The sequence below is a fragment of the Haemorhous mexicanus genome, chromosome 3, assembly GCF_027477595.1.
Source record: "Haemorhous mexicanus isolate bHaeMex1 chromosome 3, bHaeMex1.pri, whole genome shotgun sequence".
Classification (NCBI taxonomy): domain Eukaryota; kingdom Metazoa; phylum Chordata; class Aves; order Passeriformes; family Fringillidae; genus Haemorhous; species Haemorhous mexicanus.
The window spans coordinates 104,076,498-104,220,676 of record NC_082343.1 but is presented as its reverse complement, the minus strand read 5'-3'; the positions used below and the strand labels follow the sequence as shown (position 1 = coordinate 104,220,676).

The 144,179-nt window shown below is 39.0% G+C and overlaps 2 protein-coding genes across 8 annotated transcripts in view; both read right to left on the bottom strand.

Moving 5' to 3' along the window:
• Positions 1-43,935, bottom strand: part of LPIN1 (lipin 1) — a 79,642-nt gene extending 35,707 nt beyond the window's left edge. The window contains exons 1-5 of one of the 5 annotated variants that reach the window (XM_059842891.1): positions 43,793-43,935; positions 22,922-22,978; positions 3,069-3,269; positions 1,696-1,791; positions 153-490 (exon numbers count right to left, since the gene is read on the bottom strand). In XM_059842891.1, coding sequence (XP_059698874.1) covers positions 153-490; positions 1,696-1,791; positions 3,069-3,269; positions 22,922-22,978; positions 43,793-43,849 — 749 coding nt within the window. In that variant the 5' untranslated portion in view covers positions 43,850-43,935. Of the gene's footprint in view, positions 1-152; positions 491-1,695; positions 1,792-3,068; positions 3,270-12,777; positions 12,873-20,883; positions 21,006-22,230; positions 22,373-22,921; positions 22,979-43,792 lie in introns of those variants that run through there. The other 4 variants (XM_059842895.1, XM_059842893.1, XM_059842892.1 and 1 more) reach the window with 4 other exon arrangements.
• A 7,091-nt stretch (positions 43,936-51,026) lies between these two features.
• GREB1 (growth regulating estrogen receptor binding 1) lies at positions 51,027-138,870 on the bottom strand. Of its 3 annotated transcripts, none has more exons than XM_059842888.1 (33): positions 138,735-138,870; positions 106,874-107,030; positions 102,816-102,941; positions 101,538-101,714; positions 94,742-94,924; positions 94,315-94,458; positions 92,862-92,987; positions 90,849-90,971; positions 89,846-89,983; positions 89,494-89,679; positions 88,618-88,968; positions 87,765-87,893; positions 86,105-86,230; positions 85,451-85,648; positions 85,180-85,360; positions 83,483-83,675; positions 82,763-82,899; positions 81,313-81,652; positions 79,606-79,721; positions 78,724-78,923; positions 76,912-77,001; positions 74,938-75,512; positions 67,805-67,907; positions 66,905-67,063; positions 64,671-64,813; positions 63,800-63,961; positions 61,797-62,001; positions 60,801-60,975; positions 59,660-59,878; positions 57,227-57,362; positions 56,487-56,687; positions 54,389-54,527; positions 51,027-52,752 (listed from the first exon to the last, which is right to left on the bottom strand). In XM_059842888.1, exons 2-33 carry the CDS (start codon positions 107,028-107,030, stop codon positions 52,589-52,591), a joined length of 5,802 nt encoding a protein of 1,933 aa, XP_059698871.1. In that variant the 5' UTR covers positions 138,735-138,870; the 3' UTR covers positions 51,027-52,588. The 3 variants fall into 3 exon arrangements, 2 of the variants coding, with proteins under 2 accessions (XP_059698871.1, XP_059698872.1); XM_059842889.1 differs by having other exon boundaries at positions 102,816-102,938; XR_009485969.1 differs by lacking the exons at positions 51,027-52,752; positions 54,389-54,527; positions 56,487-56,687 and adding an exon at positions 59,366-59,553 and having other exon boundaries at positions 57,233-57,362.
• Positions 138,871-144,179: the final 5,309 nt, after the last annotated feature.

Sequence of the window (144,179 nt, the reverse complement as noted above, 5' to 3'; positions counted from 1 at the left end):
CTAACATTCCCAATAGCTTTCTAGCCTAAAGCTTAATTTTTCAAGTAACACCTTCATCAGCCATATGTTCTGACTTAGAAATTACTGCTAGAAGGCATGGACTGGAACATTAACCCAGGTTTTCATTACATATCTCAATTCCACTATGATACCTTGAATTGTCCAATGGCTCTTTTTCTTCCTCTGAGCTAATCTCTATGGGGAACATGTCTTCATCTTCTGATGTGTCTCCATGTGTGTCTTCTCTTTTTAAGCTGTCTATTTTATGAGTTGACTTCCTCCTCTTCTTCCTCCTTTTTTTCACAGAGCTAGAGACTGGAGATGTTTCAGTAGAAGGCTGGGATCCATGGGCTGGGGGTGGGACTTGTGAGGATGCATTGGTGTCCAGGTTTCGTATCCTGTCTATGGAATTCCTCTTCAGCTGGGATTCCATTAAGGCAGTCCCCTCAGACAGAATGGGAGATGTGGAGAGATGATAAGGAATCACCTCCTGAAAAAGAAAAAAAAATCAAACCATAAAACATGTTAGCTCTTTCATCAGTCATACAACCACCAACCTATGCACAAACTACCAAAATTTTAGTTATTTACTCCTCAGAAAAATAACAAGGATTTGACATTGGATGCTCCTATGGCATATACAAATTTTTCCACAGCTGCTTCTCCTTAGACAAACCAGGGACAATACTCTTAATACAGCATCCTCTGAGCACCTAATATTGGCCAGGTTATGGCATATATTTCTGTCCACCTCATGTAAGATACAGAGCAGAAACAAAATCTTAGTTTAGAACCTGAACATTTTGTAAAATACAATTCCCCTTCACAACACAGATGACAGATAGCAGTCAGAAAGGTCAATGGTTTGTAATTGGGTCACACAAACACCCTAATATTCAATCATATATATACATCTCTAGACATTCATGGAAGTATTTCCAGTAGTTTCAGTCACCAAATAACTGTTACCACACAAAAATTTTAAAAATAAAGGTACAGAGATGCACATTCACAAAATCTCATCTGAAACTGGTAATGTCATACTCAGCACAGAAATGTGAACACTCATCCTATTCCAGACAGTGAAAAAAATTATTGGGGATATATGAAGAGAACTGCCTGCAAAGGTTTTTTCATATTACATTACATGTGGACTACTCAAAGTTACTGTGACCATAATTTATTTGGACCAGTATTTAACCACAGCTCAACAGCAGACATTCTCATTTAAATACAGCCCCACATGAATAATAGTTGTGAGATCATGTTTATGAGGAGCACCAGAATTAATGTGTGCACAGATGTTTACAGAGCATGTGCACTTTTACTGGCAGTCTGGTGCATATGTTCAAATTAAAGATTTCTGCCATAAACAGGTCCCTGGACATTAATCACTTGCACACAACTTTGAAGCATGTGAACTCTGTAGTTGCCATTTCTGTTCACACACTGGCATGCAAATTATTTACTTTTCACTCGTGTGATTATCTTTAGCTTTTTCAAATCTCAGAAATTAAAAAAAAAACCCTAAAGTAACAGCAAAACATTAAATTTCCATGGCAGAATATTGTTCAGAAACTTTCAAAACTAGAAAATGGATAAAAGCATATTTTTCAACAAGATTCCTAACTCAAAGCAGACTCTGAAGAGCCAGAATCAGATTTTTAATGAATTAAAAGTCATTTTGACTCTTACCTGATCATTATCTGTCTCCTGCACAAAAAAGGCCTCCCCATTGTCTCCCAGTTTCATGTGCAAATCTACAGCTTCTCCATTAATTTCTATGTCAACCTGGAAGGAAATAAATACATTTTAATATGAAAAGTTACTCCTGCTGCTGGCACTGGGCAAATGCTCCTCAGGGAAGTGTAGGAAACATTACAATAAACGAAAAAGTGACCTACTCTTTTTCTTTCAGTACCCCTTCAGAAAGCAATCAATTACAAAAATGCTTTTCCAACTTGTTCAGCTCATTGATACATCGCTCCTGTACTCAGAAAGGTTTATAGTCATTACATAAAGTTCTGAATCTTTTTACAGGCAATTCTGAATGCTTCACCTGTCAGACAAATCTATTTGCTCTTTTAATTCATAGCTTATTTTTTAACCGTGCTAGAAGTACTTCCAAATGCAAATTCTTAATATATTGTCTTTCAAAGTCATTAAAGAGACTTCTCTTTACACTATGAAAAGCACAAATAAGAAAAATAAATCTACATTCAATTCCTGTGACTATTCCTTCTACACATTTATAATATCACTGTATAGCCCTAACTATCTCAATTTCTTCTCAGGAAGATCTTTCTCTCTTTGACTATAACCATGTTTGCCACTAACTCCATTTTCAATGTAAAATTTTTGGAGACTTGCACAAGTCCACAAGTCTATTTCAGGACACAGTACATCATTGGCACAGTAATCTTTCAACACTTACCGATCCTAAATATTGGAATTTCTTTCTGATCTAAGTAAGAATTAAACAATGTCCACGCTGACTTTAAGATCTTTCTGCTGAACATTCTAGCTACATTAGAACCTAGACTTTCTTGAGTGAAAAATTACTTTCTAAAATAATCTGTCACACTGGTAACTTCACATCTGATACACTACCAGGTCACTCAGCCTAGTTACATTTATTTCAAGATCCTCACTGTTTTTTTCTAGCTTCAATTAACCTCAAGGTTCTATTACTGAAAATACTACTTCACTAATATCTCCCTTTTTGGAACTATCATTGAACACTGAACAAACAAAGGGGTTTTAGTGAGTCACTAATGAAATCTAGTATAGTTTCAAATTAGCACATTTGAAATTTTGCTTTATTAAACATAAATATTACAAATTTCATGGCTAGTTCTGGTTTTTATTATAGTCAATGTCTTACAAATTATGCTCTGAACTGCAAGAATCAGTAACAACCATTTTAACTGAAGCTTGTCTTAATTCAGGCTCTTTATAAAGGGTGTCCAAAGAAAACCTCAACTAGCAGACCAAAGAACTTCAGTAACTTCCATGCTATTACAGTTAACTCACAGACAGGACATATAAAAATTGTCACATTTTCTTACCACTTTCTCCCTGGAACGTAGAACTCCCATTTTCCCGAAGCGGACGTGGAAAGGGGAACACTGAAGATTTCCATCTGGCTGACGTACAACAATTATATCTATACATCCTGACAGTGTGGCTGGGTTTAGACCCTTATAGAGCTCCTTCACAGTCACAAACACTTGCCCTGCTAACTGTCCAACGTAATTCATGGTTTGGACCTGAAAGGCAAAAAGGGGAACAAACTGGATTTTGACCCCTGCTTTGTATTTTGGAGACAGTTGAGAGATAGAGAATCCTGCAATAGAGTATTCTCCTGTTTCACAAATTAACAATTGGGCACAAAATCAGGATTTCACACTTAATTTATTTACAGCATGTTTGTAGAGAGCTATTGACACACAAAAAGGACCTTTTAAGTTAGAAAATTGTAACAACTTTCAAAAGTTCATTAAAATCAGTTGAATTCAAAACCACTATCAAACTCTGAAGCTCAAATGTCTCCAATTATCTCTGAGGAGAAAAACATTACTTCCAGAATAACATCTCCTCCTAACATTTATTGTGCCCTCAACACCAGAAATGGTTTTTTTGTGTAATTTCCACAGGCTTTTGAAGGCAGGGCAAGTGAATAGCTTTGAGCATCTCTAATTTTGCACCACACTAAAGGCAAAGTCTATTTCCCCATCTTACAGCGATTTCTCCCATTAAAAGGTCATTATAATGCATTCAGACATTAGTTATACATTAAGGTTGAACATTGTTTCCCAATTCAACTTTACTGTTCTTGTTTCAAACAGCCTTTTCAAACAGTATCTGCAGTTTCATTAAAAATTACACTTATGTTGAAGAGCTTTGCTTTATTTCCCCTGCTCCTACATTTATTTAGCATTTAGTTTGCAGCTTTCACATTATTAATACACGTCCTGTTCAATATATTCAGTCCCCCAGAAATTACTAACATGCATATTTAGACATGCTTAAAAGATAAGAAAGTCTTTCAATGGCTCTCAAAATATGAGTGAATTTAGGCAGATACCTTCCCGAACAGCATCGGTTTTAAAGACTTCTAGTGTCTATTGTTTTCACTATTTTTCCAGGCCCTCTTGTAGATTCCAAGATACTGGTTTCATCCATCTAAGTCCTTGTGCGTGCAGGATAGAGCATAAGACTCACATGCAAGTTCTTTGCTAGGCTGTACTACAGCACCTGGACATCAATAAAAGAAACAGTTGCAGGGGCAGGCAATGCTGAAACTCCCTCCTGTTGATGGCGATGAGAACAGAACTGAGCTCAGAGCCTGAGACAGTCACTGCACAGCAGCAGCATCTGCTACGATAAAGACTCTTTCAGCTGTGTTCTTTCATAAACAACAAAAAAGACGTATGAGATGCTGTAAGATGGCTCCAAATTTTAACTGTGATTTACAGTTATAAACAAAAGACCATTTGAAGAATACCATGAAAGCACTAGAGTAAAAAAAATCAGAAATTTAGGAAATGCTACAATTAAGGCAGTTTTTTTCCATGCATTGCTGTTCTAATTAACTAATGTTCACCTGAGGTTTGTTTCAAAAGTCCCTCTACTTTGTGTGGACTGAGGCTTTGCTTTCTTCCTTACTTCTGTTGCAATACATGGGTCAGGACACAAACTGTGCTCTGAAGGAAGAATTATTTAGGGTAGTCATCACTATGCTGTCCCTGAAAAGCAATCATGGTTTCCCCATCTGACAACTGGGGAATGAAACCCCAAAAAAAGATTATGTCTAAACTAGGCACTAACTTAAAAAAATTCTGTTTGATTTTTTAAGTATTCACTGTACAAGACGCTGTCATGGCTTAAGCCCAGGCAGCAACAAAGCACGGCACAGTCACTCGCTCATAACCAATTCCCCATCCTAAGCAGAATGGGTGAGGGAACCAGAAAAGTGAAAGTAATAAACTTCATGGGCTAAATAAAGACAGTTTAATGGGACAGAAAGGGGAGAAAGTAATAAAAATTGTAATAATAAATTATAATAAAAAAAACAAAAGAATTTCAACATACAGAACAAGTGATGTCCAATGCAATTGCTCACCACCCACTGATCAGCTCCCAGCCATTCCACAATCAGCAGCCCATGGCCAGTTTCCTCCCCCAGTTTATATTCTGGGCATGATGGCGTACAGTATGGAATATCACTTTGGCCAGTTGGGATAAACTGTCCTGGCTGTGTCCCCTCACAATTTCTCAGGCTGGCTTCTCCAGCCCTGTCAGGGCAGGGCACAAGCCACCAAAACTCCTTGACATAACATAAGCACTGCTCAGCAACACCTAAACTAGCAGTGTGTTACCAACATTATTCTCATCCTAAATCCCAAACATAGCACTATACCAGCTACTAGAAAGAAACCTCTATCTCAGCCAAAACCAGGACAGATGTTTACTAATGGAAGAATAATCCCTACATAGTGTGTGGAGAAGTGAGGATTGTTTCTGCACAACCCTCAATTCAGGCATCCAGAAAGTGCCACCTATTGAAAAACCAATACACAAAAACTTCATGGCAATTATATTCCTTTCTCCAGCACTGAACTGGTATCAGCACTTCTGGGCTGCTATTATACACTAGAAACATCACCTTCCTGAATGCAAATGTAGTGGCAAGCTGTTTCACAGGGAACAGCACTTGAAACTCAGGCCGCACCCTACGCTGTGTCACAGAACAACAGGCTGGAACAGACCTCTAAAGGTCACCTGGTCCAAACATCTGCCCAAGGCTGCCCACAACCTTGGTCCTGCAGAGTTCTCAGGGTCTTCAGGATGGAGATTGCTCAGCCTTTCTGTTCTGCTGATCGTACGTATCCCTGTCCTCACAGAGGAAATTTTCTTCATGATACCCGAGTTTCCCTTCTTGCAGCTTGTGCCACTGCCTCTTGTCCTACCACTGCGCACTTCTAATATTCTAGCTGCTTCCTCTATACCTTACAAAAGAAGAATTATTCTGAAGAATAAATAAAGCTAGTTTTCTTGGCCTCTGCTTCTAAGTCATAAGGTCTTAGCCCCCTAACTATCTTGGGGACCACCATCTAAACTCTTGAAAAAGTTGGCATGACACAGGCACAAATCTAAGGTCAGAAGTCAGCCTCCAGAGTGACAGATATAAGCAGATTTTTAAAATTACCCCTTTGCTGCAGAAAAATACTTCCGGTTTTACTGGCAATTTTTCCAACGTAAAGCACAAAAACAAACACATTTCTTATTGAGCTAAATTAAATGCAAATACAGCTACAGTTGGGGTCAAAATTACACAGTATAGTTCACTGCAGTTAATGCTTGGTCTGCTGAAGTAGCAAAATTTCTAGGTGCAAAACAGCCATGACTTCCTTGGTGGAGAAGGAACTGCTGGGACAGTCTATAAACCCCCACTGGGAGAGTTCTGGGCAAACAATCCAAACAAGAGGACACACACATCCTCTTTACAAGTCACACCAGCTGGGCTCCTAAAATCCTAAACAGAGAATTTTGCACCTATTCTTGCTCACAACAAGTGGTAGCTACTCTGCCTGCCCTGTCGCTGGACAGAAAGATTATTTTTATAGCCACAAATTAGAAAAGTTGGACACCATCCACAAGCTCTGAGGCCAAACAGCTCAGCACAGCTTGCCTCCATACAGTGGAAAACTCTTATCCCTTAAAAAGTGCCACATTCCAACTGTGAGCTGGTAGTGGACACTCTCTCAAGCTGGGCTGAACCTGGCATGTGCCACAAAGTCATTGTGGAATTCAAAGACAGACTGGGAGACTGATCACACAAACCCCACTCTCCCAAGAAATTTACAAAAATGGGTTTATTTTTCAAATGTAGGGAACAAAAGATGCTGTAGTTAAAATGGGGAAGAGTTCAGAAATTAGACTGATGGTTGTAGGACCTCTATCCTACCTTTTATACATGCCAACAAAAGCTGAGATTGTTTGGAGTCTGAGGTTTGTAAGTTTGTACTCTGAATCTAAAGTTGATCCATGCCATGTCAGCACTCCAGGAAACCAACACTCCTCAAACCCCAGAGGGACTGGATGTGGTTTTGGAGGAACACTTCACTCTGGCTGCTCCAAAAAGTCTTTCACTTACTGACCAGGCAGCACAACTTCAGCAGTAAACACGAGTTTACGTCATGGGTTACACCCCCAGTACCTGCCTGTTCATTATACTCAGTTTAGTAAAACTCTTGCTCTCATACCATGCTAGTGGACACAGTACTGAATATTTTTTTGTGCTGGGAAAATTCAGAATCCTTTGATCTAAGCTTGCAAGTGAGAACAGTCTGTACTGCTTTTGTCAGGATTCTCAAATAGTTTGGGTTTTGTTCTTTGCCAGAAGACATTTCACAGCTCTACATTTTGCATCTATTATAAAATTAAAGGTATTTTCTAGTATAATTTTAAATGTAAATATAACTAGCATCACCTTCCAGAAAGCCTAGAAAATTTCCAACTCTTTTGATCATTAAAAACAGCAGCCATTTTTCAAAATTTATCATCATGTGGAAAAATAAGTTAAAAATAAATAGCTGGTGATCTCCCTTATTATTAACTGATTTATCCACTTAGCAAAGATTGACCTAACAAAATAAATAATTTTTTAAGTTCCCACTCTGCTGGATGCCACAAGTAAGATCAAACACACTGTCATCTAGATAATCCACTTATTTCATACAGGTATACCAGACTATGTCCTAATTCCACTGGACAAGCCAGTAATTGTACCCCTTGTGGCATAGTTTTGGTTGTTTGTTTTTCTGGGGATTTTTTCATAGCTCAGCTCCTCCCCTTACAATTTCATCTTTCTTTACAGCAATTTTCAAAATAAAGCACCGAAAATCATAGGAACTAAATGCCTTTTTTCCTTTTGCAATACCTGGTGTCTCATCAGGTGTCACAACATTAATGAATAATAGATTAGATATCCACACATATCCAAATTACTAAGGGATGCAAGTGCTATTCAACATGTTCTAAAAAACAGACAGTTGATTTAGGTGACATGCTGTAAGGGTAATTAAAAAGTAAAACACACTTCCTCTGGAAGATATGAAATTTCCAATGCAGAACATTTTGAAAAAAGGACAAACATTTGCTGGGACTGGCTTAGTAACAGGCAACTGGAACCTTTGGGAAAGACATTGCTGCTCTGCCTATGCCCAAGGCAGCAAATCAACCCATATCCCATCACAGGCCTGACCATTACAATCTGGACATCTCTACTGAATCTATTTAAATTTCAAAATCTGCTTTTTTTAGGCACAGGCCAATAAGCACTCTCCCAGCAATTCCAAGGCACAGCTAAAGAGCTAAGATGGATTGGGCACTACTTCCATGCCCAGTTGAGAAGCAGTCACCTTCTTTTAAAGCTTTACAGAGCTTTGTAGAATAGATGGTGCTAGCTGGTCTGGTCACCAAGAATGAGCTTTGGTAACATTTAGGTCTCTTTCAGCCCCTTTTCTAAGGCTCTATGGTTATGATTGTGGACTGGCTTTGTAGGCCAGGAGAGGAAGATTTACAGCAATGGTAAACATAGCACAAACAAAAAAACCCACAAAAAATACAGACACATATTTCAGTTACACTTTTAGTACTTGATATGATGATGAGACCCTGGTCCATGGTTGAAGTGATGGGCATAAGCACAAAACAAATCAACTTTCCTCCAAAGAACTTCCGTAAGTGTTTTGAAATGGTGCAGGGAAGTTAAAAACTGATGGGCCAGTGTTCAGTTAAAATACATCACTGCACCTCTGCTGCTGACACTGAAACTATGAAAATTTTACAAACCTGGTCTGGTCCCCTGACCTGCCCTTGGTTTCTGTTTTGAAGATGTAAAGCTTGAGGGACTGTACTATAATTAAGAATCAGACTGTGGTCCCTTCAAGAAAATTATTCATTTACAAAAAATAGTAAGTAAATTATAATACTTCAAAGTCAGTGCTTATGAACACTCTTTTACTGCATATCATGGATTTCTAGTCCTGACTCTGAAACAATTCAGTTTTGTCAGCAGTACTGAACACTTAATCCCCCTACTGCAACTAATGGAATTTTACTATTGACATATTCTTTACCATGAAAAACAGTTTCAGAGGTTATGTTCTAAAAAAGATTAATGATAAAAAGGTAAGGGAGATAAAATATTTCAGATGAAGATTCTCTAGATTAATATTTTCAAAATTAATCTTAGCTCTTCATGTCTGCAACAACCATAGTAACGTTGACTTCTTAACTATAAAAGCTCTTAATAACTATCATTCTATCATTTTTAAAATATGTACTTTTGCCTAGTAGTAAGCTGTCAACACACTGTAAAGTCACTAATGCTGTTTGATTGTCACATTCAAATCCTTTAGTAATTTAAGCCATTTCAGGTAGGAAACTGAAAATCATTAAGAACTCTCAAAAGCCTTTTTCAAGTATTTATGAGTTTCTACATTAATCCAACCTAATGTCACTGCCATAAATTCCCACCCTTTCTGAGTAAGTGCCCAGGCAGAACCCCAAAAAAGTGCATTTTCCAGAGTAAAATCAGAGCCTGGATTTACTTTCTCTGGAGGAGCCATGAAGACACTGCACAGGACTTTAGGAGATTTCCGTTTAGAGCTCCACTTTCCTACAAGATCCCCTCATAACTTTGGGCAAGTTACTGAGACTTTTATCTCAGAGGGTGCAGCTCCCATTGGCTGCAAGCAGGGTCTACCACTGTTGCTATATCCCAATTGCAGCAGGCCAGGCTCACCCAAGTGAGACACAAACACTCTCCTTGCATATTCTTTTTTCTTGGGAAAGGAAACCTGGACACATGACCTGAAAGGGAGCCATAAGCAACCATGACCCCAATGTGGACAAGTTGCTGAGGGAGAACTCCAGAGCACTCTGCTGAGCGGCGTGACTTTGGTTGTTCTGTAAATAGGAGGGCAAACTCTGTCCAAATCCAATTACACTCACATTTGTTCCAGACTTCCCCACAGTCACAGCTGCATGGGGCAGACCACATTCCTGCAGGTGATCTGACAGTACATCTGGTCAGTTGGGAGACAGGTGCAGCTCACTTTTATGTCCCACATCAGAAAGCAAAATTGAGCCTGTGGCTGACTCTACGCCAGAGTAAGAGCATTGTGCTTCCTGCCAGTCAAACCTCCAGAAATATTTCAGGGTTGGGATTATTCTGGGCTTAATTCTATTAGGAACTATTTGACTTCTATTCCAAGTTACCCAAGGCCAGTGCCAAAAATTGTGACTTCTTACAACAGCCAGAGAGTCAAATAGATCAAATGTCAAACTTATCTTCCAAGCTGCCTGTCCCTCCAAGAACCCACCCACTCACACTCACTCACAGTCATGGACTTTGAATATATGACTATTCCTCTGGTTTTGGAATTGCACTGTATTTCAAATTGTTAAAACTTTACTTGGTGCAATACTTCATTAAGTCCCTGTAAAGGACAGAGTATTTTCTTGAGAGCAGCTAAAATCAGAAACTCAAACTGAAGACTCAAAACTTGCCTGTATTGAATCCCCAAGTTCAAACAAAGGGAGAACTGGCCAAAAGCCCCACAGTCAGGGTATCAAACTGGTACCCAAGAGTCCAGAAAAATTATTTCAAGGCTGGCTGAAGGGTACAACCACAGCCCCCACATTAACCTCCCAGATGCACATTCCCCACTCTCCTAAATCTTGCCCTTCTGTCAGCACTGAAACGTAACACCACTAAAGCCAGAAAAAATAATTTCTAGCTAGATCAATGGGATGATCTGACTCATCACTGACCCATACAATTGCTACTACCAAACAAAGAGAGAAACTAAGACTCAGCAGTGCACAGTACAAGGGACACCTCTGGAAATTCCAGGCAGTCCTGAAATCATATCTCAAGACTTGTCTACTCCTTTCACAGAGACTTGGAAGACTTTCCACATTTTCCTTGGTCTCACTGTACCTAAACTTCCCAACTGTACAGTGCTTCCCTCCTCACGGAGATGCTTTGAGGGAATGTACAGAAGGACTGGACCCCTTTGGATTGACCCTACATAAAGGAGTTCAAATTTTACAACAAATTTAAAAGTACAAACTGATGCCTGAAACCAAGAACTTTTGAAGAAGCTGAGAATACATGGTAAGTCATGCATTGTGCTGTCCCGTGCTACTGTTCTGTCAGTGAGGGAACATAAATCAGAGTGGAAAAACCGCAGTAGTTCTACTCTTTACAGACACTTCACATGACTTGGCACGCTTTCTCTCAACAGGACTGGAAAACAAATTTGTTCACTAGACTTTATATTTTCTGCATTTTTAGTGTTTAAAGTAAGCTTTTACTGTATTTCAACTGGTTTTGATGACTGCTGTGTGTATACATATGTTCACAAATAAACAAATCTGTACATCTGCACACGCCCAGGTATGGAAAAGGGTCAAAGACTAAACTTGCCCAATTCCCTTACAAACAGGCCCCATTGCATCAGGTAAGCAGATTATCAGGTAGTCTATCTGCCTTAGTGACCTGGAGCTATAAGAAAAGCAGAAATCATCTAAAACCATTAGAAACTATTTCCATGACTTTATGCCTAAAATCATAACGTATTTATATTGAACATTTTCCATCTGATTGCCTTCACTATCTCCCCAGTTTTTCTCCAGTTCTCTTCATGGAAGCAGGTTCATTTTACTCTAATAGGAGTTCACCTATCTAACTTCTAACAGTGCACTGATGACAACAAAACATTATGTGTGTACACTAAGCATTTACCAGTGTTTGCTTCCTGAGACAGCAGAAGCAGGGACACAGATAGAGCTATCCAGAAAATAAACCACTTCTAAACACCCTCTGAAATAGGAGCCAAACTAGAGGGCAAAAGATGTATCAAGGTTTATGACTTTATACGTGAGAAGAAAAATGATCTGCTAGATGGTCTGCAACATCAAGGCTGGGATACCACCTCTACGCAATTCCTCTATTTGACAGGGATGACAATATTGCAGTGCTTTGTCTCCTCCCCACAAGACACATTTGCTTTTAGTTTTGCTTCTAGAAGGTATATTTGCTTCTTGAAGTGGAGATACTCTAACCAATAGAAAAATAAGAACTGTTGGGGGGGTAACATTAAAAAAACATAAAATATCTCTGAAAGTTTAGTTTCCCGCGTAGCCATTGCATTGCTGCTAGCCAGGCTCTGCTATGTCATTAAATCCCTCCGTCCTCTTACTGCTGTCGTTATTCAGGCTCAGGGAAAGTATTAGTGAAACAGGGGCATAATGCAGCGATTTGCATCAGCAGCTGCCAGGCAAAGAGAAGCAAAATTCCTAAAGCCAAAGGGGAAGCAGCAGCAGCACATAGAAAGGCATTGGCCACCACCAGATCACAGAGCGGACGGACCCAAAGCCGAGATCCCCACGCAGGGTGCCTCCCTCTGAGGGGACACCTGGAAAACATCACATCTTCCCTCTAATCCCGTGCACAAAGCAGTGTCCAGCCACGATGCACCCAGCAACCCGGGCACAGCTGTCACTGCCCAGAGCCAGGCGGCTCCGCAAGGAAAGGCGGGCAGGGGATGCGGGCAGCCGCCCGGAGCCCCACCAGGATGCCCAGGCCGGACGGACCCGCTGCCTTCAGCAGCTCCCGGCCCTGCCTGCCCTGCCCGCGGGCAGCCGGAGGAGGAAGGGCCTCCCTCCGCCCGCAGAGGCCGCCAGAGCCCCGGCACCCACCTCTGCCTCGGGCCGGCTCCCGCAGCTCCGCTCGCCGCCGCCTCTGTGCGCGCCGCGGCCGCGGGACGCCGCGGGGCCGCTGGGGCCGCCCGGCGGTGCCGCCCCGGAGGAGGGGCCGGGAGGAGGCAGCGCGGGGCCCGGGGAAGGCGCGGCGGAGCCAGGGCACAGCGCGGGCCCGGGCAGCCCCGCCCGCCGGGGCCGGAGCTGCCGCAGCCGCCGCGGGTCGGGGCGGGGCCGTGGCGCGCTCGTGTGGGGTGATCCCGCGGCCGAGGCGCGGTGGTGTGGGGTGATCCCGCGGTCGCCGGCGGGTCCGGTTCCTGGCTGGGAAAAACGGAGAGTGGGAGAGGGAATCGCTCGGCCCAGGCTGAGCAAAGGCAGGGCCGCGATAGGCGCCGCTTGGGCTGCCAGAGGCTGGTATTCATCCCCATCAGGAACACGTCTGTCAGCGTCAGACGCTTTATCGCTTTAAATAAATGCGATGAAATAAAGCTTTTCCACCTGATAGTGATTTCCTTGTATGTAAACCATATTGTAACCTCTCTTTGCACTGACCGCCTTACAAGCTAAAAAGGGAAGTGGATGCCCATGTTAAAAACATACTGATGAAGGAATCTTCCAGGCCTTTTGAAGTCCTGTTTACAGAACTCAGGATAGGGTGGTGCTATGTCCATTACAAATAAACAGGAAACGGAGTAACACGGAGGAATAAAAGATGACAAAGATTGCACAGGAAAAAAAAGTCAAAAACAAACAAACAAACAAAAAACCGGATCAAAAGGTCATTATTGAAGCACTCTGTTAGCTTTAAGCCTGAAAATAAGTTTTTGAGAGCTGGATTTCCAGCATCTCTGTGTTGTAGTCCTCAAACTGTACATGCAGCTGAAGCTTGGGAGGAGTAATTAGTAATTAGAGTAATTAAGCCTTCCATTTCTGTTAAATTTTTGGTTACACTCCAAAGCAATCTTAGTGGAATCTTCTCTAGATTATCACCAGATTGTAATCTTTCAAATTGTTTTTCTGGGACACATCTTCCTTCTATAGCTCTCTTAGTTGTCTCTCCATGTTGGCCAGTCTTTGTACCGCTCGCAGCTAAGACAGAGCCACTGAGTGATAGGACCCAGTGCAAACTCAGACTCCAATCCCAACCTCTTGTTTTTTCCTCCATTTCTGGTTACACAGCTTCACTAATGAGTACACTTCAATTTAGAACAGAAAAGTCAGTGAAGACAGTTTCTGCCCAGGCATGACAAGGAAAGGTGTATACTTACTCCCAAAGTACTACACAAGTGCAGTTTCATTTCCCAAGCATTTCATATCTAATCTCCTGCCAGTGAGCAATAAATAGGCAATGAGAAATGTTGGTAAATAATCTCATGCCTGTTAATACAAGAAGCTTTATCCATGTTGACTGTGGATCCTACCAGTGCTCTGCCCACCACATTTCTGTGGAATACAGTCCCATATTGTGTTCCCTCTAAGGGAGTGGAAATCTCAGGTCATCACCATCCATGCTAGTTGGGAGGTTTCCTCTAACATATTGGTCCACTATGGTCTTCTACTACTATGCTAAAGTCAAAATATGATCATAACATACTGAATCAAAACCACTGTCTTTCCACAGTCTCAACAACACCCACCCTTCCATGCTTCTTTCAGAAATCCAGAAGCTAGGTTCTCAATTTTGGAAGTACTATATTGTGTTTAGCTACTTACTATGTCCAACCATCTGCTGCTTGATGTAAAATAGCCCACAGAACAATGCTCTACATTTCAAATTATTCCATGTTCTAGGTCATGTTTTCTCTTCCTACAGAGCAGAATAAATACAGCCACAATACACACAAGATGCTGTGGGAAGTGCCAAATGCTTGCACAGCAAGAGTGAGCTTCCCTTATGAACAGGACACCATCCTTTTGTGCTTTTTCACTCTAATTCATGGTGTGACCAGTGTGCAGAGTAGTGTTCCTCACATTACTTCCCTGGAACAACCTCTGTCAACTCATTCTGAAACCCTGACTTGCGCTGCACTTCAGCTCATAACTGCTCTCAATTAGTTCTATCTAGAGGACCAAGCACTAGTACATAACCAGTACTTTGATATTGTCCAGGCCTTAGCATGGTCATGGCTGTGGATTTGACTCAGCCCAGTGCAGAGTTTGGATGATAGTATAGTCAGGGATGGTTCCTAAAAAATAATCTGGAGTTACCCACAGACTAGCTGGCAGAGGGAGTATAGCCCTAGCAAGAGCAAAGTACCCGACAGTGTCATTTCCAAAACACACTCAGGAATAATGAAGTTCTGAAGTATTTTTGTTTTCATCCTGAAAGGTTTTGCCTTTGACAGCTTTCTTTCTGGAGGCATTATATTGGTCAACAAATGTTTGTTTACAAGGTTTGATCTAAAACTGTCCACAAAATTTGAAGGACCTGCTCATGGACTTTTTTATTTCCATTCCTATAATGGTCAATGTACATTAATTCATTACCTAACTCTGATTCTTGTTTCAAAGACCTTATAAATTACGTATTCACTCCTGTTTGTATAGATCTGGCACAGTGGAGTTCTAGCAGTTACTATGAAAAGACACTTATGAAGAGAGTTGAGTTGTGTAGTCTTCTAAATTAATAAAACTGGGTTTAAAAAGAGTTGACAAGCACGGAAGAGTTTAATAAAATACAAGAACAGATTCCTAGAAGAAATTACATAAGTCTAAGCAAGGGGGGAAAAAGCCTTCAATTCTATCTTAGGACACTAGGTTTTACTAGCAGAGATGTTGCCAGTGAGCAAAATAACCATTCAAACCATTGTGCATTAGCAGTAATGTCTGGCTTTTCCCCCACTAAAACTAGGGTAGATGTTCAGACACACAGGGCCTGGGTTATGAATGTCTGCAATTGTTAATGAATGCCCAATGTGCAGGTAAAAATAATTCAGTAAATCGAAAAGATGAGCTTTTAGCTTTTAATTTATAATTAATGCATAAGCAAAGATAGCTCTGGAGTTGTGCTGACATTCTTTATATAAGTAATAAACTCAGAGTAGCTCACGCAGTGTAAATTAAGAGTTGATCTAGGTTTATTCCAGTGTAAACATCAAAAAGCAGCTTGACTGACTCTGTAAGTACCTGATTAAACATCTCACCATCCTAACAAAGGAATTTCTCTCCTGAGTAGATATTTTTATACAGTACCTACAGCTGCCTCTGATAAGCTACTGAATTTTTTTCCCCCCTTTCTTTTTTTTTTCCTTTTTCCTTCAATTACAATTATGTAGTACTTCATCCTTCATTTGAAGGCACAGTAGTGCAGGCTGTCGCAGCTTCTAAATAATGGCATTTAATCTGCCTCTAAGTGCTTGATTGGAGACCAATTCTTAAAAGTGTACGTAGATGTTACTTAGTTGCAGAGATTTCTAAAACATTCCCTCCCTCCCCCCTTTTACTTTAGCGTCTTCCGAATTTTGACTGTGCTGCTGCTTTCGCTTTGTATCTGTCCCCCTGAGGTCCTTGCAGTTTGACAGCTTTAGCTTTGGGATTTTGCTTTCTGTATCATCACAGTTCCTGAGTAGTGTATTCATTTGCTGACAGTTGCACAACAAATACACTTCTGACATCATTTCCTTATTCTTCTTCTTTGACCTCTGTGTTAAGAGGTGAGATGATGACATGGAGGACTGTGATGTCATCGGAAGTAGAATAAAGTTTCAGTCAATAATGAGGCGTGGCGGTGACCAGTGAAAAGCAAAACTGAGAGGATTATTTTGTCAAATGATCAACTGTGGGATTGCAATTTCCCAGGAACTGTTGTAGTTGGAATTAGAGGCAGGGCAGGAGGCATTGATCATGTACCAAAATGCTCATCTGTAGTGATAGCATCTCTCGTGCCATCAGTGCGTGCATTGCATACGCAAACTTGATTTTGAACCAAGTACTTTTGGACTTGGTTTTGTGACAGATACACCCTTTCCTCCCTGTCACTGAAAAAAAAAGGGGGAAGGGGGGTCTCTAGCAAATGAACCACTACACAAGTCTTTTTTTGCTTCTCAGAATATAACAAGTCGTCATGATGACGATTCTCAGAAAAGCCTTTCTTTTTCCTCTCAATCCACATCCAACCATGCAAACCCATGAGAACCTCAATGCTTCCTTTATATCCCAGCAGCTCTTTCCCCAGTCAAAAGTCATTTTTCTGCTACAAAATACTTGGCTACTGAGAAACAGAGACTTCTGTTGACTCCTATGATCCAAATATCATCAAAGCAGAAGAGTGTAGGAGTATTTAAATTAGGAACAAGAGAGGCTAAATATATCAACCCTGCTGGAGCTACACTTGTACCAGTCCAATCTCAAAGCAATTTAGCTCGAAATCTGTAAACAGCCACAGTTGAGCTCTCTAAATATAATCTTAAAAAGCTTAGAAAATCTTTAGCCCTGATAAAGCAAAGCAATTGCAATGTGAGGTTAAGGATATAACAGTGAAATTATCAACATGTTCTTTCTTCAGCCAAGACCACAATTCCTGCATATGCTTGTTCAAACACAGACCTGTATCCTGCTGAGGTAAAATACATACTGGTGTCTAAGTGCACACACATACAAGAAATGAGGTATCATAACAAAGCTCATCCATCCTGTTTGGACAAAATGCTTTCCAGCCCAAAATCTAGCTTTTCATCAGTCCAGTATATCTGTGCATGATCAGCAAAGCTTGTGCCCAGAATACTGTTTTCAAAGCGCAGCAAACCAAAATCATTGGTATTATTTGTTCAGAACAAAATAGTACAAAACATGCTTTGAGAACTTCAAACAAAGCTGGTCTGTTTCCCAGGAAATAATCTTTTCTTCACAGTACCTGCAATGCTTGGAAACTGAAATGGCAATCTTAATCCCAAAGAGGAGAAAGGTATTTGGAAACCAACTCCTTCGGTTGAGAAGTTTGTTGCTTTTCTCTCAGCCTCATGTCTGAAATTTCCAGATCAGAGTGCCTACCAATATCAAATTATCCTCGCAAATAGGTTCTGAAAGCTATTGCTTGGGGATTGTAAAACTGAATATCTTGATTAGTACACTGTGTTGTTTCCACTTTACTGGCAAACTGTAGGTAGCAAAGAAGTAAGAGCTGCACTTATGATAATAAGAGGATTAATAGATATTGTGTGTAAAGCTTTTTCTTCTGGTGGGCTAAGAATTAAGTGCTAATAAAGGTCAGCTTGAAGTTCATTCTATAACTCCACCGAGAGAGTGAAGTATCTAAAATGTGTTTTATAATACAAGTAGCCATATTAGCCATTTCTCTCTGAGAAAGGAATTCTTCACTTCTGTGCAGACCAGGGTAGAGGGGGGGCTGTGCTGTCTGTGGCTCCTGGTGAATGCAGGGGCTCTCTGTCCCTGGCTTGGCATTACAAGAAGCAGGTTTGGCTTTGAAGTGAGATAATTCTGTACTCTCCCAGGTACTGTAATTAGTTCTGGCTGTCATATAAACTGGATAAAAATGGTTTTGCTCTCCCCTCAAGAAAGAGGCAGATGAAGGATTGTGAGCAGCCTGTCGGGAGGAGAGGCAGACTGTGGCTATTGTCTCTCTCACCAGTGAACAGATGGGGAAGGTTTCTGCAGGTACTGCCCAAAAGTTCACATCTTCATCCCTTCATCCAAAGTAAAGAAAGGTTTATTACTTTTGCTGTAAAAAAAAAAGTGAGATAATGCAACCGGGTACTACTTAGTGTTTTCCCCTCTCACTAATGCTCAATTTTCTTGAACATTTGAAGTGACAGAATATAACCAGTTTAGAGCAGTTTTTTGGGTTTTTTTTAAAAACAACTGTGTGTAACATTTAAAATGGTACTTTTCCCAATTCAGTCTCTGCAGCAGGTGTGAGTCCTGTGCCTCCACCTGAGAAGGACCCCTGCTTTCCCTTCTCAGGGCTTTCTGTAACACTGAGGTACGAGGGAGCTCTGGCCCTAAGATCTTTTCACACTGTCTTTTCATTCCTTCTTCTGTGCCAAACTTAAAGATACCTTAATCTGGCACCACAGATTTCAGATCTCTCTGATCTTTAACTTCAAGGCTCTGTATTGGGTGAATCGGGGGGAGAGGTGAGATACTGGATTTGGATAATCTGTCTCAGAAGTGTTTTCCTTTTAATTCCATTATTGAGGACTTTAGTGATTACAGTTTGAGCCACTGTACTTGTTTTGAATTAAAAGTACAATCATCCATTGAATTCTTGTGATAAATTTTTATCAGGCAAAATTTGAGCTAAATGGAACAATGACAATGTTTAAAAACATATTTTGCTCAAGCAAATAATCTTTTCAGTCCTGGTTGCTGTAAAAGCTGGCAATCTTATTGTTGTTGGCTCTTTTGTTCTTAAAAATATATTGTTATATATAAAGTTAATAATCAAAATTTTGTGAAAATCCTAGGAACAAGCTGAGGCACAGAATTAAATCCTGCACATCACAAGACAATAAATTCTCTTTAATTATTTGCATCAAGCCTAGGTAATTAATCAGTAAATACTGCATTCTTTCTTTTATCTGAGCACTTCATTCTCCTGATTTAGGCTGAGAACTTGTATAAAACTCTAGCTGGAACCTGTAAGTCAGTTATGTTAAAGCAAGAACTTTGTCATTTATTTGTGGTTTTTTGCTTGCAAAATCATGAAAATGGTACTTTATGTCAGTTTCATGTTCAAATTTCTATGAGTGGTAGAAATGTCCCAGGTAACTCAGTAAATCCTTCACTCAAAATACTCATAGTGTCAAAATGAGTGTAGTCTCTCCAGAGGTGTTATAGCACTAAAACCCTGAACATAGTAGTAAATGTTATTTTAGCACTATAATTAAACAACATTTCATCTCCATCAGTCTAAAAATAATTACTTGGAAAATTAAATTTAGATTTGCTGTGACAAAGGGTATATTAACCAATGGAGGAACTGTAGTATGTGGTTTGAAAGAAAGGATTTTTTTCTCTGATTTCTGCCAGTATGTTGAAAGCTGAGCAAAAATTAAAATTTTACTCTAATGAAAACTTCAGTATAAAAGAGTCTTGAAGTCTAAAATGCAGAACAGTTTTTGCAAGTGAAACACACCTGTCTTAAAGGGGTGTTTATTATGTCTATATAATCTGGTCACAAAGTATGATGTGTTTGAATGGCTCTCAGGAGGCAATGACCCATCAGAAGGAAATGTAATTCAATGTTGAACTGAGAAAGTTGAAACCATTTTAGTTAGTCCAGTATTAAGATACTATAAATAAATGTATTATCAAGCCTGCCTGCTCTACATGTAGCTCTTTAGGTCCTGCTCTTACATAAATGGGTCAATTCTATCTCCATTTATTCCTCTTCACTGTTTGAATAAAGCTTTCCAGCTCTTGTGCATACATGCAAGAATTGTTTAAAAGCATTATGTTTCAGAAATGTTTTGAGAAAACACGTGCATTCAGGAATTAACACACTGTGAAAATAATTTATCCTTGTTCCATAAAGTGTGTGTTAAAACAAGCACTTTGTTTTAATCTATGGAAATATTATACTTTGTTGAAATTAGGGAAATCTATTTCATTAGGTCCAGCCTGTCCTGGAACAGAAAACCTTAGTCCTGGTGGCCTGTATGCATTCCATATTCCATTATGCAAATGTGAGAATTCATCAGGTACTTTGCCTCATTCCTGCTACCCTCATTTCATATCTACTTCAGACAAATCTACATACTGTGCACAGTCTCTCAAAGCTAGCAGCTGCTGCCCACAAAAACAACATCAGCTTGTTTTATTACTCACACATCAGCCACATTGTGTTGGTCGTATCATGCACAAAGAGAATTCCCATCCCAGTGAGTTTAGAGTCTGAAAGTATCAGGCCTGGTGCTCAGTTCAGACAGAGCAATATAATCCCCTTCAAGCCAGTGAACTCTGTATTACACAAGCAAAGGGTTTGCTCATTGTTGCAAACAGGTGAAGATTTTTTTTTTTTAAAGCAAGACTAGGAACAGGAAAGCAATGTTTTGTATCAAGCTCTGCCATAGTACAAGAAGAGACAAAGGACTGGTCAGAAAACAAAGAAAATAATCCTATTTAATAGAATAAAAAACAAAGTCATACCCACAGATAGGTCAGAGTCATGTCAAGGTACATGTCTGCTTCTCATGTGAGCTCTTCAGACACCGTTTTCCCCATTCCAAGCCCCACACTGCAATTTGGGCCCTAACAAAAAGCCTCGCCGTGCAGTCATCCCAGTGATATCAGATGTCACTCCCTTGCAGCCCTAGATGACAGCCGAGTTCATTCACCCTACGTGTTTTTCATGTTGCTTGCGTGGGATCATGCTTATTGCTTATCTACCTTGTCCAGGTCAGTTGTTATTTGTTCTGTGTAATTCTGCTTCCTGTGGCAGATTCAGCCTGATATGTTTTTCTCACTTTTTGTTTCATACTGCTGACTTCTCTCTGCAGATATTGGCACAGCTTAGTGCAAACACCTCTTTTATTTGCACAATCTCTAAGATTTTTTTATCATTAGTGGTTAGAATTACAAAATTTCTCCTCTCTTCTTCATGTATTTATGTACTAGCTTATGAAAAGTTTAGGACAAAAACCATAGTACTGATACATTTTTAAAAATTCAAAATTTTGCCCAAATAACCCATAACCTGACCCTTCTTAAAGTATAATCTTACTGCAAGTATGTATCATCCTCTATTCTTTCCAAGTTTCATCACAAGTTCACATGGCATGTTTTGGTACACAGCAGATGTTCTTGTAAATTTCAGATTCTCGCCTGAATGCAGATCTGAATGTTCCCAAAATTTGGAATGAGAAGATCACATCTGTAGAATGACTTCACATGTGTTTAATTTTCACATTTTATGCTGTCCTTTGCTAATTGGAGTTCCTTCTCTGTTTATTTTACTGGCATTTTGAATTCCCAGATACCTTTCTGTCTGCAAAGCAGAGCTACTGAATTGCATGTCCAAACCCAACGCCTGCCAACAGCAACCAACCCCATCCTAATTTCAGACTGCCTGCTTGGCTTATCTAGCTGTCCAGTTTAAGTGCCATTGCTAATATCAAGCTCAGCATGAAGGTTAGATCCTCAATTTGTTGAAGCAGACATACCTTCCTACATCTGCCAGACCCGACTGAGAGGCTGCCAGGCTCTGCCAACCAGCTCTCACACCAACAAGCTACAAGCAAGTCTCCACGGGCTCCTAGATCAGGAAAATTCCTCTGGAAAGCCTACAAATCTCCTACACTGCACTGTGTAGGTTGTCTGGAACCCTCAGGTGGGATTTACATGAGCTAGCAGTGTAGCTATGTTAACATCACACTCCACCCAGGCTAATACCTCTGTGAAGCCTACACAGAGCTGGACAGTGGCTCCAACAGCTCAGCTAGGCGGATGTGATTGCACAGCTCTGCTTGGTGCTGGGTAGAAATGCTGTGGACTTACCTGTGATTTCATCATGTCAGCCTCTAGATACTCTGCCCCACCATCACTGTAAGAGTAGGTCACTCTGAGGAATAGAGTCCTGAGTCACTTAGACAAGCATCAGGTTGTTCCCTTGATCTGCCTCTTTGCCTCCTCCACCAATCATTCAGCAGTGGCAGTTCTATAACTGGTATGGGAAGTGCTGTTCTCCCCCTCTCATTCCTTCTCCTGAGTGGTTCTTCTGTCAATCCATGGCTGTGTCCCAAGATCACCACCTCACAGATGTGCTCTCTGCCTTCCAGGAGAGCAGCAGCAGGGATGTCTGGGCATGTTTTCCCTGGCTTGGGACATGTCTTGCATCTCACATTTACTGCTGGCTTACTCACTCTGTGCTTATTGTGCAGGTCAAGTGCCAAATTTCCAAACTGTTATGTTTTTTCCATCCTTATCCTTCTAGTACTGGCCACATATGAGGGCCACCAGTTTCACAGAGCTACCCAGCCTTTCACAGGAGTAATAACATCACATTATAGTGGTGACATGTAGTTACACAGTGTCCAAAGAGTGACACTTGGACACTCTGCACTGGGTACCAGGAAGTGGGCAAGAATTAACCACTCCTCATTCTGCTTCACCAAAGACCACTGGGCTTCAAGCTGGGCCTGCTCTAAAGCCCAAGAGTTAAAAAGCAAATGAGCAATTAAATTCCTACATTTAGATTGCGTGTCCAGACATTTCGAATCCAACCAGGATCTTTCATCAATGGAATCTGAAAGAAACAAAACGTAATGAAAAATAATGTAGTTAATTAACCATACACAGAAGTTAATATATACAGGCCTCAGTCATTGTCCTTGAAATCCAGCTTCAATGAGTATCTCTCCTAAGATTCCTTTGTAAGCCACATGGCCTTTGTGTCATCCTCACTTTTTATTTGGACTGAGAAATTTTCTCAAGTTTTGTTCCACCACCTCAGTTTTCAGGGGTTTTGCAGAAGGGTTTAGTCCTCTGCTAGTAGGATCTGTATCATCAGCTGGAGAGAACTTGGAATCCAGCAAATTCTGTGAGCTCTGAAGAGGCATAGACCACAACAGTGTCTGTTTATTCTTTTGCAGGATGGGGATGCCAAAGATCTTTTCATATGGCATGATCCCTAGATGTGTTCATGGTACAGGAAGACCTCTAGTACCCAGTAGGACAGGAAAAGCAGTTCTGTAGAGCAAGAGGAGCACACTTCAGCCCCTTTGAAGCAGCTTGGTGCTCAGGGTCTGCATAGCAGAGGCATGAGTATATTCCATGAGTAATTCCTCTGCAGACAGGCAGCACAGGGGCCTCAGCAGTGTGACTGTACTTCCAGAGACAGAGGCCACAGCTGAGGTGACAATTACTGTGACAAACTCTTTATGAACACACAGGAGTAGGAGTGAATGGTGATTTCATTTTTAAAGAAGCCACAGTTGCAAGACATATTGACATTAATTAATACCCACTAAGTAGGCTAAGCTTTCAGTGTTGCTGGAGATGAAGGGACATGTATAAATAAAAGGAAAAGTTATTCAAGAGAAATTCTGAAGTGCATTTTATAATACTTCTTCTTCCATAGTGAAATTTCGTACTGTAAAGACTAACTCTACAGAATCAGTAAATACGATGATGATGATGATGATGATGATATGAAAAAATAATTTGAAAGATTTCTCTTTCTTGCCTAGAAAAGTTATGGCCAGATTTGCTGGTGGTGTCTTCTCAAAACACCCATATTCCCTCATATTCAAATCTCAACATTTTTCAAGCAAAAATGCTCACCGGGAAAAAAGGAAAAACATTCATTCTCAAGTTGTATGACACCCAGAATACTCTGTAGAAATTTACTGAGCAAATAGAAAAGGTATAAAATGATACTTTTTCAGAATTTTCTTTCATTTGAATAAGGACTATGAAACTATTACAAATAGTGAGCAATCAGAAATAGCAAAACAAGCACAACAGAAATAAATTCACCTAGTTCTGGTACGTCCAGTTCTTAAGGGTTCCATTACTGTTAATTACACTGGTAATTACACTCACACACTCTGGTATATGTGTAATTAGAATATAATTTCATGTGAAGGATGTGACAAGTTTGAGGTGGCACAATCAGAGGAAGACAAAGAGGTCTGGCACATAGGCCTTCTCTGTTCATGACAGTATCTTGCACTTGGAACGTGCCACTAAGGATTGCACCAGAGTGCGGAAACAGAGTTTACCAAGTCTCTCAAGAACCTTATGGACCAGAAGATATTATAAATTTCATTTATCAAATTAAGAAATTGAAATACACACTGACTAAGTGACTTATTTGGCATTACAAAGGATTTCTAGCATCTGAATTAGGAACAGACCTCTTTCCACATGGCCCATTGTTTTTACAAGTGGTCTATCTTTTCTCTTCTCAGAAGCGGAAAAAAAAATACTGGCACTGTTGTCCCCATAATTAAATGATCAGAAATACTCTTCCAGGCTAAATTAATAATTGAAATACAGATGCATGTTGTATGCAAATGCTGAAATCAATAAAATTGCATTTTCCTGCTGCATGTGCCTGTTTATTTTTAAGAGGTGGTTTGAGTTGGGAAGAACCTGAAAGACCATCTGGTTCCAACCCCGCTGCCACGGGCAGGGACACCTTTAGTGAGACTAAAGTGCTTAAAGCCCCTTCCAGCCTGGCCTTGAACACTTCCAGGGATGAAGCACCCACAATTTCTCTGGCCAGCCTGTTCCAGTGCCTCACCATCCCCACAGTAAAGCATTTCTTCCTAATATCTAATCTGAGCCTACCATCTTTCAGTTAAAAGATGTTCACCTTTGTTCACAAGCCCTCATAAAAGTCCCTCTCCAGCTCTCTTGTTGCCCCTTCTGGTACTGGAAGGAGACCATAAGGTCTCCCCAGAGCCTTTTCTTCTCCAAGCTGAACAGCCCCAACTCTATCAGCCTGTCTGCAGAGTATGGGTGCTTCAGCCCTCTGATCATCCTTGTGGCTTCCTCTGCACTTGCTCCACCAGTTCCACATCTTTCCTGTGCTGAAGGCCCCAGAGTTGGGTGCACCAGCCCCGCATGAGGTCTCCTGAGAGCAGAGCAGAGGGGCAGAATCACCTCCCTCACTTGCTGCCCACACTGCTTTGGATGCAGCCCAGGATACAGTTGGCTTTCAGGGCTGCAAACATTCTTTCTTTTTCTTTCTTTCTTAAAAACAATCGAAATTCCATTATCCAAAAAATAAATCTCAGAAACATCGTAATAGGAACTGCCACAGGCAAACAGTACATTTCATTAGCAGAAAAGTCAACAGTGTGTTGCAACAGAGCTGGTAATTTTACAAGAGTGCTGCTGCCTGTGCATTCAGTTCCTCTGAAAAACAGTGATCAGAGACAGTCCTGTAAAACATTCTTTGTGTACTGGTGCAACAACCACGCGACTCTCCAGGAGCCCTGCCAACATTTTGAAAGTACAGTTAATGTTGCAGTTAAGTATTTGATGTTTTTAGTAGTCTAATCTCTTGTTCCTGCTCACATTTGAAAAACAACCCTAAGGAGCTTTCATTCAGACCTGCAATTAATGGAAAAAATTTAGAATTTAATGAATTATATTTTGTCCATTTTTTTGAGTGACTGTTGTAAATCAACTGCCTTTCCTATGTAGTAGTCTTGGAAGTGCAAACTGACATGAACAAAAACAATTTCAAAGCAGACACAATGCATTAAATCTTTCCTTTAGTTGTACCAGCCTCAGAAGGCACCCTGCTGACTTTAGAGAACAAGCTAATGTGGGGAAAAGATGACCTTGCATTTAAGCTCGTGAAATAGGACACAAGTGCTATTCCTGTACAATCAGAGTCAAGGCACAGGCAGAGGCACTGGGACACTCTGGCCTGTGCCCTGATGCTGGAAAAACAGCACTTGGCACAGGTACTACCACAGCCAGCTGGCAGCTCCCAGCTGGGGAACAAGCACAGAGCATTTCCAACAGGTCTCTCAAGGAGGCCAACTGGTTTTTAGCATTGATGGAGCTTAATAATAATAATAGCAGGAGGTGACTGGATCACACCAGGTAGCATCAAAGCCAGAGAATGGGCACTGTCACTGTTTGGTTTACTATCACCAGTGTAGCCAAGAGAGCCAGATCTCCTGTGAAGGTACCTCAGCTTTTTTGCTACCAGGAGTGTGGGCATTATTGCACAGCTCTCCTGATGTCTAAAATAAATAATATGCTCCTAACTGTCAGGGGAAATTCAATAATATTTATAAGAAAACTTTAATTTGTGGTGCAAAGCAAAATTTGCCCTTTTACCCCTAAAGAGAGTCTTTATGACTCCTTATTGCCCAGTCTGCTAGCATTAAGCCAAACTGTACTTTTCCCAACTAAATATGGAGTGGTTAAGAATGAAGATGTTTCTTTTAGCTGATAGAAGGTGAAGTAAAACAGAAGACTCAGAGATAACAGATATGGCCTGATATCTGCAGAAGAACAGATCAGTCTATATTTCATACTCTCAGAGGAAAAATATATATCTTATATAAAAATATTGTAAACAAAAAATAGTACTAGTAACTGTAATCCATGCCCCCTGTAACTGTAATCCATGCCCCCTTGGGAGAGATATGGAAATGCAGTAAGCACGAAAAGAAACAGGAAATATTTAGGCATTAGGAAAACTTTATAATAGTAGGAGCACCCAAGCTCTGGTATGGCTTGCCGGAAGAGGCTGGGATCTTTCAGAGCAGGCTGAACACACATTTGACAGAAATGTTTTAATTATAGTTGGATATGCCTGTAGGCATAGAGATGGACCAGATGATCTCTTTAGTCTCTTGCAGCCTTGTGTTCTATTAGTCTGTGATAAAGTGACATGGCAGAATGAGTATCCATTTCCAGGAGTTCTTTCCTAACAATGAAATCTCACAGTGGGAAAAAATACAGAAACAGGTGATGAAAACCCTGTTAGATGAAATGCTTTGAATTTAAAAACACTAGTGCAGAAACAAGTTATAGGGAAGCACAGCCGAGTAGCCAAGGGTTGGGCAAGGTGACCTAAGCAGCTCTTCTGTCTCAAACTTCTGACTCAGTCTCACGACATCACCTGACTGGTGTTTAGCTCATCACACTGATGCAACTGGTGTTGTAAACAAAGTTACTCATTTGTGAATTACTCAAGTAATTTAAATCAGGTTCCTACAGTAATCATGCCTCTAAATGTAGTTAAGTACATACTGAGTGTTTTATTTCTGCTAGTACCAGATAGAAACATTCTATTACTTCCTTTGAGGAGCATCTGATGCCCAGAGTTATATTTTCCCTGCACTGTGGGTGCCTAGTGCAAAGCAGCTGGTCTGTTCTTTCATAGAGAACCAGAGTAGGTACCTTCTGTGAGGAGATGCTATCTCCACTACAGAGTAATTTTAAGGAACAAAGATGAAGGAGGGCCATCTTCTTTCAAGGTAAGATGACAGTCCAATTGCCACATGATCATACTGCCTTTCCAAGTGACCTAAACTAAGAAAACCATTTCCTAGCTTCTCAAATAAGTCAGATTTGACTGACAACTTTTAATTTTCCTGGAGAGGTTGCAACTAGTCAGACAAAGCTTGGGACATCAGTAAATAATGTGGGGGAAAAAAATGTAACTACCAAGAGTTCTGTCAGAAACTTCAGTAGTGAGTTCCTAGTTAAATGGCTTGATGTTCTAACACTCCAAACAAAAACACCCTTATCTCTATTTATCTTCTATAAGAAGGCTACCAAAATAAAGCCACTGGTCTGTAGGCGGCAACATGGGATCTGCTGCCCATGGAGATGACCACAGAACAGTTTAAGTACTTTGCAATATGGAAGCCAGAGTCAAGTTTTATCATATGAAGCAGAGGAAGCACAACAAGAAACCAGTTCTGTTTAATCACCTCACTCAAACCTGGCCCAAAGTCAGAGGAGCCATTATGCTCGAGCACTCTGGTAGCTCCAGGGTCCCAAGACATGCATGGAGACAGAGGAACATGTGTAGGGTGGGAAGATCACAGCAGTTTGGAGTGACCTTGCTTGCTCAGCCCTCACAGCCTCTATTTCTCTGGAGACAGCGTGGCTGCCAGGGCAGCTCTTGCAGCATGAGCAGTGTTCTCCCTGTCCTTGCTGAAAACATGGATACCTGCATTGTAATCATAGAATGGGTTGAAAAAGACCTTAAAGACCATCTAGTTCTAATCTCCCACCACCACGGGGGATGCCACACACTACACCAGATTGCTCAAATTCCCATCCAACCTGTCCTTGTATGCTTCCAAGGACAGAGCATCAACAGCTTCTCTGGGAACCTGTGCCAGTGCCTCACTCCTCACAGTACAGATTTTTTTTCCTAAAATATAATATAAATCTCTTCACTTTTAGTTTAAAACTGTTCCCCTTATCTGATCACTGCCTGCTCATGCAAAAAGTTTTCTCCCTCCTTTTTTATAGTTCCTTTCAAGTACTGGGAGGCAAATCTAAGATCTCCTCAGAAACTCCTCTTCTCCAGGCTGAACAATCTCAACCCTCTCAGCCAGTCTTCATAGGAGAGGTGTTCCAGCATTTTTGTGTCCCTCCTCTGGACTTGCTCCAACAACAGGTCCATGTCTTTCCTTCTCTGAGGACCCCAGATCTGGATGCAGCACTGCAGGCAGGGTCTCACCAGATATCCTTTTGACAGAGCCCAGGATACATTTGGCTTTCTGGGCTGAAGGTGCACATTGCCAGTTCCTGTGCAACTCTTCATCCACCAGAACCCCCAAGCCCTTCTCTGCAGGGCTGCTCTCAATAAGTTTATCTCCCATTGTACTACATTAACATCCTAAATGATTTTGAAATCCAGATGTAAGAGTGGTGTTCACATGCCCTCTGAACAGAGAGAAGCTGTGAGACAAGCAGAGAAGAAGGAAAACACAATTCTTATCTTGCTTGCTGTGCCTGTGTTGTGCTAAAGTAGAATGCAATATGGAGATTGTTTACCCAAAGTGAAGATGTTTTGTTTCCTTGGCCTATCAGGGCCAAGAAGTGTGTGTGTGTGGGACTGTCACGGGACAGTCACGGGAGAATCAGAGATGAGTGCAGTTCTGTGCAGTTGTGAACAAGAGTGAGTACCTGGCAGATTCAGTTTAGATGAAGTGTACACCGTATAGTATAATAAAGTAATTCATTAGGTCATTAGTCTTTTGATGTTGGAGTCAGATGCATCATTCTCTCTCCCCTTCGTCAGAGTAGTCATTGATTTACAATATGTAAACTGAGTGCTTTGTAATAATCCAGCCTATAAATTAAAGGGGAAAAAAAAAAAAGTGAGAATATCCATGGCATTTCTGTCCTGGAGCTGCTGCAAACTGCAGCAGAGCTCAGGCATGGTGGTTTGCTCACCACACTTTGAAGGGACTTTGAAATAAAGATAAAATTAAGGGCTGCAAGTAAGACACTATGAAGTTGCTCGTTTATCCAGAAACCTCACTGAGTACATCCCAGGGGTGGGTTAACACAGGGAACCCTGGTCTTTGAAATACACCCTCAAAGAGCCTCATGCCAGGTCTGGATTTTTCCTGCTGAGCTCCTCCCTTTTCTTAACCTCACCCTAGTCACTCACAGAGAGAGTTATCAGCTGTTTCTCTCACATCTTGCCAGGCCTGCTGATGAAGGCTGTTGTGTCACCTCCCGCAGACCGCTCAGCAGGGCGGGGCCTGTTCGGCTGCCACCGCCGCTGGCAGAGGAGGTGGCCCCTGCACCGCCCGGCACTTGCTTTTGTCGGATATTTTAATGGCTGCAGTTAACGCTGCACCTGGGAATGTTTCTCTTAGGAACCACCCTAGGCTACCAAAAGGTGTTTCATGAGGTGATGTGTTCACATCAGCTGATGTTCACACACCCTCCCACGGCATCCTTTCCAGACCCAGAGGCCTCCCTCAGCAATTTCTCCATCAGCCCTGGACATGGCAGCTGCTACCCACAGCTTTCCCCAAAGCACTGAAGAGGGCAATACATGCCCTTCACCAGAGAAGGGTGAAAAAGGCTGTTCCTCCTCACAGCCAGGGGCAGAAAGCTGGTGGGTGGTCAAGTTCCACGACTGCAGTATTGACACTGCCCATGGCTTAGGCTTGGTGAGGCTTTGGGTTGTCCAGACCCTCATTGTTAAAGTGCAAGGCAAAGGAGGTCAGAGCTAGATCTGGCTGAATGTAGGATCTGCAACCACGAGGAATCTGTAAATGTTGGGTTTTCAAGATACAGAGCAAACAAAACTGATCTGACCCACTGATGTTCAATCTGAGACACAGGATATGTGCTCAGTCATGTAAACAGAGGACTCTCTGAAGAGAAAAAAGCAAGGAGCTATCAAGAAGTTCCTGATTTAGTTCAGAGCGATTCTGGTCAAACAGGTACAGCAGCAGAGCTGAACTGGCAGCAGGCTTGTTTAAAGCCTTGAGAAACTGGGTTGTGCCACACACTGGAGCCCCAGGCTCCCAGCAGGACACAGAGCAAAGCTGCTACTGCTGCTGTGCTGAGCCTGCTCTTCAGATAATACCAGGCACAGACTGTGTTTTTGCTTGCTAGCAAGCTTTGTCATGGGTCACATAGAAATACTTTGTACAAATACCTTATAGAAGCTCATGGGGAGGCTCCAGAAAGGGGCATTTCCCTGATCCCATTTGTTTTCTGTGTAATTTTAGGCATGAATTTCAAGAGTGGTGATGGGGTTAGGAAGATGACAGCAAAAAAACGTGCTGTACACTGAAAAGCTGCTCGAGCCTTTCATGTTACAATTGAACCCTTTGTCCATTTGCCTACAGCAGCTGCCTCCATAGGCATAAAGGTCACAGCAAGTGCGAGGTAATGGCCACATCTGGGGCTGACCTGTAAAACCCAGCTGGGCTTTTTATTCTCCCTGTTTATTTGCTTTGTTTGCTTGTAGACTTACTCAGAGGTCTTCCCTATGGGTATCATAGATATTTTAGACTGCCAGTGGTGTTTCCCATCCCCCTGTCCGTTGATTTGTGGAAAGCCTCCCATCAGAATGCAATTTATTAAAAGAATATTAAATTTTGCCACAGAGTGAAGTTCCATCAAGTCAGTACTGATGTGTAACTTGCACAATAGTCACTGTCCAGAGTCATCAAGGGCACCAACAGTGATAGGCAAAACAGGTTTTAATGTATGGCTTCATGACAGGCATGATAGAGTCATGACAAGCCTCCATTAAAGTGTGAGTGAATTAAAATATACATGAAGGTTTTTCCACTTTGTCCATCTAGGGAAAAAAAAAAAAACAGGTAGGCTTGCTGTTCTTTGAAATCCTTCAAGCATTCAAATATTAAAGCCTCACATGCAAATTCCTAACAGCAGAAAAAATTGTATTGTGTGTAGTTTTTATAGGGGTTTTTTGAGGGATTTGCTAGTACAGCTTTTTAGGGAGAAAGTTTATGTCATTTTGTGGAACATAGGTATGTTTGTAGTATGAAGAGACCTTGTGTCCCAAGATCAGGTTTCTGGAGTGGAACAGAAGAGGAAAAACAATCCTACGTCTGAGGGGTAGGTCAGGAAGTTTGGAAACTTCCATTGCACCTGGCACTATTGCAGGCTTTCTGTGCTCTGCTGCACAACCCAGCTAACCTCACTCTGCTTCTGGTTTTTTAATATAAAATAGAGAAACATTATCAACTCAGACTACTGTTATGAAAGTGAATTTCTCAATTTTCAGAGTTTCTGACTTCACTGGTTCAGTACACAGGGCTCACATGTAGTAAAGACTGCGTGTATGCAAAAGTAAACACATGTTCATAAATAGACTTTGAAAGCAGCTCCCTACTGGCTCTTGTCCAGAAGGGCAGAAAATAAAGAGGTGGGGTGCGTGCCTCTTCATTGCAAGTGATTTGTTTTTCTCACTAATGCTACACATTGTTCAGGACTGTTTCTAGGAAGAAGGCAGTCATAAAATCCAATCAATATATGCTGCAACATTGCTGACCTTCTAGAAGAAAAACAGCATGTGCAGAACAAGAGGAAGTGTTTGAATAAAATTCTTGGAAAGAAGCATCTCAGAACGCAGTGGGCCAGGAACATTTTTTCTGTGGTGCACATTTAGTACTTGTTCACAAAGAAAGCTTTAAAAGTACTTAGAAATGTTTTTTTAAATGTTAATAATCCCTTGGGCTTGACTAGGTTTTAATTAATACTAAAATAACTGCATTGGCTTTGAAATTCTTTCGCCATGTCACAATGGCACACTTTTAGAAGTTCTCTGCCTCTCCTCCTACTTTCTTCTGTATTTTGCCTAAACAAGGCTCAGTGGCCTGGCATCCATCAGTCTCTATCTTAAATATCATACAGTTTTTCTCCAGACAGGGCAGTGCTATGGGTGAAGCTTTGCAGATCCATGGCTGCGGAGAATGAAGTTTGTAATCAGTGGGTGCTCCACAAAGGGATGGCTGACTCAAGAGTAGAGCAACCCCAAGTGTTTATTTTACACTCCTGAAGCTGCCACTGCAGCTAGGCTGGTGGTGAAGCAGTGCTGGATTGATAGAGCACAACCAGCTGCCCTTAGGAATGCTCTGGGACTGTCTTTTTTGCCTTTATTGTTTAAGGACAATATGGAGAGACAGGTTACAAGACCTCCACTTCCAAACCTCCCTCAGCATCTAGAAATACAGTCAAGGCCATCAGAGATCCACCAGTGTCAGTGGAGGATCCCAAGTGCTGTTTCTGTTACCTACACTGCAATGATTTTCTCAGAAGTTAGATCATGGGAACATCCAAAGCTCCATTTTGTGAATAATCTTTTATTGACTGCTTTGGACTTTAAAGGTACTCCTGACTTCAATGGGTGAAAGATTGTTAATTGTTCTGTGAGAAATTAACACCTCCTGATACTCCAGACTGGTGGGATTCATTTTTAAACCAACTTCACAGATTAAGTAGTCAGCAAAAAGAAAGATGGTGGCAAGAAATAATCTGTTCACTGTAGCAGGCTCCTGCATATTTCCTTGTTTTCACTTCATTATGTAATGTAATTATTCCTTTGCGAAGGGATTCCTGCAGAGGGCAAGCACATAGGTCCAGCTGTTCTTATTTTATTTGAGGTTCCAACACAAGACTTTACCTTTTCAGAGCCTTTACACCCAGGCCACAGACTTCATTATGTGGCATTAGTTGAAGAGAAAAACATCCTTTCAGGGCTGTATTTTTAGTGCTTGTGTTAGTGAGATAGCACTGGATTTGGAGTCTCCATGGTGTCTAATCCAAAGATATTTAATGTAAGAATCCTACTATATTCAGCCCAGATGTATCTGTCTGACTTTAAGGTGAGAGAATAGTTCCCCTTAACATCAAGGCCACCTTTTTAAGTGGGATTAGATCCTGGGGCTGCCCTTTTTACCTTAAACAGTCCTAAGAAAGATGGTTGTGCCTGGATTCCCTTTCTAATTAATCCACAGAGAGTGTTGCACTGTTAGAGCATGATCCATTTAAGCTTCCTTAGCATGGCATGACATGGAGCATTTAAATACAAACTTTTCTTCTCTAAATGTAACTCTGACCTGCCTTGGAAAGATGATTTTCATAACTGCCTTCTATTCTTTCCCAATAAATTATCCATCCTTTTTCCCCACAGGATAGATCTGCTTTTGTATCTCACCTAGAGCATACCACTTCCATCAAAGTCAGCTTCTCTTCAGCAAAGCTCTCATAGTCAATGAAAAAGTGAAAACCAGTGCAAATACACCCTGAAAATCAGTTTAGCAGTCAAAAGAGCTTCCTTTGTTACAGCAATAAATTATCACAGAGTTTATAAAGAAAGTATCAAATTATCCAAGGGTTTATAAAGAAAAAGGAGGTGCACTAAGACTCACATTCTATACTGCTGTTTGTTGGCCTTCAACAGTGCTTTGAAGCTTTAATTGAGGCTCACTTTGTCATACACTGTACAGGGACAAAATGAAAAGGTTGTGACAGGATGCCTCTTTTGTGAAATCCTCATTCATTTAAGGGAAGTTTTCCCAAATATTAGCATTCAAAAGTCTGGGCAGTCATTCACTCTCTGCTACTTGCCACCAACTTTATTAATATACTAAGGAACAAGTCATCATTAATGTAGGCAGCCTAGGATGAGCTGAAGGGTTTGTTTAACGTGTATGGCAGGGTCAGGAACATGCTGCACAGCTCCCACAAGGCCAGCAAGTAGTCAGGAGGTATGTCTGCTCCAGCCTGGTTTCAGGAATGCTTGTCTGAGGATTTACAAAGCAGAAAATAAACTATTGGTGTTGCCAAGCAATTAAGACCACTGTTAAAAGGCTCTGAACTGAGACAAGCCAGTTAAAGTGAGGAACTGCCTCTCCCATGTGTACGTGTTGCACAGATTCCTAGTGAGTAGCATCTTCCCAAACCTTAGAGGAAACCTAAGTGAGCTCACACTTCCCTCTGTAGGGAGTGCAGAGATAGAGACATTTCCAAGGACTGAGTTACTCCAACAGGATTGTTGCCTTTGGATTGTAGAAATAAATCCTTCAGTGGATTCAAACAAAACCTATCTTTCCACTGAAATGAGGTAACAAACCTGCAGCATCCTATTTTGTTTCTTTCTTTTTTTTTTTTTTTTTTTTTCTTCTCCAGTGTGGGTGGAGATCAAATGAATCCACGGTTCACGGGAAAAATGGGAGTCCCTGGAGTGGCTGAGATTGAGGTTTCTTCCCCAGATGCCATGTGAGGAAGGGCTAGATGCTGATGTCTCTGGTGTTTGGCAGCCCTCCTCAGTGTAGGGGGGCAAAGGCTTCTTCCAGCTCCTGCCAAAAGCTAAGGAAAAGCATTGCTGGGTTGGAAGCAGCCCAGCTCTTGCCTACGGCTTACATGGGTGCTGTGTGGAAAGGAAACCTTTTCCCCATCAGCCAGTGTCCCCATGGCCCTGGGTCTGTCCACCCTCACCCTCCAACTCTGCTTCACCCTCGCCATTAACCCCCTCTGTTCCCAGCCTGTCTGCCAAAGCTGGCTGCCATCCCCACAGGCTGTCCTGCTTATTTGTCCTTTCCTGCTTACAGGCTACAAGTGCCCAGCCCAGGCAAAAGCCAAGTGTCTGGATCCTGCAGTAAGGACTGGGTTAATTCTCAGTCCACAACATCCTCATAGTTCTGCATCCAGTGCCGAAACTGCCTTCTCCTACCCAGCTGCCCACAGCTGCCAAGGAAACTGAGGAAACCTGAAAAAAACTGCTGAAAAAAACCTGCCACCCCTCAGGCACAGGCTGCCTGCAGGAAATTAGACACCTGCTTTGGTCTTCTTCTTGCAGTCATGAAGTGTTGGTATAGTATGTCTGCCAAACCACTATTAATAAACCACCTTTTTGACTATCACAGTGTTATGCCAAGATAAAATGCCGTTCCTTCTACCATCCATCTTCTTTTTGTTTCACAGGTCCTGGCAGAGCTCTCTTTTCTGTACTATTTCCTGATCTATTGAGATTTGTGCAGCACTGACCAAGGGAGGAAGAAGATAAAAGTAGTGAATTAGTCAAATAAGTAGGAGTTAAAGAAAACTACTTGGTTCTCAGTTTTACCATTAGGGCCTTATGATCTACAACCTGCTATCCTATGGGGAAAAAAGAGAGAAAATGTATTAATTTAGCACAAAACATGAACTTTATAGGATGAGTTATATACATAGGTGTTGCTGTGGTCTGTGCCCATCTTCACGGGCTTGTCCTTTACATATCTAATACAGCTGCTGGAGGGAAGCACAAGAGGAAATTGATGAAAAATAGGGCTAACACCTTCTTTCATTTAAATTTTTTCACTTAGTGTTACTTTTCACATAGAAGGGAAAAAAAGTACGATAGTGTTTGTACTCTGTTTATTAACTGCATTACCCTGCTCACACACAGCACAGCCTGGTGAATGTTGCAATATATTGCTAAAGGTGTTATTAACATAATCCCCTTGCAACAGATGGAGCAGCTGAGAAAGTTGCAGAGGGTTATTGAAACTCATCCAGCAGCATGAGGGAAAATAGCTTTATCATCCTGCCTGGGGCCAGCACTGCACTGACCAGGGCAAGAGCCACAGCTCATTTGTCAGTCTTAGCTGAGAATCAAGTCTGCCTTGACTAATATTCAAGTTTTGGTCTCTGTTGCACAGACAACATTAGATTTCCAGGAGAAGGGATTTAGGAGCACCAAACTTTTTTTATCAAAGGTCATGTCTGTAACTGCTTTAAGTAGCTCACTTGCTATGGCTGTTGCGTTTCCACTGACCTTACAAAAGCACCAGGATCTATACAGTGAATCCAATAAGGAATTAATGATTAAGGACATTTAAATACCCATTGGGAAAACTCTCCTTCACGTTTAATCTGGTTTTTTATTGGTATTTGTTGTTGTTGTTGTTTGTTTTTTAAGGAAACTGTTGTTTTGCATAAGAGTTTTCAAATAAAATATTTATTGCAAATGATTTAATTAAAGAGTATTTTTCCATTGAATTTCCAAAGTGTCCCTCTGAAGGAATGCTGCCCCTCAGATGCTTTTGACTTCTAAAAACCTCTAAGCAAAACTAGCAGAGTGGAGGTACTCACAAATTTATAATGAAAGAAAATCCTTGAACTCCAGAGATTTCTCAGAGATATTTACTGAGATGGAAATCCCACAAAGCCTTGGTTTTTACTTCTCCCTGATCCTTCTCTGCCTTAAAATATTGAAGAAATAATGAGTCCATGGTATCCTAAAATACTCAGAAAAAGATAGGGTAATCCATAATAATTTCCAGATTTTAAAGGAAAATCAATGATTTTATTAGCAAAGCTATGGTGAATTCCTAATAGCTTGTCTAAGTAAAAATTACCTTTGAGTTGCCTGATAATATATTGTTTGCTTTTCAAAGGTCACCTCTGTCCTGTAGCAGATTGTAATATGGATGGTGTTAGAGTCAAAGCTGTACCACGTGCAGAGGGTGAGCAGAGAGAAAACCCCTGCACAATGCAGGAAAAAACACCCCTGAGATGAAAAAAAATTAAAAGTGAATAAGTTAAAAGCTTTCAAACTGGTTAGAAGGTATACAAAATATCTCAATATAAGGATACATCCAAATTATCTGACCTTTTTTGAAAGGGTACATCCAATTTAATTTGTTTTGCTTGCTACAAGCTGTTAAATATCATATGGCCTCATTTCTAAGAAGGGGAAGATTAATATCAGGTGTCAGCCAAAAATAATATGTGGGACCACTGGAGGGCACTTTTGATTTAAAAATCCCTCACTTTAAAAGTCTTTTGGCAGCAATATAACTTCTGCAAAAGCAGGAGGGAGCAGAACTGGGGCTTATCACTTGTTCATGAAAATTTATAGGAGAATATTTATTTTGTTTTAAGAACATTTGTAGCCGATAGGAGCTTGAGGAAATTCTGACAACCTTTATGAAACATCTATTCTCATTAATTTTTTTTCCTTATTACGTATTTTTGCAATGTGATTGTTTTGGCCTAGATCACATAACATTAATGAATCAGTTAAATTGAAACAACAGCTATAGATTGGGTTAGAATAAAAAAGACTGTATTTTTTGTCTGTGTTGCTATGCAGACACATTGCTAGCTCTGCATTTAAAAGAAGAATGTGCTAAAACTATTCCTGATCCATGGATCAGATATCTGCCACTTCCTTCAAAGGCTCCAAGTTTACTGAAGGAGTAAAGAAAGAGCAAAGAAAAGTAGCAATTCTCTGTGTACTGGATTCATTTCTAGGCTAATCCTGCAAACTTTCTCCTCTCAGCCGTCTTCCTTAGATGATTGATACAGTTCACTTCAGAGGGAGAGTGGGCCTGAAAAAAAAAAGATTTATCAGACCAGCTGCCAGTGTTCACTCTGTCCTTTTGCAGTTTTTTTCCTTGTTCACTTAGACCTTTATGAAAGGAGTCTGCTTCCTGACTGGCCTCCCTTGCTTGGAAGCAGCCATGCAATTCCTTGCTTCCCATTTTGGTTGGGCAAAGTACAATTTGCTCATCCATTATAGCAGAGCATTTCTCTGCAAAGCCACAAAACCAGCCTTACTACAAGATCCGACTAAGGCTTTTGTGAAATTCAGAAGACAGAAGGGTAAAAAGGAAAAGAGGGCAAGAAAAAGTGGAAAACACATAAATGCCTCCATCAAGTATTTTCTTCTTGGCTTTTCTGAATGGAGGATGAAGAATTTATTGTGAGCAGGAATGTCTCCATTGCCTGGTAACAGTGCCTGTAATATAGAGTAAATGATTGCCTGTTTGTGCTGTGGTCTGTGGTTCTGATGATGAACTTCCTAAGGGACTGTAAAAATGAAAATCACAGCTTGGTACTTGGTGAAGATTTAATGAGCTGTAACTTCTAAATGGTACTAGTGAGGAATAAACAGGCTTTTGCCTCCTGCCCCTGAGCACCATGGCAGGGTCATAAGAAGCTGAAACTGAACAAAACTCACACTGAAGCCCACAAAATTCATCCCTACAGGACAGAACACAATGAGGCTCTGCAAAGCTGAGTGAAGGCTCTCCTTTGCTGTCAGCTTTGCAGGGAAACCATCCCAGTAAAGCACTGGCAGGCACCAGCACAGATGTAAAGAACTCAGGGATGATGGTGAAGTCACAGCAGAAACTGCCAGCTTCATTTGGAACAATACAGATCATAGATCAAAGGGGAAACTTTGGGAACTTTTTTTTCTCTCTGCATTGAAAATATGATATTATACTGGTAAATTCTCATAAAATTAGTGGCTAATTTTCCTATGAGTGCGGCTACTGGTACCAAAAGAGAGAAAATTGATTCTGAGGATGGTCTTGGGGTGTCTTCCATTTCTCATTTCAGGAAGTGCAATCCCAGATGGCATTTACCTCAGTTCTAATATACAGGCCATCTGAACTGGGAGCATGGGGCAATGTGAGGCAGTGTACCCTGACAGGATGGCCATGCATGAGGCTTTGAGTAAAGCATGTCCTTCTCTTGTCATTGCTCCTTTGCTCCACAGGCAAGCACAGCTTTGCTTTCTGCTCCCGTGCTCACTCTCATGCCTGTCTCTAGCCTTCACCATATGCAGCTCCATTTGCAATTTCTGAATTATTTCTAACTCTGTAAAAGTGATGAGATCCCCAAGCTCACTTGATCCCATTTTCTTAACATCTTCCCCACCTCAAATACGTAATTTCAAGTGAAGTAGAAGACAGTCCTGTATTTTCTGAACCATTTTGCCATGCAGTCTTTTCAATAATCTCCCCAGCTTGTGTACATTTAAAACAGAGGGGACACATTCTGAGGTGGCAACACGATGGTCCCTTGTTGTGTAAACCCTGTTATGTCACCCTTGGCCTCATGGCTCCCTGGGTGATGACTGTGGGAAATGCTCAGCTGATGACGGCCCAACCCTTATCTGCTCATTTATTTGGAGCAGAAGCTCTTTGGGAAGATGCAGTGTCAGACTGATGCTGACTTTCATGAAGCTTTTTCTTACCTCCCAGAGACAGGGGACTTTAAATTCAAAAGAGTTTTAACCTTTGCCATGACTGGTATCAGTTTGATAACTTTTTAAATGCAGACATCTAAAAGCCTGTAGCAAGAAACTAATATGTATCTCTGCTTTCAAACATCTCAGGTTTTAAGACCGCTCTGGTTCTTGGATATATGTTTGTGCTTTCTGAAGCTCAGCCTTGGGCTGACCAGTCCTTGGACTGTGGTCTTGACAAGGTGCAAACTCCTACTCCAGGTGAGACTGAGCTGTCACAGACCACTTTACAGAGTAGGAGAGTCAGAAACAGAGGTTGACACTCTGTTTGCATTTATGGCAGCATGAAATAAGTAAGTGTTATTAAAGCATTACTCATCATGCACATTGTTATGGTGCAAAGGCAGTGGAGGTGACAGGAGCTGGGGGTGAAGCAGCTGACAGCCACTCGTGGCCCTCACTGCCTCTCATCCCCGTGGACCAAGATGAACTTTCAGATCTATATTAAGACAGGGCAGGCTCTCTGAGACATGATCTCCAGATACAGAATGACCTCCCACAACCTGCCCTAAATAAAATGCAAGAGGACTTGGCCTGCAGTCAGCTCCCCAAGAGTGAACCACATGGAAGGGTCCAGGTTCAATTTACTGTTTGTTTTTCAGTAGGTGGGAAGGCAGCACACGTGCTTGATGGTGGAGGAAAGCAGATCTGCAGTGAAGTTGAGACTTATTTACCCTTGCAAAAATACATCCTCTACTCTCTGAAGGGTCAGCCCTCCAAAATGGGAGCGGCACCTGCTCCCCCCGGCTGCTGCTGCCGACCTGCTGGGCATGGCAGGGAAGGGCCACTGTGGGGGAAAGATGCTCCTGCCCCTGAAAAGTCTGGAGTCTGCTCAGGAGGTGACTGCAAAAAGGCCACCAAAATAAAACAGAAGGAGAGCCAACACCTATGTACCCTGTGCATAGGGTATATAGGTTCAGTTGATGCCTGTGCCCAAAGTGGTACAGATCAGCTGCAGGGGAGGAATCAGGCCCCATGGGAAGAGATCTTTCCCAGCAAAGGTCCATGGGATGGAGCAGTCCCAGAGCCCAGGGCATTGCCATCTGCAGGGACAGCTGGGAACAGCCCTGCTGTTGGAGTAGCTGTGGGTGTCCTGGCTGTAAAGTGCAGGACTGCAGCCCCTGGGCAAGTGGGCTCTGCCTCTGGCTGCTCTGGGCCAGCACAGCTTTGGTGGGGTGAGAGCAGCCTCTGGCCCACCCTGCTCCTTCTGCCTTACCCAGGACAGCTGTTTAAGCTGTTTAGTGCAGTAAAAGCCTCACAGTGAGAAACATACACTTCTTCCTTTTTCAAAGAAATTGATGCTACTTAAATTGCTACCCCCGCTGGAATCAAGGATTGTCTGCAGCCCCAGAGAAATGCCAGTGCTTTGTCATGACCAGTGTTTTGTCACTGGGACTGGGCCTGGGAAGAGAATGATGGAAACTTGCCCTAAGGAGCCAACCAGTCCTCCCACAGCAGCATCAACTGCAGAAGCAGCACTGGTGGAAGCACTGGTGGCAGCAAGGTGTTGCATTTCTGGAAGGTTTCTCCCAAAGGATCTCAAAACACAATAAAAGATTCAGGTTAAATGAACCTAAAAATTTTATGTGTTGGAAGAAAATGAAAGTTACCATTTTCAAGTGTGCCTGTTTAATTTGGGTACCCAGTGCAAGTGGCTCAGGGAGTATTTTTACACATGCTCCTTGTGGTACAGGTGAAAGTTGTAGAAATTCTTCTGAACATGAAGGTCTCAAGTAGAGATCTAAGAGCACAGCTACCTAATAATTTGAAACACTAGCAAGTAAAATGTGAATTTTGCCTTGAGCAGTATAGGAGGCTTGTATTTGATGCAGGAATTTGCAGAGTTCTCCTTGATGTCTGCTATGTTTTGATAGGCCCAGTTTTGACCACCATCCCCACGTTATATCAGCTTGTCTCAGTGATGCTTAATTTATTTGTTTATTTTTTATTTATTTCTCCTCTGGAAAGGACGTAGGTGTACAATCTTATTCTTAACCCTAGGGAAAGCAAATGTCTGTAAGACTTCATATTTGTTTGGTCCTCTTGCAACATCATGATAAATCAGAGAAAGTTTAAAGTCTAAATGCTTACAAAAACAAATTTTTGCTTCTAGAAGCATGTAAGTTTGTAATCACATGCTGCATTTCAAAGCCTGGGGCTTGTATGTTTTTATTTGCATACCTAGGGAATCTTTTTATCAAGGGGCTCTCTGTGATGAGCTTTTAATATTCTCAAATATATGTATTCTGCCATTGTCTCCAAGGACCAAAATTTTCTCTGTACTTTGCAATATAGTGATAGGCAGAAGCACTTCAGTAAATCTATAGAGGTAAGTGGTTCTTCTTTTCTGATGTCCTCAGCAGAAGCCCAGAGTCAGCAGCTCCTAAAGGCCAATAGCCACAGTTTCAAATCATATTTAGCACATCTATTTCTATTAGAAATCTGATATCCTTTATATGCTGAATAACACCATTTATTTAACTTACAATGAAACTTCCAAATTCACTGAAAAACAGATTGTTCAAAGGAGCAGTGGGATCCATGACTTTCCTTGGCAATTTAAGAGACTTATATGTGAAGGAGATTTCTAGAAGGAAACTAAAGCTAAAGTGTACATCATACAAGTGCAATAGTTGAAGTGTTGTGTAGGATGTCTTAATTTTTAATACAGGTGAAAGCCAAGAGTTTAATGATATTTAAAGTTGAAATTAAAAAATTACATCCCTGACTTCTTTGTTCCTTCTCAGTTTGGTTTATACTGAACATAGTCTTGATGTGCCTTAGTGCTCCAACCATCACTGAACTAATCAGTCCCATCTCTCCCACCCAGCCTCCATTCTGCTCAGTCTGTAGGGAATTTTCTGTGGAAATAGAAAGTTGCCACCTATGTTTAATTTAGAAACCCATAAACTATCTTCCTGTGTGTCAAAAACAGACATCTACCAACACAAATACCAGGAAACCTGTGTCCTGATAGTGAGAACAACTGGTGCTAATTTTCAGCCTCCCTATGTGTTCCTCCAAATATGAGACTACTTTAAATGAATGTTTCTATTAGCTAAACCAATTTATTCTATGCATTAGCTAAACCAATTTATTCTATGCATTCTACCTTCAAAAAGCAAAAGTCTCTTTTAATTCCTTGGGTACCTGCAGGACATATCAGTTCTAGACATATCATACACATTCATGCCTGACCACATTTAAAAACCATTTCAAATATTGTCATTACCTGAAAAATCATAGATGTATGTGTCAATAAAAAGATATGAAAACATATATGAAAACATAAATACTAATTTCAAAGTATACTATTGTTTTCTAACCACTTTAATGCTTTTAGAAAAGTAATTGAAAGCCTTGGTTATAACCCATACTGCCTTTTCCTGAAACTTAGTGAATTGCCAGGAGATTCAGTAGAGCTGTTCCTATTTCTACCCAAAGTCTCTTCAGAGGGAATTCATCCTCTGTCTTTCTGCCAGAAACCTGTACGGATCCACATCCTCTCCAGCAGCATTAGGCATCAGCCCAGACCTTAAAACACAGGACCATGAAGCCACTATTAGGGGACATCAGTGCAGATTGTATTTCATTAAGGCAGTTTCAGTCTTACTGAGAAAAAATTTTGTATTTTACTGGCTCTTTTTTTTAATGCAGACCTCCAGAGCAGATGTTAACATTGTTCTTTTCCCTCCTTTATATCCTTTTCCCTCCATTATACCTAAAAGCTATCTTTCAACAGTGTAGCTTTGCACAGCCAGTGAGACAGCAAAGCAGACAGTACAGAATCAGTCAGGTTTCCTTGTAGAACCTGACATACACAGGAGAAGAAAAATAAGGTTTTCCCCATTCAGTTTTTTTTTTTTTTTAAAGTCCACAGACTGAACTAGAAGAGATAACCAAACCATCGATTAAACACAGACTTCACAGGAGACTAAAAATGCTGCTGATCCTCAGTACTATTGAGGGTCACACAGCACAGCTTGTTAGTTTTTTCTAAAGCTTTAAGTGTTATTTATGCCACCTTAGGGCAGAGTCTCTTACCCAAGACCAAGGGGAGCCAGTGGGGGTCTCTGGATGATCTTCCTCCTCAGACGACATCCTGAGCTGGTAGTTTTTCCCTGTTCTTCACATGCGCTGCTAAAGCCACTGTTGGTTTCTGCCATGTACAAAAAAGCTGCCTTCAGATTTTAGCTGTAGACAACAAAGCTCCAGAGAATATAATTTCGCAGTGATCATGTTCTTGCTAATTTTACCTGCCGAAGTTCTTGGAAGCACAGTCAGAGCAAGAAATCTGAGCTCAGTAAGCCAGAGCACACTTTCCTTGCAACTGACTCCTCAAGTGCTCTAGCTCAGTCAAAAGGTTCAGTGAAAAATTAGAGCCTGAAAAACACAAATTCACTTCCAGTCAGTATCCTAACTTTCATATAAGATTTTGTGATTTAGCAGTTTACTGAGTTCTAAGTTCCAGAAACAGAATACCAGGAATTTTTACTGCCAACATTTTATTGCTATCATTGATCATATTTTTTATGGATTTTAATAGTTTAGTTTTTTTCAGGACAGGTTCTTAATGCCACAATCTAATTCTGCTTTTCTGCACAGCTGCACAACTCCACAACCGTAACTGTATGAGTGAGAAGGCAGCACAGCTTTCCTGCTCCTCTGTGCAATAATATTTAAAAGAGAATAATTTTTGTTTCCATTTGTTCCTTTTGGTTTTCTGTTTGTGTCTGGTTTGATACCAGTATGTAGAATCCACACAGATCCATACAGATCACACTCTATTTATTTATTTATCAGATAAACTTGTCCTGAATTTTGAGACTTCTGGCTCTGAGAGGACAGCTGGGTCCAACATCTTGAAATCACTTCTGGCAGCTGGCAGAAATAGCAGCCTTGCCACCAAGATACAGCCTGAGGTTTTGTGTTCAAACTGACCACTAAATCACAGCTATGATACACTTTCACACTCACAGCCCGTGGCTTGAATTTTGTTATTTATCATCCCTCTGCTTATAAGGCATCTGGCTGCAGTAGCTGGTGAAATAAAGTTGCTATCAAAATCCCTGAACCCTTCTGTTACAGGTCTGGCTTTGGGCAAAGGCTTCTTTCCACTCTTATGTAATGAAATGGGCTATTTATGGCACCCCACTGCAGGAGAGTCCTAGCCTTAACTATGAGCTGGTAACAGTTATCAAATGAACAAATATGCCCGGCTAGGCTTCATACTTAACCCTAGGCTATATGCAAATTCAGTGAGTAGGAAAATAATCAATCAATGGAAAAAGCACTGGAAATAAGGCATAGAGTAGAGAAATAACCTACTGCCAGCATGAGGTCTCTCATCACTGTGAGTGTCACTAAGTAGGCAGCATGTAAAGATAGAAAGGACTGAAAAGTGACAGCCCTCTGTGCAGCCACCAGGCGTTGTCAGCTGGAGGATTAAGGTATCACAGGCCATGGCTGGACAGTGTGTTGTTTTCAACAGCAATATCAGCATCAGCTGTGCTTGCCTCTGTCATCCTCTTTATCCCAAAAATTCAAAATGCAAGACTGTTTAAAGTCTGAAATACTTTCCTAAAACAATGTATTCTGAGGTCTCAAGAAGAGCTGTGGTATTCCAGCTGAGAGTTAAGTTCATTTCTGCATGAAGCTGCCTTCGAGCTTTGGGAGTATTGGGAATGAGAGTTATTTCTGTGTATCAACCAAAACTAACACAGCTGCCAGACTGCTCTGAATCCCTGGCTTGGCAAGGGAAGTGCCAGTTTGTATCACAGGACGAGCATTAGATGCAGGCAACCCAGTCTCAGCTCTCAACCCAGTTGCTCACTGGGCCTGTGGGGTTCTGCTGGGCTCCCTCAGCATCCCGCCAACACTGTCACACAGCCTCCTGCTGTTGGCTCTGACCTGCTCCAGCTCCTGAAACCCTGGCACTGCCCCACTGCAGCCAGTCCCCGATGGACTGACTTTCCACCTGATGGGTGTCTTATGATGACAAGACACTGATGTGAAAGGCATCTGGAAGAGATCTAATCATCAGAAAAAAAAATGCTTACTTAGACTCTCTCATGCTTCACATTAGAAACTCTGAATCTGAAGTGGCCCAATAGCCAAGTCACCCTCAAGTTGTAGAGGAACCCTTCCAAGAGAAAATAGGACAGCGCTTGAGTTTCCAAGATGCTTAGGTTACTCGTTTCTGTTGTTCACCAAATGTTAAGACTGTAAGCACAGAAACCCATTTATTAGCTATCTGACAAATCACATTTGCTTTCTGGAACAATTTTGGGGAAGGAAATTCAATACAATTCTTCTCATTTCAGATAAACAGGGAAATGCCACGCCTAATGAATTTCAATGGCATTCCTGCCCCTGCTGAATGGTCTATTCACCAAATTTAAAAGATAGGAACCACTGTTTGTTGGAGTAATTTTCCACTGTTCCACCCATTTCTTCTGATAAATTTTCTTTCAAGCTGTGATGGGTAAGTATAACAATCTATCAGAAATAGCATTTAAATAATTGTAACATGCTGCTTAATGTTTCTTTATCAAATTCTTCAAGAAGTGGGCGTGCATCTTTCCCAGCACACTGTATTCCTGAAGCCTTTGTCATTTTCTGTACCATCTGATTTTAGGAACTTCCTGCTTTCCCCAGGAAGCACTAACAAGTGTGGGCATTTCCCCTTGGCAACACAGATGAATCCAGTGGCTGCTGTTCCTAGATCAGTGCATCTGGTATCCATGTCCAAGGGTGACCATCACCAAACACTTCTGATCAATACACTCATAAGTGGAATAATGATTTTACTAGTTGTAAATAGATCTTTCTCCATAATTTGCATAAATGATGACAGTGTTTCCCAGACTTTTCCCAAGGTTCTCATCCCCACTACCTGCTCCCCATCCCACCTTCTTGCTGTCACACCCACACAGCCGGGCCACAGTTTCTTTGCCTTCTTCCCAGTGTTCCCCAACCACCCCAGCAGCTGCTTTTCCCTCACTCCCTTCCCATTTTTGCACTCCAGGACTTCACAGCTTTGTTGCTACTTCCCCAGCTGGTGTTTTCAACCAAAGACAAATGTGGAACGGTAGCTGACACAAAATTCACAGAAAATGTTCTCAAGACTCACAGTTCATGTAGGCTTCACATCAGTTTTTAGATTCCTCCACAGCCCATAGCCTCTGTGACATCCTCAAACAACAAGTTTCTCTGGATAATTATGCACTATAAACAGAAGTTTTGATGCCAGTTTTTAACAGTGTCCTGTGATTTCACTACATGACACAGGTTAAAGAGGAGCAAGTTGCTTTTTATAAACAGCATTTGCAAGTGCTGTATCATGAGAAGGAAAAAAAATTGTAATCACTCCAGAATATTTAAAAATAGAAATATTAGCTCATGGTAGCCTCTATGTGAACTCTCTTTTGCTGAACTGATAACAGTCATCTTATTTTTAATAGAATAATTTAATAGAATAATGAATAGGATATTTAAATATAGAAATATTAGTTCATGGTAGCCTCTATGTGAACTTTCTTTTGCTGAACTGATAACTGTAATCTTATTTTTAATAGAATAATTTTTCAGCTTAAAGAGTAGTTTAAGATATTTTTAAATACAATCACAACTCTACTGTACTGGAACAGCATCACTCTCCTAAAATAGTTGCTTTTCACATTACAGTAGTTTCCATGGACAAATCTTATGGAACTTCTCTCTCTCTATTTTCTTTCTGTAAAGGCTTTCGTCTCATAAACACCTATGGAAATTTATAGCATCATGTATATTAAGAAAGCTATATTGAGAAAGCAAAAAGAAAATCTACCTAACAGAAATGCTGAGTCATAGCTCTCCCTTTTTGCATCTCCTGCAGAGGTAAAGTTCAAGAATGCTACAAATTCAGACCAAACATGATTCTAGTGGGGGACTTAAGAAGGGTACACAGGGCTGCCAGCCTGCCCCACCACTGGTACCATCTTATCTGGGAAAGAACTTTGAGATTTATGGTTTATAAATAAACAGTATTTACAAGAATAATTTAAGGTCTAGTAGAGAGAAATCACACCATCAACATAAAAGAAAAGGTTCTATGTGTTTGCAAAAGCCCTTTTATGAAAGTGTATCTTATGGTGCAGAATCAGCCCTGTGATTACTGCAATAACCTCTGAGCCAATATCTGTTCTCCTAGCTGTTAATTATTCTGATAGGTAGCAACAAGTAAAAGCTCACTTTCCTGTCAGTCCTATTGTCTCTAAGTGTAAAGAATACTGTTAATTAATCTTAATGATGCAAAATCATCATTTTCCACAGCACAACAGCTCACACTGACAGAATAATACTCTTTTATATATATATATATAAAATACTTCATAATACTTGAGCATTTAAGTGCATAATCAATACATTGGCCATGTAACGTGTGGAGAAATGTCCTTCAGTTTATATTCCTATGTAAGTCTAAATGAAAAATTTCCGTTTCCCTGAGGATTTTAATCAAAACCACATTTATGCATGAAGCTGCTTTATGAGCTCTTTTTTAAAATCATGGCAGTTAATTCCCAATGCCTTCTTCTCACAGCACAGGAGTCTCACTGTTATATCTGACACCCCACCACTTCCTAGCCAAATAATATGTCAGCAGTGGACAATGTCAGCATTTGGACTATTGCCTCAGAACTTCCAGAGTTGTGTCCTCCACAATCATCAATGGTTATTTTGGGAGCTGTCAAAACAGAACTGGAAACGTTTTAAAAGCATTTGCAAACTACCAGAACCACTGAGTATTTATTCAGGTGTAGACTGGAGCAAGGATAAGGGACAGAAGAGAGTCACCAGGCAGAGGATGTATGGGACCAGTTTTACTTTTCACTCAAGAGCTGTACCCTTAAGGAAATAGGAAAAAGGGAAGAATATGGATTTTTTTTTTTCACACCAGTATATCTACAATATTTCAGTGGTAGCTGAAGAATTATTAAGACTGGCTGCTGAGGGGATGATGTGGGAGAGGAGGACTGTGGCAGGAGGATGGAAAGGTAGCATGGCAGCTAGGTGTGGTGTGGTGAGAGGCTGTGCCATGGGGCTGTGGGTGCCCAGCAGGGTGCAGGGCTCTGCTCTCTGGGCAAGCCACGCATGGCAGAGGGATGCAAGCCGAGGTTGGGCTTTATGGTAATTGTAGTGCTTTACCACCCTGAGAAACAGCTCTGGCACAGTCATTTCTGGCACAAGCACTGTGGTTGTGGCTGGGGGATGGACCCCAAGAAGCAGGGATGGCTCACAATCCTCACTCACCCTCACAGCCAGAACAGAGCAGCAGCCCGTGGCAGATAGCTGACTCCTGTTGAGCTGGGTGCTCATGACACTGACATGAATTCCAACTTCCATGGAAATTCAGATTCTTTCACACTGCACATAGTCCCTGCCCAGGGTCCTTGTGCCCCTGCAAACACTTCCTACTTCAGCCAGGAGCTCTACTTGCCCCACAACTTCTTCCATGCTGCTGGATCAATTCATAGCCCCCATTTCACTTGCTCTTCAATTTCTACCCTGTAGAGCTGTCCCTTGACCCATCCTTTGGGTTTGTTGTACCTTCCTTTTTGTGTGATACCTTCCACCACAGAGTGTCACAGACACAGCCTTTGAAAAGCAACTCCCTCACAAGCTATGTTCACCAACTGCTTTTAGATGCAGAATGGGAGCTGAGATCTGTACACTCCCTGTCACCACAACAGGAGGCACTTGCTAGGGAGAGATGAAATCCCTTATGTTCTCCAGTGATTAGATACCAGATATTAGTGCTTAAGTGCTTGTGAAGAGCTCTTTAACAGAGAAGAGAGGATGGTAAGAAGGAAAATAATGTCACCTTTCCAATAACCTTCTCTATATTTGGACTCTGCCTTTTACAGAAGCTGAATCATAAACTACTTCTCGCTCTGACTGACAATTTAGAGCATGCTAATAATACTATCTGCAGGTGATAATAGTGGATGACTAAATCAGGAAGCATGGAAGGTGCTAGAGAAGAAGGCTGAGGCTATAAAAAGTTTGTTTACTATCACATTGTCAAGTGAATCCACTGAATGCAAAGTTCTGCTTTCTTGCCCCATCCAAAACCAGAAAGGAAATGCTTAAAAGATTTGTGTGCATAATGGGTATGGGCCAAGTTTTCTCACAAAGGTCACTGGGACTGAAAGCCAGTGATTCCTTCTCACAAAAGAAAGACAAGAGAAGTGTGGATCTGGGACCTGGGTTCCCAGCCCTACGCATGCACATATGGTAAAGAGCTATAGCACCAAGGGTTGCAGCACAGGATGCCAGTCCCACCCAAACAATAATTTATCATTATTATTTATCTGTATTACTTTATCATCTCAGAGTCCCAGCTGGACACAAAACCTACATTGCCCTCTCCATGAAAGCTTACACTTTAGGGGGGCTTAGCTTGTAAACTAGGTCAGGGATTAAGAAACTTTTGGATGGGGCTCTGGAGGTTGTCTCTCCCTGAGTCATGCACCATCATTTTTTGGCCTCCTGTGGGCAAAATGCTGTGTTTTCCTACCATGTGGGTGCATAGATGCTCCCAGAGCATGACAGAAATTACTGCATTTTGGTCAGAGTAAGGGCATATCTGGTCTTATTACAGGCTGTGCTCTCCAAGACAATGGGCTGTGCATGCAACTTTCATCACATACAATTGCTCATAAATACAGTCCATGATGGAGATGATTGGTCACACAATAGACACAGGTCTGCTGAGGCCAGGCCCTGGGACTCCTATCCTGTATGCAGGATACTATACGGAGAAAGGTTAACATGAAACAACACTCAGGAGTATGATGGCTTCAGGCGACTGTCAGCTGTATTTTGTCAGCTTTGGAAACTGTGGCAAAAGAGAATGTTAAGAAAATATGTGATTTTTTTTTAAAATTATTTTGTACTTTAGGGCTTTTTTAGTTTCTTGGAGAAAATGGATGTCTAAAGACTGACAAAGCAAATATCAGACCTAAAACACAGAAAAAAGTTAATGGACAATTGGTATAAGTTGTTAAAATATTTGGTTACAGGAAAGGAAATTTCAACTCACTGTCTTTCAATCCGAGTTCTTGCAAAAATCCTTGTACTTTTGAGGCTGTGTTATGTTGTAGGCCTGTATTTTCTCTTGATCAGTTCAGGTCATTCCTTAATTATATTAACTCCTTTCAGCCAGTGCTTTTCCTCTGTTTTCTTCCACTACAAAAGTGTGTGTACTTATTGGTCCAGTACATCACCAACACAGATGTCCATGCAGCATGAACTTTATTTATAAAGACATAAATGTCACACTTCCTTAAAAAAAGTTTAAATTAACTAATCAACTGGTGAAAACTGAACAGCAGTACTATTTACATAGGCCAATGCTCACCTTTCTTCACAAAACTTAAAGCGAATTCTCACTCTGAAACACGAACAATGAAATATAGAAGCACACTGATTGCCAGCAGTTTCCTTGTAGATAGCAATCCACATCTCTTACAGAATTCACAACTTACAGAACGTACAATTCCTCTGTAAATTAACCTAAATTAGCTCTTTGGCACAGCCATACTGATGCCTGCATTTCAAGGCCAGTACTGTAACAGACACAGCCACCCAATGGCATTTCATCTGTATAAAGCCAATGATCCCCTCATTGGTGTATCCAGCAATAAAGCCTGCCCAAATATTAGATATCCTCTGAAAATGTCTATACTCATCCTTCCTACACCTTGACTGAGTGACATTAACACTGATTCCATAAAGACAAATGGGAAGTTGCAGCTTAGACAGCATTCCCAAACACCGAGACAAAGACAGTGACCACTGATTTAACATTTAGAGCATACGAAATACCACAATGCCCGGTGCTGTTCAAAAACATGATTTAGATTTTCACCTGAATTTCTCAGCATTGTAATCTCCATTTTCTCACTCCTTTGAAGCACCTTGGCAAGAAAATATCCCCAGAAAGTGTATTGGGAGTGTTTTAGAATAATTTCATAGGCTTTCCTGAGTGCACTTGCCTCAGCTTGAAGTCTACAGCCAGTCTACAATTTAGTCACAAAACATCATTGTTCTAGAAATAAATCACTTGCAGGTCAGTCCCATCATTTGATCTCTTCAGTTATTCAAGTTAATATCAGTTTCAGGTTTAAATGTTCAGATCTCATTTTACCACCTATCTTGTTAACTCTCTTCCTTATGCTAATAAAACCAGACATATAATTGTCTTCTATTCCAACAGTCCTGCATGGTAAAACTATCCAGCGTGGCACTTATTCCAAAAATTAAAGCTTCAACAGAGATCCTACTGTTAAAGAAATGTACTTTACAAATCTTTATGTAAAAAGCCTACCTGGATCAATCAGAAACAGTATACTACAGAACTGTACCAACTCCTGTTGCCCTATGCTGACTGTTTGATAAATAAGACTTGGAAACCAGAACCTGGACCTAAATATACATTTCCTATTTCTGGAATGTGCAAAAAGATTCCTAACCCTTTTCTTTATGAACTTGCATGTGGTCTTCTTTGCCACAGGAGAAGTGCACTCATTGACCTCTCTTCTGATATGAAATGCTTTCCACCATGTAAGTCTCTGTGTCTCTATCAAGAATTAGAGATGACTTCCATCAGAACGTTAAATTAGAAAAGTCACTTCAATGTTTGCAAATATGATCTTAAGCTGTCTGATTAGATATCATTCTAATAAACAACAGAAAACAGTCCTGTTTCTGTTCAGAAAGCAGAGCCTCTCAAAAGTAATTTCATGAGATGGTGGCAATTAGTGTCTTGTGTCATTCAGGAAATGTGTCTCTTTTCAATTAAATATGTCGCCCAGTCAGGAAGAAAAGTGGTCTGTCCTCCTTGGCGTTGGCAGTCTGGAACTCGTCCCGCAGGCGGAACTGCCATTCGTCTTCCAGCTCCAACCGGACAACAGTCTGGCGGAGAGAATTGCGGTCCTGGCAAATCACACACAGGGTGGCACCTGGGCAAACAGTTCAAAAGAAACTCACATGAGTATCCCCTTTGTTCTCAGATCACCCACCTCCCAGCACCCTGCATGGAGAACTCCACTGCTTTCACATCAGGAGTTACAAATGGGCTTGGGAGAAAATTAAACCCCTCAGGTAGGACTTGAGGAGAGCTATGTTCAGCTAACTCGTCAGGATCTTCTTGTGTAACTTGAGGTACCTCATAATCACCTAGTAAACAGGACTAGAAGCACTTTCCATGATCCTTAGGGTAGGAAAAGTAAAACTGGCAGGTCTAAGGAGGTCATGATGGGTCCTGACAGCAAACCAGATAAAAGCCCTACATCCATTCCTCTTGTAGCCCTCCTGATCATAACCTTTGCTGCATGAAACCCTCACTCAGCAAAACCCACATGGCAATCACTGACTAAGCTCTTTGTGCTTTGCTGCCCAGAAATGGTCTAAACATGTCTTTAAAACTAATCACAAATTTTAGGGGCTTTTGGATTGGTAAACTCACGTGCTGGCAAGAAAGAATCTGGTCTATGTGGCTACAGACACAAGCAAACCCAGAATGCCAAACTAAAAAAATGATACTTCAGTAACCAATGCCAGCTGTCCTGTCTGCAATGCTGATAACCACTTTAACTTGCATGCATGGCTTCATGGCTTCTGAGAAAAATCCTCCTTTAAGAGAAAATAATTACCTCACCAGCATACAGTAATCTAAAAAAGAAATGGTGAGGTAAGTAGTAATGCCTGAGACAAAAAAAAAAAAAATCCTGTGAATATAATAAAAAGAAACAAGACAGAGAGTCACATGGTGTTTAATTCTTATGTGATGGGTTAGAAAATCAAGCAGACTCCCAGGAGAGATGGAGAAATCCCAAAGCAAACACACTTCATGCTACATGATTTAAAATTGATTGGTTTATGCAAAATGAGACTAACTTGTAGCCTCTGTTTTAGCTGCAACGAAGAACCCAGCAGTGTATAACAACTCTGCCAGTTTCAAGAGGCACTAACCACGGTGCTCTTCTCCCAGTGACAGTTATAGCTGAGACAAACAAAGCCCCAGAGCACCAAATGTCTAAGATAGCAGGAGAAGGATCCAAAAGAAGTTTGCAATGTGACTGTCTTCAACACAAGTGGAAGTTAGTTGTCCTCACTGCTGCACAGCATCAAAAGGTTTACATGGAAAAACTGGGCATCAGGAATAAATGAGCCAGTTTCTATTTCTAAAAATAGTAAATAGATTTTGATAGATGCTTGTCAATCACCTATTTTCTATCGAAATTTAGAAAAGCTGCAAGAACACAGCAGGCAAATGTTTCATGCATAAATCGTCAATACTCAGTTTTTCAACAGAGTAAGGAGTTGTGCACATACTTTAGGCATGATGATATGGATCCAACATTCCCTCCCACTTAAAAATCTGCAGAACTTACAGCACTGCTATACCAGTTTACTGCAGTGCAGAGCCAGCATGATCAAGCATCAAAGTTGGGTGGGACATATAAAGACGAATATGAATAAACACAATTATATTAAATAAATATAATAGATTTTAAACACAGATAAAATAGATTTTCCCCACATTCTCAGAGACCATGTCACCTAATTCTTTGTAATAAAGTTATTGCAGCTCACCTTTAAGAAAATGAAACTTCTTCAAAAAGCTAGCTACAACAAAGGAGTCACAGAGGTACAGCAGGAGTCCACTGAATGTCAAACCAGAGGAACTGATGTTCAGAGAATGAGGCCGAGAACTCACGTAGCAAACTGAAATCTGATTGGGAGAGGGTGGAAAAAAATTAACATCTTTAGAGCTTCCATATGAAGCTTCCAGTATCTGCACTTGATTCAAATTCAGACTTTCTTTCCAACTCCAAATATTGTGAGCTTTATAGTTCCTTCCAAAACATAGCACTACGTATTAACAATACACATAAGCACAATTCAGAATTATGTATTGTTGTTGTTGTTGTTATTATTATTATTAGATGTGATAGAGTTTGAAAGTTGCAGTAACAATAGCTCCCCATAACCATAATGCTGTTGTGAGTAAATACAATAACTTTATAGTCAGACATGAAAAGGACCCTTAGAAATTCCAGATTTCACTTACATTATGATTACTCAAGGATTACTCAAGTCAGTAGAGTTATGCATATACAGGAATTTATGAGGTTTCTTCTCGCCTAGTTAGTTTTTATGGCTACTCCTGAAATCCACTAGGAACAGGAATATTTACAGCACTCTTTCAGGATTTATAAATTCAGATTTAGGGAATCTTCCACACATGGCTTTGTTTCAAAAGTGCCACTGTACTACTTAGGTGGGATACATCCTCATCTGGCATGGGTCAGCATGATTGAGTGGAGGAGGAAGGCTGAACCTCAGCAACTAGACTCTGTACCAGTATGCCTATTCCATATTCCTTCAATCCTGTTGTATCATATTACAGTTCAGACAGCAATTCCAGAATGAAATTGAAATCATTTCATGTGCTGGATGGGTTAGAGCTGAAAGGATGCAAAGGATGAAGACAGTAACAATACAATGCCCTCTCACAAAGCTTGTTTTTCCAAATGTGGTGCAAACAAAAGCCTAAGAACTCAAAATGTTGTAGAAAAAACATACATGAGACAGTTATTACATAGCTCTTTGGAAGAGAAGTTCAGTAAGCCCAGAAGGACTGAATTTCATTTGGTATTCAGTGAAGAGATAAAAACAATCCTATCATATAATGCAGGGCACCCCCGATGAAGGAAATGATTGGCATCTGACTATTGATTCAGAAGGCTGAGCAATTGTTTTATTAAACTATATTACATTAATAGTATATTATAACTAAAGAGATACTATACTGTACTATACTATACTATACTATACTATACTATACTATACTATACTATACTATACTATACTATACTATACTATACAAAGATACATACTAAAGAAAAACCTGTGACTGTCTCCAGATGGCCAGGACACAACTTTGACCTAATAGACCAATTAATATAAACAACCATCACTAGAATCTAATTACTAAATCTCTTCAGGTAAACAATTTTCCTAACACATTCCACATGTGCAAAAACAACAAGTGCAGAGAATAGAGGTAAGAATTGTTTTCTCTTTCTCTGAGGCTCCTCACTGCCATTATCAGGAAAAACCTGAAAGAGAAAATTTTGTCTCTTTCTGTTCAAAGAATGTAAATACGACACAGTCCCTCTCTCCTGAACCACAACACCCTAGTACCAAATTTCTATTGACATCTTTGAGTTCAATTACGACCTTGGCTTTAGAGCCAGACTCATCAGAGAGAGCCAACAGCTCCTGAGACCTAATGTCACCTTTTCCCATTCCCACTGGTTGTCTAGTATTTGATTCTCTGCCTCAGCTTATCAGTCTGAAGTGAACTAAAACATCTGTATATTTGAAGTGCTTTCTAAGGGTTATCTAGTATTTGTAAAACCCTCTTGTGGAAGAAATTTTCTGTAGGAAGAGCCAAATTATAGCAGATTGAGAAAACACTTCAAAGACTATATTAGTATTTAGGACAATTCTGGGATTTCTCTCCATGTACTTTAGTTGAAGCCTCTGAAAATATCTCTATGGGACTCAGAATTCGATTTTATCATTACAGGAATGTACCTCATTCTTCAAAGGAATACATCAATAACCCATCCAAAACAGAGCCTACGCATTTCTAGAGCTACTTGGAGATTGTTTTGTTCAGTACCTGTGGTCCTAAGTTAAGGTAACAGTCCACAGACAGCACTGGATTGCTATAATTCTTCAGTGAGAGAGGGAAGAAGCGATGGCTGTGGTACTGGAGATATTTTTCAAGGAGCAACTGAGCAGGTGCTGCCAAGAAGGTGTGCTTGCTGTCAGGAGCACAAATGTACTGAGCAGGGGAGATTGAAACTGGAGTGTCAGATACCTGTGAGGAAAAAATATTTCTCATACAGATGAATCTTAATCAAGTTGTACCTGTGTGAATTCTGGTTTGTACGAAATACATCCCTACCCTACAAATCTAAGTTTTACATAAGAAGAAAAGTTATTCAGCAAAAAGTATCTGCTACCAAAACAGTTTCAGTTTCATAAAATTATATTTGTGTTTATAGTCTTTGAGGTTTCCTCTTTAAACTCAAAGTACTCCTACCTATGAAGTCCCATGAAGTTGAGCAATTCTATAGCTCAACTGATAAAATCCACATAGTGAATGGTTACTTGGATTGCAAAGAGACACTTTATGTGTTTTTCGAAGTTTTGAAGGAAAACTATTAAGGAAAGTTGTATTTATGACAATAATATTGTGGATTTCAGAAAAAAAAAAATTAAAAAAAGCCCCATGTGGCAGACATACCCCATTACTGGCAACAGATGATGCACCAAAATACCTCAGGTGTCCTAGTTAAAAAAAAACAAGAAAGGAAAACAAAATTTTAACAGTGCAACAGAGGTCTCAGTTCCCACCTTAGACTTGATGTGGAAGGATCGTTGTCCTCCAACTGCAATTTGCTTTTTCATGACACTGAAGTGGTTGAACCGACAGATGAGGAGGCCGGCACTGTGGACACGCAAGTTGAAGTCAACATCATCACACGTAAATCTGGAAAGAAAAAATCATAGCAGGTCAGAGGAATGTTCCTCATCACACACTGACCAATACAAGCACTCAGAGCCTTTGATCAGCACCATAGAAAGAACAGGTATCAAACATACTGAAACATACTGACCCTCCACCAGTCCCATCAGTCAGGGAAAGGGGCTTCAGCTTTCTAGTAATAAACTAGGTTAGCATCAGTTTGAGAAGACCAGAATGAGGGAGAAAAGCACTTAGGGAGGGAAAAGATCAAAAGCATAAAGTGGAAAGGCAGTAAATTGCTAAGGAAAATACCCAGGAGTTAAAACAATTTTTGCCTTTTACTACAACAGTGGAACCATAAGAAATTGCTACATACATTAATACCCCAAATACAGTCAAGTAAATTAATTCCTTGGACTTCCAAGGAAATGGATGAGGCCTTACATTGATTTATCAAATGCACAGAATTATCTGACTACTCATTTTCCCCTCAGAATATTAATAGCAAGCAATTTTTTTGGTGTTCCTCTACAGAACTGATGTAATTTTATTTCAGAAACAAAAGCTATTTGAAGGCATGGAGTCTTTATACAAGAGAACTGCTTAGACACAGGAAAAGATTAAGAAGAATGAGGCCAAACATCCCTGAGCTAAATTTGACCCATTTAAAAAATATGAGGGAACAGAATAAAAGCTAAACTCCGAAAGCTGACTAAATTCAAATACTCTGATCTCTGGAAAATTCAGACTCAGTTCTCCATTTTGAATATATTTATTACAAAGGAAACCGGGTGATGTGCAGAACCATTGGATTGACACCCAGGGATTGAATTTAAGCTGAGCAATCAGTGCAACAGTCAACATCAGTGAGAAACATGGCATTCAGTTATAGATTTTTAAAGTTTTGTCTTTGATCCTAGTAATATCTACATGGTTATTTGATATCCCTGACTGTTACTGTCTCTGGGTTTTAAAATGTACCTTTTTCCTTGCCCAGGCTTGGAATGCCATGCAATACTTCACACTCAGCAGTACCCACACAGGATTAACCTGAGCCTCCTGTGGTTCAAAGACAGAGGCAGGAAATGGGTGGTGTGATGTGGCATTCCTGACATTTTAGCATGGTTGCTTGCACTCATATCATTTTGCTTAATTGCCATTGTCTCCATTTGCCCTTCATACATGCTTCATAAGGTAACACAGGCAGCCTGGGAGCACAGTTCTCTACTAAGAGATGCACAGGGGCAAATTTGTTCTTTTAAGATGCTAGGCTGGTGACAATAGAAATACAGAACATCTGTTTATTCAGAAAATAATGAATGCAGAATGCTTCCCTGCAGTTATGAGTAAGCTTGGGCCTCAAAAGATATCTTCTTGAGTTAGCAGAGTTCTTCTTAAAAGCACAGTGCCTGATGTTCAGCTACCTAAGTGTAGCTGTGTAGAGCCATTTTAATTACCTGGGCTATCCCACCCAGCTTACAGAAAATCACACATGTCATGTCATACCTGCCAGCCCCATATGGATGTCTTCTATATTCTAAGGCACTGAAAGACCAGTTTTAGACAAGTAAATTCCATCTCCAGTGATATATATGCACTTCATTCTGATGTTAGAAATGCATGTCTCTCAGAAATGGGAGGAAACCCACAGTTTATTTCACACAGATCAGTGAAATTCTGTGAGACTATGAACCTAGTGAATGCAGTTCTGTTAACTGTGGTAATGCTGTGCATGACAAAATTATAATCTGATACATCCTAAGTGGCACAATAACAGAAAAAGTGGGGTTTCTGAGACAGCTGAATGTGAGAAACAACCACCAATGTGAACAAGACTTATTTATTTTTTTCTTCTGATTGTCCTGATGAGCACACATGTGGTATGCTGCAGTGTTGTGCTACTCAGGGTAAATAGCCCAGATATATATATCAGAATGATATTTGGTTATGCACCAATCATTCATCTATCCCTGTTTCCTTTGGAAGGGAGAGCAGTTAGCAGACAAGAAGGGAAGTACATTATTTACCAAAGGCCACTTGGAGTAGATCAATACTGCAGAGTACACTGCTGTCTATGTCTATGCTGTCACTTTGTTATCACTGTTTTATTTGGAACTATAGAAATTAATGCCTTTTTCCAACTTCTGGCAGCCTGGGAAGTATTTGAATCACCAGTAAGAAAACAAAAACTGTCTGTATGCCATTCACAACCTCCCTAAAAAAAAAAAACAAGAGCTTTGTTTAAGCTTTGTTTGTTTTTATAAAAAACTTCCTTTATTTGGTTCATCACCTCTGCTGAAAAGTGCTACTGATTGACTTACCTGTTCTGATTGTACTGTACATTCTGTGTCAGATCCACATTCAGCATAATGAAGTCATGCACGTGGCAGCAGGAGAATGGTTCCTTGATCTCAGCACTGTTTGTTTTACTGGACCATTTCCTCATTCCAATTAGGGCATAATGAGTGACATTGGGAGTTGCTTCAATGTGTTGCAGAATTTGCTTCAGGGAAACATTCCTTTCAGTCCATGTATAGTCACTACAATAATTATGAAAATGTGTTAATTTTAAAATATATAGAGAACATTCAAAATCTCTTTCCACTGAAGAGCAATTCTTAACTGTTGAAGTTGTTATAACTTTCAGGTAGATAACTTCAGTGTTGTCTTACTTTACTATATTTTTTTGTCTCTCACTATAGTTAAAATTATGTGGTGGGGACTGGTATGACAGATCTGTAATTTAGTCTACATTTCTCAAAATATTCACTCAGATATGTAAACTTTTAAAGTTACCTAGATAATATTCCAATGAATCTTGGAGAGCTGCTGACTTGTGCCATAACTTAAGCACAAACTATTAAGATCCTTCTAGCCCACCCCTAGAGTCCATAAATCTCAGTTTTCATTGAGTGTCATTCTCTCTGAAAGTTTGCTGTAAATTCTGCATAGTCTGTTCATGGAATAGATAAAAATATCTAGCACAAACAATACTCTGAAGCAATGAAAACAAAAATGCTAGTTCAGGGATTTGGGGAACTCATAAAGGAGACACACAGACTGGGACTGACAAAAGAGCCAAAGGAAATCAGCTGTACAACTTGCACAAAACTGTCATTTTAGGTTCCCTAGAAAAATCTGGTGAAAAATGGACACGTGAATGTCCATGCTGTCCAGTGTATCAGGGAGGGTTTATAGAGTCTGAAATCTGCAGTCCAAGTAACTCTAGCTTCAACAGCAATGGCTGCAGGGCACATAAATCCTCAGGAGACAGGAATGAACAACAGGAACTACACTACATGCCATGCAAAGACAGATACCTAGGAAAGTACTCTCCTTGGGCAAACACAATTCCCTGCTTTTACAGGGTAGAAGTTGCAGTGTAGCAAAAATTATTTCAAAACTACATGCAGAGAAAGGTTAAAAGAGATCAGATGAAAAAGCATATATTACACTATTTACCTTTTCCTGTCTCCTGAACAATCCACTTCTACTGCATTCCACATAACACAGGAGTCATCTGAAATGACAATGAAAGGCCAAATATCCTGGGGTTTTATCCCCAGCTCTTCCTGCCGATTCCGTTCAAGCTCCAGGTTATGATAAGACAACTCTTTAATCAGGAAGTGTGCAGCACCTGAAACCATGGGCATAAACCACCAGATTAAAAATAGGGGCACAAACTGTTTACTTTTAAGTCAGAAGCCTTTTGAAGTGAATATTTCTGCACAGACAAGGGTATAAATCACTCTGAAGATTTTAACCCCACCACCACCCAGAGCCAACTTGCTTTTTCACTTGCCAAGCAATTGACTTAAAGAACCACATTGGGAAGGATGAAAAATAAGGCCTGACTTCTGTGGTAAAGATTTTCTAGTGTCTTAAGGATTTAGTGACTAATTCTTTTCATGTGACATTATTTGTGTTTGTTAGCATCTCTTAGTGCAAAGAGCTAGAGATGTTGACTGACCAGCTTTCCAGTGAATGACACTGGAAATTGTCCCTGATGATCTACTTTGAATGTTTGTCACTACTGCTGTATATAAGGTGCTCCAGCAGCACAAGCAAAGGGTTGACTATTTCACAGATGTTATATTAGCAGAACCTTCCTGAGGGGTGTACTCAACCAGAGCATCACTGCCCATGCAAATAGCTCACAACTTATTTCCACAAGGAAACAGAGTCATTAACTCCATTTGAGCTTTAACACCCTCAGCTTCTTCAAAGACAATAGAAGAATTAAGTATTTCTAGGGTGCAACTCATTGAGCTTGTTCTAGGTGTCCTGGATTAAGAGAAATGTATCTTCAGCTGTGACACGTTGTCTTCAGAGGGAATCCAGATCACCAGATCAGACATCCTAGCTGCAAGCTGTGGGTCCACATTGCACTGTCAAATAACAACACCAAAAGATCCAAGTTGTGTGTCCACATTTTTTAGAACTTCTTGTTCCACTTACCTACTCCTGCACTGTTGAAAATGCTTGGAAGAACAAGCATGATGTGGTTGGGCCAATACTTCTTATAGATGGCCATTTCATACTCCTTGACAACTAAAACATGCAAATGACTGGCTCCATCCATTGCATGATATAAATTGAAAAGTCCATGTTCATGACGGCCAGTGGTGGGAGTAAAAGTGGGGCTTTTTATGTAATCTTCACTCTGCAGGTAAAAAGAAGTGTGAGCTTATTAATCTGGACAGAAAAAGGAGAAATAGATTCTCCAGGAGAATAAATCAGATCCACTAACACTAGACAAACTGACACATTTTAAACTTCCTTGACAGGAAAATAAACAACTTTTAAAAGAACTGGAAAAAAGAAAACTCTATCATTTAGCTTCATTGACCAATGAGAGTGTGGTGGGTTGGACAGGACTGCTAACCTTGGCCTGCCAAGTGCAGAGGTACCTTGAGGACAGATCTGCAAGAGGATTTAGGTCCATATGATATAGGACTGCAAGAAACACCTTACTCCAAAACTACAGGACAACTCTTCTGAATGGAGCAAGGGAATAGAAAAAGAAGCAAAGGGAGCATAGTCCTTAAATGTCAAAGCCTCAACCAGGTCAGTGGCAGAAGCAAGAAAAGAATCCACAAGGACCCAGTGCAGAGCTCCAACCATGTAGCCAAGCACAAGTTTACTGGGTGAGGGAGAGCAGGACATGTCATTCTTACATTGCTGTTGTGTTGCTGTCTTGGTTCTTCTATTTAAAACTTGAACTGGAGGGTGATATTGATTTATTACTGTTTATTGGAAGCAGCTTATTTTCTGCAGGACAGAAGTGCTATACTGCTTACTGCTGTTCCACAAATTGCTTCAATACTGCAAGCAGTGTGGCCTGAGCAAGGCACAGCTTCACCTTAGATGTGGGCATCAGGGATCTCTGTAAAGGTCAACATTTCTGCACCAGTGTGGTCTCACCTTGAATATTCTGTGCAGTTTTGGGCACCACAATATAAGAAAAATATTAGACTATTAGAGAGTGTCCAAAGGAGGGCAGCAAAGATGGTGAAGAGCTGTGAGGGGAAGCTGTATGAGGAGTAGCTGAGGTCACTTTTTCTGTTCATCCTGGAGGAAACTAAGGGCAAACCTCACTGCAGTTACAGCTTCTTTGTGAAGGGATGAGGAGGGGCAGGCACTGACCTCTTCTCTTTGGTGAGCAGTGACAGGACCTGAGGGAATGGCCTGAATTGTGTCAAGGGAGGTATAGGCTGGATATCAGGAAAAGGTTCTTCCCCCAGAGGGTGGCTGGGCACTGGAACAGGCTCCCCAGGGCACTGGTCACAGCACCAGCCTGACAGAGCTCAAGAAGTGTTTGGACAGTGCTCTCAGGCACATGGTGTGACTCCTGGGGATGGTGCTGTGCAGGGCTAGCAGCTGGACTCAGTGATCCTTGTAGGTCCCTTCCAATTCAGTTATTCTGTGATTCTGTGGTCAGAGCCTGTCAAATATATACCTTCCTACAAGCATGACATGTAATTCTTTATACAGTCTTGAAGCCATAACTAAGATCCTTTGAAAGCATTGTTTTTATATGAAAGTAACTAAGCATTTATGCAGAATAAAACAGGATATTCCACTGCTTTTTCTCTACAGAAAAAAATGCTTTCTCATACTAATGGTATGATAATGAAATAATATCTTTGAGTTTCTTTGCAGGAACTATTCTCACTTTAACATCTTAAACCCATAAACAAAGACCTTTTGTCATAGACAAGATGGTTTATACCAAAGGATCAACCTTGACTCTGACCAAAAGATAGAGCTTTTAGGTGACTCAAAAATTGTTTTCACATATCCCTTTCCAGAAGAAAATACAAGCTTAGCAAAAGGACACCTTCATTGTCTCTTGACAGTAGGAATAGTAGTATAGAGAATACTAATTCAACAAAATTTGAAATTGGTGGTGTCTTTCTCCTATATATGGCCATAAATATAAATTAAAATAATTCAGCTACCTTATCTGTGACTAGCGGTAGCCTCATACTTTCCAACTGTCTTCCTGGTTGGCTAAAGACAAAATGATGCTCCTTTGATTTTGGAATGATAAAATGCAGCTGTATTTCTTCTCCCAGCATAGAATAGGAAAAGGCAAATGCATGCAGAGTGGACTCATAAATCTAAGGATGGAAAAAAATATGATAATTCCAGGTTAAGTCAAACCACAAGGTATCAGTGTAGTTTATATACATTTACAACATTGCTGAACAGATTACAGTCACTAACTGTATGACATTAGATTTAACTTCATTATTCATAAGTGTTAAGTAATATTTCCTAGGCTAGAGCTTACACTAAAAAAATACAGATCAAAGCATTCCCTCTTTTAAAACTGTAGTTTCAGTTTCATCTTGCAGATGGTACCAATACTTACAGGCCCCTCCAGGCTTTCAGAAATAATGGCACATAAAAAACAGTATTTGCAGTACTGACATTTTCTTCCTCACATAGGCAAGAAATTAGAGGGTTATTCTGAGGACTACTCCTGTATCAGAAGTAGCACCTGTTGCACTCACTCAGGTGCAAACTTTTCCACTTAAGCAAAGCTTACTGGGAAAGTAGTTTTAACTGGTAGTACACATGCAGATCACAGCACTGAATAAACTTACACCCTCGTGTAAATGACATGGGTCAGTCCTCTGAGTTCCCCAAACTGCAGCCTAGTCAAGGCAGGCAAACCTCAAGAAATAACAAAATCTGTAAATCAGCTGTATGTGTATACACCCACAAATTCTAAACCGATTAAAATACAGTGAATGTACACAAACTGTGTTTGGGTTGTGTGTGCTTCGGCTTCTGATCTGCAGAGTAACACCTGGAAATCTTTACCTGGTACCTGGGATTGAACCCCATGTACTGATGACACTGCTCACAGTGATGGTAGGTGTTGTATGCTGCATACTTGGACAATCTCATCCTAGTTGTTTGACGGCACGTGTACGTATCTTCCTGTCTCCTGCTCATTGAGCTGTCTGTTAAGAAAATAAACAAATTAAATGTAACATATATTCAAGGCTAGACTGTATTCTCTTGTGACAGACTGTTTCTGTCACTGAAAGCAGCTTCTAGGAAAATGGCAATATAAAACACATACAAAACTACGAATTTATTCTGAGCACAGTACATTTTATAAATTGCTATGTACAGCAAAGAGAACTACAAGGAATTATCTACAAATTCATGATTATGGTAATTCAGTACAGATTTCACATAAGGCTGAGATGTAAGCAATGCCTGATCATTAAAATTTTCATTGTTGTTATTATTGGTAGAATGTTTACAAAAGCAATGAATAGTAAAAAAGAGCCTTATGAGATTTGCCATTCTGTGACAGACAACTCAGTAGATTATGTGAAATTAATTTGGCAGTTTAGTGATGTTGATCCTTTATGTATATCCATATTTTTCAAAGGATACTCTTTTTGAGAGATTGGGGGAAGATGAGGTGTATCTTCTGCTGAAAAAGACTTTGTTATTTAATCTTCCATTCAGATTTTCAGCATCAGATCAGGTTGCTCAAAGCTTTTCCTTGTCATATTAAGTTTCAAAAATCATCAAGAGTGGAGTTTTCATGGGCAACCTGCTCCATGGTTTGACCACTTTTTATTCTGCAAATATTTTTCATACAATCTAATTGTAATCTCCCATATTGCAACTTGTGCCTGTTGTCTCTTGTCCTTATGCTGTGTATCTACAATAGTTTGTTTCTATAAATTCCCATTAGGAAGTTGAAGACAGCATTCAGATGCACCTGCTAGATGTCCCTAGCTGAAATGAACCCAATTCACTCCAATTTTCTCCATATCTTAGTGGCTGCTCACTGGCCTCACTTCTCTATGACAATGTCTTTCTCATATTGGGAAGCCAAAAACTTGACAGAGTACCCAGACGGGCCCTTAGAGTTGCCATCACAGAAGAATAATCACTTCCCTTGACCTGTTGCTAGATTATTAGTAAGCCATTAACCCAGTGGAGAACTGGTGACTCATGTTCAATTGTTGTCAACCAGCACCATCAAGTCACCTTTATCAAAGCTGCTTTCTTAGAGCTGGCCCCAGACTTGTACAGCTGAATAAAGTTATTCTATTCCAAGTGCAAGGGGCACGTTGGGTGAACTGTTCAACAGGGTCCTGTTCCTGAGGTTCTGTGATGTTGTTCACAGGGGTCTTAGGATGAGGGAAGAGACGAGAAAGTTGACTTTATGTTCAGAAGGCTTGGTTTATTATTTTATGATATATATTATATTAGAAGTTATACTAGAAGAATAGAAGAAAGGATTTTGGCAGAAGGCTAACTAAGAATAGAAAATGAATGAATAACAAAGGTTTGTCTCTGACCGAGACAGTCTGGACAGCTGGACTGTGATTGGCCATTAATTAGAAACAACCAGATGAGCCCAATCACAGATCCACCTGTTGCATTCCACAGCAGCAGATAAGAATTGTTTACACTTTCTTCCTGAGGCCTCTCAGCAGCTCAGGAGGAAAAAATCTTAAGGAAAGGATTTTTCTTAATACATGTTGGTGACAAGGTTGCACTTCTCCAGCCTGCCAAGGGCTTTCTGAACAGCAGGGTTTCCTCCCTGCCACCCACTCCCATGGGCCTGTGTATGTCCAGCTGGCTAATTCAGAGCACTAACTCACACATCAATACTCCAGGAATCTAGGTCTGGGCAAGTTCATCTCATGCTTTCCAAACCTAACCTAAAACCTAAAAAATAAACCTATCCATACTTTTAAGTACAAAGCTAACTTAATGCACATAAATCATTGCATTGCTACAGAGCAAGACAATGCTACTTTAGAAAATCATTCAAATGCACAAACTTATTGTGGAATTACAGCTTTTTTAATAAAAGACTATCCACATAATATTCCATAAGTAGTTTATAAGGGTCATACTCTGGTACTTCATCTGGAAAACTTTAAATATTTTTTCACTATTACTTAATCAAAAGCAATTCTGATATTTTAACTCTGTTTAAAATTTAACAGGATTCTCACATTAAAAACAAATGAATGAATACATAGACATGTACCAATCAGGAATTCAAAAATTCTAACCTTCACTGTCTATAGTCTGAAGCTTTGAACAAATCAGACTTGCATCTTCATATTTTGGATCATGGATGGTGTAGTCAAAAGGCATCTTCTTAAATGACTCCAAATCTGGCCACATATCTCCAGGCTGATGGTAGTATTGATCAGATTCTTCTTTCATGTCTATATTATTATTGAAAAATAAGAATTCAGAATTTTTTAAAGCTCTTTATATTGCTATAAATGGTTTTGCTGTACCTATTTTTCCTGCTTCATTTTTTCTTTCATTAGTCTGATGACACAATATCATTATGCACCAAGAGGTAAACTTTTGCACAAATGAGCCTTGCACCTCAATCCAACTCTACCTTTTAAAAATTATCTTCATGTCCTGTCTGACAGAAATACATCTGAAAACACAGATGGCTAATACACTGTAAATAAAGCAAGTTTGGACTAAAATTAAATATTAGAGAGCAGAAACTTCCTTCCCTCCGGTAATCTTGTGTAATAAGAAAATGTGACATTGTTCCTCAGGGTATAAATGTGACAAAATTTCAATGATTCCTTTAATACGCTTTACCACAGAAGTTCATTCCAATTCTACACCGAAGACCAATGGCTGGATATCATTCAATATACATAAATGCTGTCAATCTCTTTCCACAAAAAACAGAGGTATGTTCTTTGCTAAATTCTAAATAATGAATAAAATAATAAAATATTCTTAAGTCATTCTTAAAATATTCGAAGTCTTCTATCAGTTGAAGATCAGAAAATATTTTTCTTAGAGTATTTATATAATGTAAAGCAATTGCAAAGGTGAATAGAATAGAATACACATAGAATATACAGACAACTATATTTCAATTTAGCAAAACAATCTTCTATTGTCTCTAGAATATTTTTATATCAGGAACTTACTAATGTTGATTTCTTCCTCATCATAAACATCCACTTCTGTCAGTCTGATCAGCATTCGGGACAAAATACTGAGGAACTGCAGATAGGCACCCGTTTTCCCTATCTGTAAACATATAAATGAGAGAAAAAAAAAAAGAGTAAAATTTTGCTTTTCATCACGTTAGTTTTCCACATATTCTGGAAATTGTAGCTGTGGTGAAACTGAATATTAATATTCAGGACTTGGATATCTTTGGTATTCGTATATTCCTGGGCATTAATGAAAAATATAATGTTCAACAGTTTTATTCTCTCTGTGCAGGAGCCTAGCCGGAAAACACTTTTTATATCACAGGTCTAATTACAGGCCCAGAGACAAGAATTTTCTCTCCTAATGTTATAGGTTCTACACAGGCAATGAACATTTAAAAATCACACAAGCTCATAAAATTTACAAAGAACTCTCGAATTAGAAGATAACTAAAGAATTATCCCAAGCCTTTCATTTCCATATGATTTACCAGTACACTGCCTGCTACTGAAGTACAGCCACTCTCCTGAGGAGTCAAAGTGGCAACACATCCCCAGGAGAGCTCCTGCTGGCCACTCCTGAAGGGCACGGTATGTGCAACAATGGCCTGTTCTCATGCTGAAAATACAATATTTCCCTTCCAATCTTTTAAAGTTACCTTTTAAAAGCCCATTTTAAAATTATCTTAAAATAGAACTGCTACATATAACTTTCTCTATTCTTTTTCATCCCATCCACACAGTGTATTAATTTTCCCTTCACTACATCAAGAGTATTGCTGGAAGGTGTAAGCCACAGCCAGTGATTTACTCAGTGGGTTGTTCTGTCTTTCACTGGTAGTTTGCTGATGATAACATCAGGTAAATAAGGCCATGTCTATCAGGCAGCTTTAAAAACCATGATACTGTGTGTGTGTGAGGACTGTACGGGGAGGTTAACATGTAGATCAGTTACAACACACTGGACAGCAACTGTCTGATTTCACAGAGTGGAACAGATTTTGGATTAGGTCTACATTACTACTGAATTGAAAACCCAGCTTCAATTCCATTACTGGTAGGACATGTCAGAAGCATAGGGTGTTGGAATTGCTAAACAGAGTATTTAAGTTACTGTTTTCCATCTATGACAAGAAAAATTTTCATTTTCTCTCAACACTTGAGGAAGGGAGGCTTTACATTTGAAGCAAGAGACATTTGTTTTGGTCAAAGCTCATTTTCTGTTGTTTTTCATATCAGACTGCAGTCTGACCAGTTGCTTTGCAAAGGGTGGATGAGGGTCTCATTATCCCTGTTCTCTGCTGAGAATCAAATTGTCAACACTCAACTCTCTGTCATCCTGGAGTAACACAGAAAAAAAGTGACTTCAAACAAAGGAAATGACAGCATGAACTACAGTCAGCCTATGGACCAGATGTTTCTAACTCCCAGTTTTGTTTTTTATGTAAAATCCATTGAAACTAAGGAGAATCTTCTCCTCTGACCCTGGAACAAGGTTCTAAACTTGGCAGCAATGGCTACTCATTAAGGAGCTAAAACAAAACCATCTTATTTCCCCACATCTGAGGCAAACAAAGAAAATACTTTCATTTGTTTTCCTCATGTCGGAAATTACCTTTTTATTCTCTTAGGAACATACTCTTTTAAAGCGCCTCTGATCATCTTTTCATTAAACACAGTGTAGCCTGACATATAAACAGTTTCCTAATTTCAAACAAGAGATCATTTATCAAAAACACACCTGTCTCCTTGATATTAGATATCTATATAAAAATTAGTTCTTAATCTGTTTGAAGTATATACTTAAAATTGTCAACAGAACAACACGCTGAAAACCTTACTTTTTCTCTTTGATATGCATTAAAATTTTATTCTGTCAAACTCATGTATTTTTCTTTCCTTGGGGTCCAGTCTTTGCCAAGGGCTTTTCACGATGTGTGTGGGAGTGATGAGGCTACTGCTGCATGGTGCTGAGATGAAAAGCATCAGTCACCAGGCTAAAGTGTACACAAACTGTAGGGCAATGAGTCAAAAGTGCTGGAAACCACAGGAGGACAAGTGCTACACCACTAATCTGTAATGCATGCACTTGGGCCATGGCATGCAGCAGATCTTCCCCAATCTCTATCTGTCACATTAAAAGTTTCCAATTTAGTACTGTGAGTGTTACGAACTGCTAGATATGAGCAATGCTGTATGTGAAAAGCTGTTGGGAACTTTCAGGAATATCTCCATGTTATTAGAATGTTTCCCTGCCAGAGATTGGGCTTTGCACATGCAGCATTCATATTTGGACTCCATTCACTGCACGTTTGCCTGCATTTGCTGCTCAAGAAATGAACTGGTGAAAGAGAGAACACCTTTTTCAGGTCATTTTGAGATGAAGATTAAAAAAAAAAAAAAAAAAAAAAAAAAAAAAAAGAATGACATCTCATTTATAATCAGCATTTACTCCAGAAGGGAAGAATCTTAAGCAAGTGAACTTGTAGCATACCCAGATAGCTAAACGCACCTCTAAAATTAATTTTACTGTTTCATATGTTAACCATCTTGGGCAAAATGGAATAGCACAGAGACTCTTGGTTTGAAAATACTGAATAACTATAGAAAATCACAACTTCCACATCTCCCCATCTTGCCCCATCTGCCACTACCCCTTTTTCCAGGAGTTTGTGCATTGTAAGTAACTACAAAGAGATCCTGCAAGCAGGGTATGCACACTTTTGAAGCATAATCCTCTGCATAATGGGATCCTGCCCATCCCCTATCTCCTAACTGCAATAAACAGGAGATCTGAAAAGAAACTTTGAAGTGGATACCTGATTGGTCTGCAGCTTTACATGGCTTTAGGGAAGTCAAGCACAATGCTGTGCTGATCCTAACTAGTGACTCTGGGCTAAGCATGATACATTAATAATGACAACAACTGGTAAGGAAGTACTCTGAGCAAGGTTTTTTCCCCCATATCCTGTCTTTGCTCTGGACACCAAAGTTGCAAACAGATTAAAAGACTGAAGGAACCTAGAACTGGGCTGAATTTTTACAAATTCTGAAACAAAATGTATGTGAGAGGGGCCACTATGACAAACAGCTCTACTTTCCAGAAAAAAGGTTCCTCAAACATGTGGCAGTGCTCAGTGCTTTGTAAGATAAGGCACTTGGGGGGCAATATTCCCAAATAATGGTAGCATACTCTAATTTGTTCCTATCTGACTTTGGAAGACAAAAGTCTGAAGAATCAGACTTGGAGGAAGAAAATCCCGGGAGACTAAGAAATAAAAATCTCAAATCCTGTGAAAACTGATGATAACTAGGGAATTTGGGGCCTAATGAGGTTTAGGGGGCTTGTTTCTATTTTCATCCTTAGTGTCACAGATTATTTAACCCTTAAAATACTAAGAATATGCTTACTCTGCAGCTCTTCATTTATGAGGAAGAGGAAGGAATATGAATTCAAATTCTTTCCTGAAGAAAATTTGACATATATATGAAGGTCTAGTTTTTCTATCAAAGACATATATTACCAAAGAGAAGGGGAAAACTCTCCAAAGATTTTGACCACTGAACTCTGCTTGATATCAAACATAGGGTGCAAACCAACTAAGAATCTGAGAGACAGCATTCCAGTGAGATAAACTGCATGTGTCCCTCCATGCATCCATGGAGTGACATTCAAAAGTGCTGTTGTAGAAGGTGTAACAGTAATGAGCTTGGTTTTTTAACTTGTTCCAGATGCTGGATACCAGGACCACTAGAAGTACTTTATTATTCTTACACGTTGGTATAAAGCATCATCTGATTTCAGGCCTCAAATTTGGAGAAATATGGCGAAAGGGGAAATAATTCCATAAGGCTTTTTCTATTCTAATTTCCAGGTAAGACAGTTCTTCACATACCATGAGAGTGGTTTTCAAACTGTGGCCTGTGAATCAATGATGATTTGCAGAAAACATGCTGATGATCCACAGACAGTTGGTCAAATGTTGATGGCTCTTCTCCGTGTTTCCACATGCTACATTCTTCTAAAACACAGCTAATAATAGATATATTAAATATTTCCCTAATATTTTTCTTACATAAGCTGAATGGTATATACTACTCATTGTAATGAGATTTTAATAAAGGTAGAGTAATAACATGGGCAGCAGTTTTCTTCTTCAGGAAGTGTCTGAAGAACATGCTTGCTCCATTCCCTGGATGTGGCGCCACAGGACTGAGCTGTGCTCACCAGCAGCTTCCCCGCTTCAGGAAAATGCCAGTTCTAAACTGTAAAATCCAGTTAAAAGACTGAACCTATGAAACCCTGATTTGCAGTCTGGGGAACTTTAAGATGAATGTTCTGAAGAAAAAATACTTGAGAGAATATAGAATTCCATACAGGCATTTGCATGGGTGTACCAGGGAACAGACACTGAGCCGTAGGTATGGTACATATTGCTCATGGTGATGTATATTAAATTATACTTACTGGCCAATTTGTTTCACTTTGATCCTGTGAGCTAATCACAGACACATTATCCCATACCTATCCAGGTTTTTCTGCATTTCCTAAAGCCTATTGTAAAAATAAAATATTTATTGCCTTCTAAGGTACATAACTGTCCTTGTAAAAATGTGTCAAGTCTTACGGCAAAATATTTTGACCAGTACATAGGGTAAAATATCTCCGTGGGGGAAGGGTGAGCATATTTTGTTTCTAATTTCCCTGACAGTGAAAATTGTCATTTGATTCTCTAATGTGCCTAGTCTTCTGCTCTGTTGATTTCGTATTTTTCATTTTAACCAGAAAATTGCTTCCTGATTTAAATTTTAGTAAAGGAATCGCTGCCTGATAAAGAAAACAAGTAATTACTAATTTTTGGGAAGATACTACTCTGGAAGTCTTGCACTTTGGCTGAGATGTTACCAACATTTAGATATGAGCTGTCTAATAATTGTTTTCATTCCTGCATACACCTCTTGGTGCAGTAAGCATTAAGTCCATATGAAATGTTAATCTACTTTAGGAAGGAAAATTATTTCTTCTCAAAAGAGAAGGATAATTCTAATTTCTGCATAATTTGCTGCTACTATTCCCTTCAAGAAACACTGCATTGTTATACCTTATATCAACCCACATACTTTTAAAGCATTATTTGTTTGGTTTAGGGGTGTTTTAAGTACTTTGGGAGGATAAAATAGCAAAGGTAGAAAAGTTGCTGGATTTTTTCCATGAAGATATAAATAAATTAAGAGATTTCCACGGAATAATAGATGGAAAATTCTATTAAATTAATATATAACCCTTCATTTTCGTATTTAGGAAGAAGATATGAATCTTCTGATTTGATGAGCATGAATTTGTTCTGTGTGAAACAGCTATATTCTTCAGTAAGAACTGAGGAATATAAAATGAATAAACATATAAAAAGCATCCTTTAGGAACTAATCCAACTGTAGGACCCAATACAACACTAGGAAATAACCTGCATTGTGAAGACAGCTGAAAAAGAGATGGAGTTTCAAGTAAAAGAATTGTTACCAAGGCTGAAATTCACAGCTGTACAGAGGGTGAAAAGGAGTCCTATTCTATACTTGGAAAAAAACCAGACATTTGATAGTGAAAAGTGGGCTGACAAATAAACAAGCTTCCTGTTTGGTCATACTTAAATTGCAAATATCAAGTGTGTGAAGCATCAAAACCTTCTCACCATGTGTAGTATGCTGTCAGAAATCTCTGAATGACTCTTCTGAGAGCCACAATTTACATTTGGGACTCAAAAGCAAATGAATGAAACCAAAGAAAAAACTTATTATTGGCTAATCTGAATGTTTAGGATGGCTTTCAGAATCGTATCTTTATGGGGTTTGATGTGAATGCAATATAAAATTCTAAAAGAACTTAGAGCCTGTCATTTTGTTACAGCCTGTCATTTTGGGGTTTTTTTTGGGGATGAAAATGAACATCTCTCTCCACATTGTATTTATTTTTGGGCTGCAGCTGAGTATGAATTTCCATTTCTTGATCACATAACACCTCAATATTTGTCAAACACAAACTATTTAGATCAAAGGAATGGACAGTGAAAAACTGACAATCAGATTGTTTTCTGGAATCCTTCATGAATCAGAGTAACATCTGTGGGAATTCCCAGTATGAAGAGCTCATTTATGCTCCTCTGCTCTTCTGCACCATATATTTAGGTATGCAATGGAAACAATAATGTAACAAATAGCAATATGCAGTTGCTTTTTGCCATGGATGGGCATAGAAGAGGGGATCAAGCTAATTCAGTAACTATCTTTGGATTAATTCTTTGGGTTGATGTTACAGTAACTGGAAACACTTTTGCATTTATCCTGTTTGACTTCTGAGGTTCACAGGAAATGTATCTGCTCTCAGCAGGCACAGTGCTTCTTCCTATCTTGTTGCTCATACTTCAGTAAAACATGAGGCACAATACTACCATTAGCATGTAACATGTGCACTTAACTGGGAGATACCTTGCTCAGAGGTAAGTGCTAAACATTCCTACAGAATTTACACAAGAAAATTCTCAGAACTAGATCTATTTTCATATATATTTTCAAAGTAATGTAAAAAACTCCTGGGTCAGCTACTCATCTTTTAAATACGGCTCTGCTACTTTGAACTGGCCTTCTTGCATGTATTATTTACAGCAGCTTCTATTTCTGTCTGCTGTGCAAAGGAAACAAAATAATTTAATCACAAACTCCCAGCTGCTTTCACATTGATCATAAGAAAGTGGCTTTGTTAAGATCTTTGATCTTTATTTAAAACATAAATGCATATTCAACTTTAACAAACTGAAATTGCACATAAAATCTATCTCTTTAGCAAAGTGTCTTTAAAACATTTTAATGGAGACTAAAGTGAATATTGCTGCAGCTTCCCTGTATTGAAACTCAGGCTAACAGTAAAGAAAGGAAGATATTTCTCATTAGAAGGGATTAGGAAATAAAACATATTTCATTTATTCTCCACAAAAAACCCCACCCCTTCAAGTATGAATAATAATGACTAAATATTTTTTCTGAGATTTTTATAAACCTAAACAAAATAAATCAATGTTTAGGTTTTATAAACCTAAACAAAATAAATCAACCTTGTTCTTTTTACACACCTGTGGTGGCCCGCTCAGCAGCAGTCTCCTTGGGTGAAAGGTGTCCATTCTGCCCTCATTTCTGTTGTTGTAGTCCATATGGATTGGCTTGGGAACCGTCCACTGGCGGTAGTACAGGGACTGCTCCGTGCACGTCATCATCTTGCTCATAAGAGGACGAAAAGAACTGGCCCACATAACAGAATGGTAAGGCAAGAGGGAAGAGGATTTGGGAAGTCCACTGCTGTCTGTAGAAGTAATAATGTCATAAACCAGTTTGGGCAGGAAAACTATGGGAGGCTGTTTTGATGCTTTGGTCATAGAGCATTGAGATGTCTGTAGGATGTAGGAGTTATGAGTAGGTGCAGAGGAGAAAGAAGAGGAGGAAAAAGGTGGGGAGGATGAGGAGGTGATGGAGACTTGAGTACTTTTCATGTTTTGTTTCATATCCAGCTGTTCAGTTACTGGTGGCAAGTGTTTGCTGATTGCTGTTTGTGCCCCCTTGTCTACTTTCTGCTTCTGCCTTTCATAGGTATTTGTAGTTTCTTCAGTGCTGCTACTTAGGGCTTGGGGAGGGGACGACTCAGTGCAGAATGCTGTAATTAAAAGAAAATTTGTATTTCAACACAGTGCAACTATCTCTTTCAACGCCACAGTTGAACAAAACACAACAAATAATCCTCTTGATACATTGTCCAGCAAACATTGCTCCTCTTCTTGCTTTGACCTTCCTTGTACAGGAAGCCATAATGGGACTAGTTTGTAGTATTTGTTTCAATGCAGAAAGTGGCTTTTAAAGTCCTGAAGTACCATAGGAAAGATGTCAGTGATTGCTCTGTCCTCTATTTCCCTCATACATTCCTTGCTGAGGGTGCTTACCAGATACTTTAATCACTCAAGACAAATACAAACTCACTGAAACCATTGTTTAAATGAAGGAAATAAGTATTTCCAGGCTAGTACCCCACCACAGTACAGAAATGTCTACTGTCACAGTACAGACTGACATCTAAAAACAGTCCTCTGAGTCAGCTCTGCTCTGACACCCATGTCTGTGTCACTACAGCACTTAGGCTGATCTAATAAAACCTGGCTGATCTAATAAAACCTCAAGCACCTGGTGCTACATAATGCATTAGTGCACTCACACAGCTTTGGGTCAGCTCAGAGAACATACTGAACTCATGAATGTTGGCCGGGAATATGTGATGTAGATACACCCTGCAGGTAATTGCAGATTTTCTGAAAGCTACATATTTTTCCCCTATATATTTTAACTATTAAGATTTATTGGAAGTTTAACATATGTTAAATGGTTCTGAGCATCTTTAACGCTTAGTGAGAGAGGGCATGCAAATATTTCACAGTCTTTAAAGTGGACAGAGAACTGCTTGTGGAATAAGTCTACAACAAGGTATAAGAAATATCTGCCTAAGGCTGAATACAGATTAAACCAGATTTCCTCCCATGGTGAAAGAACCATTCTGGTTCTCAAAAACCCCCACATTTTGAATGGACAAAGTCAATAGTTTCTCCTTATTTCAAGAAATAGTAAGCTATCTTCTGTCTATTAATCTAAAGTACTCAGTAATAGCCATAAGCAACAAATACAAAAGTGTCACCAGCACTGTGAATGGTTGCAAGTAACACCAGCGTGACAACCCTCAAAATACCAGTATCCAGGGGCACAGAAAAAAGAGAAATAAAAATATTTCTTTAACCATAGATGTACTGAGGGCACAAAGCCATGGGCAGACCACATGGAAGCACCTAGTTTGGGCACCCCATGGCATGTTAATTTTTCAAGCAAGAAAAGATCTTATTCTCTATGCTTCAGAAGTCTAGTCCCTATATTTTCTAGTCATCTTAAGTGATCCCATTAAAATAGGCTTGATCAAAACCTTAGTGATTTATGCCTTTTATTATTTATCAAATAAGCTAAGGTCTCTTTTATGTCCTAAATTTAAATTTACAGAGATGATCTTATGGTCTTACTGGAAGCTTTTGAAGAGAGAGATGAAGATGCAGAGTCATGGGAACGTGATCTTTCTCTTTTCATAGGACTTCTCTTTTCTGAAGTAGAACCTGTTTCATGAATGATAGTCAGGGAAGACAAAATCAAAATATAATTTAGGTAAACCTATAAGTCACAGCTCTATTTTCAAAGTAAGGAAAAGTACAGAAGGGTTTGTGTGGGGTTTGTCCTCATCCTGACACTCTTTCCAGTATGGAGAGTATCTGTTCCCAACACAGAATATTGGATCAGCCTACATTCTAATTTACCTATGCTGACCTGCAATAGCTTCACAAAAATCAGTGCTGCAACCAGGTAACATCTAGGCCTGTCTCAACCACGGTTTCTCTTCCAGCCCATGTCTTACATTCCCCACTAATCCAGCACCAGGGAAAGCAGCAGGCAACAAGCTCTATTTTGTCAGTATGTTTTGAAATTGCCTCCTACCCCACACAGCTTTATGGCCAGATTATATCTCAGCTTTTGGTGACAAAAATCCTCAGGTGGATGGCCATCATTCACTTGAGATCCCTAGCCCAGGCTCCAAAGTTAAAATGCTTGTTTCTGTACAGTTTTAACATGATAAACAGAGACATAAGCACTGCCATCAGCAAATAGACTGTAAGCCTGTCTCACATGTTCTGAGATGGACTCTGGATGATCACACCATACTTCATGGACTAGGAGAGCAGCCATAGGCATCACAGGAGCCCATTTGACTCTCAGATCACATACAATCTCAGCACACTTCAACCAAATGTACAGAACTGCTCATCACAAGGAGTACCCATCACATCTGAGGCAGGCATCTATTGAACACAGTTTGAGTATGACCCCAGGTATTTCATTCCTCTATGAAGAGTCTATATTGGATTAAAGAAAGTATTTTTGTTCAGCTTGTTCTGCTGTCATTTTCAGTGAGTAAGAACTTCCTAGGTGAACTTGGAAGGTAACTGGGTTTCTTCCTCCTCATAGTATAGAAAAGGAAATGAAGGCAAGTTGTTTGAGATTTAAATACTTTACAGGGATAAAAATCCTTTGTTTTCCACAGGCACGATAGATAGTAAAGAAAAGTGTAAAGAACTCATAAATAACTGATAATGTCCATCAATTCTAACTCAAAAAAAAACCCAGAAAGTAATTGTTGCTGGGTAAATTATTGTTGGTTTTTACATATTTGTATGTTCTCAATTGATTTCTTAAGAAATGATGAATTCACAAACTCTACACTGTTAATTTGAATTCATGGGCATTTTCAAGGAGAACTCAGAAGTTTCTATGTTGAGATGTATTTTCTATCCATACTATTTACCATCTTACAAGCTAGGGACAACTCAGCTGTTTCCTTGAAAGGAATCTTTATCACTGACATCCTTGTAAGGACAGGTTCAGTAGCACCAGGAGCTGCCACTGAGGGTAGGGATGCAGTCACTGCTGCTGCTTCTCAGACTCTCTCCCCTGCTGGGGAGGGAGAGTGCAGAAGGTCCTCAGAACAGTGAGTGTAACCTGGTGTTCCTCCTCGAGCTCCACTTTGTGACTGTCAGAACATACAGAGCAAAGGAGGAACACAGGAGGGAGCCAGAAAACAGAAAGAGATTAACAGCAGTAGAACTGCAAGTTAAAATGCATCAGCAGTAGAAGGGTGAGGAAACAGAGGTTCAATGAGATCAAACAAAACTAAGGAGCAGAGCTCACTCAGACTAAAGTGAGAAAACCTCACCCATACATTTCTGCTTTTGCTAATCATTTTCAATGATTTTACAACTTCTTTTATTACCAGTAATAAAAAATACCTTCTGTTGCTATTTCTTCATCTTCATTGTCAGTACTGCTAAGTTTCTCTGGGTCACTTTCTAATACATCATTCACAACTGGTTTCTCTGTGTGAATTTCTGAGCTCACAAAGTATGCTGCCAAACCAAGTTCTTGCTCCAGGCTTGTCCGTACCAAAGAAGATGAATTTATCAAACGTAGGTCACAGTATCTCAGTGATCTGGAGAGAAACAGGGGGAGCTACTATGAAAACTCACTGTGATCTACTGCCTTATCTCTTTGAGAAAAACAGCCAAAGGGGAATTTTTTCACAATTTGCTTCCATGAGGGATGAGATAGAACACAGTATTTTGTGCTTAACAAGTTTACCACTGTGATGCATGCACTTTTCTTTCTCTTAACCCAACTACACAACTGAATTTACTGCACTGAACATTAGAGTCTTCATAAGAAAATGAATAATCATTTGGATTCTAAACATAACACACACACAACAGGATTCAGTTGAACATACAAAAGCATTCAATGCCCCAGGGCATCCTGTCTCTCTTCCAGCTGCCATTCCAGAAGCCACTCCACACATCCTGGGACACACATACAACCATCATCAGCAGATTTCTCAGCTACCCTAAGAAACCTAAGCAGCTATACTTTTTTTTTTTAACATACCAATTCTCTCCTCTAAACTGGGATAACTCTCATAATATTTTTGGAGCTATTTACATCTTGCTATAAACAGACATTTATTATCAATGATATGGAGTTTGTATTTATGATATAAAAACTGTGCCAAAAATGGCAAAGACACCCCTTGACACTGAAATCTGTTCTCCTCTCACACAAGTAATCACAGTTAATCTTTAGCTATTTGATAAGCTTTGGGAAAGAGTGGATCTTCTTACCGTGGCAAAGACTCCCCTTGTGGATCCATCCCACTGAAAATCAATATGCAAGGCAAACCTTCCAATTCCAAATAGGTCTGTGGCCTCCAGTCTACATCCTCAATCTTCTGCCAGATCTGTACAAGGTAGAGAAACCCTGTTGGACATATCTATATGCTGGACTTATCTATAACTTTATAATAGTTTATAGATACATATATATATATATATATATTTGAGATATATCTGTATCAAACAAAAGGATAGAAAGACATACTTTATCATCCATTATAATAATCCACTTGTACAGTGGAAGAGAAGCCACAGAGAGCAGAGCCAAATTCAAAGCAGATAGCACTCACAGTTTCTAGAGCATTACAGGCAGCAATCTGCCTGCTGTTAGTCTGAACACATTGGGACAGTATGTTCCAGCCTGAAAAGCCTCCCAGCTTCCAAGCTGCAGAGATAGCACTGAGACCAGGGCATATGACAAATGTGGCACAATGGAGAGTAAAGCTGAGCAGAAGTTTTGAGGGAGAGAAGAGAATACAGAGGCTTCTTGAGGCAGATAATATATGGAGGTCTGAGTCCAAGGAAGAAAATAAGCTAGAAATGAGACTTCTTCACCTTAGAGGAACAGGACAAAGCTGGAAGTGTTCAACACACACCTATTTACAACTCTCTGGAGTCTCCCACTCTCCCCTAAAGCTATCAGTTTTCCTGGTAACTTTATGAGAAATCTGACAACTCCATATATTGTTTGACTGCTCAGCCTCAGGCTATATTGTTTTACTCACCAGTCAGTCCTTCCTGCTGTAAGACTGATCTACAGATAAGGAGTATCTATGGTATGATCAACAGTACAACAACTCGCCTCTGACATCTGCTCATGTTCCACTCTATACATGTCAGAGAACATAATCAGGATGTGACTCAGAACTAATACTGATTTTTCAGAGAAAGTGATGCCTAACTAATAGAAGAATGAGATCAGCATTAGGCTCTGGATCTCAAATGACTTCATCTAATGTATTGGATCAAACAGAGTAAACAGTACAACATATATATATATATATTACAACATTCTAGAGGAAATACATTTTTGCTTTGGTGATCAGAAGATGGTAATTTTATGAAGAGCAAAGGATGCTTTTCTTTAAACAAATGACCCATGATTCTGGACTTCAAGGATATAAATTAATTCATAAACCAAAACATGATTCAGAAAGCATAAAATCCCAAACTGTGAACACCAGGGTGCTCTAGGATCCATAACTACCATCACTGTTCAAGCAAATAGGTCTTCCTGTCCCCTGCTGGTGACAAGAATAATTTAACTATCAACTAGTCACTGATTGAAATCTTTTTGCACTGTGATGTTTTTGTGAGAAAATTCAGCTAAAACTGAACATTTTATTTGGCTTTTTAATGTATTTCTCATAGTCCCCTTAGATAAAAGCATTTCAGCTGTTTCTGAGGGTTGCTACTGGAAGTCAAGTGCTAACTGTATTAGTTAATATTTCACTGAGCATTAACCGCAGGCAGGACAGGAAAGGTGTCACAGACAATATGTGTAAAAGGTAAAAGTCATGCTACTCACGGCAGTTTTTGGTTTTTTTTTTACTTTAAGACTCCACACTTCAGCTCATGGCTACAACTGTCACCAGAAAAGTCTCCCCACCCACCCATCTGAGGAAGCTTCCCAGCACATGCCATTCTGCAATTTACCTTTAATTGTTCCACAAAGTGCTTCCCGATTGTGATTCCCGAATTGGGATTTCCCAGGATTATTTCAAAGTTATCTTCAAGGGCTAGTCTTTCCCTTACATTATACAGACGTTCATATGCCACTGCAGCCAGAGGGATACATGGAATTCTCAACACTACCATGAGGCCGTGGCCACTAGGACATTGCCTTGAAGAGTTTATTAGATTTTGGGTGATTTCCAGAGTTTCAACTGAGGTGTAATTCTTCATCTGAGAAAGACCACACACTGCCATCATAGCTGCAGAGTAGTGTTGGATGAGGACAAAAGTCCTTATCACTGCACTGTGTAATCTGGGGAACCTGAAATAAATGGTGAATTAAAGAGTATTAAAGGGTGACATGAAAAAGCTATGTTTTGCAAAATACAGTAAACTCAGGATTTTCTCCTGTAACAAATCCTTCATATCTACTATAGAACAGAATCTCATCAATTGCAGTTGTACAGTATTTGCAAGGCATCATTTCACAATCAGAACTGGTGTCTTCATTTCTCTTCATAAATATTTACTAAGCAAATAGTCCAGAAAGGTTACATCACTTTAGTTTATCCATACCTTACTGCTGTTACAAAATTTATCACACAGTATTAGCTGAAGCACTCAGTAATATCATCACTCAAAATGACATTCTCTTATCAATAAGAATAGTATTCTTAATTGTGTGCCATTCTTAAGGGGCAGAGAGAGATTGGGTGTTTCTCTTGTTTTCCTACAGAAGCCCTGAACCAACTCACTCTTGTGTTCAAGAGGACTGAATATGTAGGCAGCAACCAATGAGCACTCCAACTTCCCAAGGCCAGCTACACCCTGTCTCAATCCCCAGTTTATGGAAAGGTGATGCATGGATATCCAATAGCTTTCTGTGTTCTGATTTTCAGAAATGAAACCCAGGTGCACAGTAAAAAGAGTGCTTGCTATGGCTTGCTCAGAAAAGTGACTATGGCTTGCTCTGAAGTTTTTATTTCTGATTTATGTGTACCTGCCACAGTGATATATCTGACTTCTCTGTGTTCCAAGTGCAGTACACACAAAATCAATATCAGCCAGGGTCAGCAAGTGATAATATTGGACAAAAGTGAGAACACATTTAAAATTATGTGATGATACAATGGTAGATTATTACAATATAGAGGAGTTACAGGTCACAACAAGAACACATTGTAAATTGGGCTAAGCAGTGTGCATGCTCATAGTAAGAGACAGCCTTAACTGATGGCACTGCAGGCCCAGTATATACTAAACACATAGGAGAAAATAAGAACAGGTGAAATGCCTTGTGCATATGTAAATGATGTGTAAGACAGAGAGAAGCAAAATAAACAAATAAATAAAATGGTCTTCGAGCTAATAACTCAAGGCCCTAAAAAGGACTTCCTAAGTTTCCCATGTTAAACAAAGGAGGGCCCCATACCTCTTTCCCAAAGCCATGGCCATTGTTTCGAAAGAGCTGTCGTACCGAAGCAGAGGAATACTGTGTCCAGAGAGGGTGGACTCAATGAATTCTGACAGTCCAAAGTATTTCTTGTTTTCGTGGTATAAATCTACACCCTAGAGCAAATGAAGCAATAAAAATACAAGGACAAAGTCTATCAATAATTAATTTACGAGTGATTAACCACTGGTATCTTGATATACTTACAATCACATTCTCTAATAAACATACATCTACTCAGACATATTAAAACAAGAAGAGAAATAAACAGAATTAGTTATTTTGAGAGAATGAAAATTTGACCCAATTTTTCCTCATTTCTTTCTCTCTCCCCACATATCCATACACACAGACCAGCTATATGGACTAAATATGCACATATATGAAGAAAATCCATGTATGTACATATATTTATGCAGTAATGCACTAGAGACAGAACTGAAGATTATTTCCCTGTATGTAGCTCAAAAATATTTAGCAGAACTATTAAGGTTTATGGAAAATATAAAAGGAATAAAGAAAAAGAAAGCTAGAAAGGATAAGAAAAGGAAAAATGTACTTGCCACAGACTGAACAGGATGCCATGCAAACTTCACTCTTGTTTACAAAAATCATGGGGACTTCACTGTTTTATCAAGCAAATAAATGGAAAATAACTTATGAAAAGCTCAGAAAAGCACCTCAAAGCATCCATCTTACATTGCTGTATGAAGAAGGCCAGTGGATCTCATTGTAAGGGCTGATGTGAGTATGCTGGGTCTGCAGTGCGTAGGGGAAGGAAGTCACATGGAGGGTCACAATATTTGGTGCCTCTTTCACCTCCCTGCAGTTCAACAGTCTATCAACAAGTCCTGTCGACAGTTCTGTTTGAGGATAGAGACTATGCACAGCACTGCAAAAAAAGAAACCCAAAACTCTCCAAAGTGATCAGCAAAAGGGAATATTTGTATCAGTGGAGCAGCTTAAATCTGGATGTGAAATCAAAGTTAAAGGAATTTAGGACTCTTCTTTTACCCTGAAATTGGTGCAGAGAAGAAAATGCAAATTATTTCACTGCAAGTAAAAATTTCTTTGAGTCTGATAAGCTCTCTAACTAGCAAATTATCAATCCCTTGCAGCTACCAGAATATGAGAGATAAAGTAGGAAAGGAAGCTAACGTGGAAGTTACCAATAGACACGTAGTCCTGTAGTAGCTTTGGTCAGATTATTAGTGCTGCCCTTAACAAAGGAGAATTCTAACCTTCAAAAATCAAGATAGAAAAGTACAGATGATAAGTCAGTATGAACAAAAAAGAGAAAAAATGAAGAACAGTTATTCTTACAGGAAATCACAGTATCACAGAATACTGACAGTCAATTCCTTGCTCTTGTGCAAAATTTCAGTCCAAATTCATGCTATTTAATTTTTGGCATTTACCTGCCTATGTATCTTTATTAGATACAAAACAGAGTTAAGCAGCAACATAGGTACTTCCCTACCACTCAAGGAATAAAAGAATAAATGCCTCAAAGGCTGGACAGCTGTAAATGTCCATGTAAGTTCCTAAGATAGGGGAGCTGAACAGGAAACCCTCAGATGCAGTTTCACTGAAAGTCGTCATTGCTAACCAGTGTAAAAGACAAGACCTCACTTCATTCACAAGCAAGATTCCAGTGTTTGGTTTCAGAAACACTACCACGATCCCAAAGTTGGAATATGTTGGTGTTTCTGGAGTTCAGAATGTTTTCCAACCTCCCCAAGAGCCTCAGAACCAGACAGCAAAAGCAGCCCCACTTCTCAGCTGGCAGATTGTTGAGAATCTATGGAAACAGAGCTCTGTGAGGGAATTATGTGAGGGAGCTGATGGGGAACTTGGTAAACACTGGACAGGAACATTTCTCCATCCCTCAGAACTCTACCTGGCATCACTAAGACTCCTCAGAAACTTTCACTTCTTACAAATCACTGAAATTGGATAGAAAAGAACTGCAAAACTTCCAGTCAGTTAAAAAAATAGGCTGCTGTGTTGGCTCACTAGCTTTCTACTCACTGGGTTGAGGTTTTGCAAATTTTACAGTCCAGAGGACAATAACAGAGAATGAAGAGCTCTGTGTACTTTCACAGGAAGCTTTTCCCTGAACAAAGGACAAACAGCCAAAGCAACAATAGCTGTGGCTGAAAGTAGATAAGAATGGGGAGCAAAAAAAGCTGAAATGTTCCACTGAGGCACAATATAATAAGCAGGGTAAGAATAAATCATGAAGGACCTTAAAACATGTTTATTCAATGCATGGGGAGGCAGAGTTAGCAGAAAGATGAAAACAAAGATGAAGGAAGAGATTAATCTGAAAACTAATCTTGAGAGATAATGCAGATAATACTAATTTCTCTAAAAACAAGTTACAGTTTTCTTACCTCATTAGATCCCAGTGTGCGTGATCATGGATTAGGACAAACAGTGTGTGTGGATTCTGCATAGAGTTTTGTAAAAAGATTTTGAATTTAATTTGGGCTTCTGCATCTAGTTTCATAACATACTGTTCCACCCTCTGCTTGGTAAGGTGTTCCTTTTCTAATCCAAGTTCTAGTAATATACCTAAAAGAACAGAACAAGTGTCAGTATTTCTGGATATGAATACATCTAAGAATGTTGTGTAAATCTAAAATAAAGCTAACTAATGAGCACCTGAATGCCAGAGATGAAACAAAGTCTGTTGGTAAGTCACTTCGGAGGGTGGAACACAAATCAAGAAATCAATTTTCTCGAAGGAACCCAAATCAAGATTTTGAGTGCTGGAGTCAGCAATTGAGCAAATATGAGACAGCAATTTCTGAGCCACTGCCAGCTGGAATGGACGAATTTGATGTCGTTCAATCTCATAACCTGGAAAAAGGCAAAATTCTGTTTAGATATATGCCCAAAGTCTAATCTAATGTAAAATGTTAAGAGTCTGGCAAAGAATAACTGATCTACTCTTTAAAGTATTTTGCTTATTTACAGGAGTTCATTTATGAAAATCCATAGAGAATATGCAAAGAAATCTTTCTGCATTTGGACTTACTGGTCCTGTAGAGTGTCTGAGACCTGAAGGTGAATTTGAACAATAGCATTCTGCTACCAGAGAAGTACAACTTACAGCTACAAACACTGTAATACCCAGTGGAATGAAGCAGGAACATCCATCAGTGTAAATCTGAATATTCCAAGACATGAGTTGCAGTTTGGCTCAGGACCTTTGCCTCCTGGGCTCTGCCCAGAGGGATCTCACTATGCACCCAGAACTGGGTGTCCAGTGCCCTGCTCTGTTACCTCTTTAGAACATCCTCCTTACTTACTTACTTGTACACACAGCTGTTCCAGCTCCATTCACTGCTGTTGGTTTATTCACTGAAGCAGAAAGTGATGAAGAGATGTGCCCTTGGTTTTCTTGATGAAATTTTTCCAGCAAAAGATCAATGTCACCCTCTGTCAAATGGAAGGGATAGTGGAATAAACATCCATGTTAATAAGAGCTGCATTTCATATTGATTTTGTTTTGTAGATCTTAAAAACTTTATATATATATTTGCTAGCTGTCCTGCCCTTGTCTTTTTGGCTGTTTTATACAGAAACCCTCTTGTTATTTTCTATTGCATCTCTTTTTACAGAGTATCACTAGTAAAATAAAAACCAGTCCAGAGAATGACCAACCCTCTCTGCAGACCAGCTAGTACATTTATGGAATGTGGTAGAAAACTAACCTTAAGGCCCTGATGCAACAATGACATGAAACTGGCTTAGTTTATGTTCAGACCATGGATCCATACTGTTCATTAATAAGGATTAAAAGGAAGTTGAGAAACATCTGATAAACATTTTTAAAACTCTAACATTTTTGAGAGACAGAAAGAAAAATAATTTCTAATACAGTCAAAAGAAAAACACGAGTCAATGCTGAAGCAAGCAAGGTATATTTTATTGAAGTACTGAATATCTGCAAACATACCCATTTCTATAGAGCAGGGGCCCTACTTAGAGATGAAAGCTATGCAGAGAGAACAATATGCCTCACCCAGGCATTAGTATTTTCTCAGCAGTTGAAAAGATGTTTGAGCATGTCTGCAGTGAACTCAGAAAGGCAGGGCCTGTCCTGTGCAGAGCAGTCCAGTGAATATGGGTGGCAACTATTTTTAGGATGCTCATTTACTTGTTCTGCTACACAACAGCTAAACAATAACAACTAAACAATAATGTTGCTAAACAACAGCAACTGCAGAGACCTCTATGACTCTCTGTGGTTTCTGCTTTTGAGAACCATACTTTGAAGACACTAAGATAAACAATACATAACTACAAGATGATTTAAGGAAAATGATATTCCCTTAAGTGACCACTCAAAATATCATGAAGCATTCAGAAGGGTTCTTGTGATCTATTTACCAACATGATATGGATGGCAAAGAAGACCGTGACATCCCATTAATCCTGAAAAATATGCTGCATTTGCCCTAGTTGTGATTTAACTTTCCACACAGCTTGATCTATCCCCAGATAATCCTGCCTGTTGTAATTCTCAGTACACTCACTTAAAAAATGATCCAATCTCTCTGCAATTTTCCTCTCTGTCCCAGGCATCACAATCAAGTTTAAAGTACGGTACATTGAAGGGGCAAATCCCACCTTTCATAAAATAGCTTTGGTCTATTCTGCTCCACATGCTTAGGGCAAAAGAATTTATACATTCATATGCATTTGGACTTATGTAATGTAAGGATGGATTTGCATAGCTAAGAATAACATGCTCAGCTGTTTGCTGGCCTATTTTTATGAAACCAATGCATTTTAGAAACTGATGCTTTTAGGAGGAATTTCAATTCAACTGTACTTTCACAACTTTGTCCTGCATTTTTCATGTATTTCTAATAGTGTCTTCCTTCTGGTAAGGAAATGAGCACAGGTGTTTTCCCAGACTTAGAAGTTTCAGGGATTTGGAAACAACTCTTTACAATCTGTTAGGTACCTGGGCAGAGTGTGCTAAAGAAGGACCCCAGAGTTTCCACCTTCCCTGTGACCAGCTGATAGTTAACTTCTTTTTGGTAGTCTGAAGGACTGAGCATACTCTCAGACAGAACTCTTGCCTGATACTTTCCTAAAAGACAAAAAAAAAAAAAAAAAAAAAAAAGAATTTTGCAAACTCTTCAAACTAAAGTTAAGAATGTTCTTCTAAGTCATAATAAAAATACTCTACAACTAAATGAATACCATTCATACAAAAATGGCAGAGATGAGTCTTTTATGTCTTTTTTGTCTCCAACACATATATTCACCATGTAAAATAGACACATCCAAAATAGATTCATATTTTACAATTCTTTGTATTTCATTCCCAGTTTGGAAAGTATTTGTTGATACAGGATATAAAAGGACCATATAATATTGAAAGGAATTGCCAATTATCTTACAATCACAATGAATCTTTGAATGGCCATTCAGATAATTTATTCAATCGTGAGCAGGTTGTTGAAGGCAATGACACTGAAAGACCATCTTTTAGAAGCTAAGGAAAGCTTCCCTGCAGTAATACCCCAGTTGCACAGAGCAGGAGAGCTTTATGCACTGTGTGTGCTGTAACTCACTATTACTAGTTTGCAGCCTTGTTGGCTGAGATGCTTTGGTGAGAAAATGGGCAATGCAGGCAGAAGGTGGTTTGCTGGGGAGAGACCCAACTGTGCAGGGTCAGCTTGGCTTCATCAAAGCCCATTCCTGGTTGGCCAAAGCTCTGCTTTGTGAGGCAACTTACTGGAACTCCAGCCAAAGGCCTCACAGCACTGAATAGCTCTGGTTTGCAAGGAGGTTCATCCTTGGGATATTACCTGTTATCACAATGCAGGAGTCAATGGCTCGGTTCCTACTGGCACATATGATCACCACATAGTTTGTCTTTATTAATTTTCCTTCCATGAGGAGCTTAAACATTTCTGAAAGCCCTTCTGCCAGGGAGTAGCTGCACTCAATGATATGGACACTGTCATTACAGGAGCTGGCTGCCAGCCCTGCCAGCCAGGGCAGCTGGGCTGAGGTCACCGGGGTGATCTGGCCGGGCACCTGGGGGAAGGGCTGGGGAACAGCCTGCTGGTACTGCCGGATTTCACACAGGTGGGACTCCCGCCAGGAGCGCATGAATATCTGCTCCAAATCCTCAATCAAAGGGACCTGGTCTGCAGCTGAAAAAAAAAAAAAAAAGAGGGGAGTATTATGAAACAATTAAACAAAAATGTTGAATTAAAAACTTTTTTAAACTATGCTTCAGATTCCTGCATGACTGTTGCCTTTAGCAGATGAAAAGCAAATTTTTCATTTTGAAATACCTTTGTGATACTCAGATAAAGTGGCCCTAATTTGAACCTGAGTACCAGTAATTAGAAATATTTAAGAGGCCGAGTGCTGCCTGTCTTAGCATAATTTTAAACCACATATTGTCTGCAAGAACAGTGAATTACAGCTCCTTTCATTTAATTTTCATTGCTGAAGTCCCAGATGCAGAAAATAAACTTTTTATGCTTATAACTCAATCTGTCTGGCCTTCAAAACATAGTCACTTCATTTTGTTGCATAACCATGAATGAAATAGTTTAATATCATATTATCAAAGACTCATATTTAGTACTGTCCTGCCCTAACATTCCCCTTCTCACTTGCCTGCATGTAATACATTCAAGGTGGTCTATCTGGATGCAGAGCAATCTTACCTAGTTGAACAAGGTAGTAGACAGTCAGTAACAGCTGCATTTCCTCAGAAATAGGCTGTATTGTGGATGCACCATATTGTTCATATGCTCTAGATAAAGACTGTGAATTTCTGTAACAGGTGTACAGCAAAGGACTCACTATCACATCATTAATGTTCCCACAGAGATATGGGAAGTTTCCATGACCTACAAAATAAATGTATGTACACACCACATTAATTTTGTCATTTTTCATTTGTGCATTAAAGAGTTTTAGTAGTCACCCTCGTGAAATGGATAGCGTTTAGGAGTGGGATATATCTTTACAGCTCTTGCAAAAAATAGAGGCCTTGTTTGGGATTGGGGGGTTTACCTTTAAAAATAACTGGTTTTGCTTTACAGATTTTCAGCAAGTTGTCAGGAACTGAGACTGGTTCTCCTGAGCCCACCATTGGAGAGGAGGCTGGTCCCACCAAAGCAGAATGTGGTAAAGATGACAGGCTTCCTCCATCTGAGATTTTAGACATATTATTACTGGAGTTAGGTCTGGTAATGATTTCCTCAAAGAGAAGTTATTCAGCATCATCTCATACCCACATTTGCTATCAGTATTAAGTGCTTTTTGTGGCTACATCAAACAGCTTATGATCTGCTACTACAACCCACACTATTATGCTCAGTGTCTTGGAGGACTAATTATGTCACTGCAACATTGGACAACACATATGCATCTAAAGATTTTGAAATGTTTATTTATGAACAGTCCAGGTAGGAATGCATAAATAGAGAGACCTATGTGATATTGTGTAGTTGTGATTACACATGTGGTTATGATTTGTGAGTTCTATGTGATATATTTACTTTCACTCCTTCTAAACAGTTTTTATTGCTATAAGAAGAAAGAAAAAAACAAGATTCAATGTTTGCTCAGGCATAATTTCTTTATGGTAATTTTAATATTAAAAAATAGTACATTAGAAGAAAACATTTTGGGGAAACTGGGTTTCTTTCACTGCATGGCACTCTTGTCTGTATCTAGACTATAAAATCCAAGTGCCATGAATGTTATGACAAATGATTGAAACAATGAACAGTACTGCTATCATGGACCTGAGTTATTATACTAATTATAATATTCCAAAGGCATTCTGGTGTCTAAAAATGGACCCAGGTATCTGTTGGTATTTGTTAATGACTAGGTGACTGGAAGCTAAGGACAGTTGGCTCAGAGCCTCAAAAATCAATGGAAATAAAGCAGCTAGGTGAGCACAGAGAAATTTCTCATATGAATCTGCTTCTGTCTTTAAAATAATGCCTCTTTCCCCCCATTATTTTCTGAATAATGAGACAATATCATTGCTTTGGGTATAGCTTACCATTTTTAATTCTGTTTGAAGTCTGTGGATTGAGCTGCAAGTTCCAAGTTTCAGTGGATGAGGGAGATTCTGGTGACCAACCTTTATGGCGCTTTTTTGGAGGCCCTGAATTTGTTAATGTGCCTAAATGTTTCAGAGAAATATTAGAACAAAATGTATACAGGTTTGTGCATGGTAATTCAATATGTTTTGATAGAATGGATGTATTCAATGAGTATGGTAATATAAAAGGTCAAGTCTATGAATATAATAATTTTGTGGTGGTTTATTTTACTTTGTTGTGTCCTGCTTAAATTTCTTGAAAATTTCTGGTGCAGAGAACTCCTAATTATCCAGATTTTCCTTATCTTATACCAATGCTTTCTCTCTACTAAGAGACATACTAAGAATCCTTAAAAGTATTAATATTTTGAAGTCAAGACTGTGGGCATTTTGCTCCTTTTATTTCTGAACACATGTCACAATGGTACATGTAACTTATTGAAAAATAATATTCCCAAGGGTTTCAGAGTAACATTAATAAACATCTGAGTTCTTTTCAACAATTTCCTCATTTACAAGATTTTTGCCACTTCTTGCTGATTCCATCTTGGGTTTTATGTTATTCCATATTAACTCCTATCAAACTACTTCTACACCTTCCTCCTACCAATGAATAGCTTCAATTTTTTTTTTCCTGTGAAAGCAATTTTCTCACAGTTTCTCTAAGAGATCTTGATGACTAACTTCTTTAATTTTCTTTCATCATTTTCTTGAGTCTCCTTGTGCACTCCTGCAAACTCCTAGAATGATGAGCTTCCACTAACATCAAGTATTTCCAATTATTGCGAGTCAATGGTCCTCCAGGAATTGCTCAGAAACTCACAGGATTGAGCTATTTCTGTTCCTGGACATGACTACACCGAGGTCATACCACTGCTTCACCCTGCCAAGGCTGTACCTCCTGGCAGAATAGTTAGTCCCACATAAAATGCAAGGCGACATAAGAATTTAATATAAAAAGTGTGTGTTTAATTTTGAGAAAATAGTTAAATTTTAATTATTAGAATTAAAGATACCGCCGAGGCCTTCAGATCTAGAAGACTGTTCTCTTGCAGACCCTCAGACACAGATTTCCAGTGACTTTGTGCCTTACACTTTTGCCACGCGAGGGCAGCCTTTGGCCATTTTGCTGCTCATCCTTTCACTTTATTTCCTGACATTGCCTGGGACAAAGTCACAAGATACTTAAAACAACACAAAGGATTTTTTATTTGACAATGCAGCGCTTTTTTGTGCAGATATGTTGATATGTGAAATTAATCCTTCTAAAATGAATTATCAATAATGTGCTGCTGCATGGAAAAAAGAGATTAAGAGCCTGAATGGGCAGAGGAGAATTTGTCTGTGATGCCAGCAGGGAAACTTGGGAAGACTTATCCTAAAATAGAGCTACAGTTCATCTCTAGCCATAGTGAAAACTAATTTTCTTCCTTAAACAAGCCAGTGACATAGTTTGTGACAGAAAACAATTAACAAAAATCATGATAATAATGCTACAGCGAGGACAGCTTATTGATATTGGAGCCAGTTGCCAAAGTCTGGCTCTCCATCTCAAGGTGAACTGCAACAGTTCAACAGAACTGCAATAGGAATGATCCTACGAGTGATTACTTATAAATATTTCTTAATTCCCTTCACAAAATCTGTTGGTGTTATCGATGCAAACTGACACATTTCTTAAGAACCTGGATTCAGAATCTGGTCTGTGTCTCTATTAAATTAATGAAGTGTAAATATGAAGAAAAACATCCAGCTAACATTATGAACAGTAACAAAACTGTGGCTGAAAACATCTAAAGAATTTTTTTTCCTGGAAATTAATACAGAAAATGGTATTGTGGTCAGAAAGGACTTGGAAGGGAATGGTAATTTCTATTCATTCAGGAAATTACAATCATAATATAATTTGTTCAATGCTTCTGTTATACACATAGAGTTTAGGGTTATTAAACAACAAATCCATACAGATACCTAACACTGAAGGTCTTGTCAGAGCAGACAGGTTATTTTTCATCAGCTGTTGTTTAGGTGATTCTTTGCCATTATAAACTGCTGAGCTGAATGCAGCTGTTGAAGGAATGTGATCTATGGCTGCAGCTGACAAGAAAAAAAAACCCAAAGTGTTCACATCAAACATTTCTGGGTCAAAATGCTCAGTTGATACAATAAACCAATCGTTTCATCATTTGCTTTAATAGAACCATTGGGATCTGCTCAAGAGTGAGTACAATGCTGAATGAAACAATCCACTTCTGATCTCCTACTCCCAATTAAGTGCATGAGCAAAATCTGATCTTCAATTAAATGCATATGTCAGAAGCTGTAGCTTCTCTGCATGACACTGGCTCTTACATAAAGTTTACTCAAGAGCCAGGCAAAAGATGTTTAAAATTCACTAAGCCTCCATCCCAATCCTTCTCTAAGATTTTTTGAACTAAGCTGCATAAAAAAACAAAACAAAACAAAACAAAACAAACAAACAAACAAACCCAAAAAAAAACCAACAAAAAACCATGGGAGGTGTTCTCAAGCCTAATATTTTTGTAATTAATGTAGCTTTTTTGTAACATCTGAGGAAAAAAAGGCAATCTGTTTTCACAAAGAGATTGGTGATTTTTCTGGAAGGGCGCCAGTATTCCAGATCATGACTATCTAACAGGCTTCTATCTCACACAGAGAATATAGAGAATATAACCACTACACATGTGCTTCAGCTCAGCTTTCCTAAGTAAAAACCCAGGAAAAACCTGTAATAGTCACAAGACACTAAAGAGCTGATTTCATTATGAAGAAGCTCAGAGAGATCACTCTAGCCTCTGTCATTTATCACTTTTCATTTATGTCAAGTAAATGGAAAAGTAAAGGTTGCAAAAAGAATTTTTAATACAAAGAAAGTTACAGATACTGACCATTAGTTTGTTTTTAATGTTAAAGTCACTTTTCTTAGCAGAAGAAAAAATTCACAAGCTTTTAAGCTGATGCCCATATACTGTCTGTTTTGAAAAGGATTCTGGTCATAGCATAAATAGACTGGATCAGACAAAAAAAGGTAAAATTACACTGGATCCTGTAACAGTTGTCATCTGTGACCAGACAAGTGACAGCTGGAAAAACACTTCAGAAATAAAGCCCTTTTAAAACATTCTAGTTTGCTTCAACTGTGAGCAAGCTGCAGAACACCTATTTACTATTTGCTAACCTTTTATACATAAACCTGATATGAGAACATGGACAGTGAGAAGCCTTCAAAGTATAATTGCTTTCTTTGTTTGTAATAGATCTCTAATTCTATTCAACTTTTTTTATTAGGCAATGTGCTTACTTGTTTGCCTTTGCTTCCACACAAGTACAAGTACCCAAATACACAAGCACAGAAGAGTTAAGTGGCAGTGGAACCCCAGTGTGTTTTCCTTCCAAGAGGTACCTGTTTGCTGAGTCCCAGCTGGAGCACTGGGATTTGCAGGTGGGAGAGGCTCACTGGAGGTGCTTCCTGAGAGGCCTGAGCTTTCTGGCAGCTGGAACAAGGTGCTTGAGCAGGTACTGGTTGAAGACTGCCGGCCTCTGAACTCTTAACAAAAAAAAAAAAAAAAGAACTTTCTTTATCTTTCTGAGAATTTCACACATGAATTGCTTAGAGGCTACAGCACTTGGAATGAAGGAACCAATGTCTTCAGACATGCCAGGCTCATATTAGGTCAGACAATGGCTTTTACAGCTGCTCCAGCAGTCACCTGGCTTTAGAGAGTCTCTCAAAGGATCTCTCTTAGGCTTTACACAGATGCCAGACCCTGTGACAGTTAAGCTTGGATGATGAAAACCAGAGCTCGAGGAAGACAGCTTCATTATCTTACCTGCCCCTTTCCAGCAGATTACAGATCCTTTGGTCAGAGCTCCCTGTGCATTCCTGACCAGATAATACTTTAAGTGTTTCTGTTTCTTGGGCTGAGTGGTCAGTTTAAGATTAATGTGATTTGAGAATTCTGTAAAGTAGCAGAAACCCTTCTTGCCACAGCCAACACAATTGCCAGAGAAGCCTGATAAAATAAACAATACACATAATCCAATGAGATAGGTGGGCCACTATTAATAACATTCAAATATGACTCTTTCCAGAGGAAAGGCTGTATTTAGGTTTGGTTGGTTTTTTTTTTCACAGAGTGAAATTTTTATTACCGTTTTCCTCAAAAAAAGTATTTGCACTTTGTACAGAAACTGTATTGTACTTCAGATAACAGACTGCAGAAACACAGCCCCACATTTAAAACACAAATAAAATGGGCCATATTTTTCATTTTCTCCCATAGAAAAATATCACAATTCCTTTTATTACCTACCTGTGAAGAGTTTCTGACTGAAGAGCACTGAGTCAATTGCTTAACCCCAGCCCTATTCAGCACCACAGCATGTACATGCTTCACTTCTCTTTCAGTTTTCACTGACATCATTCAATTTCATGAATTTCACTTCACTCAATTCAATGAAACATGTAATTAAGTCTTAAGAAATTAAGTATATTTAACCTACTATATTTAGATAGACCTAAACATATTAAAGTACCAAGTTCCTACTACAGACACTTTAAGAGAAGAGAAAATTCTAAAGCTTTCCTGGGCTATTAATTTAAAATAGCTTTGTCAAATTATGGCTGGACTGTGTCAGCACTTCACAGCAGTTGAAACTATTTATGATTACAGGAACAAAGTGTCTGCAACTTTATAGACACAACAGAGACACAGTCCTTCCCAGTAAAGCTTTTTGTACTCAGGCTTGATGGGGCATTTCCAGGGATACTGCCATTTCCTCTCATTCTGGGATACACAGCCTGGGCCTCAGCAAGGGGCTCATGTGCTGATGTCATTAGCATCGTAAATAAAGGGCACTGCTCACACAGCTGCCTTAAGATTCTTCTTTCTTTTGTCCATTTTACAAAGTATTTCTTAAGACATTTTCATCTTCATCAGGCTAATGCAACTATCTGAAAATACTTCTTATTATTATTATCATCCTATACTGAGCAATTAAAAGATAATCTTCCCCATAGAAATTTTCTCTGTTCCCTACACATGACCTGAAGTATGACCTTTTCTTTAATTTTATTCATATGTAAGGTACATTTTTTTGTGTAATAACAGGAATTGAAATGAAAAGGGTGTATTCAGTGAATTGAAACATGATAAAAATAAAGGAAATGTATTACACACTAGGTGGACAATAACATTGAAGAGAAAAAACTGGAAAAAAGGATCAATAATATGATAAATTAAATTAAGAGATATGTATAAAATTTATTATTTCCATCACATATCTCAAACAAATTAAATTTACAAACTAATGGTCAATGCTTTTTGTCTTTCTGTAAAGTATAAGCACTGAAACATAATTCTCTGTAAACACCTGTTGCTGGGTTTTCAACCTGAGCACTTTCATTAGTTTTCAAAAGGTTCAGAAGAATTTGTTAAAAACTAAAGTTGATGTGGAGATTGGTCTGGTATCCATGGGAACAAGTGGCTAACAACCATTGAAAGCTGCCTATTATCTCTCTGATCCTAGTCAGTAGGATGATAAAAGTCATTGTGACTCATAAAATCAGGACAAGTCATGACTCTGCAGAATCCTCTGTGTTGTATCAGTCAGCACAAAAGCATCTGTCTAACATCACAGAGCCCTGAGTAGCTGCAATAAAAGCAACAACAAAAGGAAACAAAATTAGAACGGATGTGGCAAAAGCTGTAGAGTTGCCATGCATTTTATGCCGATTAAGAAATCATCAGAAATGCTTTTGCTGGCAAATGAAAACTTCCCATCTATTTGGCAGCACACAGAGCATCAACAGAAGCAGCACTGCAATTTTTGCCTGGTTGCCACCTACAAGACCATGCATGTTTTCAAATTTACTCTTTGTTTTTTTCCAAAAGTACACTTTTTAGGTTTTATCATTTTGCTGGGAATGTCAACAAAGCAACTTGACAAAGCCATATGTTGAAGTATTTGTTCAATCCAAGTTGGACAGCAGACACAAAATCTTGTCATTTGGACTTCAGATTTTCAGATCACCTCTGTAAATTACATCTGCCCAAATCAGATTTAGCAATAATTTTTACCTGAAAAAAACCTTTTGCCCTTATCATCTATTCTTAACTCTGCAGCGTCTACTGGAAAATTAGTTTACACTCTGTATAGCATAAGGTGAGGCTAGCAAGGATTAAACAGATCTAAATTGTCCATTTGTTTTGAAAAGCCCTTGGAGGACATTTTATAAGTTTCTTTTTTAATTTTCCTTTAAGTTAAATTATCATCTTCCACGTCCAGTTTCTCCAGCCCCTCTGAGTGTGACTCAGTCCTTTCTTGCAAGCTCCTGCCAACATCCTTTTCCATCCATTTCCTCTGACTGACACTCTTTGGTGACAGCTACTGCTTCATTAATGCAGCTCAGCCCTGAAATCACAGATAGAACACAGCATGCTCTTATAGTTCCAGTGCAATAAAATGCTGTTCAGTCATTTCTCATTGCAGGGCTCTGCCACCCTTGCTCAGAGCATTTTATGTGGCAGATTGAGTAACACTGAGAACCCAAACATTTCATCATCCTCCTCTGAATGCCCTGTTCATGCCATGGCCCAAGGCAGCAGCTGACAGAGGGGACAGCTTGTTTCATAAACAAGCTGCATTAAATATTCTTCCATACATTATAGAGAGCACAAAGGTCAGGGGACTTGGGTCAGCCATAAGGTGACCCAATATATCTATGTCATGGGATTGATTTCACAAGAGAATTAGAAATCAATGCCTGGAGTTTAGGGGCTAAAAGCCTTTCACCTTTCGGTCACTGGTTCATACTGAGCTCAGCTCAGTTGTGACTAAAGGCTGTTCCCCTCTGAAGTTTGTTTAATCAGAAGGTGTTTGATTGCATCTGTGATTTGTCATATGCATTTGCTTGAATTTGCTCACATCACAATAATCAATTGTCCATAATTTAAAAAGCTCTTCCACAGCAGGGACCTTGTGCTCTAAAGAAGGACCTTGCACCAAAAGGTTATGAAATCTGACCTACCTTCTCACTGATAAAATGGTTCCTTTGGATCAACAGTGAGCTTGTGTAGGGATAAAGAGAGGAGTTCAGAATGCAAGGACATCCACTTGATATTTCATAGTCAAATCTTTCATAAAGTAGCTGGATATTTTCTTCTTGTTTTTGTTTTAAATGAATAACAGGTTTTTAATTAACATTAATATTTTGGTGGAAAGTTTGCAGCTTGCTTGAACAAAGAATGATTGTATTTTCAACTTTTCACCACAAGTATTTCTTTTTTTTAGTTCTACTCACAGAAAAAGGCACTCAAACACTGACAATGCTCCATGGTTTTCCCACCTACTCAGTACCACTCCATTTGAAAACTGAAGTCCTAAGTTTAAAAAACGGATAAAATCAATATGGTCCAGGCGGAGAGCTCCATTGTATGGAAACTCAGTACTGCTACAAAAGCCCAACAGATTGTTACATATTTACAAGAAGCAGCCACAGTATTTTATGCTACAATGTTTTCATCTTACATACGGCTTACAATGCAAGCAAATTAATCTTTTCCTCTGTCATTCTGACCTTAGGGACCCACTGGAAAAAAAAAAAAGGATTTCTTGTTCCCTGATAGGAAAGTAGGCAGCTGTTTGGTCTTTTGGGAAATGGTGGGTGAATAGTTGCTTTGTTTATCATGAGAGACATCCCTGAATAACAAGAATTAGGAAAAAAAAAGGGAAAAAAAAAAAAAAACAAGAAGCGAAAAAAATTCCTTTGGGGGTGATACATGTTTGCTGCTTTAATTAGGAAATAATAAATATCTCACTATCACAGATCACTTCCTCCATCTAAGCATTCCTTTGGACTGTATAAACCCCAGAAACAGCCTCCTAAAGGCATAAACCTGTATCTGTTTTGCAAAGCAGTTAAACCAGTGATCTAACATGATTAACAGAATCAGATGAGGAACATGCCTGGAGATATTTTCCTTATCAAAAATATAGTCTTTTCCAGAAACTGCTGAGGCTTTCTTCCTATGGAATACATCAGTTGTAAAAACTAAAAAACAAAACAACCTCCAACAGAAATGACTTTCAAATCACAAGCACAGCTGCCTGGATGGTGGGACAATTTGGCAGCATTATCAATAAAATGGTACACGCCTCAGAGGAATATCAACAGCCCCAAATGGGAACAAGATCTGAAGTCAAAATCTGGCCCTGAAACTACTGAGACATTTCCTGCTTTCTTCTGGTCTTTTTGTACAATCCACAGGCAGCTTCACAAACACATGCAGCAGACCTAAGAAACCAGGAAACTATTGGGTAACTCATTGGTGTCTTCTCTCATTAAATAAACTCTTTTGAAAAAAGTCAATAGTATTGAGGAACAGCTTCCTTACAAAAATACAGTATATTAAGAGGAAAAACATGAAAAAAAAAAAAAAACAGTGAGGCTGAAGAGTTGCAAATCCTGTGTCCGTATCACCAACAAGCCTTACTAAAAGTGTGGGATATATACTCTGACTCATGGCAGCTAATTTCAATTCAGAATGAATCCAATTCAATTTCCCTCTAAACTTACAAAGGCTTGAAGGGACAACTTTCCATGCTGTTTCAAAAGGCCAACGTGTTTGACAGAACTCAGAATACCAAAAATAAGGCTTCTATGCTGTCTTGAAAAGCAAGACACTAAATCGTTTCCCTCCTTCATATGGCATGTTTTCACTTTAAATCTACTGCCAGACAGAGATCACTGTGCTACATTAAGAGATTATTTAGAGCAATGATGGTTCTAGTTTTTATCCCACTATGTGTTCAAAACCATGAGACCACTCATGTCTGCTTCTAATTTTACTTCCCCTGATTTGACTTGCACTGGGATATGAAAACCTGAATCAAACAATCATTTCTATCCACAGTATGACCTACTGTACAAATGGTATACTATCCTCATGTTAGTATGATATTATTTTTGAATAATTTATGTATTATCATACATAATTTTTTCATTAGATTAAGGACCAGGAACATTATTTTATCTCCACGTTCCAGATGAAGACTTCAGATCTTAAAGCAGGTAAGCTCTTTTGTATTTGAGCTTGTTGTAGAACACATAAAAGTCATACTATAGAGTTACTAGAATTTTCTGCAAAAGTGTATGGTTAACTGGGGTTTAAGTGTATAACAACAGTCAAAAATAAGCATTTAAATGGTTTCAGGAAACTAAAATGTATTAAAAAAGCAAACTGAGGATGCAAGTAGCATAAAACCCTCCCAATTATGTTCCTGTTGCCTTTTTCCGTTCTTGTTTAGCAGGCAATTAACAAATACACTACTTCCTCTCTGCTAACAGCCTAAGGAGCTTAAGCTGTTAATAGTGCTAGCACTGAATGACTTGAGTGGTACAACATTCCTGTCTTTATCTTTAAAATGACAACACGTGGGTGATTTACAACCCTCCTAATTCTTTTACAATCACTGGTCAAATGCACTGTGACCAATCCAACTCTACAACATCACATAGGAAAAGAAATTACTGTACATAGGATCACATTATGCACCTTCACACTCCATTGTCAACCCAAATGCCTTGAAGAGTTGCTCAAACTGAGATAACAATTGAGTTCATGTCATATCCCTCAGTGTTTGTTAAAGAAACCTCTTAAAATTCTGGGGAAATGTTTCCCTTTTGCTTTTCAAAGCTCAGACTGGTGCACAAATATATGATGCATCATTTTTTTTGTGAACCCTGAAAACAATATACACCCATCTGAGAGTGTCTGATTGCAAAATGAGTTCCCCCTCCAATTATGCACCACCTTTCCCAATATAAAAAATATTCAATTTTAATAACATTAATATTCATTTCAGTAATTCACATGATTGCAGATTTTCCCTATTTGGCTTGATTTGGACGAAGTTAATGGCAATCAGAAAGACTATAATAAAAATAGATAGAAGGAGCTATTTTTATGTCAGAAGTTAAACTTTTAAGTAGATTAAACACATTAAATTGAAGCATCCTACTAAGAGTATTTTTCAAACACAGTTGAAACTGATTGCACATATGGGAAAAATTTCAACTTATAATCACTCATATTTATTTATATTATGATGACAGCAAGAAGTCATTGGTTAGGAACAGAACCCAGGCTATTGTTCAAACACAGTGGAGAATATTATCCCTATCTCGAAGAGGTAAATTGAAATGGTCATTATTTTTTGTGGTCTAAACTATCATTAAACTGTTTATATGTATATAAGAGCCTGAAATTTCCACTTGACAGGCCTACAGTATGTACACATCCATATCTGGACAGCTACAACAGACACAGGCAGCAGTTCAACCAGTCCAGCTGTGCAGTTCCAGCAACTAGGACATGCACCAGTCAAATAATGACTTTAGCCTTGGACTGATGGACAGAAGGTGATGAAGCATCTCTAATGAAGTGGCTCACTCTGTATCTTTCCAAAGCAAACACAGCCAGCTCTGACTTGTTATCTTCTTGTGCATGACCTGTGAGAATTACTGCAGATGTGGAACAGAAATAAGATCTGCTGAACCCAAAAAACCAGTTAGCTATTAACTGAAACCACAGAAGAATCCAGTTACTGCAGTCAGACACTTACCCAGCAGGGCATTGCGCCCGTTGTCATCTGGCAGGAATCTTTTATCCACAGCACACACTAACAGGTGATCAGGTAAATTTGGGGACTTTGCACCAACAAGTAAAAATCCGGATGGCACCTCAATATGTTCATTAGAAATTGAAACCAGTCTCAAATCTTTACCAGCCTGGCAGAAACCTAGAAAAAAATCAATTCAACTTGTTTTAAGTTGACAAGATGTTTTTGTTTCCTGCTCACAGTTGTCTTTGTTAAAGGAATTCCTATATTTTCAATGAAAGCCAAAGTCTTACCCTCTAAGATCAAGGGTATTGTAAATCAACGACAACTCCGACGTTGGCGAGGGAGAGAGAATGATGATCTGACTCCATCATCAGAAGGTTAATGAATTACTTTATTATACTGTGTATATTTAATCTAAACTGAATCTGCCAAGCACTCACTCTTGCTCACAACTGCACACATCTCTGATTCTCTCGTGACTGTTCTGTGACAGTCACACACACACACACACTTCTTGGCCTTGATAGGCCAAGGGAACAAAATAACCTTAGTTATGGGTAAACAATCTCCATATTGCATTCTACTTTAGCACAACACAGGCACAGCAAGCGAGATAAGAATTGTGGTTTTCTTCTCTGCTTGTCTCACAAGAGACATGCCCTTCTTCTCTCTGTTCAGAGGGCATGTGAATACCACACAAGGGCACACTAAAAGAGTATTTTCTTCCCCTCATTTTGGTCAGCCATAAACAAACACAAAATTGAAAATTTCTCTTGCTGGTACTTTGTAACCTATGTATTTATGGGACTCATCACTTTCATCATAACTTAGGTCAGACATTCTATTTTGAGAAAATAGTTCTCAAAATCTTGTGAACTTCACCAGCTTTTCCTGGGTTTTCAAATACTTTTTACACTTAATCCACTTTAAACAGGAAAGAGTGGTGATAAAGCAATAAGAATTATCACACTCATTTTAACAAATGCTATGCCTGCAAACTCGACAATTTAAAGGCAATGTTGCCTAAGAGAACAGAAGATCTGTCCTTGTGCCAGGTATTCCTACACAAATGCTTATTTGACACTGAACAAAGACCCTGTCAAATAGAAGAGCAACTGAGAGCCATCCAGCTTTATCTGGCAGGTAATGAACACTGACATTTTTAGGATTTTTATATCATATAGATTATCTCATTCTGACAAATTATAGGGGAAAGAGCCCAAATTCTACCCTTTTCAGTAGGGCAAATGCTTCTGACAGCACGGTTTGTACTCTTACCATCAGTAGTGCAACATCCTTCTGGGGGAGGCTTCACCTGGTAAGAAACAGGAGGACTACTTGATTCTGAGCCTTCTTCTTCCTCCTCTTCTTCTTCTTCTTCCTCATTATCTGCTCTGCTGCCTGCTGCAAATCATCATAGCATAAATTACTTGGACACCAGAAAAATGCTGGCAAAAAAACAGTGAGTGAACAGGGTGACCCAGTTACAGAAAGTACTACAGCAAACTGGATTCTCTTCTCTAGACAATGACTTTACTGTTGCCAGTTCTTGATAGTTGTTATTCCTTAAAGCTCCAACTTCCAGTCATGCTTATGATAGAATGTCTTTCACCAAGAAAATAAAGATGTTAGCTCCTGTGCCAAAGAAGTTCAAAAACATGACTCAACTGCACCTGAGAAAGTAAAACACCTTAAAGTACTAATAAAAAGTAGCCTCAACTTATTAATTTTTAAATCACATTATTTTAAGATAAGTGCACAATTTTTAGGGGACTAGCTTCTTATGCTTGATCTCTTGCTGATCATAACAGTGTAACTGTATCCTTTGTTTATAATACTAACGGCCAATAAAACCCGAAGTCATTATTTCTTGGCACTTCAGAATGTCCTGGCTGCAGTCCAAGTACAGAATTTATTAATTAGGCATTGACCATGTCCTTGGTTTTGTACAGGACAGTGAAAAAACAGTTCCTGCTAGAAACCAGTTTCACCACAGATGATGCCACAACAAGAACACCTAATTCTCAGCCCGTCTGTCTCCTACCAGAATCCAGAGCTCCAAGTAAGGCACCAACACTCCCTGTACAGTGTCAAGGAAAGGCAGATGCTCAGGAGGATGATTCACACCAGCCTGTGCTTGGACTGTGCTAGTCCAGGAGGCACTACTGAATGCTGGAGAAGAATACATGATGTAAGCTTCAATATTTAGAATGTGTTAGGTATTTTTAAAGGGCTTAATTGCTGTGTGTTTCACCCCTTCAACTAGAGACTGCCTCTTTCCTTCTCTCTTCCCAAAGGACAATGTTTTTTTCATGAAGGATTCAACAGCTCCAGCAAAACTGACCATACTGACCAATGGCTCCATCCCCTCTTCTGGCTCAGACACGCTCTGGCAAACAGGATAAATGTTGCAAGCAGAGGAGAGCAATTAACTGGAGAATGGGGAAAACACTTCCACAGACAGGACTGAGAAACATTTTACATACAAGTGAGACAGTGCAAAAGTACTAAGTCAACCCAGTGGGGTTTGTGTCTTAGGTTTGTAGGCTTCTAGGGGTCTGTAGGGAAATGCCTGCAGCAAATACATCAACAGCTTCCACTGGCAAAATTGAGTCAGGAAGGGCTGCAGGTACTTGAGGACCAGCAAGAAGCTGAATAGCTGCTTGTACTTGGGCAAGTAAAAGAGCAGTTAGGCACTGAAATTACACTGTTGATCCAGGTTTTAGTCTTGAAACAGAAAAATAGTGAAGCAGGGCAGTCATCCTCCAAAGCCCAGTATCAACTGGACATACTCTCTTTGCTTCAACTGACTTCAGATCAGGTACTCAGAATCCCATAGGATATCATCAAGGATTTCTCTTTTCTTTCCTACGGCCCTCCTCAGAATATCCTTTTATTTTATTGACAAATTATTGCACAATCATCGAGACAACTACTATAGGATAAAAGAGAGCTAAAGAGGAGAAAGTAAATCTGGAGTCTAAAGATTTATCTGTCAAGATAAATTAAGATTTACAGTCCAATCTAGAAGAGGATTGGAAGGGTACATTTACTTTTAAACTTTAAACATGAAGCTTCAGTCCTGGTGCACACAGCTAAGAACTAAACACAAGTATTTTAAGGGCATGGTTTAAAGACAAAAATGCAGCAATTGAATGAAGGGAAAAGTGAAACTCTTCATCTATGCTACTTAAGTAAAGGGTAAGTTATGTGTTCCAACATAACCTTGACTAATATCCAAATGCAACACAAAAGGGCTGACTCTGTCTCTCCACTCCTTCCCCTTGCTCCTATACAAGAAATTTCTTTCCTTCTTTCCTTCTTTCCTTCCTTCTTTCTTTCCTTCCTTCCTTCCTTCCGCATTTAATGGAGCCTTTGCTGAGCCATCCCAGCTTGCTAACCAGCAAAAAATCCAACTAAGGAAAAAAAGGTGACCAATTTCCTCTTTTCTTTCTGCTGAGTTTATGTATTAAATTAACAGAATGGAACATTCAAAGGATGGCAAAATTCATGAAAAGGGAGAAAATGGGAATGTATGGATAGATGAAGAGAACAGAACAGGATATGTTTGATTTCCTTTTTGGACAGAGGTAAACTGTGAGGTTTGTTCAACTATTGTAGGTGATTTAAGAAAGAAATGGAAAATGGAAGTGGAGACTAAGAAATAAGAGACCTACAGCATTTTCAGTTCAAAAGTGGAAAGAGTAAAAGAGAAAGCACTCAAGCATGAGCTGCTGCCACCTGTAAAGGGTTTCATTAGCATTGCACAAGCCCCCTAGGATGTCTCTCTGATTCAGGTGCCTCCTGGCCCTCAGAACATAGGGATTCATGTAGCTAGAAGTGGAAGATTCAATTTCTGACAAGGCTGCAGTATGTAAGAGCAGCTTGAAGACCTCTTCCACCTGAGGAACATCCTAGGAGGCACTCTATTATAGGTCACTTCAGAGTTCCCCTCGTCTGAAACTTTCATGAAAGGAATGCTCTCTGCCAGGCTGTTATGAGACTTTTAATTACACTTCAATCCTGTTTCCATTAACTACAACAAACACAGAATCGGCCCCTCAAGGTTTGCAAAGTTCTTTGAAAGTCTTGAAAGAAAGAAACTACAGAAGTGTGAAATTGCACTTTTGTTCCTGAACAATGCATCTGCTCCTGTGCTATCTTTCCCAACTGATGTCATAATCAATTTTGTGACATCACAGCTACCATGGAAGTTTATTAAATTCTTAAGGAAGGGTTTGATAGAAGGTTCACTTTGTGCAGGGAATAAACACCAAATATATTTAAACAATTAATGTATATTCATTATTTTGTCCTATATTAGTAAAAAAAGGAAGAAAAGAGGAAATGACTAATGATATGTAAACAATTTTTTTTTTCAAGAAATACTCACAGCTGTCACTGTGAGGCAATAGCAAAGACTTTATTCTGTGCAAAATACTTTTATCTGTTACTACTCCTTGGCCTGATTTTGTGTGTGTGTGTGTGTTACTGTGGACCTTTATGCATTTCTCACTGTAACAGCAGCAAACTATGACAGGGAAAGTAGGTGTAGACAAAAGACATGAAACTCCACCCTCTTGACAGAAATGACTAAATAATCAAATTATTAAACAAAACCTTACACCACCCTGCCAATGTTATGCACACACCAGTAAACTCACTGTAAACCATGAGACCACTACAAGTAACACCAAACTGCATCATGAGTTTATCAGATCCACACAGTTCCTTTAAACTACACTACTAAGAAAGGCTTCTGTAAATACACACACAAATTCAGTGAGAAATGCTATTCGTTAAATATCAACTTCTGCAGGGTTTGTGAGAGTACACATCCTAAATTTTACCTTTGCAACCACATAATAACTACAAATGTTATGCCTGAAGTAATTATAAACCCTCTGAAAAGCTAAAAAATATTTCTGTTGTATTTATGCACACTGAAAATCAGTCTTAGAATACATGTTTTACAAATCTATTATGGGTTTTCTACCATTTACGGTGTGACTTTAAACAGTATATAATAAATTATAGGATAACAGATTTATGTTCCAATTCTCCAAAGACTTCTCACATATGTAATGGAACAATTCCTAGAACTTCAATTTATGTGTGTCGATGAATCTGAGCAAGTGGCTTAATTTTGTCAAAATAAAAGACAGTGTGTTTTCTATTTTAATCCATTTCTAATACATATATATATGCAGACCATAAAAAATCCAAATAAAAACTTATGTTTATCCATATTATGATTTAAAATGTCTATGCTGAGCCATGGCTGAGCAAATAGCAGAACTGCCTCTGACAGAAATAGAAATTCCAATTTTTCCTACCTTCCAGCGATGATAGTTGCTGTTCAGCTTCCAAATACAACTGAGAAAAGATCGGTCTGGGAACTAAGTTGTTTGAGCGGAGAGAGGCCTCGATAGAATTATGCAACACTTCTTCAAACCGTGTTGTCTTGAGCTGACCAGCATAAGAATTTCCCATCTTCTCCAAAAACAAACAAAACAAAACAAAACAAAAAGGCAAAAGAGACAGGAAGAGAAAAAAAAAAATTAAAAGAAAGAAAGAAAGGTATTACAATTTAAGTATTCACTCAGAATTCAATCACTGCATGCTGGTGCCAAGCTCAACATTTCTCATGAAAGAGAAATGCTTCATTGTCCACAAAGAAAGGCAAAGAACACTGACTGCAGCAGTCACTGAGCAGATCCTGCTGGTAAATTACAGGAAGTTATCTAAAAGTAACAGCTTTCTCTAATTCAGCAGAAAAGCAGCAAGTTTTGGCACCTTCTTGAAAAAGTGACTAGAAATCTGATTCAAGTAATTCCCTGATTTTAGCAATTGAGGAGAGGTACTTTCAAAAGTCATCAATCTATTATTAAACAGCCTTCCTATTTTAAGCGATTTGAGCAGAAGAAATGATCTGGGCAACAGCACAGTTTTTTGTACTTATCTTTGCATGGCCCACCATGGCTGAACCTGGCTAAAGCAGTTCAACATATCTTTCAGAGGTGCTGTCTCATAAATAATGTAACATTGCTGTAACCCAGAGATGGTGAAATATAACTTTTACTTTTCACCCTAAAGAGTATTTTTCCTTGTAAAAAACAGCTTTTTTTTTTTTTTAATGAAACAGTATCCATCTACATACATTGATATTGCATTCACTTATTTATTAGGACTTTACTTTTAGTGAATCCATGCAATCTATTCAATCTGTCACTGAGCAGCCAGTCTATTCCAGCTGAATATTCCATGGACTTAACTGACACCTACTTTCCACAGGGAACACAAAGAACTGGTGCAACCAAAAGCCATGTCAGCTTTCTTTCCCTATTACAAAGTAGCTCTTGCCCTGGGCCCCATGTCTCTTCCCTCCTCAAGTAACTGTGAATAGAAAGCATGAAACGCTTCCTGTTTGTGGCAGTAATTCCTAAACACTGAACAGCCTCTCCTCAGCCCTGGCTGCTGCTTGGGAAACTCCCCTGTTGGGAAGCATCCCGCAGGAACCAGTCAAGCAAAAGGAAAACCACTGTGAAACCACATACTGCTTGTCATGGGAAAAGGGGTTTGAAGGGAACAACATACAAACTTGTTGATTTGGATATCATTTTATGACTTTGTAAAGCACATTTTACATATATAATCATATTTTAGTGTACTTGTTTATATCATGTTAATACTGCATAGAGAGTATAGCTAGTACTACATGATATACCATTGCTATAAAAGATATACACAATATTAACAGAACCATAATGAGAACAATAAAACAATGGAGGCAGTATTGAAGAAAATAATTTAGATTAAAAGAAGGCACTATCAACAAAATATTCATGTATATACACAAAATCAGAGGAGTTGCACTGAATAGTACTGATGTATCCATTTGGTAAGGGGTAAACAGGAAGCTGCACAGCCTATTTGGGATGTTCCCTGCTAATATGGAAATCAGGCTACATCTCCTCCAACACAGAAAGCTGATCACAGTTCCCATCCCACACTGATAGAAACCCTCTGGCTCCTTTTGAGTACTGCTTCCCCCTACACCAAAGGCAGCTGAAGACAATGAGAAAAGCCTGACATCAGTAATGTCCTTAACAAGCTTTATCAAAGGCATTTTCAGGAAACCCCAGGTCAGCTCTGAAATGAGTTATATTCAATGCTTAATGCTTGCTCAGGATTTAGAGCCCATGAGTGGTCAGAAGAGAAACCCTGCATTTAATCCTGAGGATGGCAGAAAACATCATCTTATCAATGTGATGTTACAGATAAGGAATCAGTTAGGATTATATTATTTGTGAAAGAGGCAGGTTTTGGAATCCTTTGGAACACAAGCATGTTTGTTTGCCTATTAGGCACCTAATTTAATTTTGCGAATGGCTTTAATTTTGTGAATGGTAAAAAGAAACAAAAATGTGCTTTCTGGATTTGTAAAATCTTATGTGTTTGTGTGATCTTTAAATCAGTGTAAACACAATCATAAACACAGCAACCTGTTTTGGAAGATGTGATAAATATTTTTTAGCCATTTTTCATCATCAAACACACACCACTGGAACCAGAAAACAGGCATTGCAGGAGCTTTTTTGCCAGCACCAGTCTCTGCTGTTCAGAGCCCCACTGACTCTCAACTGCAAGAGAAATTACTTCTCCAAAGCAAGCAAGAGAGAAACCATTTCCCACTAACTATATGACAGTTGTCATCCCCTCTTTTCTTTAGAGCTGCTCAGACTGTGGCATCTGAATTGCCAATTGCTGACCCCATGGCATCAGGAAGCAAAAACTGAGTCCTATGTCCCTGCTTCAATGACCTCAGCACTCCCAGCCCTGATTTATGTTTCTCTTGGATACAACTGGGTGCCACAGGCTAAATTTGCAAATGCTTGTGAAAGTCCAAGCCATGCACATAGACGGTGACCAGATCTACTAAAAAAATCCCCATAAACTGACACAGAAGGATGGCCCTCGACCCCAACTACTGATAAATCAAAGGGCATCTCCCTATCACATGGTCAGTTTCCATGGAGAGCATGCAGAGGAAAATACTTGCCAATATAACAAGGTGGGGGGGGGGAAGGCAAAGAGCTGGACCTGGAAGAGCCTCATAAAAGCATGATAAAAAGACAAAAAACACTCTGAGCTACTAGGGACCCTAAGAAAAAATTGCAGATACAAATGAAGCAGGTCAGGACAATGCCTTAGAAACCCGTGGATAATGCTGGCAAAGAGAGATTCTAAGTCCAGGCATCTGAAAATGTGAGCAAAAGTTTGTTAGTCACTTAAAGGAGCATCTCAAATTCCAAATAAAGAACTATCAGCATTTCAGTGGTAAACAGGGTCTATGTAATTAAGAAAAATAGGGACCTTCTAAGGGTGAATGTCTGTCACGTTTAGAGTCAACTTCAAGTTCAACTGCAGTTGAACTAGTCAAGGTTTAAGAAAACCTGCTATGCCCTCCCATGCTGTGATTTCAGTAAGGAGTTCCCTCAGCCAGGAGGGCAATCCCTTCCAGGAGAGCCATGGCAGTCACTGGTCACAGCAAGAGAGGGTGAAGGCCAGCAGCAGGAGGTCATTCAGTGCCAGCACCCAGATCACACAGGGAGATCTTGTGCACAGCAGAACAGACAGCAGCACTTTACTGCCTTTTTGCCGTGAGGAGCGCTAGGGTTTTGTGAAGACTGAAGATCTAGCACAGCAATTCTGGACGAAATTAATCCTACACCTAGAATAGACAGAGTATCCTAAGGAATGCTATGGACTTTAGAGCATAGCAAGTAATCCAGGGCTTTTAACAACTCCCATTGAAACAGACTGATAAATAAAGCATGCCCTCAGCAGAAACTGAGGGAACTAAAGGCTAAATGTAGGCTGTGTTATGTTGACTTAAAAAAATAATCAAGGTAATTAAGCAGGAAATTAGGAAGACCTGGTTGATTACTAAGAAATTCACCCTTAGATACAACTTACAAATTGTTACAGGTGGGAATGTTTCATACTAAGCTGCACGTTTTTTGCATTACGCAATATAATTTACACTGCTATTTTACTACATTAATCCTTTCATTATTGCTTTGTAGCAGTGAATATGGTTTCCAAGTCTGAGCAACCAGCTTTCATTCTTTTGAAATAGTTTAACAGAGTTAATTTCTATTGTATTATTTCTAAGAGGAGAAGAGCAAGATGTTCTCATACTCTCCAACAGAATTTGCTATCACTATGACAAAAGGCAGTTTTTCGCTTGCATAGAAAGAAAGGATTTGTTTGCATGGACAATGGATTTAAGTATGTAAAATCTTTAGGTATCTATTAAATTTTTTCTGTGAGGAGGGTAAAGCATTATTTACTGCAGGTTAACAATTTGTTAACAGACTAGTACCAGAAAAGTTCTGTGGTCCTTTCGCCCTTTGAACATAAGTTATATTTATTGAGTAACACCCAAAATCCATCAATGTTTGTAAAGTCCAGTAAAGTCTCTACTGATGTATTAAAAACATCAGTCTAACAAGAAAGAAATATTAGGGTAGGGACTCGTATGTAAATATAACTATAAGAAGAAAAATAAATTTGGAGACAGCACAAACCTGATTCTCTTCAATGGTAGTGATACATCCTGCAAAATCCTCCTCGTGGATTCAGTCCAGCCATGAAACATCACAATTTACTCTTTTATTTTCATGAAGCTATCTGTAATTACAGTGTTATCTCTAGCTTTGGATTTGTAAGAATAAATTACTTTTAATCTCCTATATTAATGTGTGTCACTTGTAGAAGTGATACTGTGTGGTATTTATTTCCGTAAGGTTACATAAATCTATTCCCACAGGTTATATAAAATTCTTGATTCAGGAGAACTAAAAGACACTCTGATATTCACCCCCTACGAGACACAATAAAGTATTATATGTTATATCTTTACTGCTAGTCTCAAAATAAGGTTACTCAACCCAAAATGCCCTTCAGGAACAGTCACTGGTCCATCGTGACTCCCGAGTGTGTCTGGGAACTACTGAAGAGAGGGAGTCTTCAGTACCAGAGTCATGCCAAGACATTACAACAGAAAATTGATTTCTGGCACACAGAAATCTCCCCAATTGTTTTATTTAGTAATACAGCTGTAGACCATATGGGAAAAGAGAAATTAAAAATTATTCTTCCAGAAATCAACCTAGTTGTTCATGGACCACAAAATTATCACTTGTAGAAGTAATTTACAAAGTTTTTTCTCTGTCAGTACAAAACCACCTAAAAGCATTGTAAAGAGGTGGATTATTGCAAGTTTCTGAGAAAAAATACTAGTTTCTGGAAGTCAAATCTGTTTCCTCACTATTCTGACAGACTGACTTGGCAGTAAGAGAGAGGGGAAAAAAGGGCTCATAAGACTGATGTTTATGATATAACACTGGAGCGTGGGAACCATCACCTTATTTGAGATTACTTCCAGGCCAACATTTTACCAAAATGATTTTCATCAAAATCTTCAAGAAGGGTTTGATTTTTGTCTGTTAGTCTTACCCTGAAATTTTCAAGCTTCAAAAAATGCTAAGAAATGAAATTACAGTTCTTTCCTGAGCCCAACTCTACCACTATCAACAAGAATAAAATCAGTAGTCACTTATGGATCTGTTGATTGAAATCCACTTCTTCAGGGAAGTAACTTATTCCTCAGCAGTAAGGCTGTCAGATGAATGACAAGTCTCTAGTCATTCTGTTTCATATATGACAAAAGTTTGGCAGTTCAGTAGACCCCATTTGGCCCATTACATTTTAAATGCAACATAAAACCTTTAAATAAAACCACAGTTACCTTTGCCAGAAATTCTAGCTCATTCTCTGTTACTAGATCTTAGAACTTCCAAATGTCTTGTGGACTTATATGAGAAATGTTATCTAAAGACCAGTCCAGAAAAAAGTTTGGATTGTAGCTCATGATGAAACACAGAGACTCTGATTAAGGTTGATGACAGGTCACAGAGAACTTAATCCTACCACCTTTATACAGCCAAGAACAATTCTGCTGCTGCTTCCATAAAACAAATATACTGTAACAAGACTAGTCAGATCTCTCTACCACTTCTTTTTACCTTCTGTTTGCTTTTAATTTTTATCTGAGGTCTCCTTTGATTTTGAAAATCAGGCTGACTACAGACAGGGATTTTCTCTCACACCAACAGTGAGATGATTTCCTCCCCTGACTCATGTTTCCAAGCAACAGGATGTTGGAACAACAGCACAGATTGAAAGGTGTCAAGCCTTTTTTTTTTTTTTTTTTTGGCAACTCTAGATTCCAAGCCATTCCTTATATTAATCACTGAAATCAGTTCTCTCACTCACTGCACAAGTGAATAACTGGGAAATGTCTTTATTCTCAGGAGACTGTTGCAGAGATTAATACAGACACTTTTGCAATGAAATTCAATACAGGAAAATTCCCCCACCTACTGAAAAATCAAGTCCATTTCCTAACTGATCAATATTAAAAAGGATGACAACAAACTTGGAGAAATCTGTATTAAACCACCTCAATAAAACACTATAAAAAAGCTATTGCTTTCTTTTTACTTCAAGCAGGAAGTAAATTTTTTTTTTAATGGATCATTCTTATTATGGATTTATTTCATATCCATTTTGGCCATAGTAAAGACAGCTTTATAAAAAATTATTTTCTTAATTTTTGGTGAAATTTTTCAACTGCAAATCCACTAAGCATTACTTCTGAGTGTTCATTTTTTTCAATTTAAATACTATATATCATGCAGGGAACATATGAGTGAAATGAAATTAATAATTTCTATAGAAAAAGGAAAAATAATTTCCTGATATATCTGGAAAAAAAACCAACAAAAACCAAAACAAAACAACAAAAAAAACTTCTCATACAAATTCATACAAATTCAACTTTACATTGAACCAAAAAAAAAAAAAAAAAAAAAAAAAAAAGCCTGACAAAATCCAGAGCAATCTAAGTTGTCATAAACTCATTAAAATATACAGCTCTGCTGGGGGATCTGGACTAAGGCATGTTGGCAATTTAATGACAAGGAATACAAGCTGTGACAGCCTACACTGTAGTTTTCTGGGGAAACAGAAAACTCCAATTGCAATCAGATTCCTGTAATTAATTAAGGATGAAAGACTGTTTTGGTATTAAGACAAAGTATGGTCTTCCTTTATGGCAACAGAAAACGTAAGCTCCCTTCATCCTAGTAACTCTTATGCCTACTCTCAAACCAGAGCTGATTTTTTTCTGAGACATTTAATTTACTGTTTTGTGCTAAAAATGACACTATGTTTTAATTTATTTTAAATAGAAGAAAAAAATGCCAAAGTTCAAATTGCTCCTAACAGAAATCCCTTGTTAAAAGCTATATATTGGATTACTCTTCAAGTTTTAAAAAAATCATAACCATAAGCACTATTGGGACTGATGCCTGACAAAAATCTGTATCTGCAAAGATAGACTTTTTAAGCATCTATTATTAATCTATTTTAATTTTCACTGGAAGTCTGATATAATAATGTCACTGGTTTTCATTTATTTGCTTCTTGGTTTAGCATGAACATTCTTTTCAAAGACTTGCCATTCCTTTACATCCTGACAATTGTGCCAAGGAGCCAGCTGATAAAAATAAATGTGAGCTGGGTGACAGTCCAGTGTTGTACTAAAAGTACAGACTAACACATGATATGGCAATAAATACATTTAGGCAGTGGCACTTCATCCTGTAAATGCTTTCACATCCCTCTCTGCAAGAAACAATGTATTCTGATACAGATTTCCTTGATTTTCCTACAGATCTCATAAACTTTGCAGGTGATACTGGAGAGAAAATCCTTTATCAGCAGCTTCCAGCATAGTGCAGCTGATTTGCTTTACTATTTCTCCAGCCCAGAACCCTGATCCTGTGGCTGGTCAGGCAGCACTGCATTGGCTCTCATTTGCCTTTTGTGCATTGCTTTGATCAGCTCCTGGCTTTGGATGAAAGCAATTCTTTCAGAGGCCACCTTCAAACTCTCTTAAAAAAAAAAAAAAAGAATCACATACATAAAACCAATTGAGCTTGTTAAGCAGCAGGAAGAAGTCAAGTAGAGGGAGGAGAAAGGGAGAGAAGGAGGTGCCACAAATCAGGGCTAGGAAGCAATGACCAAAGTGGCGACTGGGAAATTAGTAAAAAATATCTCCAAGTTGTACAGGTCTGGGGCATTGCTGTAAGTGCAAAGGCTCTCTCACTATTACCTAAGGAGACACATCTCCCTCTCCAAGAACTGTCTCAGACATCTTTTCCAGTGCTTTGAGAACAGCCACTTGAGATCTCAGAGTAAAGCAGTAGGGAGCAGACTGACAAGTCAGGAGAGAGATAATCTTGAAATGCATTTTTCTAAAGAAAATTCTAGGAAACCAATACTACTCTTTCTTCTGGTTACTGGTGCTATAGAGTGTTTCCAAGAATCTTTTCCAAATCCAAAAGGAGTACACAAAGAGTAATGCTGTACTGATTGTACAGGTTAGCTTTTTGGGCCATCCTAAAAACCAGACTTTTGTTTTTCCTTCCACCAAGCCTCCAGACTCATTCCTACCCCCACCCCTCCAGGCTCACCCCTGGAAGCAGTGAAACAGAGGCCTGTGGGGCAGCCACGTGCACACACAGATAGCAGAATGCACACACTTAAACACACTTTGGAGCTGTCTGCCAGGGCAGAAGGGGCAGAGCCAGAGCCTGTGGCAGCTCTCCAAGGATGCGCACAGAGTGCACAGGTTCAGAGGCTCCACCTCATTCACAGCAAATGGCCTCACTGCTTGAAAGAGAGCTTCACTAATTTCTACTAGCAGAGCACACTCTACTGTATCTAGGTCATATTTTCCATCTAATGAACAAAGAGTGGACACAAATACAATGGGAGCAGTTTAAAATGTACCTCACCATCTGTGGATAGCAAATACATCTGTAGATGAGTGTATCACATTACAAATAGATCTGAACCTCAGGGTTTACTCAATCAGGAGGCTGATTGCACAAGTGTTATATGTTGAAAATGCATTAAATAAAAAACATTTGCAAACAAAAATATGCAATCCAAAGCATTAATGAAATATCTTTAGTTAAAATCCTCAAATTTAATTTATTTAAGAAAGTGAACTTAGCAGTTTTATAATGAGTTGTCTACTTTGAGGGTTTAAAAATTCAAGTTGTCTGAACTTTTAGTATTTCAAAGTTTTCCTAAGAGGAAATACTCAAACCAAGGACAGCAAACAAGAGACAGAAAATGCAGACAAATTAATATATTTAAAGCATTAATATTAGCTGTAAAATATCTCATGAATATTATATTTGAACAGTAACCAATATAAGATGGTATATTTATGATATATTAATATTTTTATTAAGCAGTAACAGCATTTTTCAGCATGGATATATAGAAAATATACTGTACCGTACTGAAAGCATGTGCTCCTCAGCGACTTCCAGTAAACAACTCCTGATGTTTCATATCCTGACTGCAGTGCTGAATACCTTACACCTGTGCTAACTGCCAGTGATTAGGTCTTTGTGGAGTTTTCTTTTTTGTTTCATTTACAAGAGTCTGCTGCTTGGCAAACTGGTGAGCACACTTAAGGCTCCTGAGTCAGCACTGAGCGCAACTGAACAACTCAGTCAGGTCACCATGACACGAACACTCTCCTGTCACAGTAGAGCACAAGAAGGTTTCAAAGCTATCTATTTTGCAACTGTGGCAAAAACTAAATAATGAGACCACAATATACCCTGGCAAGCTGTTCTCTAATTTGTGTACTGGCTCTACTAAATGATAAATGGTCTGACTTTATGTCGTATTAATACAAAAGTGCTGTGCTGGGTCATGGTGCTCCCAGCCAGGCACACATGAATTTATCAGTCTGAAACAGTATTAACATCAACAGTTTTGTTGGATGCTTTTGGAAGGACTGAAACAGTTTGGGGTTTTTAAGAAATAAGGGTGTCCTTTTGTATTATATAGATATCAAAATCACTAAAGAAAGCATGAAGTGTGTACTGTAGGTATTTTGTTTTGCTAACAGAAGAAAAGATTAACAGGAGAATGAAATCAGGTATGTAGCAATATTATCTTTGTGTTGGTACTATGCCCATATCTCCTGTACAAAAGGATAGGAAGTCAAAACAATATTTGAGAGAACATGTGCAATACAACACCGGATATACAAAGAAACAGCTGTTGCATCATATCTAAACAAACACTGCATCTTTTTAAGATACAGCTAGAGTACATGTACAAAGAATGTTTCTGGTACAAACATATTTATCAAACAATTCTTTAGGTAACAAATAACTTCAGAAGATAAAAGCAGTAATTCTGATAACTGAATTTTCTTTTTCTTGCATCTCCTAGTCATGCAAAGTTCAGATACATGCTTGATTTTAAACTCAGTTAAATATTACTGAAATTAGTAAAATCGAGCACTCGATTTTACTTGAATCAAGCACTGGGAGTCTCGGCTCCCCGGTGAATTAAGTTTCTGTGTAACCCTATATGCAGAGTATTTTTGGTACAGCTTGTGAAACTTCATTTTCACCCTTCAGTCTCAGGACATGGTTTCATGACTGGCTCAGGCTACTCTATACTCAGGTTACTGCTGAAAAGCAACATCTCTCACTGATGATTGTATATTCCCCCTCTGTTGTTCAGTGGCATTGATGTCAGCTGATATAACTGAAGACTTGTAGTTTTTGTAGGGTCATGTTTTGCTAGATCAGATCCTCCATCTAGCTAGGCATAAATTATATGGCCATTAATATATACAAAAGAAAAGTACCAGTATATGGCTAGGGAGGATGGTGAGAACAGTATCTTTTTCTATAAAAATGCTTTAAATAACATTTTAAAATTTGAATGATACAATTTCTAATTCTTCTGTAACATAAGAGGGAAAAACCTGAATTTTAAAGCTTCTTGAAGCTTTAAAATGTTGGTAACTTTGGTGACTTAGTGCTTTCACTGAAAACAATTTTCATATTAATTGAAAGTTTTTGTTGTCTATTTGGTAATTTTTTTAAATGTATGTTCTATCACTCAACAGGCTTTAATTTTTGATTGGCCCTGAAGTGGTCAGGTAGTTGTACTGGATGATCACCGTGGGTCTCTTTCAACTGACAGGCTCTACTTTAGCCTAATCAATTATATTCTTAGATTTTAGACTAAAGGAGTCTATTGAAGAATGTGAACAAGAAAGTGTCCACAAAGTGGTAAATAATTGTTTAGGAGAGTGATTGGTATTTTTTTCTGTTACTATGGAAGTGAACTAGAAGGTTTATAATTGTTCTATATTTGACACCAGCTACAGGAGACCTCAGCCATGCATTTGCAAGTAGGATACAAATTCTTTCAGCTAAGAAATGCAGGAATGACTGACTGGTTTCCTACCAGCATTGTACAACTAATATCTTCAACATATTAGCTTGACCAAACTGGCACTTGAAGTATTATATTGACAGCCAAAGTTTAGAGAAATCCAAAAGGAAAACAAACATTGCAAGAAATAGATATGTGTGTGAGAGGTGATTTTTGAAAGAGTCACTTTTAATAATTTACCAGGCCAACCAAAACAAAAGCCAGGAAATTCACCTTTTAAAGAAGTATAACTTGACTAATGCCAGCCAAACATATCTGCCTCTTAACTGTAGTACATTCAGGAGCAAAATTTCTTTAGGATGCACTGCCCAGGATGTTTTTAGAATGACATCCAGGATGCTGCAGTGTCTGTCTCTGACTTTGCTTTGTGGCTGGAAAAACCACATCAGTGCTAAAGAATATCAGCATAAGGGAGATGTTAAAGAAGAACATGTAAACCTGAGATACAGGAATGGAATGCAGAAAGGAAAAGAAGCCTGCCTGCTTTGGATATAAGCATGGAAAAGAAGTTCCAGAGAAGAAAGGGCAAGAGGGCACAAAGGGCTCTATTGTGTTTGATTAGTAGCCAGAGCAGGAATTCCAGGAATGGGCAATGAGCATGGAGTTTATGTATAAGAGATGTTGTATACAGAAGCAGTGAAGAGTTAGTCACTATGCAGCTGTGGATACCACACCGACCAGAAAAGAGGGGCTCTGCCTGCTGAAATGAGCTGCTGAATCTGTGTGAAATGAGTCAGTAATGTAAGTGATGAATTGACAGAACAGTTGATAGGGGAAAGGTGATCATGTAATTATCCCAACAAAAGATATGTAAAATTACAACCTTCTGCCCTAGGCATTAAAGAAGAGAATAATATTTTACAGGACTCTATAAGACATGTTCTTCATATATTGAGAAGACTGGAACAGAAGTGAAACACAGCATGTAACTTGAGGTTATAACCTCAGGGATACAAGATTTTTAAAAGTCTGTAGCACACAAGCACAAAAATGATAAATGGCATCATAAAAACAATTTACCAGGACATACATTTATAAGGCAGAACAAGGAAAGAGTTAGTCCCCATGCAATCAGAAAGGAAAATTAAGATATGATTGTAAAGTTTAATGTTTTGAGGGTTTTTTTCCCCAAGAAGATGAGAGGTTATTTATGATCAAATGACTGATTTAGCCAGCAGCTTTAGCAGGTAAAAGTAGAGACTGTTACTTGAAAAGTCTCCAAGAAGTTAGTATTTGAAGCATTCTGCATGCAGACTGTGTATGAAAGAACTAAAACTGGGTCCTGTTAATCAGAATAACTGGTTTAATTGTGAGATAACTACTTTTCTTCTCAAAATGTTTTTAAAATGGCTGTAGGCATACCTGCCTTTTGTGTTTATGCAGAAATAATACTGGAGTGTGTATAAAATCTTACATAAAATATCATCTATATAAGCTGAAAATACATACCACGCTGGTATGGAGGGTACTTATGTGGAGCCCAGATTGTCTCCTCCATGAGAAACACGCTCAGTCCTGTACTTTGAAGATGTACAAAAGGAGACCTTTAAGATCACCTAGAAATAGAGACTGCAATTCAGCTGCCTAACCACAGGCATTGTCTAACTTTGAGATGTTCTGGGTAGTTCTGTCTGGATTCTGACTGCTGCTCCAAAGAAGCAGAGTTCTGAAGCAAATCCTCTGTCATTTGTGCCAGTCCTTTACAGACACCTCAGGTAAACCAGTGAACTGGGTAAACCATGAAACCAGGAACCTACATGTGAATTAGACTCCAGATATCTACTGTTTCACTAGGCAGAAACTTCCATTATAATCAATAAAACCAAGGGATCTGAGAGAGATCTGAGAGATGATTCAGCTGACCAGCCGCCAGTGTTTATTTAGCTCAACATGAGCTGACTCCTTCCCCCAGCTCCAGTGACCACACTTGGCTTCACTGACCACAAGGTGCTGCATCTGGAGGTGCATGAAGACCTCTGTATTGAGGAATCTTGGGGCTCAATTCAGTTGCTTACACCAAGATGTTTAGAGCTCTTTGATATGCCCCAGGTTATCTGAGGCAGCAACATAGGTACCACAAACACCTACAGGAGACCATGCCAGGCAGGATACCTGAGGGCATCTCAAACTGCAGAAGCACATAAACAAGACACAGAATCACATCCTCCATCTCAAACAAAATCCTACTCTAAAAGTCAAAAACTGGCACATCTATGGGTACATCTACATTGTTAAGTGACACCACTTCCAGTTTGCTTCCAGCTCCCCATGACCTGATCACACTGTGTACACATTGGTTTACATCCAGGCACTGTGCACTCAGCTTTAGTTCCACAAGTAGTTAAATAAGGCCCTCCTTTTTCCAGAGACTGAAAAATTAAAATAAACAGGGTCATGCTGACCTCAAGGCAAGCAACAGACTTAATTACTGCAACAGACAATGATGAATCATATCTCAGCAAACCTCCCATTCCTTTTCAATAGAATGCATTATTAATCAGACACATTGTTTTACAACTGGTACAACCTACACCAGAAAAATCCTTCCTTTCTTCAGGGCACAACAGGAATATTTCACAATGTCACATGTGTTTCTTCATCGCTCTTAGTCACAAACTGTTGCTGCTTTCATGTCTTACCCACATTTAATTTTTTATTCTCACACTGCACAAAAGCATCCACCACATATGCTGTATCTGTGTAAAAATCTTAAATGAATTTTCACAGACCATTTTTTAAAAACTTGAAAGCTACAGCCTGACCCATACTTCTGCAGCTATTAAAGACTCCAACTGTTCAAAACACTTCTTTAAGAGTGTTTCTTCATCTGTAGTAATTGTCGTAATGGGCAAAAAAGCCTCTGAACCTCCAGGCTGAGTAACATCCCTTTGAGTGCTTAGAAAAACAGCTCTTAAGAACTCTCAACTTTCTGCACTCTCTTTGTGAAAGACCTCGTATGCCAAGCCATGTGATGGAGAATGCTGTACAGTACATTGGGTCAGGAGACAAGACGTGGCACCATCTCATACCTGGGGAACAGGCACACTGCATTCTGCTGCGAACGTGAACTGAAACTAATTGAACAAATTCTGTGCTCAGGGTGTGGGATTTGATATGCCTGTGCTAATCCACTGCCTCTCTCCAGCCACTCTCTTCTTTCAGATCAGGGATAACGTATCACACTTCCTGAACACTTCAGTGATTACTTATTATCATTCTCAGAGAACAACAGGGAAGTAAGGGTATCTTCTTCCTCCAATTTACTGACTTACATTCAGATTTACAATCTAAAGTGAAATTAGTGTAACTGCTATGAGCATCTGAATCTCTAATTGCAAATTAAATCCATGCCAGGTAATGTTATCTAAATACTTTTAAGAATCTGAGTTCAAAAATTTCAATCAATGTCAAACTGTGGGAAAGTTCAAATCTGAATGCAGTTCATTTATTATTTCATTTAAATGTTGGAACTCATACGGAGTTTAGAGAAATAAATTGTTCTATTTCTGTAATTCTACTTGGAAAGCCTAACTATATGGCCACATAAAAACAATCTTCAAAGTAAGTTTTCTGATAAAAAATAGGTATTTTTTCCTTATTTGGGTAGAGCTAGAAATTCCCTGTCACTTTTGAAAAACTATAAGCTGTAGATGAAGAAAAATAAAGTATAAAATTTTCACATCTCCTGCTGTGTTTCTCTACTGCTCCTTAATTGAGCTGCAATAAGAGTAGAGATCAAAATCAACATGACCCAGCCATGTGCCCTTAGACATGAAAGGCAGCCCAGAAAGACAAATGTGTCCTGGGCTGCATCCAAAGCTCCGTGGGCAGCAGGTGAGGGAGGGGATTCTGTCCCTCTGCTCTGCTCTGGTGAGACCCCACCTGCAGTGCTGCATCCAGCCCTGGGGTCCCTGCACAAGAAGGACACTGTTGGAGTGAGTCCAGAGGAGGCCACAAAGATGCTCAGGGGCATGGAGCACCTCTGCCATGGAGACAGGCTGGGAGTGTTCAGGTTGTTCAGCCCAGGAGAGGAGAAGGCTCTGGGGAAACCTTAGAACACCTTCCAGTGCCTAAAGAGACATTACAAGAAAGCTGGGAGAGGGACTCAAACACAGGGATTTATCTAACATTAAAAACCAAAATCGAAACAGGTCTAGTATTTGCAAATAGAATAAATAATACTAAATCAGCTGCCCCTTTTTTCCATACATAAAAATAACAGGCATTTATTTGGAGGAGCTATGGACATTATTTTGCAAATTTTGTATCCTTTTTCTCATTCTGTTCTTAAGAATCAATTAATCTTTACTTTAAGTTTTATTATACCTAATTCAAAACAGTACAGCCATTTAAACAAGTTTAGTCTGTCAATTCACCCCAAGCAAAAAATGCAAATGGATGAAATTTTCATCATTTTCTCACATATTAACAAAATTGCACTTTTCAACTGAATACATTGAAGTTACCTACTGTAAACATATTACAATGTGAAAATAATTTCATTATGTTACCACCATATAAAATTCAATGCAGTTTCCAAGGCCTCAAAACTTCACTTTAAACAAAACACTGAGTGTCAAATTGCACAGGCAAAGGTTCTACAAAATCTACTTTAGTTTAGCATTCTGAACAACCAAATATGATGCAATAGCATAGTGACTATATATGCTGCTGCTGACCTTTGGAAAAAGTAGTAAAAAGTTTTAAAAAGCAAGTATTCATTACATAATTACATAATCAAGTATAATGTTTTCCCTTTTATTCTAAGTATTTAGCAAAAAGCCATTCTGGACTCAAGTCTGCCAGAATGATAATAAATTTGTCAACACAATTAGGACTCAATTTGACTGACATTATGCTGAAAGCGATGTTAAAATCTTTAGCTTTTTTGAAACATCATACTACAGAAAAGAAGCTGGAGGGGAAACACTGTCATTATGACATTTTTGTCTTGTTTGACATTTGGTCTTGTCCTTGTTTGAAATCATGACTGCACGTTCTGCAACACATACACAAGAAGTATTAGCAGGAAAGGCAATCCAGAGCAATAGATCTATTTTAAAAAGCAGTACAAATTGTACATAGTATTATTTCAGTTGGTTGATAGTGTCTCACATTTTTCAGAAATGCTGGGCATTGCTCTCACATTTGAGTATTACCCATTGTACATTGTCCCTGCAGCAGAGAACAGTCTCTCATGATCAAGAGAGACTTAAAGAACAGAGTTCATGTGATTGGATGAAAGAATGGAACAGCACTCTAAACAGACAGCAGGAACAGTACAAAATGGTATGTCTGAAACAGCACAGCTGGACAGATTGCACCAACTGACATGTTAAGAACAAGTTTTATGTAAAAGCAAATTTCTTGCCTTTAATGGATGGCTCTTACACAACTGCTAGCATCTATTTTCCCCTGTAATTATATATCCAGTATATTTTACACACACATATCATTTTTCCAATAGCAGTAATCATTTCACATAAAGGACAGTCTTTTTTCTAGACATTTGATAAAGGCTCTTTCAGAAAAATATCCCAATCTATGGTATCATTTGAAAGCATGAAGATGATGCATTCAGAAATGCTAGCACAAGATCAGCTGGAAACAAATTTAAACTTCTAATAAAAACTTTGAAAGCTTCAACTGTCTTTGATTCTGAGTAGTTCACCTGCCTGAAGAATAAAGAAAAACATCCTATCAAAGGTACCCAAACACCACCTCTGTGACAGAATATGGGATGAACTGTAAATGAAGTGTTCTCAAGAATTTATCCTATGCAGGGAAACATGTGAAAAATTACTGAGGCATAATCATAAATATTGCTTGTTTACAAGCTGTCTTAGACTCAGGAACATCATCTCTGCCTAAAGAAAAGTATAAGTCAAGCACATAGGAGGCCCCAGGTCACTTTCAGGTTGAAATATTATCCTTCTTCATTGTCTCCTGAGCTAAAAATTCTGAGGCCCCAGGTCACTTTCAGGTTGAAATATTATCCTTCTTCATTGTCTCCTGAGCTAAAAATTCTGAAGAAGAAAAGGTAGGAATAACTGGTTCACAGAAAATAACCCTGCCTCTTCTAAAATTCTGTTATCTAAGTCACTCTTCCTAACACTCTGACTGTTGACTTCTTTCAGTTCTTAACATTATGGTCTTGGAAATTGTACATTATTATCTTGGCCTCATCATCTCCTGCATTCAATTACCAGTCTATATACTACATAAATAGCCTCTTCCCATTATGGTGATACCCTTTACCAAAGCAGAGCTTTACAGAACTTTCTCTGATTGAATAGGTTTTTACTTTATAAGCAGTTTTGAAGCTTTTGCTTCCTTCAGATAAATTCTATGTATCACTTTGGTTTGTTTTTTTCACACAACAGTGTCCCAGTATGCTGCTAAGATGTTCTTTTCAAGCAATAGCTTCATCCTAGTGATGGAGAAAAATAAATCAGGTGGGTAGGAACTACCTGTGCATACATACCTATTAATACCTACACACACACACACACACACACATATATAGAATCTTATGTGTTCTCAGGCTGGTTCAGCTATCAATGCATAATACAACACTTGCTTATACTATAGTTTCCTTCATTAATTGACATTCATTACTCTACCTGCATGACCTCACAAGAATTTTGCATAAAAGGCAAAGACAAAATATGTCTCTTATGCAGAAATGTAACTTTAAGTTATTGCTATTAGTCACTTCTCTGTATGCCCCATTCAACAGCCCTTAGTGACAGACTCCAGAGAAATGAGTTTATCAGAAGGCACATACAGATGAAGCATTAGCACTACTCAACAAGGCAACCACTCCCAATCAGGTGAGGCTGCAGCTTCTCAGGAACCCCATCCACTTATCAGCTACATACAAACAGGGAATGTTGCTCCTTTGCCATGTCTATTGCTATTTATTGCTAGATAAAACCAGGCCACTGGTGCTGGCACAGTCATTCACTCCCTCAATACATGTAGTGTCCTCTGGCTTTGTGGGCATATTGAGTGTGGTCTGAGTCAGAATTCTGATCAGTGCCAGGGCTGTGCTGCAAGTCATCGCAGCGGTGCTTTCACAGTGTGGAACAGAATGGCTGTGGAAATGCTTTAGTGGGGAGAAGCTGCTGGGAGAGCATGTGAGGTCCATGTGCACTGGGAGCAGTCCCTGGTGCATGCCATTCCCAGCCCAAGCACTGCCTGGAAGACTACTGAGTGCCACAGGCCAAAACTCTACCAGGAACCACTCTGGCTGGGAGTTCCAGCTCAGGCCCACCACAAACTGCCTTACTTAGCTTTTCAGATGCTGCCTTCAAGTCCATGTGCACTCTGGTCAGTTTTCCCTCTTTTGTCCTCCTTTCTCTGACTTCTTTTTTACTTACTGTCTTTTTAAAACTTTTTACTCTCAATGACCTCCCCAAAAATTATATATATACTCCACCCACTTCCACCTACCTCTCCTTTCCAAGAATTGGAATATTGAGCAATGAAACAACTAATACTAACACTTGGACACCACTAGGCTTTAAAATTATCTTTGTTAAAAAGATGAACAGGTTGCATTTTGAGACTGTTGCATACCTGTAGACACTATAACGGTATTGCAGCTGCACATATACCCATTTAATAAGATACATTGTTTTCTTTACCTTTAAACTTCATAGATTAAGTAAATACAGGAGCAAATTAAATATCTGATTTATTATAATAGTAAAAGCTTCTACATCAACTCCTGATTTGCTGGGAGTAGACTGTCCAAACTATGATTTAAGCCTTGTGTTTGCTCCCTGCCTTTGGTTACACACAACACTACTGAGGGTAATGCTGCTCATGCCACTCAGCAGCAAATTTCTTTAGGCTATCCCCATTCTCTTCACAAACAGGTTCACATGTTTTATGTGTATTTTTATTAGTTAATATGTTTTTAATTTTTTTACTTCCTCTCTCTTACTCTGTCCCATCATGGTGCAGTATCAATGAGCACTGACTGTACTCTTCATTTTCTGAGGCAAGTCAGACTAAACATGAGATTCAGTAGACATTAAAGAGAATAGTTAAGTAATAACAAACTTTAATTTAAAATACAGAAATTAAAGACAGGAACCTCATCTTGCATGGGAGCTGATACAGTTTGTTGCAGTGTCATCCAAACCTAGGCTGCAACTTCTCCAAACACAAAATGTGTGTTATCCAGCAGCATTTGCTTTTCACTTTCTTTCATATTACTCAAATTCTCATGCACTTTCCCATGGTATGTAACTGGTTTCCTATAGAATTCTTTCTTATAAAATTGTGACAGAATTCAAAGATATTAGTAATCAATACAACTCTAGATATCCACAATCAAAACTCTTCTGAAAAACTGTTAGATCAAAAACCGGCTAAACACCACAGGAGACCACTTCTTCAGAAATTATTGTAAAATTCAAGTTTAACTATTTAATCTAACTGTACCATATCAAAAACAAAGAAAGAAAAACAAAATGCCAAAAGTTAAGCAGTAATGACAGCAAGGCATTTCTTCATTTCAGTTCTGTTGCACGATAATTTCAGTGGCTATCCTGCTTCTTTCATGAGGAAAAACATTGAATCATGGAATAACAGAATGTTTTGCATTGGAAGCAACCTTTTAAGGTCATCTAGTCCAACCTCCCTGCCACGAGCAGGAATATCTCCAACTTCACCATGTCACTTACAGTACCATCCAACCTGACTTTGACTGTTTCCAGGGACATGCACCTACCATCTCTCTGGGCAATTTATGCTGGTGTTTCACCACGTCTATCAAAAAAAAAAAAAAACCTTCCTTATATCTAATCTTAATCTAAACTCTTCTTTTTAAAACTATTACTCCTTGTCCTATCACAACAGACCCTACTAACATTTCATGCATTGAACACTCCATCACCAAATCTGTACCTCTCCAATTAAGAGAGAAGGATGTTCTTCACTCATTGAAAATATTCTCTTGTGAAAGGTTAGGGATAGAGAAGTTTGCAAAATCAGGATGCAACTATGACAAAGAAAAACCACAGATGTAGTAAGAAAAAGGTTAAAATGCTATAGGAGATGCAATACTTTGTTTTCCCTGTTATTTTCCAGAGGTAGCACTATATGATCTATTATAAAATATACTATGGAATACATAGTATTCGTGTCCAAGATCCATACTATGAAAGTGAAAAGCATTTGGACGCTCAGAGTAGCAAGGAAAAGGAATATGACCACGTACCTCTCTGTGGTCACTCAAGCACACAAGCAAATCTGTAGCTCTTCATCTTCTTTACTAAATGAGGGTACAGGAAGGTAGTAATGATGAGTCATCTCAGCAGCCCCAAAGGCCAGTTTTCAGGTGCAATATCCAGCCAAATAAATAACAATTATCCCAGCACATCTGTTGCTTGTTATAAACTTTAATGCAGCAATAATGATATGATTATCCATGTTCTCCCAGTTAAACTTAACTCATAGATTTATATAAAAGTTTTCTCTTCACTCCTAAATTACCATAAAATGAAGTATGGCAGAGAAACACATGCTCCTTAAACAGTTTCATTTCAGACTTTTAAAAGCCCATTGCACTTAGACTTTTAGCTATATTTAAAGATGCCACATAACCACATGCTGGAAAATCTCAGCTCTGATTTCCTCTACTTAGGTGTGCTGTCAATTTGACCAGAGGTTTATATTCAATATTTACATTACCATTTGGTTTAAGTATCTTCATATTGAATTAATGTAGTTTTCTTCTGACAATAATGCAATTATGTGTATTTATGTGGTCTAATTTTATTAAAGATTTCAAGTACTTTCTAATTAATAATATACTCTTAGCAAAATGTGTGCAGCAGTGAATCCTAAAAACTGAGTTTATCAAATATTTATAGACTGATCCATAGTCAGCAATTGTTCTGAGCCCTCAGTCCTGAGAAGAATGTTTTTTACATTGTGTCTACTTAGTTCAAGAATGGCAGCAGCACTGCATAATGACACAGGCACTATCATTGGCTCTGAATCAGCTAAAAAACCCCAGAGTTTGGTTCACAGGAATCACCAGCACAAGCCCATTTCTAGGCTGCTTTCCTCTCTGTTAGTCCCTATTTTAGGCTTAATAAGCTGTTACATGGTTCAGGACAAGATTATTACCCCAGCTGTTCACTACTAGAATTTGCAATATCTCTTTTCAAAACTGAGGATTTAAAAAGCTCTGATCACTAAAAAGAAATACAAAATTACAAAAAGCAAACAATTGGTTTTTGTTGGTTTTTTCTCATGACATTTTATCGCATTTAGCATAAACAGGTCACAATAACTGTTCCTTCATCAGTATATTAAAAGGTTGAATGGATTTGAAATATATTATCTTAAAAATTATGGCATAACTCTTCCAGGCATTAAAGTCAATATTTCAAGCATGAATATTGAATGAATATTTCATTGCATGAAATGAATGAATATTTCATTGTATGAAATACTGACTCCTTTTTGTTTTAAACAATACCTCAGTACATATAACACATTAATAAAACCAACCAAACAGAACACCCCACAAACCAAACTTTGTTGCAAGTGTTAAAGGAAGATAGGGGATTTGTTGTTGCATTGTCTCAGACCAGTTCTCCATAATATTTCCAAGGAGGCAAAAAATTCTTTGAAACTAAGGTCTCATTACACACACATTATGGAAAAAAAAAAAAACATTAAAATTGATTTTTGGATGTGCAGTGTCTAATTTACAGGCTTGACTAATCTGCATTTTAAGAAACTAACTGATTGTTTTACTGGTTAGCGCAAATGTTATTGATCCGCTTTCTTGCTGAATTAATAGCACCATGATAGGACACCTCGCTTTCTCAGCTTTCCCAATGTTTTCCTGAAAAGAGGCCCATTACATGGCAGGGGGTAAAGGACAGGCCTTGATAACACTGTTTGTACATTTCTTTGATGTCCACAGGCATCATCCTCGACAACTGACCACCAGAGAAAAAAGAGTACTCTCAGGCTGCTGGAAATCCCAGCCATTCTTCTCACCACCTTTTGATATCCCAAGGCTTCTATACCCTGACCTCTGCACTCTGACATCCTTATTTGAAGGATGGTCAGAAATGTCAAAAAATTGTTTCCAAATTTAGCCAATAAACTAAGGATTTATTTTGCTTTTCATAATTGCTTTGTATCCTAACGTATCTGTGGGAACACCAAAGATTTTAGTAAAGGAGTAGAAGGAAAAGTGTCAACAAGAAAAAAAAAACCTTTGATTTTCTGGTTTTGAAACCACTCTCAAACATCTGCCTTCCAAAAGCCAACCACTCTGTCTAAAGTGCCTTGACATTGTCATCATCATGCCTTGATTGTGCACATGTACCCAGAGTATTTCTACCTAGCCAGTGTCAAACAGATTTCTACTTCTAACATGCAGATGTTGCTTGCAGACATCACTCAATAAACATACACATTTTAAATGGTGTGCATGCTGCACGTTAAGGACTGACATGAATTTCTATCCATTCATATTTTAAAAAGAAATGTGATTTTAACATTTTTTCAAACTGTTTTGCTGTCTACAAACCTGTGTGATTGATAATTGGATCAGTTTTCCTCTGTTTTGCAGAATATTTACAGAATAATTTTCCACAAGATTACCAGAGATTATCATGGGTGCTTTTAGACAATTTCATTTTTCACCTTTCTGAGGGACTAAAATTGAACAAAATGGTCAAACAGAAATAATGCACATCCAACTAAAACACCAAAACACTGGAAGTCAGGCAAACACCTAGAGAAACACCCTTCTCTCCTTTATTATTTTGGGAGGTCCCGCTGAAAACCCACTCCAAATATTAAGTGAAACTACATATACAAGTAAAACCTCTTAACAAGACCAACCTACTGACGATCCATATGTATGCACAAATCTGGAGTTTAGCCAAACTAGTATCTATATTCAATTTCTAGTGCTTTGAGAACAGTTTTTTGTAATACAGTGCAAAAATATTATCCTGCCATGAAGTTCTTTAGCTTGAAATGAGGACAAAGTCTGGTCAAAAATGTGATGGATTTCACAGTATACAAGCTTCTAAACTATCTTTAGTTTAATAAACTATGCCCAAATAATAAATTGTTTTCATTGATTTTTTTTCAAACTGCTATCAATACCACTTTTTTCTACACTGAAATATTCCTCCTAATTTAAAAGTCAATGATGTACCAGTGTTAATGCAACAGATATAGAATAACAGATAAATGTTAACATTTTAAAAACCAAACTATTCATCATTTATTATGCAAACACTGGGATTTATAATGCTTGTTTTAAAGCCAGCTCTAAATCACCTAATATTATCTACTCAGCTCAGCCAATGTTTATTTATTTTAATGTCTGCCAGAAAAGAGTGAAACTGAATTCACAAAAGGAACTGTATGGGATTCAAAGAGCCAAGAATCTTGAGATCTTTAAAAACTCTATTTTCTGTATTAGTTTACTACCATAAAAAATAGGGCATAAACCAACAAGAAAAAAAAGTAGCAAAGAGAGGAAGAAAAAGGTGATTTTAACAAGTTTTAGAATTCATAAAGTTCTCTGACAATATGCTGATGATAGCCACATAAGGGCTGTTCTAATTGATCTTTCTGATTTTGTTGGGTTTTGAATTAAACCAGACTCCAAGGATTTCTGTTCAGTGATAGATCCTGATGGTTTATTTTCACTGTTTAATCTCATTATTTTTAAAATAAATTGCATGTGTTTAAACAGAACAGGAGCCCAGATTCTGAATCAGTACAGAGCCCTCAGAGCAGCTCTGGCAAGAATGTAAAACAGATAAAGTTAAAACGGGGGAAAAAACCTAATGAACCCCAAGTCTATAAATATTTTCATTTAGCTGAATCCTGACCATGGCTAACACAAACTACCTGTGAACAGGCAACATATATACAAACCTAAGGTCATACCTATATAGCAAGAGGAAAATACTGAAAAATAAGTGACATAAATTAAATGCACACAAGGCCATCAACAAATCTTCCAGTTCTGGCAGTGCCCACTGAAGATTACAATCTATTTTATAGAGGCTCATTACTGCTCTGATGTTGGAAATTATTGCCTGGCCAGTTTTACACACATTGTTTTCCTTGTGAGCAATCTCGGACCCTTTTTAGTAAAAAAAAGTTAACATTTTTAGTGTTAACTTACTGTTAAGTTTAACTTACTGTTAAGTTTAACTTACTAAGTTTAACTTACTGTTATAGTAATAGATCTTCAGCAGCCCTATTCAATTCAAGAGGAATGGGTTAGGAGCCATGCACAGGAGCAGCTCAGCTGGCACAGTCACCTCTGTGGCAGAAGTGCAGTAAGGAGTTATCAGGGGCAGGAACTATCTCAGCCAGCACAGTTGCAGTCAGAAGAGGATATGTGAATAAAGTCTTACTAAAACACACTAGCTTTTCATGTGCTTGTATTATACACAGCCCTGAGTGCTGGCAAATTCTGTGGCTGCAGCTACACTTAAGTCTGATGTAGGTAGAAGATACAAGGAATAGATTATTCCTTTGAAGTCCTGCTGTTTGTCAGACTATTCTTTCTCCATGGTGACATCATCTTTAGAAGTTTCCAGACTCTTACCACATAACCTAAAAAATACAACTGTGAAAGAAATTTCTAATTGGATGTATCAAAAATTGCACCGTAAAAAGAAAACTTCATTTCATCCTTGACCCACAGAAGCACACAATGAAAAACAAACAAACCTCAGAAAGTTTTCCCTATAGATTAAGATCTCATTTGCAAGGTTTAAAGGGATCATTCCAACTGAGTAAGATTTAGCTTGAATTCAAGACAGCCTTTTGTCTTTAGAAAGTGAGCACAATGCCAAAGAAACCAAATTACATGCAAAAGCAATGCCACCTAGCAGTGAAAATACAGTGAAGCAGCATAGCTAATTCAAAATGGGAATAGCCTTCATCCATAAAGCTTTGTTTTCTTGCTGCCATCCTATACACCATGACTTCCCACCCAGACTGACCTGTCAGCATGACCTTACACCTCTACTGCCACAAGCATCTGGTCCAGGAAGAGATGCCAGGCCTTTATGTCCAAGGCTGGAGAATCGCCTGCATTCACACTGCAGGACCGTGTTCACATCACCTGATGCTGGGCCAAAGTGTCTCTGAGCCTCAGCTGTGCCTCCATGGCCCTGAAGTAAGTATTTCTGTGTGGTCTTTCCCCCAGTCAGTTTAATTTCATTATTATGCAGGCTGTATGGAAGCATTTATCAGAGCAGCATTTTTTGGCATGGAACTAAAAGCTTGTGATACATGAACGGGGAGGTTGCCTCACATTACACACAGGATGCAAGACCTACTTCAATAGTATTGGAAAATCACATGGGATTAGGAGAGTCATAGGTAATTGTGTCATCCACTTTGCCGAGTGGGAGCAGCCTTTGAAATAAATTAGCTCCAGAACAATGCTTAAGTTTTGCCTCAGAGGGAAATCACTGGATTTCCGTTAAAGAGAACCCAAGAGAGAACACAATTCACACAAGTGAACATTGTCAGTGGGCTGAAACCTGGGAATGAACTCAAGCCAAGTCACCTTCCCCCCTTGCTGCACTCTTTTTCACACCAACTGATACTCCCAACTGGATCCCTCAGCAGCCTTTGGCTTTCCTTTCTGCATATGAAATGCTGGCTGCATAAGAGAAATTAAAAAAAAAATAAAAAAAAAAAAAAAAAAAAAAAAATAGCATCAGAACATAATGGGAAAATGAATTGAATAAAAGAAAAAAAGACATACACACAAGGAAAGACATACTAAAATCTAGAGAAGACTATCCACATTCACTGCCAGATGTTGGTATTTGAACTGAAAAATGTAACCTGACCTTTGGAGATTGTAGGGATCCTTTATGGTACAGTAATAATTAAATGCTAGAAATGCATAGGTATAATGAAGCATACAAAACATGTGTGAATTAAGCTATAGAAATATATGGCAGGAGCATATCAGAAAAAAGGAAGTGGAGGAGCAAAGATAGGTCTATTAAGGACGAGTGGGTCCATTAACCAAAGAAATTCATTAACACAGCTATCTGAGCTGCTATGAGTAAGACTAGTCTTTGTATCAGCAAACCCAATGTCTGCTTAATAATCCCAAGGAAAATACAGTATTTCCCTTTTATTCTGTTCATCAGTACTAAGCACATCTCCCCAGAAAACAGCAACACTACCTGATTTTCTAGTTGTTCCTCCTATTCTGTCTCTGAACAGGAGCTTTTTTCCCTTCTGTATTAAACTTCCCCATGTCACAGTTGAACTGGAAGATGTAGGATTGTCAGTGTACAGATTGCTTGTAGACCAGTACATTAAATTAATGGCTTGCCAAAAATGCCCACTTCCACCTTCCCAGCCCTCTAAAAGAAAATAAGACTGATTAGGTTTGATGGATGGGGAAGTAAATGGCAGAAGAATTAAAGATATGTTGAGCACGAAGCTGGAAACACAGCTTGCAAGATAGAAGTGGTTTAGTGCAAAGTAACTGAAGGTCTCCTTGTTTCTTAAGGCCTCAAAGACAACAGCTTTTAGCCATGAGTAGCTATGATGGAGCAGCTGAAGAGGCACGGATGCACTTGGGCCAGGGTAATTTACATAAGTAAAAACACATGTTGTCTGTCTAGGCTGTGAACTGTTGTTTATGCACAAATTACAAAAAAAACCAGTGTATAGACCAAGTTGAGGCCACATGAACATACAGGTAATAATGTTCATCAGTGGGCTAGTGTAGGCAAAAAGGAGACACTCTAAAAACTTGGAGTTGCTATAATTCTGATTTCATGCCTTTCTTAATTTTCTTGCTGCCTTAGGCATGTAGAAAAAGACAGGTTGTCTTCTCTAAGTTACAATACTGTGAAATTCCCAGATGATACTTCAAAGATCCTCAAGACAGTTACATAACTTCTATTTCATACAGAACAAAAGTCACTGTCATTTTGAAGACAAACATCTCTTGAAGATTCTTGTAAGATCACATATTTTTCTAAGATGACATAATGAAGGCTCAAATAGTTATAGTACATGGGGTGTCATCAGACTGGCAGCCAGTCCACTGCAGGGTTCAACAGGGCTCAATTTTAGGGCCAGTGTTATTTAACATTTGTATAAAATATCCGGACACAGGAGTAAGTTTGCTGAAAAACACAGGAGGAGCTGTGGAGTCAGTTGAGGGTCAAGAGGCCTAATATAGAGAGACACCTGCAGAAATTAGGGAGCAGTGCAATCACCAACCAAAGGAAATTTAACAAGAGCAAGTGCTGGATTCTCCATCTAGGATAGGCAGTCCTGGTTAAACATAAACTGGGCTGGAGAACAGCCTCACAGAAAGAGATCTGAGGGTTTGGATCAATGGAAATGTGAATCTGAGTGTGCTCTGGCAGCCACAAGGGCCAACCATGTCCTACGAGCCCTAGGAAGCCTGTTGAGGGCAGTGATTGTCTCTGGGCACTGCATTACTGCAGCCCCACCTCCAATGCTGTGTGCAATTTTGGGTGCCTCAACTTAGGAAGGACATCAAACTACTAGAGTCTAAAACTAGTCCAGAGGAGGGTGACAAGATGGTGTCAAAGGCAAGACTTTAGGGGAGTGGCTGAAGGAATGGAATGAAGCTGAACCAGGGAAAGACAGCATCATGTCGGACATTAGGAAAAAGCTTCTGACTGAGAGGATGGTTGGACACTGGCACAGGGTCACAGCACCAAGCCTGACAGAGTTTAAGGAGTGTCTGGATGACACCCTTAGTTATTGGATGACACCCTTAGTTATGTGGTTTAGTTTTAGGTTGTCCTGTAAGGAGCAGGGAGTTGGACCTGATGATCTGTGTGAGTGTCTTCCAAATTGAGATATCCTAAGATTCCGTTTTTACTATACATCTTTTCTGTGATGTTAATAAACTCTCTACAAATAATTTTTCATTTTTATCTACTGCATAATTATATAAATACGCCATCAACATAATTACAGATTGCTTTTAGTACATGAAGTACTGCTGTGATGTTTAACTAGAAAAAAGGTATTTTCTTCATGTAACACTTGATCACTATTTATATTTTACAACATTTTTCCTACAGTATACAATGTAGGCAAATAGCAATTTTCTTTTACTGTTTCTTCAGAGATACAACACTGCCAATGTTACTTCTTAGACTTTCTTTATTCTTCACATAAATATTTAAGCATGAAAGGCAGGACATGGATAATGGCAAATGAAGGCAAACCGAAAACAAACCAACAATCTTTGGAATCCTTAAGTATAATTATAAAGGTACAGCTACAAATATCTCTAAAATGAGCATTAGGGATACATTTGAGTTTCCTACATAAATGATAGTATTTCCTGCCACAATAAAAGAAGTTTTCAAGATTTAGTCAAATTTCCCGATGGACTGAATCATGAACCATAGTCTGCATGGGAAAAAAAGCAAAGAAATATTCAGCTGCAGTTCACTGTTGCAAGTGAAGCAACACTTTCCCTGAGCACATGTGGAATATACAAATGCAGGTACTTGTGAAAGTAGGTATGTTTTTGTGAAAGCAGGCATGTTTTCATGTAGATTTTGGTTGGTTGTAGTTCCACTAGCCTTTTATGCTCCTCATATAGCTTTTATTCACATGAAATAAATCTCTGGCTCTGCCTGATCTCAGCTGATAGTAAGTAAATTCTTTATTTTGTATGAAGGTGAAAAAAAGGAGTGAGAGACCACTTATCATTCACCTTTAGGCTTTGTATTCATTAGAAAAACCACAATCAATAAGAACCAAAGGCACTTTTCGCCTAAAGATAACTATGTCCAGCATCACTAGAGGGTCTGGAAGTCTCACAGGCTTTGATTTATTAGTAAGAATTGCCTTTTAATGTTTACAACTTCCTAATCAAAATGTCACTTAACTCTACTGCCCTCCTTTTATTTTGTTAAACAAAACTATACTGTTTTTCTGATGGTTGCTTTTACAGTGTGCAAGTTCCATAAGCTTCAAATGCATAAAAATTATAAATGTCTTACTTTGCCACTTTTCACATTTTATACAGCAGTATCTTCTGGGTTTTGTTTTATTAAAAGAGAAACTATGAAAGCCAGTAATTTTTTATACAGAGTACATTCTTTTGGTTTAACAAGGAAAAACAGAATTCAAACCATTGTTTTTAACTTGCTATTTCACATTAGAAAACTCTTTCCTTAACTTTGGGCATATTATGCATAGTTTTATTGAATAACACAAAATCTCATCTGAGAGATTCAGAGCTATTGTATCCAAAGACAGACTACCCTTACAAGGAATTTAAATACAGACACAAACAGACAATAGACTTGGGGCATAGGTGAGAAGAAAAACCATATATTCCAAATACCAAGGAATACAGACACTTTCAACAGAAAATAAAAACATTGTGACTAAGAGATATCCACAACACAAAGATTATCACAGCCTGAATGAAATTCCATCCCCAAATCATTCCTTTCTAGGCTTGTGCTTATTACATCTTCTGTCAGGAGCTAATCTCATGTGACAGGCCTGATCCAAAGCTATTTGAAGTCTATGGAATGTCTCTTCCTGACTTCAGGAAGCTTTGCATCCAGCCCTTATAAACTTCAATACAATTAATGGAAAGATGTTTTAAGAGAACAATAGCTAACTATTGTCTAAGTAGAAAAGAATGTTAGCTTCAAATGAAATTTACCTGCAATGGTAGATTTGCATTTGGGTTCTTTTATTACTGTTCCTTTATGCATTTAACACAGCTAAAACTTTCCAACGTGAGAACATGCCATTTCTTTTACAGAAGTCACAGAAAATCAAAACAGTAGTCAAAATCAAAAAGAAAAGTAAAAATAAAAATGTTTTCTACATGGTACATTTAGGTTTTCTAAGGAAACAAAAGATCACGTTTAAGGCCTCAATTAATTAAATATTTTCTTAAACAGCTGTACATTGAGGAAAAAACAGAAGAAGAGGTTTCAAAAATGCATCAGTTGTTCCTGAAGTTAGAAAATCAAAAGATAGAATTTAAAAAAAATTTAAAAACTCACCAAACAAAGCCAAACTAGTTGTATAAGCAAGGGGGTGGGCTGACAGGAAAGCAAGTTATTTCATTTTACTTTTATTATAAAAATCCTGATTGTCTACAAACTTAAGTAAATTTCAAAGCCAGAGGTGATAACTACCACACCAGACATGGTGAGCAATGTAAGACTCTTATTTATATTTTGAAAACAATAATATAAATTAAATAAGCCCTGAAAGAGCAATTAAGATCATTGTAAAAACTGGTAGAAGTCCCATTGCTGTGATGTGGCTTTTCTCTCATTTATAAGAAAAATGAGGCAATGTAGGCCAGTACAGACCCTGATGTTGATCTGATGTGCACTTATAGCAGTGAATTTACACTGACAAAAAAGTAAATCAAACTCAGCTCTACCACCTCCAAGTTCCCAATGCACCAGAGAGAGGTGGCTCCAATTTCCTCCCTCAAACAACAAATCAACTCACTAGAGCTATTTTAGTTACCTAACGTTGAGATGAAAACACAGAAACTTCCAATTAAGCACAAATATTCCAGAATATCCAGCTTCCGAGAATGATTCTGTGTTTTACAGAAAAAAATCCCAACAAAACAAAACCAAAACAAACAAAAAACCAACCAAACAAAACAAAACCCAACATTAGGTCCTCAAGACTCTCATTCATGAGACATACAAACCACTGTTAATCTTCTCTGTTCCTGGTTCTACATGTTTAACAACAAACACTGACACTATAACTTTTATTAATTAATAATTTCAGAAGGGTCTATGAAATATTAGATCAAAACCAATGTAGCCCATATCTCCAAAAGTAAAGTAAATGAGACAAAGCACAAGAAAAAAGCAAACATCAATTTCTGCCATGTAGAGATGCTATAGTTTCTGTCTCCTTCATTTAAGATCCCAGTATCGACAAGTAAAAATAAACATTTCACTTTATAAATACACCTAACCAAACTGCTGATTTTTTAGTCTGAGCGGATGAAAACACAAATTTATACATTTCAGGCAAGTATAAAATTGTGGTTTGATTTTTTCCTAAATGAAATTAAACAGTATTTCTCAGGTCAAACACCATACCTTGTTTTGGTATCACAAATATTTTCTTAAAATAACTGCCAAACAGCCCATTTCGTTTGACTTTAAAAGCACATTTATTTTGGGAATCTTGTCTTTTTTCCTTGCTGTTGCTATTAACTGCATTTTTGATCTGAAATGTTGTCCTAAAATGAAAAATCAAACTTTCAGGTAAAAAAAAAAGTCAAAACAATATGCAGACTTTAACTTTGCTTCTTTTTTTTCTCCTCTTAGGATATGCACAAAGTAATGAATTGTTTTATTCACTCCAAAACTATATTTTGGGTAAATAAACTATTTCCATCCCTTGCTAAGTCACATTTATCCATGTATCAGTTATACCTCATTCCCTCCTCTTCCCACACAGGCAGCTGGACACGAGCTGCCCGCAGCTCAGCACTGCTGGCTGCTGTCCCGATCCCCCCGGACCTGCCCTGCTCCCCTCTCACTCCGCTCCTGCTGCTGCTGCTGGGACTAACACTTCCCTAACCTCCAGCAGCCCTGGGCTTCCACTTACCCCCCTGCCGTCTCGGAGCATTCCCAGGTGCTGATAAGCTTTTCTCTCTATTGTTGCTGCTGCTTCCCCTTATTTTGGCAGAAGCTACAGCTTTGCAAGTTGCATGGCTCTTACCTCTCAGACCCTCTTTGTTGCTCTGTGACCACGCTGGAAGCAGGGAGTGATGGATATTAGGGAAGCATCAGCCTCCCCTCGCTGTTTAGCAGCGTGCTCTGCAAAGAAAGATACAGATGCTGCTCCTTCCTCCTCCTCCTCCCCCCTCGCTGTCCCAGCTTCCTCCTCCCTCCTCCTTATCCACAGAGAGCTCCAACTCTCTCTGCGCTCCCACACAATGAGCTACCTCTCAGCACCAGCTACCTAAGGTCAAGAATACAACCCCTCACCCTTCCCCCGCCTTTTGCTCCCCGCCCAGGCATCCTCACCCCTGCTTCCCACGAAATATGGTATCTTCCCAACCAGACGTGCCTCAGTCGGCTCGGGGATCTAAAGTGCAGACAATTTCACCAGCCCCGGGGAAAAAGGAGTTAGAAAATGCACAGGGAAGATCAGGGATATAAAGGGAAAGTGGAAGCCTTTTGGGGAAATTGGAAACTTTGGGGGTTTATCTGTGTGTTTAAAAAAGAAACCAAAAACCTCAAGTCACAGTAGCCAAAGCCTGCCACTTGGAGATTAGTTTAAGAGATCTATACAGATAAAGAAAAGTGCCCTGGATAGCTAGTTATCTCCCAAATCCAGTTTACCTATTGTTTATGCTCTTTGTTTCTCAAGCTTCATTCTAAATAGCTTTTTTGTAAAGAAACTTTTCCCCTGCAAAGCCAGACTTAAATACCAGCATACTCTTATGATGCAATGGAGAATGAAAGGGAAAAAGTAATCAGTAATATTTTTTAAGATTATGAGCTATGAAATAACCCCTTTAAAATCACAGAAAACACCAGAACAAGTCCTCTGACTTGTCAGCTTGAATGACAAATGTGTTCAAGGGGTCTTTTTTCACTTTGAGCAGTTATGGTGATTAGGAGCTCTTTCAGGCGATCAGTACATGGCTCCCAAAAGTCGCATATCTAACCAGAATATTTTTCTTAAGGACCTAATTTTAGACACATGACAAAACAGTCCTTATAAAGTGTTTATGTTTGTTACAGAGACTGTGGAGAGAGGTAAGTGATGCTGAAGACTTCTAAAAGATCTTGACTACTTAAGGTTACACACTTTATTTAGGTGGACAGGGTCTCCCTCTGGAGGTCTCGAGATGCTTCTGGCTCTCGCCAGTGACGTATGGCCACCAAACTATACCACTCCTAATCTGTACTAAGTCAGATGTTGTGTTTTAAGAACAGATAAACTTCAAAAATAAAAAACATTAAAACAAGGAGAATCATATTTTTAACTATTTTGGTGCTAAAATATCTCTATAAAATCATCTATGTGCTTTTCTAAAACACTCCAGAGATGTCACATTTGTCAGCACAACTTCTGAAGGTCAGAACTTCTTTCTAAGGCAAAGGAAGCTTTAGAACGGACAGATGACTTGGAAGTAACATATCACCAGGACCAGAGGTTTTTTACACAAAATACAAAACTGCTGAACTACCAGCTATAAAATTAAGACCTATACCTTAAACCAACTTCAGTCATAGAAGAATGCTATATAAGAGTGGATCACCAATGGCTGACTGATGAGGTGAACACAGCTTTAATGAAGCTTGATACCTTGTTCAGCACAGAACACTGAAGTGACAGAAAACTATCCAGGATACACAAATACAGACAGTGAAATTTTGCAGGCCTATCTCACAACAAGGGATTATTGAAAGGCCGGGTTCAATTAAGTAGTAATAAATGAAAAACAATGGATGTCCAAGAAAATATCTGTCTTGTGGCTCTAACAAGCCACAGTGGCACCCAGCACCAAGATGCTGACAGTATGGGTACTCTACAGAGATTTGGAGATCAGTGGAAGAACAAAAGCACCTAGCCAGAAGAGTCACCTATCCAGACAGTGGGAGAAGAATGGTCAGGGAACTAAAACTGGGTCCAACTCTGCTGAGTCTCTCCAGTGCAGGAGCATACCAGGGGCAATAGACATGCCGTGGCATGAAGTGCAGTCCTTTTCCCTTGCAGCAGACAGCTTGCTCTCTTTGAACCGTTTTTGCCACTCCTTCAGCCAACAGCAGCAGCCACAGAGCCAGGCAATCCCAAACATACTTTCTCCTTAATATCTGCTTTTGTCCAAATTCAGGGAAGTAACTTGGCACAGAGAGATGGGAGGGATGTTGCTCCCAAAGCCACACTTCACAATACTACCCTTTGATGCTTTTTTCCCTGCCCTGGCTGCAACTGCCAACTATGTGCAGCCAGGGCAGGGAAATATATAATAATGGTCTCCTACCCACTTGGTAAAAAGAGGGGTTGGAGCACCACAGTTAGTTTTCTCTAAACAGCTCAATGCTCACCAGTTGGCAAAAAGGCACACACAATGTTTTAGGAAAAGAAGAGAGAGTAAAGAAGAAAACATCAGTTTGACATTGCATTAAGTCTACATTTAAGATTTCTTGTACCCTGAGTAGGTATCTGATCATGGGGATCATGGGTGGCCTCTTGAAAGGGACCACTGGCTGTGTCTAAACCAATCTCACAGTCAAATACAAGTCAGCTATGCAGTGAGGTTACTTAGGGCTTTATCTAGTTGTATCTTGGAAACTTCCAAGGATGAAGACTACACAATATTTCTAGACCATCTGATCCACACCTTTATTGTTCTCATGCTGAGGAAAAAATTTCCTTTCCCCCCTCCTTTTTTTTTCCCTTTCAGATTACCGTGTTATTCCTTTCAAATGTCACATTTGAAAAGGCTACAGCAGAACAGAAAAGCAACATACAAGAGTGACTAGAGATTTTAAATAACTTCCACACAAAACAGATTACATAGGTTAAGAGTCTTCAAACTGGAAAACTGGTAACTGAGCTGATAAATATCTGTTGAGATATTTAGTTGAGAATAATATGGAAAAAGCGCACTGAAAAGAAATTCTTCCAGTTTTCCATAACACAGGAATTGCAGAGTACCACATAAAATGATTAGGGAACATATTTGAAACAGAATTACTTCATTTTTTCTAACAAGTTAAAATTATAGAACTCACTGCCGTAAAAACTGATCATTTTAGCTTTCCTGTAATTATATAAATCATCATTTACAATTAATAATTTATTATTATTTATTAGAGTTTGCCTTCTGATCAGAACCAACTCAAGGTGAAGAAAAGGAGGCTCAAGGAGATCATATCACTGTCTACAAACACCTGTAAGGAGGTTGTAATGAGGGGAGTGTTGGTCTCTTTTTCCAAGTAACAAGAGATAGGATGAGAGGAAACAGCCTCAAGTGGCACCAGAGGAGGTTTAGATTGGCTATTAGGGGAAACATCTTCACCAAAAGGGTTGTCAAGCTTTGGAACAGGCTGTCCAGGGAAGTGGTTAAGTCGCCATTCCTGGAGGTATTTAGAAGATGTGCCAATGTGGCACACAAGGACATGGTTTAGTGGCGGACTTGGCAGTGCTGAGTTAATGGTTGCACTTGATAACCTTGAGGTCTTTTCCAACCTAAATGAATCTCTGATTCTAAGGTTCCTCAGCATTGTAGGCAAAACTGCATTTTGCCATTCCTCAATGGTAAAACAATGAGTAATGGTAAAACAATGGTATTACCATTCAGTGGTAAAAGCTCCCTTCCATTTTGCTTGTGGTAGAAATGTGAGAGGAAGGGAAGGATGAGAAGAGAGGCAGAAAAATCTGCTTAGCTTTAATCCTCTGGGGACGGAGGTGTTCTCATCCTGCTGGAGGCCTGGGACCTGTTCACAAGGCATGTTACTCCCTGATGGTAAGACGTGGAAGCACTGGGGCTGGACTAGCAGAGCATGGAGGAATGCAGATCCTCAAAAATGGAAACAAGTACCTGAGTTTTTCCAGGGGTTTCTGTTTTTCCAGTATCTGTCTACAGCTTGCCTCACAGTGGCAGGTAACTCACTTTCCCAGAATCTCTTTCTTTTACAACTTCCCTCAGAACAAACAGGTGCCCCAACATTTCTCATCCATTTCAAGTTCTCACTGCTATTAGAGAGTGAGAAACTGGAAGGATGGAAGTGACAACATACTTCCGTGTTAGGCTTGAATTACTTTTTTGCATCTTGACAATCTCACTATCAGTGAATGTGCTAAATCATAAATCTCACTGCATACATAACAGCAAGCTGTTCTAATTTCAAGTAGGTACTGTAAAACACTTTTTCACATTATAAGGTAAAATCAAATAATAAAATAAATTTTAAAATCCCACCAAAAAAAACCCAAAAAGCCCAAACCAAAAACAAACAAAAAACACAAAAGCCCAAACAAAAAACCAAAATTAAAACAAAAACCCAAACAAAACAAAACAAAAACACACCAAAAAACCCTACAAAACAACAAAAAACCTAACTTCAAGGATGCTATCAAACTCAAGATATAAAGACAACCACCTTACAAGGGCATATTTCAACTTTTCCATACATTTAAAGTTGACAAAATTAAATACATCAGGGAATTTTGCAGCTCCTCTGCCACAGAAAAGGTACAAACAAAAAATATAATAATGACCTTTTGCAACAGGAATCTTCTGCTGATAAATTCCTCAGCATGGATGAAAACTTCCAGCAGGCTCTGTAAAGACCTTTGCCTAGAAACCCCCAGGCTCTATCAGACCATGGCAGATGGCTTACTGCCAAATTTCCAAACCTTCCTAAGAACACAATATTCACTGAACTTTTTCAGTAAGACACCAGTGTTCATATACAGCAAGTACGTGCTATTTACACAACCCTAATGTCACCTTAAGGGTGCTTTTTCCATCTATATAATTTTTTTTCTGAATTACAGGTAGAAGAAGCAGGAGCTTTAGTTTATATCATGAACTAAACCCTGCGTCTCCAATGTGATACCAGATCCATGAATTTTAAGTGTCATTCAGGACATGACAAAAAAAAAAGCTGTTTTGCACTGTGCTGCTCTGATTAACTGACTCAATCTTCCTCATACTCACACAACACAGTGAGGAAATAGGAGATCTGCCTTCTTAGACTAAAGGATGACTATTTGCCATGTGGTCAGGAAGAATTTTTTTCAGGCAGATTAAGCTGAGCACATGAAGAAAAGTTCTAATATTGCCAGAAACAGATTTAAGTCATTACATTTTAGAGCATAAAAAGTATATCTTTATGCCTAATGGTTATGCAGTGGTGAGGACCCTAGGGAGGCCTGGAAGCTTCTACAGACTGACATACTAATATACAAAATAATGGATAACTCTATAGCCCCATGTAGCTCAAATAGATATTTACAGCTATTGCCATCTTTCATGATTTTTTACTTTTGCACTTTTGCAGGAATATGTTTCCTCTGACTCATCTGTTCAGCATCACATGTGCACCTAATATAAGATCCAATTACAAGATAATTTTCTTGAAAGGAAAGAGTGCATTTGATACAGAGCTGTAGAGTTTTACAGAAGGCAGCCTTGGCTTT

Excerpts from the sequence above, each read along its gene's own strand:
- GREB1 (XM_059842888.1), bottom strand. The coding sequence starts at position 107,030 with ATGGGAAATTCTTATGCTGGTCAGCTCAAGACAACACGGTTTGAAGAA. Across the intron at positions 85,649-86,104 it reads TGGAACAGCTGTGTGTACAA|GTTATGAGATTGAACGACAT; the intron begins GTAAGTAAGTAA and ends GCCTTTTTCCAG. Across the intron at positions 59,879-60,800 it reads TGTTCAGGAGACAGGAAAAG|TGACTATACATGGACTGAAA; the intron begins GTAAATAGTGTA and ends TAATTATTGTAG.